Here is a 144,179-nt window from a genome sequence, read left to right on the forward strand (position 1 = left end):
GGATATTGTATAGGATTTTTGGGTGGCAGAATAACACTGTGGGACATGTGGCATGGGTAGTGGGTAGGACATTCCTCATTCCAGGGCATGACAAGAGGTAGTCAAAACCCTGGCAAAGAATGCAATTCAGTTTCTCCAGTCCTGGATTGTACTGAGTCACAAGGGTAATGCTGTACCCAGGATTTGTTTGTAGGTAATGCCTTCAAAGGACAAGTAATTGTGGGCGAGGATGTAGTTGATCATGGCGACTAGGAAGGAGGTGATTGGTTTGGAAACAGTGAGGCATTACTAAAGGTAGTATTCAATAATGGTAAGGCCATGGGCATTAGGGATGTTAGTATAAAGGGAGGGGGCATCAATATTGATAAGTAGAGACCAGATTATATTCTTTTGCATGTTGCATGAGCATTTGCATATTTGGCTCCTTTTCACTGAATGTTGCATATTTTAACTGAAAAGTAGTGATGATGCATATTTTCGCTCTATGTTTACAATACCGGTATTTAAAAATTTAGAGGGGCGGTCTCTAGCTCGATCTAGTTTTGATGTCTGAAAGATTGACCACAACCTAGAACTGCATGCAGTTGCTAACCGTGAGGCCATTGCCTAGCAGAATAACTTACAGAAGAGGAACAGAAACAGGAAGGCAAGTTGCAGTAGCAGGGATTTGTCCAAAGGTAACCAAAAAAGTCAGTTTAACATGGATCTTGGGAAGCAATTATTGCAAGCAATATTCCTCTTCACAAACTTACAAACCTTGTTCTCAAAGGTTTCCTGCACAAATGTTGCTTAAATCAAAATATACCAGATGAATCAAAATTGCGTAAAAATTACATATCGACAATTTATGTAAATTTTCTGGAAGAAATACGCAATGAACGCAAGGACAGCATTATCTAGCTTTTAGTTGATGAAACAACACACACTTGTGGTCATTTCATTGCAAATTTAATTGTTGGTGCTTTAAAAGAACTGTCTTCTTCTTCCTATTTAGTGGCCTGCAAAGAACTTGAAAAAGTAAATCATTCTATGATCGGTAGTTTTTTGAATGAGGGTATTAGAAAAATATTTCCAGAATTGTCTGTAGAAGAAAGGGTGTTTGTGTTTATTTCAGATGCTGCTCCTTATATGATCAAAGAAGCAAAAGCCCTCCAAGTATTTTATCCCAATTTGATTCATGTGATATGCTTTGCTCATGGCGTTCATTGCCTTGCTGAATAAGTACAATCCATGTTTGTGAATGTAGATAAACTGATTTTATCTGCAAAGAAAGTGTTTCTAAAGTCTCCTGCTCACATCAAGACCTACAAAGTAAAACTATCAAATGTGCCTTTACCTCCCAAACCTGTGGTACGTGGGTCGAAGTTGTGTTGTTTTACAGTGAACATTTCGAGGCAATTAGAGGGGTAGTACAGAACTTCGATAGCATAGAGGCTTTGGCAGTTTCCCAGTGCAAGGAATGTCAGTCAAGCACAAACCTCCTTGCAATACCTTTACTCCAAAATTCTCCTGCCATGCAATCCCAAATTCCTGAAACTGAAACTCTTGCCCTCCAGGAACTAGAGCAACATGCCCAACACCACCTCAAAAACTGCCCAAGCTGCTCACTTTCTACTCCTGCCTTGGATTACCAGTATCCATCACCTCTACAACAATCTCCAAACCTCCCCCATGTCTGCTCTTAGCTGACAAACCCTGTTTCGGAGACCTCCTGAATTTACCCCACCCTCCAAGACTCCCTCCCACCACAACAGAGCACCCAGAACCTAAACAGATCCAAAACACAGTCATGAGCCTTTCCTCCAAAAGCCTTAGCCCCACTGCCAAAAAGCATAGGGAAACAGATTCCAGACACTAATACATTATTATTGCAATTAATGCAACAAATGGAACAAAATCAGAGACAAACACAGCAAAAGCTTCAAAAGTTAGACACAATGGAACAAAATCAGAGACAAACACAGCAAAAGCTTCAAAAGTTAGACACAATGGAACAAAATCTTCTGAAGTTAGACACCATGCTTGAACAAACACGTGAAGATTTAACTACTGAGTTACATAACATTGAATCGAAATGTCAAAAAGTCTGTAATGACGTAAAAACACAAATTTGTGAGCATTTTCATCTATTTTTTTGCAGTATGAAAATGCATTACAGAATCACGAAGCAGCCATAAAAGAACTGCAAACTATTGTTCATGAAAATCATGAGACCTTGCAAGCTAAAATTGACTCAGTTGCATCAACCGATTTGGTTTCGCAACTTGCAAAAACTCAGGAAAATTCAAAGGACACAGTAGATACTCTGAAAATTGGTTCAGAAAGACACTTGGAGGAAATTAGTTCATTATCAGAGAAAGTAGTTGAACTTTCGGATCAGCTAAATAATTTATCTACTAAGGTAGATGATAATCTAAATGACACAAAACTGGTAGTCTTTAATGACACAGAAGAGTGCGAACAAATTAGGAAATTCAAACAAAGTCAGAATCAAATTAACATGCAACACCAAAGAGAAATCCGGGAAGCTGACACAGCTAATACATGAATTACGTATTTCAGAGGACACTCGCGCTCCAATACGGGAAGAGGGGCATAGAAATACGGAACAGCCACAAAATAAAAATACGGGTACTTTGGAAATTATGAAAGAAATTGGCAAGGTACACCGAATTTTGAGAGGGAACCGCCGAAACGAAGTAACAATGACCGACATGTGACTCGCCGACATGATGATTTTGACTATAAGCTGTTCATTACTACACGTAAATTCAAAACATTTAAGAATTCCGGCAACGACATTCATCCACAAGTGTGGCTTCATCAATTCTATCATTGTTTTCCTCCCAACTGGTCATTAGAGCACAGATTAGAATTTATGTGTGGCTATTTAGAGAATGAACCAGCTGTAAGAATGTGATCGGTCATTCACGATTGCCACAGTGAAGGAGAATTTTATCATGCCTTCCTCTCAGCTTATTGGTCTCAAGCTACACAAGACCGAGTAAAAACATAGCATCATAATGATGAAACATTACGAACAATCTGAATTTCTCAGTCTTGTGAAATATTTTGAAGACATGTTGCTCAACAATCAGTACCTGTCAAACCCATACAGCCCCTCAGAACTCATCCGCATTTGCTTAATCAAACTACCTGAACATTTACGACATATTATTTTGGCAGGACGTTGCAAAGAGGACATTGAAGCTTTTCAGGGACTGTTACAAGAATTGGAAATTGACACTGACAATCGCGGAACGCGAAAACAGGAGCACAACAATTACGGGTCACATCCATCACAATTCCACGATGAAAGAAATAATAACTGGACACGACAAGGTTATTCTTACAACGTAAATCGTGACCAAAACAGACACCACCAATATGATAATCACTGGCAGAGTAATAGTTACAGAGAAAGATCACATTTCCGTAGTAATGAATATGACAGAGACAATCATAGAAACAGACAATATGGCAACCAGAACTATTATTATCAAGGGAGACAGAATAACTTCAGACGCAATGGTCCAGCGTGCAGTTACGATTCAGGGAGAAATTCTCCACCACATAACCGACAAGAAAGAAACTACAGGAACTACCAACATGACGACAGACGATATAATCATAACGACAGACCTGAATTGCATCAGAACTGGTGGGATTCAAACAGGGCAGGGCCCTCTCGACAAGCTGAATGTGTAAAAGTTAGGTCTCCTAATCCTAATAACAACGCGCGCCAACAAAGAGACAGACAATGACTTGCACCGCAGGCAGCCACGTGCGCTGGCTGGCTCAGAGAAAAATAACATAGAAGCTAACCTTGAGAAAAATTTTAGCATTCCTTACCGACGTATACCACATGATAATTGCGTTGAAGTTGAAACTCTGCGTACTAGGAAAGGTAAAGGGTTACACCATATTTCACATGTAAAACCGTTTATTGAAAGATAATCTGCTTTTTAACTTTGTCTTTGCCATAAAACTTTTCACGTTTCTGGTATGGTTTGTCACACTTAGAAACTGTTAACATACAACAACGTTTTGAGGTCAACTATGCAGGCAAGAACCTATGGAAGTTATTTAGACAGAAATTACGAATGCATTGTTATAGTGAACAGAGGACACGGTGTTATTGTGTGTCTACATTCTTGCTTGTTAATTGCACGATTACGTAACGACTATAAGGCTTACATACTTAGAACATATACTGCTAATGAGATTTTAATGCAACATTTTGGTTTACTTGAAAAGACATTCTTTATTTGAAATACTTTCTGTGAGATTATGTGAGATTAAAGATGACTTAGTATTTGGTCTCTTTGACAGCTACACGATTATATCACGATGCTGCTAATGTGTGACACAATTTACATTGTTGCTTTTGTGGTGTATCTGTTTTATATCTGCACAGTTTTTATGTATTATTCTGGAAAGTAAAACATGTTTTAGTAGTAACTTTTGTGATATAGCTACAATGAGACAACCTTTTTTGTAGCACAACAATACAGTACAGTGTAGTACTTTCTTGATCACGGTACTGTACATAATAACTACGATATCTATACGCATAGCATTTCGCATTTTGTTTATTACGAGGTAAGTACATTGACTTCCACAGAACTTTGCTTACGGACGACGATAATTACGACACTTGGCACATTTTTTACCCTTAAGTAATGACAGAGATTATGTTACAACACGATGAACAATTTAGCGCTACAGAACACACATTTGAGTGATTAATCTTGTACTTAAAACATTTATTTTTAAAGATTTTTGAATTACAAAAGAAGTTTTCTGTGATACATTTCATTCCATTGCTCTAATCTGTAACACCTGAGGGTATAATTACATTAATCCTTAGGGGGGTACACACTTACTTTGTGTACCATGTGTTTGGCAAGCACAAGGAGCCCTAGCTAATATGGTATTTGCTTATACAACTTCACACATCGTTACCATATTTTTCTAACACTGAATTACACAGCTATCTGATTATTTAACAGAGAAACAACAATTTTTTTACTACGTCAGTGACAGATATTTACGCAATTACACAGTTGGATAACTTCACACTTATGAAATTGTGTTTCGTCTGTACTTTGTGAACTGTTCATATTTTTTCGGAACCATTGTGACACTATGAGAGCTTTGAATGATGTATTTGGTATGGGATCATGATTTTTAAAGTACGTTTGAGGTAGATGACACTATTGAAATGAGCAGAGAATTTTTTTAGGTTTTGAAATTATTGGAGGAAGCTACGACGATTTTGAGATTTCACTGAGATGTTATGATGTTGTTATTATGATGACGATGTGTATTATGCCGTTGAGGTATGTTTATGATCAATGAGATGATGCTATATGAGGAATTTGATTATGCTCTGTATTTATTATGAGGAAATATTGAAGACGTGTTGATGAATATGTATATGTGTAATAAGGTAAGGAATAAGGAGTAGTGGTTAGGGACACTGATTTATGAAAAGGATGTTGGAAACCAAGAATCGTACTTTAAGAGTTATGAAATGTGTGTAAATGCGTGAATGTATCACAATGCCGGCGAAAATTTTTTTGGATACTGTTATATTTATAGCATTTTGTTTCTACAGATTTGTAACTCAAATATTTCGACCTGTGAAATTTTATTTGTATCAAACTGTCACTGTAGCGGAAACTGATGTCGTAAATATTTCGGTAAGGAAGGTAGGTCACTGTAAGCACCCAGCTGTGCGACAGTCGCCTGGAAAAAAGCCATTAGTGTGCGCCTTTCAGAGGCACAGGTGGAGAAAAAAAGAGGCCATTACCCTCGCTATTGACATTTCTTTGTAGAAAGCATCCCAAATACGACACGTCCAAACTTGAAAACATATGATTACACTGTAGAGCTCTTAATTAATGATATTTACTAAAATGCCTAATGAAATGATGAGAAACATTTTACATCTATTGTCTTGCTAGTTGAGAGATTTTTTTACTGACCTGTGAAATGCCACATGGCTATTGAATAATGTTTTTATGCTTTGTACATAGTTGCTTATTGCATTTGATATCTGATTTCCAGCTGTGTTGCAGCATTGGTTTTATAAAATAAATTTAAATGCATTTGCTAATGTGAACACTTTCTGTCAACAGATCTATTAAATAATAATTTTATGATCCACATTCTTCGAAAAAGGAGCACTTGGAAAGAAAAGAACAATATGAAGGGACTAATAACAGTAACTGAATACATAATTTTCCTTTCAAGTACTTGGTAATTTTTTGTAGAATAAGTTGTTGTGGTGCACCACTGTAATTACATAGACATTAAGATGTGACTAGACATTTCCCTTATCTGCATTGTTGTCTTTAGTGTACTATTTTTTCTGCTTGAGCTTTGTCATGTTTAGATATAAGTTGTTGCATTTGCTGCTGCTGTTTACCAGGCATAGTGCTACTGAACTTCACTTTGTATTACTCTGTTATGCCAGTTTTACTACTGATTTATTTTTCTTTTTGCTGCACATTGGCTCATATTAGTGATAATGTTGCATTTTCTTTGCTAATTTATATATATTGCTGCTTGCTTTGCCAATTTGCATTTTTTGTCATTGCTGTTTGTGTTAATTGTTTTGTACTGCTGCATTGCCTCGTCCCTTAGTATATATATATATGAGATCAGTAGATTTAAGTTAGCTTAAGACGGGGTAGACTATATAAGAAACTAACTATGGAAAATAGGGAAAGAATGCATTGAGAAGTTATATGAAAAAGATCTGGGCCAAAATGAGTATTGTACACTGAGAAATAATTATTTTGAAAGAAATATGAATAGAATACAGAAAGCAGGTATAGAGAGGACTTTTTCGGAATAATGATGAATGAAGGGAGATCTCCAAGAAGTAAAGAAAGTTTTGTTTGCAAAATACTGCAGTAAAACGAACCCTGTCCTTTCCTTTTATGTTATTCCGCTATATGTTTGTGTACCCTTGTGTATTTGTGTTTTTCCTGTCTTTATGTGTTTAGCTAATAAGATTTTTGTTGTAGAATTTTTCTAATACTCAGCTACATTCACTATGATGAGGAATACTGTTATCCTCAAATATAATTTGCATTTATAATATGTTATTTACTTCGTAAAGATGTTTAGACATTATTTATTATGTTTTGTTTCAATGCTCATGTGTGAAGTTGATGTTTTGAAAGTTATTCCGATCTTTTATGTATTTACTTATGTCATAATTCCTGTAACACTGATGTATATGTTTATTTCTATTCTTTTGTAAAGCCCATATTACTACAAATGTTATCTGTGTTGTTATGTTCTTTAATGATGTATTTTGTACCTTTGTTATTGTATTCTCATGTTATAAAATTGTAATTGACACCATTTCGTCAAATTAAGTAACTTGTAAGCATTCATTTCAGTGCACACGTTTCTGTTGGTCATAGTATATGCACAATATGTGAGAAGTTGGGACCGTTGGTGTTTGCACATGTGTTGATAATTCAGCAAGGGACTGGTTAACAGCATTGCTGGTTCTAAGGACGTTTCAAAAAAAATAATTTTTTGTGAGTGCACAAGTGGTGGTTTATGGACTTGCTATATTGTCTGCAAGACTTCTAAGGACAATTCCAAAAACTTGGTGCGTGCACAAGTGGTGGTTTATGGACTTTCTATATTCTCCGCAAGACTCATCGATGGTGATTGTGCACCTGCACAGTCGCAACGGATGGCTGCTAGTCATCTCTACAAAGACTACAGTGGGTCTACACCTTTGATGACTCACCAATACCATTATTTCTACAAGGACTGCAGTGGGTCTGCACCTCTGGTGGCCCACCAATACCGTAATCTCTACCAGGACTACAGTGGGTCTGTTCTTTGATGACCTACCTACCAATATTCTTCAAAACTTCGACTGACTCTGCTGTGGGTTTGCTCTGTTGTGGCCCATTAACTGTCTGCATGTCAAGAGTCAGCACTGTCTTTCCGTTGGAAGGACAACACTACTTCTTCAAGAGTGCATGGAAATCCACGACTTTCGTGTACATTTTCTTTTACTGCTTAGACTTTGAGAAAAATACTGCAATTTTACTGTGATGAAAGATCAGGACTGTCTTTATGGATTGTGAGAAAATTTTAGCATTTGACCAACATTGTATCAATAAGTGTGTACATTTGATTTCTTTGTTATTGTAATTGCGAAAAAATTTTAACAAATATGTATTGGCCAGTGCCCAAAACAATTTGTAAAATTTTTTGTGGGGAGCATTGCTGTTTAGGTTTTCTTATTGGTAACGCCACGTAGCGCTCTGTATGAGTATCACTGGCTGTGCTGTGTGCAGTCTGTGGCTAGTTTGCATTGTTGTCTGCCATTGTAGTGTTGGGCAGCTGGATGTTAGCAGCGCGTGGCGTCGCGCAGTAGGAGGTGAGCCGCCAGCAGTGGTGGATGTGGGGAAGTGAGATGGCGGATTTTTGAGAGCGGATGATCTGGACGTGTGTCCATCAGAAACAGTACATTTGTAAGAATGGATGTCATGAACTGCTATATATATTATGACTTTTGAACACTATTAAGGTAAATACATTGTTTGTTCTCTATCAAAATCTTTCATTTGCTAACTACGCCTATCAGTAGTTAGTGCCTTCAGTAGTTTGAATCTTTTATTTAGCTGGCAGTAGTGGCACTCGCTGTATTGTAGTAGTTCGAGTAACCAAGATTTTTGTGAGGTAAGTGATTTGTGAAAGGTATAGGAAAGCGTTTCTGAAGAAGAGAAATTTGTTAACATCCAGTATTGATTTAAGTGTCAGGAAGTCATTTCTGAAAGTATTCGTATGGAGTGTAGCCATGTATGGAAGTGAAACATGGACGATAAATAGTTTGGACAAGAAGAGAATAGAAGCTTTCGAAATGTGGTGCTACAGAAGAATGCTGAAGATTAGATGGGTAGATCACATAACTAATGAGGAAGTATTGAATAGGATTGGGGAGAAGAGAAGTTTGTGGCACAACTTGACCAGAAGAAGGGATCGGTTGGTAGGACATGTTCTGAGGCATCAAGGGATCACCAATTTAGTATTGGAGGGCAGCGTGGAGGGTAAAAATCGTAGAGGGAGACCAAGAGATGAATACACTAAGCAGATTCAGAAGGATGTAGGTTGCAGTAGGGAGATGAAAAAGCTTGCACAGGATAGAGTGGCATGGAGAGCTGCATCAAACCAGTCTCAGGACTGAAGACCACAACAACAACAACAATAGGTTAATGTGAGTCAGGCCATTCTCTTGTAGGGATTTTTGAAAGTCAGATTGCGTTGCGCTAAAAATATTGTGTGTCAGTTTAAGCACAGTCATTTATAATTTTTCTAAGGGAACGTTTCAATTCTAGTCTATGGTCAGGTCAATCTAGAGAAGTAATGACGTAAACCGTTTCTGGTAGGGAAGAAAGAAAAAGAAGAAACACTTGAATCGGAAATACAACATCAGTATCTGTGCAGACGATTAGTAGAAAGCGCAGTTAGTATAGACAAGCATAGTTTAAAGCATGTGGACTTACCTGACCACTGCTGATTCTTTGAACCTTCGTTTTCCTTACATGTTGAATGAACGTAAATCTGAAATTTGAAGATGTGGAGGAAGATAGATTGGAATGTCAGCATGTAACTCCTTACAGTAAATAAAGGTTTAAATTTTTATTTCTTAAGGGGCTTGAGAAAACTACGTGTATACTGTTATGAACGAATCACTCGAGATTATTAATAATAAACATTAATATAGTCAAGTCAAAGTTTGAGAAGTCATATCAAATGGTTCACATTGGTTTTTACGAGCACGCATTCATTTATAAGCAAAAGAAATTACTGTTACAAGTAAGTCAAACTCTTTTACTAAGTTATGACAGTCGTTTGTTTTAAGGAAAATTCATTAACAAGTGAAACGTGGATTGTTGAGAAAGAACAGGGGCGTGAAAAGGTGACCATACCTTTCAATCAGTTAAGCTTATCATAAAATAACTATTGCCCTTAGTAGAAATATAGATATTGACACTTACTATTGGCTGTTAACAAAAATGACTGACTTAGGATACCTGAACGAATGCATTTCACTATAGAGAGAGAAATAAAATACAGTTCGGTCCCCAGGCAACTTGATGTAGAAACGATAATAGTTTATCAAATGGTCAGAGCTATCAGATACGATATTTAATTACGTAAGTTATTTTACACATATTTCACTTCGATGGAGGGATCTGTAGTGGTACACGAGTTCCTGGGTTCGATTCCCGGTCGGGTTGCGGATTTCCTCTGCCCGAGGACTGGGTGTTTCTGTTGTCCTTATCATTCCACCATCATTTCGTGAATGTGGCTATATTGGACTGTGTACAGATTGGGGATTTGTATGGGCGCTGATGACCACGCAGTTGAGCTCCCCACAAACCAAATATCAACATCATCATCATCATCATCATCATCATCATCGTCATTATCATCATCATGTAGTGGTGAATGTTGCTATTTACACTGCCTCACTTCTTTCTACTAAAAGGATAAAAGATGTCGGTGGGGAAACATGATTTTAATTAGTAATGTAGGAATAAGGGCACACTGGGCGCGCGATTGTTGGATTCATGTGCAGATGTGAATGTCTAAATGGGAGTACTTTGCATCAACAAGACGCGGGGATGAGCGAGTGTCTCTGCTAGCGATGGAGAAGGCGTTTACGCTATGCAGTCGCGCTTTGTGGATGCTCTGGACTCCAGAGGAGAAGGGGCCTGACGACAGTGGTCTAGGCCCAGAACAAAAGAAGCTCTATTACATAACCTCTTACTTAATAACTGTTATTTATGAGTTATAGTGTCCAGACGGGGAGCACTATGTTGTAAATGAGCGATCTGTTCACTCAGTCTTGTAATACACATCAAAAAAAGTTTTGCATCACCTCGGTTCCGAGAGTTCCGGAACCTGTACAGAAAATTGGAACAAAGATCAATATAAACATCATTTGCCCCCTTTTTTTGCTCATGAGAACCACACATTGCATGTTGTACCACCATACAGCGAGACCTTCAGAGGTGGTAGTCCAGATTGCTGTACACACCGGTACCTCTAATACTCAGCAGCACGTTCTCTTGCATTGATGCACGCCTGTATTCGTCGTGGTGTACTATCCACAAGTTCAAGACATTCTTGGTCCAGATGGTCCCAGTCCTCAACTGTCATTCGGCGTAGATCTCTCAGAGTGGTTGGTGGGTTACGTCGTCTATAAACAGCCCTTTTCAATTTATACCAGGCATGTTCGATATGATTCACGTCTGGAGGACATGCTGGCCACTCTAGTCGAGCGATGTCGTTGTCCTGGAGGAAGTTCAAATGGTTCAAATGGCTCTGAGCGCTATGGAACTTAACATCTGAGTTCATCAGTCCCCTAGAACTTAGAACTACTTAAACCTAACTAACCTAAGGACATCACACACATCCATGCCCGAGGCAGGATTTGAACCTGCGACCGTAGCGGTCGCGCGGTTCCAGAATGAAGCGCCTAGAACCGCTCGGCCATACCGCCCGGTCCTGGAGGAAGTCATTTACAAGATGTGCACGGTGGGGCCGCGAATTGTCGTCCATGAAGACGAATGCCTCGCCAATACGCTGCCGATATGGTTGCACTATCGGTCGGAGGATGACATTCATGTATCGTACAGCCGTTGTGGCACCTTCCATGACCACCAGCAACGTATGTCGGCCCAACATAATGCCACCCCGAAACATCAGGAACCTCCACATCGCTGCACTCACTGGACAGTGTGTCTAAGGCGTTCAGCCTGGTCCGGTTGCCTCCAAACATGTGTCCGGCGATTGTCTGGTTGAAGGCATATGCGATGTTCATCGGTGATGAGATGGTGATGGCAATCCTGAGCGGTCCATTCGGCATGTTTGTTGGACCCATCTGTACCGCGCTGCGTGGAGTCGTGGTTGCAAAGATAGACCTCGTCATGGGCGTCGGGAGTGAAGTTCCGCATCATGCAGCCTAGTGCGCACAGTTTGAGTCGTAACACGACGTCCTGTGGCTACACGAAAGCCATTATTCAACATGTTAGGGTTCCTCCGAGCCATAACACGTAGGTAGCGGTCATCGACTGTAGCTGTAGCCCTTGGGTGGCCTGGGCGAGGCATGTCGTCGACAGTTCCTGTCACTCTATATCTCCTCCATGTCCGAACAACACCGCTTTGGTTCACTCCAAGACGCCTAGACACTTCCCTTGTTGAGAGTCCTTCCTGGCACTAAGTAACAATTCGACCGCGATGGAACTGCAGTATTGACCGTCTAGGCATGGTTGAACTACAGACAACACGAGCCGTGTACCTCCTTCCTGGTGGAATGACCGGAACTGATCGGCTGTCGGACCCACTCTGTCTAATAGGCGCTGCTCATGCATGTTTGTTTACATCTTTGGGCGGGTTTAGTGACATCGCTGCACAATCAAAGTGACTGTGTCTGTGATACAATATCCACAGTCAAAGTCTATCTTCAGGAGTTCTGGGAACCGGGATGATGCAAAACTTTTTTGATGTGTGTAGTTTGTGAGAAATGTTAAGTACAGAAAAGTCCTTTAAAGAACGAATAGTGTTAAGTGCATTTTTTTTAATAGCACAGAATTTACACTTGTACTCTATAACAAAGGTGACTCCCTGTTCTTCGAATACTTTATTACAGAGGGCCGCTAACCCTGTGACCGAACACGTGTAGCTAGTGTGCCGGCTAACCGCTTGACCAAGCTGACTTCTTGCAACCGGCACCTTCGCACGCATAGATCAGTCACATAATAAACGCGTAAAACTTTTCTTGCGATTTTCTCGGAATTACCAGAATAATACACCTTACTGCTTGCAGATTACGTTGTTTTAATGGCTTACTAAAGGTGTACAAAGTCTGAAGTAAATACGTGATCCCAATGTCGTGGCCTCCCCTTGTTAAACAACAAACTTTCAGTACGGTGTAAACAAAACACTTCACCAAAACCAACATAAACAAGAGCAAAGATGATCATTTTCAGGTGTTGGAAATCATCATTGTTACCAACATATACAATATACGAGGGTCGTCCACAAAGAAAGTTCCGTTTCTATTTCCATCCGCGGCAGCGCTACGATCGCAGTTCCGAGCATGCGCGGCAGTTACTCTGACTCGAGGAGAAGACATGTACGCCATTTTCAGATCGCTGCTGCCGACGTGTGCTTTGTAGTGCTTCTATATAATGTCAGCCATAATTGAAAGTGCCGCAGCGTGTGAAATCAGATATGTGGTCGTTTCCTAATTGCAAAGAAAGTTAAACCAAAGGGAATTCATCGGCAAATCTGCGAGGTTTACGTAGAAAATGCTATGAGCGATTCAATGGTTAGAAGCTGGGTGAGACTGTTCAACGAAAGACGTGATCAAGTGCATGATGAAGAACGAAGTGGACGTCCGTTTGTGAACTGGTTCACACAATTGAAGAGAAGATTAAGCACAACCGTAAGTTTACACTTAGTGCCCTTGCTATGGAAGTTCCGCAAATCTCACTAATTCATGAAATTGTTAATGAAAAACTGAAAATTCGAAAGTCTTGCTCACATTGGGTGACCAAAATACTACTGAACAACATAAAAAACAATGAATGGGCAGTGCACTTCAGTTTTTGACACGCTACAATGAAGAAGGAGATGGTTTTCTTTCTCGGATAGTCACGGGGGATGACACTTGGGTATCGTATGACACACCTGAAACAAAACGGCAATCAATGGAATGGAGGCACACTTCATCCCCAACGAAGGTTAAGCCCAAGCAAATCTTGACACCTTGACAAGTCATTTGCACCGTTTTTTGAGACAGAAAAGGCATTTTGCTAATTGAATTTTTACCACAAGGCCAAACAATCAATGCACACAGCTACTGCGAGACCATTAAGAAATTGCGCCGCGCAATACAGGACAAGCGCCGAGGATTACTTTCAAAAGGTGTTGTTTTTTTCCACGATAATGGCATACCTCACACGGCGAATGTGACCAAACAACTCTTACCGGAATTTCACTGGGACGCGTTTGATCATCCTCCATACACTCTCCGGTCGCTGTGGCCGAGCGGGTGTAGACGCTTCAGTCTGGAACCACGCTGCTGCTACGATCGCAGGTTCGAATCCTGCCTCGGGCACGAATGTGTGTGATGTTTTTAGGTTAGTTAGGTTTAAGTAGTTGTAAGTTTAGGGGACTGATGACCTCAGATGTTAAGTCCCATAGTACTAAGAGCCATTTCAACCATTTTCCATACAGCCCGGACCTCGCTCCTAGCGACTTTCATCTCTTCTTACACCTAAATTCTGTCCTTCATGGTAAACACTTCAACGGTGATGACGAGCTGAAAGAACATGTTACAACATGGTTGACTACACAGGTGGCAACATTCTATGAAGAAGGCATACAGAAACTTGTGCCAAGCTATGACAAGTGCCTAAAAAATTTCGGAAGCTACGTAGTAAAGTAGTTTAACAATTGCAGATTTTTGTGCAATAAATATTTTTTCTGTATCTGTATACGTTAGTTTTATAATAGCAAATGGAACTTACTTTGTGGACATACCTCATATTCCAAACAGTTTCGCTGGAAGCAAATCTTTTCTTTTTTTTTGTCAAATACCAATGGTTTGCTATAATTGAAATAAAATGTGCATGGTAGCACGCGTAAGCATGCCTCCAAAATTTATTGTATTGCTGTCAATTATCATTCTAAACCCAATAAAGTATATACCATTGTAATCAGAAAAAACTGTACCATTTGATAAATTTGCAAAAAATTCCATATTTCTATACTTCAGAAGTTCCTAGTGTCCTTAACTGTTTGGTAATATACGAGTAGATGTACCAAAATTTGGCTGTGTAGTACAACCACAGCTTTCAGCAGGGAAAAAGGGCATAGAGGATGTGGAAGGAAAGAAACCTTGAAATAAAGTTTCCAACAACACTTTAATGCACTTCACGACGCAGGCTTGTATTTAAGTGCACATGGTCGTTAACACAGCTTATACATTCCGTGAGTGGGACGCTTGCATTGTAGATACGAGACGCCGAAGCAAGACGGACGAGAGAGCGCGGGCGGCTCGCAGTGGCGGGGTGGGGTGAGGCGAGGCGAGGTGGCGTGACGTAGCGAGCAGGCAGGCAGGTGCGGGCGGCCCAGGCGGAGGCTCCAGGCGGCAGCTGGCGCGTGGCGGGTGGCGGGTGGCGGCTCACGGCTGCTGGACGCGCCGCCGCCGGCTGAAGCCGAAGCGCACGCGCTGCGATCGTGCCCCGGCAGTCTGCGCGCCCTCACTCGCCAGCTGGTTGAGCAGCATCAGCAGCTGCGGCACCGACAGCTTCTTCTTGGGCCGCCCCACTGTCCAACAAACACACTGGTGTCAACCACAGTGCATCTATCAGACATAAGTTTTCTGTTTAGCTATTCTCTACATCTGCACTTTCTTTCACCGGTGCCATGTCCCGCGCTGACGCAGGGTCCGTATTGTTAGGAACGTCCAGAATGAGATTTTTCACTCTGCAGCGGAGTGTGCGCTGATACGAAACTTCCTGGCAGATTAAAACTGTGTGCCGGAACGAGACTCGAACTCGGAACCTTTGCCTTTCGTGGGCAAGTGCTCTACCAACTGAGCTACCCAAGCACGACTCACGCCCCGTCCTCACAGCTTCACTTCTGCCAGTAGCTCGTCTGCTACCTTCCAAACTTTACAGGCAAAGGTCCCGAGTTCGAGTCTCGGTTCAGCACACAGTTTTAAGCTGCCAGGAAGTTTCATATCAGCGCACACTCCGCTGCAGAGTGAAAATTTCAGTCTGAAAACATCCCCCAGGCAGTGGCTAAGCCATGTCTCCGCAGTATCCTTTCTTTCAGGAGTGCTAGTTCTGCAAGTTTCGCAGGAGAGCTTCTGTAAAGTTTGGAAGGTAGCAGACGAGTTACTGGCAGAAGTAAAGCTGTGAGGACGGGGCGTGAGTCGTGCTTGGGTAGCTCAGTTGGTAGAACACTTGCACGCGAAAGGCAAAGGTCCCAAGTTCGAGTGTCGGTCCGGCACACAGTTTTAATCTGCCACGAAGTTTGTTACGAACGTATTTGGCAAGCTTAGTGGAAAGGGGTGGCCGGATGCCCTTCCCGCCGCCACCCCGTACCCCCCCCCCCCCTCCCGGGATGAAATTAGTGTACCCCTGCTGTCTGTGTCGAGTGTAATGAATGGAATAGTGCGAGCATGTTCAGATGTCTGCGAGTCGTGTAACTGAGGCGGATCGTGGGGACCTGCCCGGTATTCACCTAGCAGGATGTCGAAAACCGTCTAAAAACCAAATCCAGGCTGGCCGGCACACCAACCGACGACGGTAATCCGCTGGACGGAGTCGATCAGGTGGCCGGTGCGCCTACCCGAGTCCAGGAAGCAGCGCATTTCTCTACATCTGCACGGAGGTGCCGAAAGGCATGGAATAGCGATACGCACATATACAGATGGCGGTAGTATCGCGTACGCGAGGTATAAGAGGGCAGTGCATAGGCGAAGCCGATCCATGTGAAAAGGTTTCCGATGTGATTATGACCGCACGACGGGAATTAAGACTCTCAATGCAGAATGTGCAGTTGGAGCTAGAAGTATGGAACATTCTGTTTAGGAAATCGTTAGGGAATTCAATGTTCTGACATCGACAGAGTCAAGAGTGTGCTGAGACTACCAAATTTCAGGCTACACATGCCACACAGTGGCTGACGGACTGCACTTGGCGTCCGAGAGCAGAAACGTTTATTTAGAGTTGTCAGTGCTAACAGACAAGCAACACTGTGTGAGAATAACTGCACAAATGTCCGCCCCCGGTAGCTGAGTGGTCAGTGCGACAGAATGCCAATCATATGGGCCCAGGTTCGATTCCCGGCTGGGTCGGAGTTTTTCTCCGCTCAGGGTGTTGTGTTGTCCCAATCATCATTTCATCACCATCGACGCGCAAGTCGCCGAGGTGGCGTCAAATCGAAAGACTTGCCCCCGGCAAACGGTCTACCCGACAGGAGGCCTTAGTCACACGACGACTGCACAAATCAATGTGGGACGTACGACGATCGTGTCTGTTAAGACTGTGTGGCCAAATTTGGCATTAATGGGCTATGGAAGCAGACGCGGGTGCCTCTGCTACAGCAGTACCTGTCCTGGGATCGTGACCACATCGGATGGACCCCAGACGACTGGAAAACAGTAGCCTGGTCAGATTTCTGTAACAGCTGATGGTAGTGTTCAAGTGTGGCGCACATCCCACGAAGCCATTGTTCCAGGTTGTAAAGAAGGCACTCTGCACTGGTGGTGGCTTCATAGAGGTGTGGGCTGTTTTTACATAGAATGGATTGAGTCACTTCATCCAGTTGTCTGCCTCCATAGCGTACCGGTAGCGTTGCCGCCTTCCACACAGGGGGGCCGGGTTCGATTCCCGGCAGGGCACTGGGTGTTGTGTGTCCACCATCTTTTTCATCATCATTGACTCGCAAGTCGCCGAAGTGGCGTCAACTAAAAAGGACTTGCAATACAGCGGCCGCACTCCCTCGAATGGGGCCTCCCGTCAACAATGCCATACGATCATTTCATTTACCTCGTCCAGCTGAACCGATTATTGAGTGGAAATGGCTATGTTCAGCTATTTGCATTCAGACTTCATGTTCCCAGACAGCATTTTCACTGGGCTACAGTTGTTCACGATTTGAAGAACATTCTGGGCAATTCGAGCGAATGATTTGACCACCGAGATTGCACGACATGAATCCCACTGAATATTTATGGGACATAATCGAATGGTCTGTATGTACACAAAATCCTACACCTGCAACACTTACGTAATTATGAACGGCTGTAGAGGCACCAAGGCTCAATGTTTCTGTAGGGAACTTCAAATGGCTTGTTGAATCCATGTTTTGTCGAGTTAAAAAAAAAAGCTCTGAGCACTATGGCGCTTAACTTCTGAGGTCATCAGTCCCCACCGAGCGAGGTGGTGCAGTGGTTAGACACTGGACTCGCATTCGGGAGGACGACGGTTCAATCCCACGTCCGGCCATCCTGATTTAGGTTTTCCGTGATTTCCTTAAATCACTCCAGGCAAATGCCGGGATGGTTCCTCTGAAATGGCATGGCCGACTTCCTTCCCCATCCTTCCCTAATCCGATGAGACCGATGACCACGCTGTCTGGTCTCCTTCACCAACCAACCAACTAACCGTCATCAATCCCCTAGAACTTAGAACTACTTAAACCTAACTAACCTAAGGACATCACACACATCCATGCTCGAGGCAGGATTAGAACCTGTGACCGTAGCGGTCGCGCGGTTCCAGACTAAAGCGCCTGGAACCTCTCGGCCATACTGGCCGGCTTCTTCGAGTTGCTGCACTACGCCAGGCAAAACGAAGTCGAGACGATATTAGGAGGTATCCTATGGTTTTTGTCACTTCAGTGCATATCTTCACCTAAACTCCGCAGGCGACCTTGTGGTGTGTGGCGAAGGGTAGTTTGAGTACGACTGTCACTTGTCCCCATTTCCTGTCCAGTCACGTGTGCCTCCTGGGAACAACAACTGTCGGTACCCCTCCGTGTGTATTTCAATTCTCCAGTTTTATTTCCATGGTATTTTCACGAGATATACGTCGGAGGAAGCTATATGTTTGTTGACTCTTCTAGGAAACTACACTGTCGGAAACACACTACGGTGCAGGACGCTTTCTTGCAGCATCTGCCGCTGGAGTTGGTTGACCATCTCCCGGACATCTACATCTACATGTACACCAACATGACTACTCCGCAGTTCACAGTTAAGTGCCTGGCAGAGAGTTCATCGAACCACCTTTAAGCTACTTTTCGTCTACTGCTTCTACTTTAGAAAAGCACACTGAAAAAACAAACAATTAAATATTTCCGTGCGAGCTCTGATTTCTCTTATTTTATGATGATTATAATTTCTTACTGTGCAGATGGGCGCAAAGAAAAGTGAGGAGAAAGTTGGTGATTGAAATTTCATGAGAAGGTCCTGCCGCAGCGAAAAACGCTTAATGACTGCCATCCCAAATGTGTATCGTATCCGTGGCACTCGCTCCCCTATTTCCCGATAATACAAAGCAGACTGCCCTTCTTTCGACTGTTTCGATGTCCTCAGTCAATCCTATCCGATGCGGATCCCCCACCGCGCGGCAGCACTTCGGAAGATGGCGGACAAGTGTAATGTAAGCAGCCTATTTAGTAGACGTGCTACACCTTGTAAGTGTTCTGCCGCAGTCTTTGGATTATTTTCTGTTGTGTACATAGTTACGTGTAGTCAGCGCGTACACAACTTTCCCACTAGAGCGCGCCCGCTAAGCACAACAGCGCAGGCACAGCGCTCGTCCGTCTCCACACTACGAGATGGCGCTGCCATAGAGACGGACCAAATTCTGCTTCCACCGATCCACGTATTAATATGGAACGCAGCCAATGAGATTGCTGCTTACGTAGAACCTTTTTCTTCTCACGGATCACACTCGCGCCGTGATACATGAACGCGTGAGGTATTATAACGAGTGTACAGACTTCCAATTAGTCAGTCTGCATTTGTCTGTACCAGTCTGTATGTGTTCTACGTTTGTCTGTACCAGTCTATAGTCAAGTTTCAGTCTGCACCTAATAAGATTACCATATTTCTGTACATAGCCATGAAGATAACTTTTGTCAAGTATCCGAGATATATGTGAGAATAAGATTAACGTACCAAAGGAAGGTCAGATTGTCAATTGTAAATAGCATCCAGAACCAAGTTAAGTAATTTTTATGCTTGTTGTTATTTTAATAAATGTATGTGAAAATTAATCAAGTTCTGTTTAAAGTTGGTCACCATCAATCTGCAACTCTAAGTGTGCAAGTGGCATTTCTATCATCTGACCTAACGGCAGAAGATAAACAAGCCACGATAAGACCACGAGACATACTGCTGACACTCGCCTACTTCATTAAAGCGACAAGTCAAATAATCTGATGGTGTGTGTACCGAAGGTCTTACAGTACGCACACCACATTTTCCCCACATTATCTATGTACTCGTTCTGGTTTGAGTTATTCGTAATTGTAATCCATAACCATTTAGTTGAGTTTACAGCCTTTAGATTTGTGTGACATATCGTGTAACTGAAGTTTAGCGGATTCCTTTTAGTGCTCATGTGGATGACTTTACACTTTTCATGATTTAGAATCAATTGCCACTTTTTGCGCCATACAGATATCTTGTATAAATCATTTTGCAGTTCGTTTTGATCATATAATGACTTTACATGACAGTAAATGACAGCACTTTCTGCTTATTAAATGAACCTCTAACGAAATGCTCCTCTTTGCATCTTCTCTAGTTCCTCTATCAATCCTACCTCGAATGGATCCAATAGTGACGAGCCATATTTAAGTATTGGTCGAACGAGCGTTTTTTTGCCCTAGATTACTAAAACCTCGTAAAATTTACGATTGCACTTGGTATCTCTTCGCAGTTCCCGCCAATATCGACACATGACATATACTTTCTCTTTAGTACCTTTGTTGTTGACTCTTGTGCTCTTGTCGTAAATATTACGACTGTTTAGCAAGGCATCTTAGACGAAATATAAAGCAGCCACAGTTCGAAAAGCGTTAGCTTATATCATATTGAATCACTTCACTGCCACTCTGGTCTTTTGCTGCTGAAATTACCGCAACATGGATGATACTGCATTTGATTCTGGCGCAAATGTACTGGGTAGATTGCTTGAAGAACTTCACCTGAGCAGCAGCAGAAACTACTGTGACATAAAGGGAGAAGTATGCTCAATGTGCCCCTAGGGCAAAATAAGAATAGCGACTACATTTTGTAACCACTGCTCAAGAGCAATTTGTGTAGAACATCGAGCTAGGTCTTGCTTAGACTGTAATAATAGTATCTAAAGCAGAAGACCTTTTAGTCATGTTTTGTGTGAGAGATGTCTAGAATTATAAAAATTTGTAACTAGTGCATACGTAACATACATTATGACATCTTTTCCAATAACATTTTGAGCAGTAAAATTGTCGTTATAGGTTATGAGACAGGACATATTGTACTTACTTTGTATGTAACATAATTATAATTGGCTAATTGACTAATACATAACATATAAATTACGACTTCCTGACAGTAAAATTTGGAGTAGTAAAATTTACGACGGTTTAATAGCAATTTAACATCCCCCCCTCTCTCACCCCTTCAGTACTCTAGGGTTAAGCTACCTCCTTTGTTGATGGACTATGTTTCCTGAGAATTCTTCTAGTGAATCTCGGTCTGAAATTTGCCTTTCCTGCGATTCTGGGTATTTTTCGGAACTGACTGCTCCCGGTGATTGTTCTGCATCCGTGTAATCATACAATAATGAGCCCTGTGTATTCGCAGAACGTTACGTTTGCTAATGCTGAGGGTCAATTGGCACTCGCTGCAGTAAACTGGGTTTCGTGCATTTCGTTACAGTTTTCCAGCGTCGCAACTTCATAATACAACATTATCCGCGAAAAGTCTCACGGCGTTTCCAACGTTGTCTGCTAATTCATTTATATACTGGATGAACCACGTAAAACTCGCACGGCAAATACTGCGGAAATTGAAAATACTATTGATATGCAGTTTTCGCAGAATGGATTGGTAGTCAGGGGACGTACTGTTAGCCAGTAAACGGATTGTAATATACTTTTCAAGTGCATTTTTGTGCTAACATACACTTTTGTAAATTGAACAAACTAAAATTAGTGTAAATTAGAGTGTTAGTGGTGTTTGTTGCAGAATTCTAGTGTGAGTCGTTTACGAGATATCGTAGTTTGAAAAGTTTCCACACCAAAATTTGTACACGACCTGTGGTAGCACACACTAAAGAACAACACAAATGGATACAGTATTTACGTGGATTCTGATCAGTAACGAGACTATTGACTAACACAGGTTATGATCAAAATAACTACCGGCAGCGGCAAAATACGCTTCCAGTTGGTATGGAAAGACAGCTGCGAGTGGTTCAAATGGCTCTGAGCACTATGGGACTTAACATCTGAGGTCATTAGTCCCCTAGAACTTAGAACTACTTAAACGTAACTAACCTAAGGACATCACGCACATCCATGTGCGAGGCAGGATTCGAACCTGCGACCGTAGCGGTCGCACGGTTCCAGACTGTAGCGCCTAGAACCGCTCGGCCACACCAGCCGCCAAAGCCAGCTGCACACGTGCTAGTGTTTCAGCGGAGATGTCCGAGCAGGCTGCAGTAATACCTCCTTGCTTATCACCAGGTGTAGTAGATATGTCTATTTAGACAGCGTCTTCCAGATTTCCGCACAGAAAAATGTCTACAAGAGTCATATCCGGGAAAAGGTACCCCCAAGGTTCAGGTCCTCTTTCTGCAATCCAACGACTTGGGAACAATTCGTTAAGACGTACTGTAGTACTCTGCTTACTATAGGTTGAACAGCCATCATGTTGGTACCGCAGATTCCTCATACTCATAGTTTGCAGAGAACCTTCTTAGAGCATTAGTGATCTGTTAGGAGGATGCAATACTTGTGCGGGTTCACTGTCCTTGTGAGCTGATGGTTCCCTATCCCACATGACACGTTTACACTATATGGACGCTGACGTTCCAGCTGCCGAAGCCACGGGGAGTGTCAATAGACCAATAGTGCAAGTTTCAGCGGTTTACCTGGCCATTATTAGTAAATGTGGCTTCATCACTACACAAGATGCATGATGCATCTGGAGTATCCTGTCCTCATGGCCAGGTACAGAAGTCAACGCGACTTTCAAAATTGTTCAAAAAATAGTTCAAATGGCTCTGAGCACTATGCGACTCAACTTCTGAGGTCATCAGTCGCCTAGAGCTTACAACTAATTAAACCTAAGTAACCTAAGGACAGCACACACATCCATGCCCGAGGCAGGATTTCAAAATTGTTTTCATGCAGCTTTTGACGGAGAGATTTGTGGTAGGGATGGAACCTATGCCGAAGGAGAATGCGTAGACACTTCCCTGATTCATGCCACTTCCTCATGCGATGGAGTTAACGTGCGGATCAACTGCAACAGCAGCAAGAACGTTAATTTCCCCTTCTGCTGGCGTCACCTGTTTCCCTCTGTTGCATTGTCTTTGTGTTACACTACAGATTTTACGTAGCTGGTTGAAGAGGCTGGTAGATAATTGCCGAGATGGTTGACGTGTATTGGGATATCTTGCCGTACAAAGAACGAACTGCATTCTTCTTACACTCTCCATACCCGATGATGTCGGTTTTTTCTGCATTGGTGAATTCCATCGTCCACTGACGACCTACTGCTTGCACTGTCGCACACTAACTGACTACCAAGTCGCACGCAATGCACTCAAAGAACACAGAAGCACACTGCAAGCAAAGATAGCCACAGCGTACCTACAGGGGATAGGCAAAAGATGTGAACAGTGGTAGTAATGGGATGGTTATCTTTGATGGTCAACAACACGGATAAGACACGTGTCGCGCTGGACTATGCGTGTTCAGTACGGACTAGGCATCAGTGCAGGTTGTTGTTTACGAATAGTGCACACTTCGTATTTGCATTCAGAGACCGAGGTTGACGTGCAGTTAAAGATCTGAGTTCCAAAGAGGGCAGTCTGTGGGGGCCCGATTAGCTGGAGCATCAGTAACCAAGACAGCCACATTATTGGCTGTTTCAAGAGCAATTGTTTCAACAGTCATGGCAACCTACAGAAAACATGGAAAGACATCATCGTGTAAACGTGGGCGCAAATCAAAACTAAATGACAGAGACTGTCTTACGCTAACACGAATTGTGTAAAAACAACACAAAACTACGGCTGCTAAAGTGACTACAGAGATCAATAGCCATTTCGAGACCCCATATCTATCGACACTGTCCGTCGAGAACTCCATAAAGCGAATATTCATGGACGAGGTGCTGCTTAGTGACGACAACCAACGCAAAGAAGCGTAAAACATGGCGTCAGGAGCATAAATTCTGGACGGCTGATCAGTGGAAACGCGTCACATGGTCCGACGAGTCAACGTTTTCGTTATTTCCAACATCGGGCTGGGTTTACATCTGGAGAACACCAAAAGAAGCCTACAATCCTGATTCCAACGGTTAAGCATAGAGGTGGAAGTTTGATGGTGTGAGCAGCCATGGTATTCTGCTGGCCGCATCATTTCTCTCAAAGGCCGTGTTACAGCCAACGATTATGTGAACATTTTAGTTGATCATGTGCACCCCATAATTCAAATGTTGTTCCCCAACAATGATGCCATATTTCAGGACGACAATGCACCAATTCATACAGCCAGGACAGTACAATCGCGTTATGAGGAGCATTCAAGTGAACAGCACAGTCCCCGGAATTGAACATCATCGAACCCCTTCGGGCGGTATTGCAGCGCAGACACGGGAGCAGATTTCCGCCTCTCTCGCCACTACAGGAGTTAGAAGAGGTTCTGATCGAAGAGTGCCATAACATTCCACTGGAGACTATACAATCATAATATGCCAGTATTCCAAGAACAATCGTAGCTGTATTACGGGCAAATGGGGGTCCAATCCCTTATTAATAAACCATTCCCAAGTAAGTTCAGGTGTTCACAGTATTTCGCCTATCCCCTGCAGCAAGTACGTAGGTTGAATAACACCAACGTCAGTGAGGAAACTTTTCAACATATGATGCCTCGTAAACGACTCACACTAGAACCCTACAACAAACACCACTGACATTCTAATTTACCCTACTTTTAGTTTGTCGATGTGAATAGGCATTGTTCCATTTATAAAAGTAAATGTTTGCACAAAAAATGTTTTCTAAGTATTATTACAATCTCTTTACTGGCTAACAATACGAGCCCCTGACTACCAATCCATTCTGTGAAAACCTCCCGCACTTCCCATTTCCGCAATATTTGCGGTGCACGTTTTGTTACTCACCCTGTATGTTGTGACAAGTAATCGACCTACGAGGTGTCACAATGAAGTAATGAGAATGATGTGAAAAAAAATCTTGCTCACCGTTTCAGTCAAGTTTAGTGTTGTCTCCTTCAAAGTAATTCAGTTCTGATTGCACACACTTTTTCCAGCGCTTCTGCCATTGATGGTAACATTTCTGTAACTCATCTTCTGTAATATCCTCCAAGACCCTCGTCACAGCTTTTTGGACAGCTTATGTTGTTTGAAAATGGTGTCCCTTGACCGCCGTTTTGACTCTTGGAAATAGAAAAAAGTCGCACAGAGAGATATGTGGTGAATAAGGTGGCTGTGGTAGTACTGAAATTTGTTTTGAGGTTAAAAATTGCTGTACTGACAGAGCAGTATGGGATGGCGCATTATCGTGATGCAGAATCCAATTATCAGCAATGTTGGGACAGACACGAAGAACTCTTTTACGAAGTCCTTCTAAAATTTCTTTGTAGTAATATTGGTTAACTGTTTTTCCAGGAGGCACCCACTCTTTATGAACAATTCCCTTGGAATCAAAGAAGCACACAAGCATGCATTTCACTTCTGACTTCAACATTCCTTCTCCCTTCACTAAACATTTTATGCCAATGAAAAACTTGAGCTCTTGGCAATCACTCGTCTCCAAAAGCCTTCTGAAGCTGACTGTAAGTTGTCGTCGCGTTTTCACCCAATTTAACGCAAAAAGAAATGGCATGCTGTTGTGCAATATTATGCGGTTCCATTTCTGTGACGAGAGACACAAACACATGTTAACTTATTACAGCACAATTCACGACTGAGCAGTTGCATCGATGTGCTGCTAGGACCAGAAGCAGCTTATAGACCAAGGTCAAAGACATTGTGCCTACGCAAGCCTGCAGGATTGCCACATCTTGCAAAGAAAAACAGTCTCATTACTTTATTGTCACACCCCATATAACAATCCCTCTGAAAAGCAAACTAGAGATCCGACAGTAGCGGCAGCTGATTTGGTTATATGAGTATAGATGCAGTTGTAGCAGAACAGCTCCTTGACTAACTATCGCACTACCATCATTTCCAGTTTAAGGTCCAAGCGACGCAAGCGGCCGTTTGGTGCGCCGAACTGATAGCGGCACTGGAAGCGCTGTGATTGGTTGCAGCAAATAAATAAGGAGGCAGTTTGACGTCAGGTGCGATGGATATGATGAGAACCGGCGCCAGGGCGGATGTGGGGTGGAAAGCAGCCAGTCAGGCTTCGCCGTGGTTTGAAGACACCCATTTCTCGAATGTCCTGCCTCTATACGTGCCGCTACCTCGCCGTTGAGGCACAGTATCATCCCAATGAGGTAGGAGGAGTATTTAGGCTTGTGGAACAAGTAGCTGCAGTCAGCGAAACAAACAACACGGCAGCGAAGTTCTTTCTTCTCGCGCCAGTGGCGGGAGGACGTACTCTGTAACACGGCTCTGGATAGGGCAGTGTCCTCGGCTAGCGGCCGACTTCTCGCGCATCATCTTTTGTTTGCAGCCCACTATTAACATTTAGGGAACAATGTTAAGTAAGTGAATATTATCACGTTAGTGTAATTAACGCGACGTAAGCAGCGTACGACAGGAATGCTGTGTGGAGGCGTTTTATTCATAGAACTGGCGTCTGGAGAGGCATCTCATGGCAATGATGGTAGCACGTCATGACGTAAGTAATATGTTTACAACCAGTGTAAATAATGTATGTGAATCATTGATGCCTGTGTGAGTATGAGTGATTTAGTATGTATAGGAGGCTGGCTGAGGTGATTCCCCCCCTCCCCCTCCCCCAAAAAAATAAATAAATAAAAAAATACGCATGATGTATATGTTTAGGTCGTATTATAGAACATCTCTTGTGAAGCTCAGCACGCACTGTGATGTATTGTTCAGATTCATTGCCGCAGTTCTTTGTCGTAGACTCATTATGGCAGACGTTTTCGCTGTACCACGCAAAGGATCGTGTCCGCATCTAGTTTCTATTAAAGAAAGCAGGATGCTAATAGAAGAGTCACCTGCTGCTCTGCCGAAAGAACGTACTGCCCGTAATCGTTGCAAAGTTACTGACGTAGTTTAACTGAAAAATTTTACTTGAACCCTAAAAAAATCACATATTTTGGATTCGCGTGTTTTTTCTCTATGCAATTGTTCTCAGACTCAAGCAGGGAAGCTATTTGTTAAAGATATTTGATTATTATAAGTCCAAGTCTCACATCACATGATGAGGTGGTTATCTCTTCGTTATTGGTCATATTCATTAGCGTAATTCGAAACTGAGTAAGACACTGCCCGTTGTTCAAAGAATTTGCAATGAATTAAGAGTGCGTATTGCGATTGATAGTGTGAGGGAAGCAGATATTGACAATCTGAAACAGTCATCTAACTTACAAAATTTGGAAATTTGTGGTAAGTTCCGATGGGACCAAACTGTAGAGGTCATTGGTCCCTAGGCTTACACACTACTTAATCTGACTTAATCTAACTTATGCTCAGGACAACACGCACACCGATGCCCGAGGGAGGACTCAACCTCCGACGGGGAGAGCCGCGCGAACCGTGGCAAGGCGCCAAAGACCGCGCGGCTCATATTATGAAATGCGTCCCACAACGAAGTATTTAGAAATATTATGTGTTCGTAACCAAGAAATTTTTGAATCCCAATGAACATGATCGTGCCCACCTTTTTATGAGCTTTAGACGGACCAAACATCTTTCTCACCAGTATAGATTCGTATAGACCGATTCGTATAGTCCCTTCTATATAATTAAAAAGCGTGCAAACGAATATCTTTTGCCCAGCACGTAGATAATAGTGTTTGCATCTATGTGCGGCTCAAGAAAAGTTGAAAGCTCAGCCATATGCCTTGTTGCTGTAAATTTTTATTTACATAAACAAAGGTGCACCCCGTGCAGCGTTTTACTTTATGCATGAAGAATTGAAAACAACAGGTTTTGGACTCGTGTGTTTGTTCGTTATGCAACTGTTCTGAAACGCTTCCAGTCAATCGATATCACTCAGGCGACTTGCTTGTCCCTAACAAGGAAAACGGGAACTGCAGTGTAACACGTAATCCGAGCCATATTTTGTTTCTGGCGAATCTCCACATCATCGAGAGACGATTGCTAGGTTAAATGGCAAAGCGAGAAAAAGAGGTGACGCAGCCACGATTCGATCCTACAACCTTTCTTTTCGTATCCGACACTTTACCGTTACATAAGCGCATTTGGTCACGATTTCTGCTCTGTCAAGACACTGCTGCTTTCTCGAGTTACGACCCTTGTTCGCTAGGTGGAAACGGAGTCGTTAGCACAGCTTAACTTTAATTAATCATCCGCAGGACAATGTGACCAAATTTTTTATAAATCAAACAACTGTCCTCGTGGATCAGTACCTCTATTAGTCAAAACCGGATCAAAATCCCTACAGCAGTTCCCGAGATTAGCCTTCACATACAGATGGATATGAAAAGGCGACTGCAATTTATTTATGAAAGAAGAGATGTGGTGACAGTGGAGAGTGCGATGGCACAGTGAGCGGACCGCAGTGTGTTCGCGGCTGAGACAGTTGCCTCCGCCCCCCAGGGGTCGGTCGATCGCCGTTTGATGATGACCCAAGAGAGTGACATGATTGACGTAAACATAGCAAGAGTATGGAACGACGTGTTGCCATGCCCCCCCCCCCCCCAAAACCCCCCTCGAGTGGTCAGCACGTGACCAACAAGGCCAAGATCCTAATCGGGAACCAGGCGTACTTCAACGAGTAGGTTCGTTAATTAGAGGCGTACACACCGTGTAATGTCCCCACAGAAAATACCCTCTACCACGCACCAATTAATCATTGTCAATCAAACCATCCACATTCATTCACTTTGGAAAAGTATCTGATCTGATTTTCTCGTAACATATGCGGCGACAGCTAGACGACGCCAAAGTATTTTCTAGCGCGTTTATTCTTTGAAATAACAGAGATGCATATATGCATTCTCCACGGTTGTTAGAGTGGTAACTAGGACAGCTTCTGGAGTAGGGACTGAGGGATTGACGTGTTTCTGAGAGATATATATTCTGATTTTCTTCTCGCTAAATCGAGCGAATTAACTTTTGTGCCACTAGCGGTTTGTTTGAATAGAAAGAGAGTGTAAACGGAAAATAATTAAGACGTGGAATCATCGGAGATCTGGACATGTAATGGAGATGGATTTAATACACAATTTCCTTCATAAATAAGGTTTGTGACTTTTTGTTCCGGAGTGAATGAACGAATGAGTTTTTTCTGAACCATTTGATGATCACGTTGGCCCTGTAATTAGTGGGGAAGTTTCAGCTGTGTCGAAGAGAGCCTGCAATCATTGAGTCTGTGTTAAATCGTCCAAAAAGGCTTCGTACACATCTGGAATTCGCAATCTTTCGAAAAAGGAACAAATTGTCCACACGATTGATTCTCCCGACTGAATACAGTGCTTAACAGTAATAATAAATGTAAAGATCTGTTACAGCAAGCGAGCCGCTGATTACCAAGACGAAGGACTCCACCAAAGATCCTATTTGGCTGATTTCACGTAATGAAATAATATATTAAAAACTGTACATAGATAAACGAGAGAAAGAGAGAGAGCGAATGAAAATAGAGATAATACTAATAATCCTCCATTAGTCTAACTTTTCGCCTGTCTTATCACGGATCAGCCAAGACACGGGAGGCCCTTACATTACTGTATAGATTTATGTGTGAAGGAGAAAGGGTCTTAAAGGCAACAGATACATGTCTATACAGACAAGACATTACACAAAGTTAGCGGCTAGCTGCATTCATCATCTATTCATAGAGGAAGAGACGACAACTTATTATCTTGTTAAAACCGCTCTCTGTCTCCGTCCATCCTCGAGAGGAAGACCACGACCAGAAGATATCTAACGAAGACAGAAGAAGACACGATCAACTCGCGGAAGATAGAGCTGCCAAATAGGGTGAAATTACTCCTCAAAAAATATACTGCGACACATCGGCATCAGACGTTGAACCAATACCTGCCTCTGAGTCTGACTCAGAGCAACCCCAAAAGTAAGCACTGTCGAAGGCTTCTGTCTTGTCAGGAGGAAAGAGTTCGCAGGACATCACAGACGGCACAGAGTGGCAGATCCTGATACCTATTTCCAACGGAGGCTGAAAACAGGGACATCAGACCACAACTTCGAACGGAAGAGACAAAACAACCAACAACATATGCGATAGCGCAGGCGCCCAAGCTTCCAGCGGCGACAGTTCCACCGATAAACATTCAGTACTCGCCAAATATCTATCTTTAAACGCTGGATTTAACAAACATGTGACAGGGCGAATAAAGGAAATTTACAAGGGAAAGACAATCAGCTATCACTTTAAAACAATGTCGGATCAACGAACATCGAGAGTTGTTATTTACTTACCTGCCGAAATTACGACAGAAAAAGGCAAGAAAGAACTGCACGCCATTGGACTCAAGCAGACCTCTGTATATTAAAATACAATGACAGGGATAAAAATTAGTGCACTTAGAAAGATGACGTCTATTTTGACCGATGATGGCAAATTGCCGCCTGGGGGACAGTACAGTAGATGCACTGATAATGGTTTCAACGTCCTTCGCCAACAGATAGCGTAGTGGCGTAGCTACCAGAGCGCCATGTGTCTACCCACTCATAGGGAATGCTCACAGACCCAGTGTGAGGGCGCTGCTATGTCGAGAGCGAAGGCACGGAGCGTCTGCCATAGGTCTGAAGCGTCCCATTGGTTGTTGCGGACTGCAGCGAGGCGTCGCTAAGTTCTGTGGTAACGATACGCCTTTTCGACTTTGCTGTGGCACCGCGATCTCTGCGAAGTACCATAATAACAATAAAATAATATGTTATTACTTCACCCTTATCTATGGTATGCTGACACAAACGTTTTTAAATCAATTGTGGATGGAATTCTCTTAGCTAAGGCAATGTCCTGACTGATCATCGCCCAGCCCAATCCTCTAAGGATAGAAACCTGAAATTTGGAGAAGGTGTGGATCTCATACTGCAGGTGTCGCCTAAGAAGGGATTTTTTCGAAATTCTAAGCATAAGTGGGTGAAATAGGAGGCGAAGGGCTTTCTGAAAAATGTCGCTATTAAGGCATTTTTGAAGCTAGACCTACGAAAATTAGTATTTGGTTTCAAGATCAGAAATAAAGAAATACACATTTCAGCATTTTTGTAAATTTAACACTATGGGGGTGAAATAGTGAGTGAAAACGTTTTTGAAAATATGACTTTATTAAAGACCTACTAAAGTACTTTTAACGCTACATCTATGAACACTGGTATTTCACTTCTCGGTTACAAATAAAAGAACTACTCCTTTCAGGGTTTTTGGGAATTGAAACCCTAAGAGTGTAAAATAAGGGATAAGATTTTGCATGGAAATGTTTGTTATGAAAGCTTTTTTAAAGCTAAATCTATGTAATTTTAATTTGCCGTTTTAGTCAGAAATTTAAAAAATACCTGTTTTGCTGTTCTTGGAAATTCATCCCCTATTGGGTTGAAACGGGGGATGAAAGTTTTAATGGAAATACTTTATTGTGTAAGCATTTTTAAGGCTAAATCTTTGAAAATTGGTAATTGGCTTCTCGGCTAGAGATGGAAAAACACATGTTTCACTGTTTTTGGAAACTCAACTCCTAAGGGGGTGACATGGGTCGGACTGATTCACTGACCCATCACTACCCAGCCCAAACCGTTAAGGATAGAAATTCGAAGTTTGAGAGGCTGTGGATCGTATATTTTAGGCATCGTTTAAGAAGAGATTGTCCGAAATTCCACTCCTATGGGATGTAATAGGGGATGAAAGGCTTCTTCGAAGCGGGGTTGGGTTGTTTTTGGGAAGAAGACCAGACAGCGAGGTCATCGGTCTATGTCCCTGTTAAGGGATTTTGGAAGCTACACCTACAAAAACTGGTTTTTACTTTCTCAGTCAGAAAATAAAAATACATGTGTCACTATTTTTGAAAATTCAGACACTAAGGAAGAAAATCAGTGAAAATAAATAATTACCAAAGAACTATTGAAGGCTTTTTTAAGGCTATATCTAGGACAATTGGGACTTCACTTCTCTCCTAGATATAAAGATACGTGTTTCAGTGTTTCTGAAAATACAACCCTCTAAGGAAATGGAATAGAGGTGAAAATTTTTCAGAAAATATTTCGGTACCTTAAAAAAATATGAAGCTAAATTTATGAAAATTGGTATTTCACTTCTCGGTCGAATTTAAAAATATATTTGTTAGGGGATGAAAGTTGCTGTGGAAGTATCTCCTCAAGAAAGCAAAAGGCATGATTAACAAAAACTTTGGACTCCAGCTTCCAGAATCGCTTTTTGGTCACAAGTTCATTCGGAAAAGACCATGCTTATATGGCCTTAATTAGCGTGAAAAGCTTAAAAGATGTTGCAATTTGTGAACAACATAAAAAATTCGATTAAATAAAAACAAATAAAATCTCTGCAGGCCGTACAGTCTATGTGAGCGAAGCAGCGAGATTTAAGCTGGTACTGTGCTATTTTGCAGTATCTCGGTTTTAAACCGTAAACGCAGCCACGGCAAAATAGTTTTGTAAGCCGCTTATTTCGTAGATGAGTCAACTTTCCTTAAAATTCCTCCTATGAAACTCGGTCTACCAACCGCTTTGCCTATAATTTGTTTTATGTGGTCATTCCGTTTAGGGTCGCTCCAGATGGTTAGATATTTTGCAGCAATTACGATTTCCAGCAGTTCGTCACAAACAGAGTAACAGTACAGTAGTAGATTTCTTCTCGCACATATGAGCGATATATTACGTTTATAACTGCCAGTCTCTGCACCATTCAACAATTCCCTGCAGGTCATTCTGCAGTTCGCTACCGTCTCCTGATGTTGCTAGCTTTTTACTGATAACCTCATCATCTGAAAACAGCCTCATGGAGTTTTGGACTTTATCCATTACGTCATTTATATACATACGTACTTTGTGTTCTGGCTTACTGCAGGTCTGGTCATGGGGGAAGCCTCGTCAGAGAGGTCCACCGCATGAGCGTCTAGGGAAGTGATTCCAGTGGTGGTTTCCCGTTGCCTTCCACTTATGATATACAGGGCGTCCCAAAAAATTTTCGACAATCTATCAGGGGTTGTCGAGGATGTTTTGAGGAACAAATCGAGAAAGTAGCCCCTGTCTGGAAGCGTCATCCAACGACACTTCAGAGCTTTGCAGTTGCAGCCGCCTTCGCCTGTCACCAGGTCAGTCATGCAGCAGAAAACGCGACCTCGCACGCTGACGGGCCGTAGGCTGAAGGTTCGAATCCTGCCTCGGTCATGGATGTGTGTGACGTCCTTAGAGCTACAAAGTTCGTCGTCCACCTGTACACGGATGTTGAGTGATCAGTTAACCTGTTATGAAACGTTAACTGCCGTGACATCTCTTCCTCCATTGCCGCTTGTTGCTTTCTGTGCCGTTCCCGCAAGCAGCAACGTATGGTGTGCTGGAGTCAGCGAAATTTTTCTGCTGTCTGTTTGGTGTTTAACTATGGAATATGTTGATACTTATTAGTGAAGTGCACCAGCGTTGTCTTCTGCCTTGTGGCCATTTACGTTCCAGTTACTTGCCCTGCTTGTTAGCATAGTTTTCCGGCAGTGTGTTTTTCCTCACCGTGTTGATGCTGTCCAGCACTGCGTGTAGTTCGACAGCCTTGGTGTTGTTCATATTTTTGAGTGGTTATTGTGTCTTGACTGTGTTTGGACGACAATTTTCAAGACATAGTACTGCTCGTATCTTCGTCCTCGCTGACTTTTCTGTTGTCGTGCTGTTGGTCGGGGCGGAAGGGAATTGATTAGGTTGTTGGTCGGTCCTTCAGCCGTCCCTGTATCGGGTTGCCATCCGATTATTTAGTATTATGCTTGGCTGCCTGTCTCACCTAAACGTATGTTAGAGTTACCTCCTCAGGCCGACCCTCGGAGCACTTCTGAGCACCATTGATCTGTTGTTTTAAATTGTTATTTTCTTTTAGTCTCAAGTACTGTGCGAGGCCTTCACCGTCTATTAATTAAGTTTCTTTTAATGTTAAGATAATGCCTTCAGCAGTCTTAAATTAAAAGTTTGAAGATTCTTGCTTAAACTAAATTAAAAAAGGGGTATCTTGCCCATTGGAATTCCTTATTATTATCCAGGCCTTAAGCCTTGAGTAGTTCTATGATCAGTATGTGGCCTTCAGCCGAACTTTACATGAAATTTTTTATGATCAGGCCTTCAGCCGTCTTAAATAAAAATTTGAAAAGTCACTTATTTAAAACCTTTTAAAATTTTCTTCTCTATCTGAAATTCTTGTTATCCAGGCCTTAAGCCCTCAGTTTTTTCTATCTCCAGTGTGTGGCCTTCAGCCGAGTTTTTATGTAAAATTTTGCAACTGAGGCCTTCAGCCGTGTGTATTCCTTAAGGTAATTTTAATAACTTGTGTCCGGGCCTTCATCCATATTGTTTTGAATGCTTTCAAGGGCATGTGTGATTACGTGCTTTAGGAAAATAAAGTTTGTATGTTTTGTGCAACTGACAGTAACTGGTTTTGGCCCCTTTCCAGAACTATAACCTGATCCGCTCTGTCCTGCGAAACCAGATTTCAAATGGGTCTAACAGAATTCTGCACGTACCGAGCGCCAGTTAGAGTCCCCTCCAGAAACACTAAAGGTGATCAAGAGTTATAGCTTATTGTACCCCAGACCATTATGCCTAGGTAGGGACAGTGTTCTTAGACGAATACACTAATGAGACAGAGCTCACCAGACCTGTGTCGTATGCGTAAATAACCATCAATTGCATGAGGGCAGAATCTGCTTTAATCGCTGAAGACCACAGTGCGACATTCCATCTTCCATGAGATCCTCTGACAGCACCAGTCGAGCCGTGCACGTCGATGCTGTGGCGTGAGTGGAAGGCAGGCTAGAGGTGTGCGTGCCCGAAGTCCCATTTGGGCTCACAGGCCCTCTGCTCTGTGCTGCCGTAGCTGTACGATCTGCTACTGCTCCTCTTACAATATCTCAATCGTGGTGAGCGTCCTTGCTGCGTGGGCTTCCAGAACATCATCTAAGGATAGGTGAATGTTCACGTGACCACTGATACCAACACCTTTGCACAACTGATGCAATGCATCCAACTTGCGTGGCAATTCCCTGAAATGATCATCCCGACACTCAGCAGGCCACAACTTGCCCCTTTCAAACTCGCTCAGTTGGCCATAGGAAGCACAAGTGGGTCTCCATGACATTGTTTCCTGCTTGCTTCACACGTCTACATACCATATATAAGGGTGAAGTAATAACATATTATTTGACATCTTGGGTTGTCGGGTGTTCTGCCGGATATCAGCGTCGTACTTGCACGATATTTCGGTCACGTAGCTCGAGACCTTCATCAGGTGCGACCTGAGACTGCTCCTCGAGTGGACCTGGTCCAGTATTTATGCCTATGGCCTTCCCCCTCCACCAACGGCTGCAGGCGCTTCCTCTGTGGTCCGCGCCCATTCCCTGTGACCTGCTGGAGCGTTGCTGCTCCGTTTTCCGTCCGCTGCGGTTCTAGGTGTTCCCTCTGCGGTCCGCGCCCACCAAACCCGCTCCTGGGGGTTTCATCTACGGTCTGGGGTACCAGGCGTTCCCCCTGCGGTCCGCGCCCGCTCACCACGACCTGTTGGAGCGTTGCCGCTCCGTTTTTCGTCTGCTGCGGCTCAATGAGTTTCTTGAACATCTTAACTCATGCCACCCTAATATCAAGTTCACCATGGAACTGGAGAAGAATCGCCAGCTGTCATTTCTGGATGTACTAGTCCAGAGGAAAGCAGATGGATCAATTGGCCACAGTGTGTACCGAAAACCAACACACACTGATTTATATCTGCAGGCCAGCAGTTGTCACCACCCTGCACAGAAGAATGGGGTTCTGAAGACTTTGGTCCACAGAGCACGTGCCCTATCAGACCAAGAGAATCTACCCATAGAGATAGAACGTCTCAAAACAGTTTTCTCCAAGAATGGATACACGGACAGACAAATTGAGAGGGCACTCCGACCAGCCACTATACCACAGGTTCCTGAAGAAGACCAAGATGAAGCAAAGAAGGTGGCAATCTGCCCTATGCTGGCTCTATTTCTGCCAGAATCAGTAGGATCCTGCGTAAACACAATATCAAGTGTGTCTTCTGTCCCTCCAACAAGATCGGGGGACTGCTGGGGAGTGTCAAAGACGACCTGGGGTTACGAAAACCAGGGATTTACAATATACCTTGTCAATGTGGCATGTCCTACATTGGCCAGACGACAAGAACTGTGGAGATCAGGTGCAAAGAACATCAGAGGCACACTAGATTAAGACAGGTGACTAAGTCAGCCATTGCTGAACACTGTCTAGAACTAGATCATGCCATGAAGTATGAGGATACCAAGATTCTAGCACAAACACCCAGATTTTGGGACAGTGTTATAAGAGAATCGATTGAGATTAAAATGGCTGACGATCTTATGAATCGTGACACAGGGTACCAGCTAAGCAGAGCCTGGGATCCGGCTCTGGAATTGTTAAAGGAGCAACGGGGCCAGCTGCAACACTACACAAACAGAAGAACCAGAGACATGGAGATGGTAAACGAGCCCCTGACGGAGTGCCAGGAGCACCAGACCGAAGATGGAACACCCAAAAGTGGGACTGGTGGGCGCGGACCGCAGAGGGAACATCCAGAGCCGCAGCAGACGAAAAACGGAGCGGCAACGCTCCAACAGGTCGTGGTGAGCGGGCGCGGACCGCAGGGGGAACGCCTGGTACCCCAGACCGTAGATGAAACCCCCAGGAGCGGGTTTGGTGGGCGCGGACCGCAGAGGGAACACCTAGAACCGCAGCGGACGGAAAACGGAGCAGCAACGCTCCAGCAGGTCACAGGGAATGGGCGCGGACCACAGAGGAAGCGCCTGCAGCCGTTGGTGGAGGGGGAAGGCCATAGGCATAAATACTGGACCAGGTCCACTCGAGGAGTCCTCTGTTACGCCCATCCAGCCTGGATCTCCGCCCCCCCTTCCTTTTATCAATCCCTCCAAATCCTTGAACGCCATGCTCTCCGCCTTGCCTATCGCATCCGTCTCCCTTCCCCCACGCGGATCCTGTATGACCTTATCCCCTTCCCCCACCTCCTCCTCTTCCTCGAAAGGATACGAATCCTATACACCTCCCATAAACTCGATCCACCTCACCCGCTCGTCTCCCCGATCCTCTCCCACCCCCGCCCGCTGCCGCGCCTGTACTCCCATGTCCCACCCGGTCTCCATCTCTCCACCCTCCTTACCCTCTCCCAAGGTGGCTTCCGCCAGCTCCCCCTCCCTGATGATGTCCTCCTCCCCTGCATCTACCCCTCCTATCAACTTTGATCCTCCCCCCCCCTCCTGTGTCCTTTCCTTCAGGCACCCTCCCTCCCCCCCTTTCCCTTCCCTTCTCTTTCCTTTCCCCCCTCCCTCCTACCCTCTCCTCCGGGCTTCCCTCCCCCTTCCTCCCTCCCCCTCTCTCCTTTGCCCATGGCATCTCTGCTCTCCCCTCTCCCATTTCCCCTTCCTCCTCCTCCACCTCCTCTCTTGGCAGGTCCCCGGACTCGTACACGCTGAGTGGACATTCGCGCGCCGGAGATCATCGCCATCAGTGTCTCGTGAGTGCCGCCGTGTTTCGTGTTCAGTGTTCCCGTCATACTCCATCGTTCACCTGTGCCATCGCCATCTTCAGTGTTAGTGCGTCGTGACAACAGTTTGTAGTGAATTATCGTCGAGTGTGAACGGCTCCGTGTTTGTCTTTATGTGTCTACTGTTTTATTACCCACCGTTATGTCACATTTGTGTATTCTTTCTGTTCTTTCTTTATCTCCTCTACGGCTGAAGAGCGGCGTACCATGCTGCTGACAGCCTGCCTGTTTGTACGGGTTTGAAAATAACAATATAGAAAAAAAAAAAAAAAAAACACTCGAGGAGCAGTCTCAGGTCCCACCTGATGAAGGTCTCGAGCTACGTGACCGAAATATCGCGCAAGTACGACGCTGATATCCGGCAGAACACCCGACAACCCAAGATGTCATTAGATCGCCGGGAAAGCCTGAAGAGTTACAACATATTATTTTATTGTTATTATGGTACTTCGCAGAGATCGCGGTGCCACAGCAAAGTCGGAAAGGCGTATCGTTACCACAGACCTTAGCGACGCCTCGCTGCAATCCGCAACAACCAATGGTACGCTTCAGACCTATGGCAGACGCTCCGTGCCTTCCCTCTCAACATAGCAGCGCCCTCACACTGAGATCAATATAGTGCCGATGTAGCAAGAGTCCGCCCTATTTTGAGTTCCGAAACACAGCGGTCAACATCATCGGTTAGGAACAAAGAGCAGCTATAATTTCTGATGAAATGTACTTCGTAAATATTGTATTTTGTACCGCAAGAGAACAGTTTGTTAATCTGTCCGTCAAGTGATGCTTTGCTAGTCCATGCCAGTTCTGAATTATCCATTACACCTGTGGCAAAAAACTGTGTCGAAGTTAATTAAATGTTTTATTAGTTTATTTTATAACTTGAACGAATATTTCATGTGTTCTAGTTTGATGGCCTGATTCCAGAGCGATCAAAGAACCACAGTTGTGGCCGGACGAAAGTCGTTTCGCCTAGACACAACATTTATAATTACTATAACCTATTTATTATTATAAACTAACTTTTAAGCATATCGCACAATAATGAATCCATTTCAGACCACACCAGATATAACTATGTAATAGGGGACATATAGCTTTTTTTTAATACGTACTAAAGTCATTGGCAGCAAGTTACGTGGTTTTGCAGATTTGTGACAAGCAGTTGAGTTCTAAGATCACCTCTATTTTGTCATACCGAAACCTCGCTAAGACGTATCTGACAACTTTAGAACTTGGGTTATGTGAAACTTCTGTCGGTTGAAAAAGACAATTAGCGACAGGTCTCACGGACGGAATGTCACAGATTCCTGTGTTTCCCTGCGGCAACTGAACTCAATTTCAACATGGAGGGATCACGGCAACACTCCAATTTAATTGTGATCCTTGCTTTTAATTCCAGATCTCCGGGATGTAAATCAGAATAAGATTTCTATCATTATAAAATATATTCGTTGCCCGTCCACCAGGCATCCTCGCAAAATCTTGAGTCACTGAGACGCAAACACTACTACGTCGAGAAATAAATTCTCTCAACTGCCTGAGATTCCCGGCCACCTGCAGCGAGAGGCTCCTTTGAAGTTGTGCAACACACGGCTGCGTACAGCGACCAGCAAAGGAAAGGGAGCTGTACGACAGCTACGTCCAGGTTGATATTTCTGACGGGGCTGGGTGACTGTCAGAGGCGGTCAGCGAACTGATATTTCCGGTCTTCAGTAGTGGACTGGACAGCTCAAAGGGACAGCCCTTGTCTCAGCTTATACGGCACTCTGTTTGAAAAAAAAAAAATCTCCTTTGCTGAATTTTTCCCTCTCGATCCAGATAAAATCTCTCTCTCTTGATCCTTTAAACGAGCTTTCCGTAGAAGTTCGTATCGCAGAAGTATTTTACTTCAGTTGCATCCTATTGGTGTGTGAGGTTCCCGCAACGTTGAAAGGACGTGGAACATATGCCAACGGCCTCATCTATACTACGGTGGTCACTTCGAACTAAGCAGATATCGCCAAAGAAAACGAAATAGGAGTTTGAGCAAGTGATCATCACTTAACAAACTCGGGAGCGTTCCAACAATTTTGGTGATTATTTTAGATCTTGGCAGTAACTCTCTTAATATGATAGCTAATTACCCTAATTTAGTGATACTAAAATTACCCCACGTTAGTGATACTTTCTGGAAAGTTTCTTGAAAGACACTTGGCCATTAAACATTTCTTTTTCACTGTTTGCCTCTCGAAAGTTTTTCGTGTTTCTTCTCTTGTTCTTACCTAATCATTTGGATTCTCGCATTTCCTTCTTCCCATTTCGTGTCTCATCTACAATATTCTAATAATTCTTAGTATTTGGCTCATTATCTTATATTGAGTAACGTATCGACGTGAGCGTAATCACTATCGTTGAAGAAATAAACGTCGTGGTGAAACAAAAAATGAGATACACGGGTCAAAGGCATGAATGATTTTATTATTACCAAGAAACCTAAACTGACGTATAATAGAAGCCTAAGATTAGATGTGGGCAAATAGCTTCTCACTGCTATTTCGGTAAAGTAGACTGATCCTGTATACAGCCGTTTCAAATTTAATCCCTTTTTTCAGCCCAATGAACTATTTTTCTCTGTATAAAATACGAAAAATGATGTTATCAGTTAATATGACTTACGGCACATTATTTAACTGCTACAAGTAGTGTTTTTAAATCCTGGCGTTCAGACGCATGACTATAAAACTGTCATTTCCCCCGGCTGGTAAGAGAGGGACCGGAAAATAACGATTTTTGCATTAAATTCAAACAGATAAATTGTTAACAAGTTTTTTATTTTTAATCAGTGATGTAATCACCTTCGTAACCCAAAACCCTTTTCCATCTGTTGTTCAAATTTGCAATGCTGGGTCGATAAGAATCAGTTGGTTTTCGAGTAAAATGTCTGGAGGTGACATTCTGGACATCATTCACATTTTCACATTTGTTGCCACACAAAAAGTTTTGTAGCGATCGGAATAAGTGGAAATCCGATAGCGCAGTATAGGGTGCGTACGGCAGGTGAGACAATACCAATTCATTAATTTCTTCCAGGTTTCGTCTTGTGCAGTGCGATCTTGCATTATCATGTTGCAGAAAACCGGCTTTTTCTTTTGACAATGGCTGGGCACTTTTCAGTTACATATTGATTTACTTGATTCAATTGTTCACAGTAAAAGTCTACATTCACAGTTTGGCCAGATTTCAGCACTTCGTTATGAAGTTGGCGGAAAGTGTCTGACAGTTCCTCAATTGTAAGATACGGATCTTCTTTCATTTTCGGCCCTAACATGTCAGTGTCTAATGTTGTTGGGCTTCCTGATCCGTACGAGCCGGAAAGATCAAAATTATCGGATATGAACTTAGAAAACCACCGTTGGCATTTACTAACTTCTAATTCACTTGGATAAATATCGAAAATGTTTTTGGTAGCAGCTGTTGCGTAACAACTCTTGCGAAATAAAGACGCATGCCATATATGTACATCATTTGGTATTTGGCTGCCATAAACTGCAAAAAAAATTAAGATTTAATTATTTACGAATGAACAAGTCACAGTAAACTTAAATTGCCTCTGGCACGACTTTGAAGTACACAATAATCTGATAAAAGACAAAGGAACATCGAGTTGTCCATAAGCGACACTACTTTCCGGCTCCCGTAAGATTTTAAAATCGTACAGAGGTAAAAAGAAAAGAAATCTTGTCCTAACAGAACAACAAACACCAAGAACACTGTTTTGGAGCAGGAAAGGCGGCAACTGGGCTTGGTTGAGAGTGCTCATAAACTGTGGTTTCAAAAACCTAAAGAGGCAAACAGTTATGTATATAATGAACATCACACAGCAGCGTACCTATCATGTGAAAACATGAGAGTACCCTACATTAATGTCGGAAATTCAGTCAGGATCCATACCTGACAGAAACCAACACAATAATTCACAAATGAATGGCGGCCAGCTGCTCAGCTCTAGTTGACGCAACCGAGCGAGGTGGCGCAGTGGTTAGACACTGGACTCGTATTCGGGAGGACGACGGTTCAATCCCGCGTCCGGCCATCCTGATTTAGGTTTTCCGTGATTTCCCTACATCGCTCCAGGCAAATGCCGGGATGGTTCCTTTGAAAGGGCACGGCCGACTTCCTTCCCCATCCTTCCCTAATCCGATGAGACCGATGACCTCGCTGTCTGGTCTCCTTCCGAAAGCAACCCACAAATGAATCTCTTTTAAAGACTACTTGTAATCTGAAGGCAAACACATAGAAACGTTTTAAAATAACTGATTAACTGTGTGAGAAAAATTATATCTTCTTGTGTCAAGGAAGTGACAGCCTTTCACAAATGAATGTTGTTGTTGTTGTTGTTGTGGTCTTCAGTCCTGAGACTGGTTTGATGCAGCTCTCCATGCCACTCTATCCTGTGCAAGATTCTTCATCTCCCAGTACCTACTGCAGCCTACATCCTTCTGAATCTGCTTAGTATATTCATCTCTTGGTCTCCCTCTACGATTTTTACCCTCCACGCTGCCCTCCAATATTAAATTGGTGATCCCTTGATGCCTCAAAACATGTCCTACCAAGCGCTCCCTTCTTCTAGTCAAGTTGTGCCACAAACTCCTCTTCTCCCCAATTCTGTTCAATACCTCCTCATTAGTTATTTGATCTACCCATCTAACCTTCAGCATTCTTCTGTAGCACCACATTTCGAAAGCTTCTATTCTCTTCTTGTCTAAAGTATTTATCGTCCATGTTTCACTTCCATACATGGCTACACTCCATACAAATACTTTCAGAAACGACTTCCTGACATTTAAATCTATACTCGATGTTAACAAATTTCTCTTCTTCAGAAACGCTTTCCTTGCCATTGCTAGTCTACATTTTATATCCTCTCTACTTCGACCATCATCAGTTATTTTGCTCCCCAATTAGCAAAACTCCTTTACTCCTTTAAGTGTCTCATTTCCTAATCTAATTCCCGCAGCATCACCCGACTTAATTCGACTACATGCCATTATCCTAGTTTTGCTGTTGTTGATGTTCATCTTATACCCTCCTTTCAAGACACTGTCCATTCCGTTCAACTGCTCTTCCAAGTCCTTTGCTGTCTCTGACAGAATTACAATGTCATCGGCGAACCTCAAAGTTTTTATTTCTTCTCCATGGATTTTAATACCTACTCCGAACTTTTCTTTCGTTTACTTTACTGCTTGCTCAATATACAGATTGAGTAGCATCGGGGAGAGGCTACAACCCTGTCTCACTCCCTTCCCAACCACTGATTCCCTTTCATTTCCCTCGACTCTTATAACTGCCATCTGCTTTCTGTACAAACTGTAAATAGCCTTTCGCTCCCTGTATTTTACCCCTGCCACCTTCAGAATTTGAAAGAGAGTATTCCAGTCAACAGTCCAACAACAACAAGCTTTCTCTGTCTACAAATGCTAGAAACGTAGGTTTGCCTTTCCTTAATCTTTCTTCTAAGATAAGTCGTAGGGTCAGTATTGCCTCACGTGTTCCAACATTTCTACGGAATCTAAATTGATCTTCCCCGAGGTCGGCTTCTACCAGTTTTTCCAATCGTCTGTAAAAATTCGCGTTAGTATTTTGCAGCTGTGACTTATTAAACTGATAGTTCGGTAATTTTCACATCTGTCAACACCTGCTGACTTTGGGATTGGAATTATTACATTCTTCTTGAAGTCTGAGGGTATTTCGCCTGTCTCATACATCTTCCTCACCAGACGGTAGAGTTTTGTCAGGACTGGCTCTCCCAAGGCCGTCAGTAGTTCCAATGGAATGTTGTCTACTCCGGGGGCCTTGTTTCGACTCAGGTCTTTCAGTGCTCTGTCAAACTCTGCACGCAGTATCATATCTCCCATTTCATCTTCATCTACCTCCTCTTCCATTTCCATAATATTGTCCTCAAGAACATCGCCCCTGTATAGACCCTCTATATACTCCTTCCACTTTTCTGCTTTCCCTTCTTTGCTTAGAACTGGGTTTCTATCTGAGCTCTTGATTTTCGTGCAAGTGGTTCTCTTTTCTCCAAAGGTCTCTTTAATTTTCCTGTAGGCAGTATCTATCTTACCCCTCATGAGATAAACCTCTACGTCCTTACATTTGTCCTCTAGCCATCCCTGCTTAACCATTTTGCACTTCCTGTCCATCTCATTTTTGAGACGTTTGTATTCCTTTTTGCCTGCTTCACTTGCTGCATTTTTGTATTTTCTCCTTTCCTCAATTAAGTTCAGTATTTCTTCTGTTACCCAAGGACTTCTATTAGCCCTCGTCTTTTTGCCTACTTGATCCTCTGCTGCCATCACTATTTAATTCCTCAAAGCTACCCATTCGTCTTCTATTGTATTTCTTTCCCCCATTCCTGTCAATTGTTCCCTTGTGCTCTCCCTGAAACTCTGTACAACCTCTGGCTCTTTAAGCTTATCCAGTTCCCAATTCCTTAAATTCCCACCTTTTTGCAGTTTCTTCAGTTTTAATCTACAGTTCATAACCAATAGATTGTGGTCAGAGTCCACATCTGCACCCTGGAAATGTCTTACAATTTAAAACCTGGTCCCTAAATCTCTGTCTTACCATTATATAATCTATCTGAAACCTTTTAGTATCTGCAGGGTTCTTCCATGTATACAACCTTATTTCATGATTCTTGAACCAAGTGTTAGCTATGATTAAGTTATGCTCTGTGCAAAATTCTACCAGGCGGCTTATTCTCCCTTCAATATGTGAATAATTTCTTTTATCTCATCATACATTTCATCAACTTCTTCATCATCTGCAGAGCTAGTTGGCATATAAACTCGTACTACTGTAGTAGGTGTGGGCTTCGTGTCTATCTTGGCCACAATAATGCGTTCACTATGCTGTTTGTAGTAGCTTACCCGCACTCCTACTTTTTTATTGATTATTAAACCTACCCCTGCATTACCCCTATTTGATCTTGTATTTATAACCCTGTATTCACCTGACCAAAAGTCTTGTTCCTTCTGCCACCGAACTTCACTAATTCCCACTATATCTAACTTTAACCTATCCATTTCCCTTTTTAAATTTTCTAACCTACCTGCCCGATTAAGGGATCTGACATTCCACGCTCCGATCGGTATAACGCCAGTTTTCTTTCTCCTGATAACGACGTCCTCTTGAGTAGTCCCCGCCCGGAGATCCGAATGGGGGTCTATTTTACCTCCGGAATATTTTACCCAAGAGGACGCCATCATCATTTAATCATACAGTAAAGCTGCAGGCCGTCGGGAAAAATTACGGCTGTAGTTTCCCCTTGCTTTCAGCCGTTCGCAGCACCGAAACAGCAAGGCCGTTAGTGTGACAGCCGAGACACCAAGAACCGCTACAGTGTAAAGGAATGGCATGCGAGACAAATGTATAAACCATTAGTTGTGCGAAGTACAGCCATATTGCCTCTGCTGCAAATTTAGTTAGATCTTCCGAATAATTTCATAATTAATAAAGGCTTTCAGTCATCTGAAAGCAATTTTCCCACGGAGAGTGAGGCGAAGCTGTGTGGAGATGTATATAGTGGACAAAAAATCTCAAAATGCTTGTTTGATGACATTTTTGATGGCGAACTCATTAATTTCGTTTTACGTGCTTGTACTTCTTTCAGAGTCAAGGCGTTTCAGTCAACAGTAGAGGAGAGAATTATGTTCTAATAGTGACTGAACTGTTCGTCAGCTACAAAAAAGGTCTAGAATATTACTAAAAATACGCTTTTTACATTCGCGCTTTGATTGGTTGGTTTAAAGTGGGGGGAGGGGACCAAACTGCTAGGTCATCTGTCACTTGTTCCTATTAAAATAATACCACAAGATAAAGAATAAAACAAGTGGCACTCACAGCACAAAACTGGGAGACAGGAAAAAACCACAAAAACGACAGAAGGGCAACGAACACTACAATGAACAACATAGGACAGGAAAACCACAAAGAGACGCAAGAAACAGGTAGAAGGAATTAAGAGAGCCGATGACCATGGCTGGCTGATCACGAGAATAAAAAGGATAAGCCAGCCTCTCTACAACACACTAAAACCTCAAGCCTAAAAGTACTAGGGTAGAGGACAAAGAGGGACAAAGGACATGTGACGAAACTTAGATAAAATAATAAAACCCACCCTCACGTATAAAAGGTATAACTAAAGCAGCGGATGAGGCATTGTCAGCTAAAACTGAGATAACGAGACCGGTAACCGAAGATTTCGTCGCAGGGCAGCCAAAGTAGGAAAGCGCAACAGAATATGGGCCACTGTCAAAAGGGCGCCGCAGCGACGCTTCACGTCGCGGGAGGTAGCCATGGGTGACCCAAGCGTGGCCGATGCGGAGCCGACAGAGAACCACATAGTCCCTGCGAGAGGCCCGCATGGAAGACTTCCACACATTCGTAGTCTACTTTATAAAACAGTTTGTTGCGCGTACTGAGGTTATGCCATTCCGAAAAACTTTACGGCGTAATAACGAACGCAGGTCAGTTACAGGGATGCCGATCTCCATAAAAGGTTTCTGCGTAGCCTGTTTAGCCAGCCTGTCATCAAGTTCATTGCCTGGGATGCCAACGTGTCCTGGGGTCCAGACAAAAAGAACGACTGTTCCGTTCCAGGGCATAGATGGACTCCTGGATGGCCGCTACCAAAAGATGGCGAGGGTAGCACTCGTCGATAGCTTGTAAGCTACTCAAGGAGTCAGTACAGAGAAGAAACGACTCACCAAGGCATGAGCGGACGTGCTCAAGAGCACGTGATAAGGCCTCAAACTCGGCAGTGAAAACACTGCAGACATCCAGCAAGGAGTGCTGTTCAATATTTCCCTCGTGAACATAGGCAAAGCTAGCGTGACCATCAGCCATCGTGCTGTCGGTGTAAACCACTTCAGAGCCCCGGGACATGTCAAGAATCGAGAGCATGCGACAGCGGAGAACCGCGGGGTTAACTGAGTCCTTAGGGCCAATCGAAAGGTCCAGACGAAGCTTCGGCCATGGACATCGAGCATAGGTAAAGGGAAGGACTCTATTTCTGACAGAAGGAATTTGACGCGAACCGCAATCGTAAGCGCTGACCTGGGCCACTGATGCAGGGGATGGACCGCAGTGAATGGGGAAAGGAGACAGTAATTTGGATGCTGAGGAGAGCTATGAATTTGTGCAACGTAACTGGCGAGCAGTTGCGCACATCTGATCTGCAATGGAGGGTACTCCAGTCATCACCAGTAAGCTGGTCACCGGACTTGTCCTAGAAGCTCCCGTCGCTAGTCGAACTTCGCAGTGGTGCACTGGGTCGAGTAAACGCAAAGCTGAGGGCGTCGCCGAACCATAAACCAGACTCCCATAGTCAAGGTGGGATTGAACAAGTGCTATGTAGAGATGCAGCAGCGTAGAGTGATCTGCACCCAAGTTAGTGTTGCCCAGACAGTGGAGGGCATTGAGGTGCTGCCAGAACTTCCGCTTAAGCTGACGAAGATGAGGAAGCCAAGTCAATCGAGCGTATAAAATCAGTGCTAAGAATCTATATGTCTCCGCTATAGTGAGTGGATCGTCAGGACGGAAAAGTTCTGGTTCGGGCATGAACGGTACGACGCCGAAAGAAGTGCATGACACGCGTCTTCGTGGCTGAAAACTAGAAGCTGTGGGCTAGAGCCCAAGACTGCGCCTTGTGGATGGCTCCCTGTAGGCGCCGCTCGGCAACACCAGTACCGGAAGAGCAGTACAAAATGCAGAAGTCGTCTGCATACAGAGAAGGTGAGACTGAAGGTTCTACAGCTGCTGCTAGACTGTTAATGGACACTAAAAATAGACACTCAATACGGAGCCCCGCCTGATTCCATTCTCCTGAATACTGGGGAAACTATGGGAGGCACCAAGTTGAGCATGGAAAGTACGGGGCGACAGAAAGTATCGGAAAAAAGTCGGGAGCGGACCGCAGAGACCCCACTCACATAAAGTGCCATGGATATAGTGTCGTCAGGTTGTGTCATAAGCGTTCTGTAAAACAAAACCAACCACGTGTTGGCACCTGGAAAAGGCTGTTCGGATGGCAGAGTCGAGGGACACAAGATTATCAGTGGTAGAGCGACCCTGACGGAAACCGCCCTGGCTTGGAGCCAGTAGGCCCCGTGACTCCAGGAGCCAATACAACTGCTGACTTACCATACATTCTAACAGCTTACAAAGAATGTTGGTGAGACGCACCGATAGCTACCCACATCAAGCAGGTTTTTACCGGGTTTGAGCACTGGAATGATGGTGCTCTCCCGCCACTGCGATGGATAGATGCCATCGTACCACAGCTGGTTGCAGATGACAAGGAGATATCGCTTGTAGTCTGACGAGAGATGTTCAGTCATCTGACTGTGGAGCAGATCTGGCCCAGTAGCTGTGCCGGAGCAATGTGCAAGGTTGGTGAGGAGCTCCAACTCTGTGAATGGAGCGTTATAGCGTTCACTGTAACGTTCAGTGGACGAGAGGACTTTCCCTTCCATCCGCCATTTGAGGGTGCAAAAGGCTGTGGGGTAATTCTTCGACACAGAGACTCGAGCTTAGTGCTCAGCAAAGTGCTCGGCAATGGCGGTTGCGTCGGTAGATAACACACCATTGACGGTAGTGCCAGGGACACCCGTCGTGGTCTGGTACCCAACAACACGTCTGATCTTCGTCCAGAGCTGGGAAGGTGATGTATGGCACCCAATGGTCGAGACGTACCTCTCCCAACGCCCCGTCAGCTGGCGAACGTGGGCACAGAGTCGTTTAAAAGTTGTTCGGTGCTCCAGGGAAGGGTGCCGCTTATGTCGCTGTAGAGCTCGCCGACGCCCTTTAATTGCCTCAGCGACTTCCGGTGACCACCAAGGTACTGACTTTCGTCGGGAGCACCCTAAAGAACAAGGGATCACGTTTTCCGCCGCAAAAACGATCATTCTAGTGACCCGCTCGATCAACTCATCGATGGTACCACGTGGGGGAGATTCAGCGGTGACAGCAGAGGTGAAAGCTTCCCAGTCTGCCTTGTTTAAATTCCATCTGTGTAGACGTCTGGGGGAATGGCATAGGGAGTGGCAGGAAGATGGGAAAGTGGTCACTACCACGCAAGTCATTGAGGGCTTTCCAGTGCACAGATGGGAGTAGCCTTGGGCTGCAGAGGGATAAATAAGTGGCCGAGTAAATACCATCAGCAACACTTAGTATTCAAGAGGAAGAGGTCGAGACAGCAAATTTTCGACATCTCTGTCTCGGCCAGTAAGCATGTTGCCACCCACAAGGGGTTATGGGCGTTAAAATCTCCCGAAAGTGGAAAAGGTTTGGGGAGTTGTTGAGTCAGTGCAGCCAATAATTCAGGAGTACTGCACCATCTAGAGGAAGATACTAGTTGCAGACAGTTATTTCCTGTGTCGTCCTTATCCTGACAGCCACAGCTTCAAGAGGAGTCAGTCAGGTTCACTACATACTGAGCACAGGACATAGACACAAACTCCACCTGACACTCTATTACAGTCGCTAGCGTTCTTGTAATATCCCCTATAGCTGCAGAGGGCAGGGGTCCACATTGCTAGGAACCAGATTTCCCGGGGGGCAATTTAGAAAGCAGCAGTTGCTGTAGCTCAGCCAGGCGGTGGATAAAACCGCCGCATTTCCACTGGAGGATGAAATGATCGTGAGGCTGGGAAGGCATGAAACGCTCAAGGAGGCAGTTCATGCCTCAGGTTCACCTACTGCCACCGACTGAGTACCTGTGCGATCAATATCCATTGTGTCTGAGGGCCCAGCGAGATCTAGGTCCTCAGGGGACGCCAGAATCTCCACCTCATCCTCAGACGAAGAGCTTGTAGATAGCGGTGGTTGGGTTGCACCATAATGTCTTGGTTCTCGGGGGTCTTTTTCTTTTTAGGTTCCTCTCACTGCTCCTTAGGTTTTTCTGGCTGAGAGGGCTTCACTGTTTCAGTCTAAGGGACTGAGGAGGACTGTGAAGCCCTACTACCAGCTACCTGTGGGTGCTTCAGCCACTGGCGGGTGTCTGCTTCGCCGCTGGTAGGAACCTGGGAAGGGCGTGAGCGAATGGACTCCTTCCTAGCGAGAGGAGCTGAAGAAGACTTCTCCAGCTGAGAAGTGGGGACTGATGTCCCTGATGGTTGAGGGGGAGTTGCTCCCAAAGCAGGTGGTGCAGGAGTATCAGGGATAGGAGTGCCCACCACCATCAAGCAGTCATGTGGAGTATGATGGCTCTGAGAGCCAACTGTAAACGGTGGAACTGAAGGGGCTAGAAACGTCGCAAGTGGATGTCATATGCACAGGATGTTTCCATTAGAATTTCCTCTTAGCCTCAGTGTAGGTCAGTCGGTCCAGGGTCTTGTATTCCACGATTTTCCGTTCTTTCTGTAGAATCTTGCAGTCCAGTGAGCGATGTTGCCCACCACAGTTGACACAGATGGGAGGCGGGTCAGATGAAGTATCAAGGTGTGATGGACGTCCACAGTCGCGACATACGTTGGAAGAAGAGCAGAAAGACATATGCCTGAACTTCCAGCACTTAAAGCATCGCATAAGGGGAGGCCTATAGAGTTTCACATCACAATGATATGCCATCACCTTGACCATTTTGGGTAATGTGTAACCCTGGAAGGCCAATATGAAGGCACCAGCGGCAACCTGATTATCCCTCTGACCCCTATGGATGTGCCAGACGAAATGAACACCTCGTCGCTCTAAGTTGGTGTGCAGCTCGTCATCAGACTGAAAAAGAAAGTCCCTGTGGAATATAATGCCCTGGACTATATTTAAACACTTATGGGGTATGATGGAAACAGAAAGATCCTCCAGCTTGTCACAGGCGAGTAATGCCAGTGACTGGGCAGAGGATGTTGCTTTTATCAAGACTGACCCAGATCGCATTTTGGACAATATCTCCACCTCCCCAAATTTGTCCTCTAAATGCTCCATAAAAAACTGAGGCGTCATTGACAAGAAAGATTCCCCATCAGCTCTGGTACATACAAGGTACTGGGGCGATTAAGGTTCACTGCCATCCTTAACCTGGCATTCCTCCCATAGTGTGGCCAGGGAGGGGAACGATTTGGGGTCATATTCTTCACGCCAAAGTTAGACTGCTTAGATACTGCTGGTGTTGGACCACCAGCAAGAGATAATGTAGTACGCTTCATGGCGTGTCATCCACCCTGATGCCACCCACTCTGGCCAGGGGCCCTCCCCACTTTCGCCACCCAGCCTCAGCAAGGGCCACCTGCCAAGATGGCTATTGCCGGGAGTCCCGATGCCCCAAGGAGATGGGCATCTATTCCTTGGCGTACGTGGGGAATTAACGGCACAGGAATCAGCAGAGCAATCCCTGTGTAGTCTGGGGGCTACAACCAATAGGGTACATGGCGGCCCCAGCACAGTGGACTGGCTACCATGCTGAATATGAGGTGCAGAGAAGTACATGGACATCATCAGTGCAGAAAAAGACACAGCACAGTGGATGGAGGAAAAGACACCTGGGAAGGTGTCCTCACCCAACAGCTGGAGAATGAGCGGAACTGCAAATTCACGACGATAAAGTGGGCTAAAGATCTCAGTGCACAATGGACTCAATGTACCATGTAAGGCGCCCTCTCCCGGTTGGCTCGGTCTTCGTAAAAATTTGGAAGAATGGAGGTCAAACTCTATACGGGACCATCACATAAAGACCGAAACGTGTGAGATTCCTTTTAGTCGCTTCCTACGACAGGCAGGAATACCTCGGGCCTGTTCTAGCCCCTGGATCCACAGGAGGGTGCTTTGATTTTTTCCCGCAGTACATGGGTGCTGTTTGCGATGAACAAGCTGATATTTTACATCAAAACATTCCTACCATGGAACATCGCTGCCAACAGCAATAGAGCCCTTTGTTTTTGTTTAGAGACTGCCGAGACAACTTACAAAGGAAAAGGTTCCCCATCACATTTCTGCATAAAAATGTACAACTTTGCAATACACTAACATTTCTAATTATAATTCATGTTTTGACTACTGGTGTAATATGATTGTTTTGATATTTTATGCAAGTGTTTGAATCATTTTCGTGTTATAAAATTACACTTTGGTTTTATTGCTGTTCAGCACATACTGGAAATAAAATCGATGCTATTGCACTAACATTTTGTATCTCAGAAATAAAAAGTTATAGAGTAAATCTGGTGCACCTCTGAATTTTAACAACCCGTAATTAAGTAAACCCACTGAGAAAATAAATACCGACAAGAGTTCTAATTTGTTGACCAATGTGGTTGTTATTCAACTGTCAAAAAATTTGAGGGTACATTCTGAGCGGATGAAGCTGTGGTTCAGCGAGCATTGTGTTTTATGGGTCACCTGTACGAAGTTAAACGCTTTATCAACGTATGGTGGCCTACAATAAAAGTCTGAAGGGATGTTAGAGCTGAAAGCAAGTACGTACCTGTGCAATATGATTAAGAAAGCTTTTTTCCCCAATACCGTCCTGTTGTTAATATGATTCCCTCCGTGTTTGCAGACTAATGCATTCAGGAAATGTAACGCGGCGGGTAAGTGCGGTTCGCCGAATCACTCTGTGGTCCACAGATGACGTCACCAGGCAGGGACGACGACTGCTAACGCTGTGTTTGTCTCACAAAGATCATGGCTATTGTACCTCCGTTTCGTGGGCTAAGACTAAACTGTATAAAAAAGTAGCCTAAAACGTGAAAAAGCAGCGACTAGAAATAACACGATGCAGTTTTAACGGGCAAAAAAAAAAAACACAGTTTAAAAATATGACCTTGTTTCTTCCCAAAATGGCTTCAGTTTCCAACTACAGATGGTGCTGATCGGTGTCGGAGTTATGCCCGTCATTATTGGAATAAATTTGCTATGTGTCATAAGTGGAAGTTAACATGAAATGATTTTTACTGTGTACAGATGACGTGAATTTTTCAGTTAGGTCAGGAGTAAACGGACACAATTTACAAGTTTTATTGCATCGTTATACTTATTACTCAGTGAATTTAAGTGCCTCTTGTCAGAGAAAACTATGGTTGCTCTGCCAATCAAACTTTTGAACTAAAGAGTCTTGTCTTGCTGATATAAGTACATATATTTTGATTATTTTATCATAACTTTTTTGGAAATTTGCAGATAAATTTGCTAGTTATGAACTATTTTCCCCCCTTCTGAACAAAGACTGTTTTCGTGAAATTTGTGGTAAGATCTTATGGGATCAAACTACTTAGGTCATCGGTCCCTAAGCTTACACACTACTTAATCAAACGAACTTACGCTAAGAACAACACAAACACCCATGCCCGAGGGAGGACTCGAACCTCCGACGGGGGGAGCCGCGAGGACCGTGATATGACGCAGCTAGCCCGCGCGGCTAGACTGTTTTTGATATTGGCTGTCTTGTTCAGCAGAATTAATACGGCACATATGACTACACATTTACAGAAATGAAATCCGTGGTAACGGATACGTATACAGACAGTGAGAAAATGGAATCCCCCTAGGCCCACTTTGTGTCAAACTTCCGATCACCAGCGACGTGGCACTATGACTTATCACTCAAGTGCCGGCAATGAAACTGAATAGCGCAACCGACCTGCTACTCCCAGTCACTCTTTCTTGCTGACTACTGTTTCAAGATGAGACAGCATCTCAGACCACATACACAATACACATATATTGGAAATTAATTTTTCTGTTGCCCTGCTCAGACCTCCCTTCTCAGATATGCTACCCACAGGTTCGCTTCGGTATCTCTAGTTGGTAGTGCTTGGAAGCTCATTACGTTACATTTCTATATTAGTATTTTTCGTTTATCGTTTGGTACTTGTTAAGCAACTAAACCCATTGAAACGTCTCTGTGAAGTCGTTTCATAAGACGCTTGTCGAATTCGGTACAACGTATTCACTTTACTACCTGATTTTAGCTCAATTCATGAACTTTTCCAGAAAGAATAAGCACTCAAATAAGGCCTATTGAATACTATACATGTGTTTTAATGTGGGGTTTCGGTTTTGTTTTGTGGGAAACGCTGGGAGCGTACCTGTGTACCGCAGTTTGAAGGCGATTGATATTGACTCGGCTGGACAGTTTAATAAACAGCAGTTGATTGGAGGTCCAAATGTTTTTCGTGGACTCCATCTGAACTTCACCTGTGATGTACAAGCAGTGTTTGGAGGTAGTACCTGGCTGACACTTGCTGTTGTATGGGGCAATCAAGCAGATTATGGTGGCCTTGAAGCATTTCCAGATGCTAACATTTTGGCTTGGAAGACATGGAGTATAGCTGAGACTACAGGACTCTTGGCTAAACAACCATATGGAACACTTGTTCCAAGCATGCCTTTTGTTTTGACCACGAGAAGGAAGAAGAAATTAAATGCAGATGAGTACCTGTTCATATGGGCCAAAGTCGGCAATGGCAATTGTAAAATAAAGATCAACGGTGATTGTATGATTTATTATAGACAATAAAGTTTGTTCTGTCCTTTCCTTATCTCTTTTCCTTATCTTCCTCCCTTCTTTATATTAAAAAAATACATTCACTTTTTGTTTTGGTGGCCGTGCCGTTCTTGGTTGCCCGCTAGGCGGGTGACCTTGAAGCAGACGATGTTGCTTCTCGTTCGAAGGAAAGCACAGGATGACCCCAACTTAGGTTTCCAATACCTGAACAGAGAGGTTTACCCATCTTAGTTGAAGGCTGTTTTCGTGTGTGAGGTTGGTGACGGAGGGCTACCCCTCTGGTAGCTTCCGCTGCACGGGGAGCTAGGTAATCTCTAAAGAGAAAGCGGCACTCTTCGGTGAATGTTTGGTGAGTACAGATCTAACTCTTAATGGGAGTTTCAGGTGACAGGAAGCAGGTTGAGTTAGGAATTCCTTATCTTTAACTGTTGAAATACTTAAGAACTTCAGATTAACTGAAGCGTGTGAAGCGAGTTATTTCTCCGAATTTACCATAATTATATTGCTTTAAATAGGCGATTTTTGGGAAGTTGAGTTAAAAATGTGGAAGTTACTTTGTGCATTTTGAACAACGATGAAGTAGAGTTTCAAACGGTAAAACTGATTAGGAAAAGCTGGTCAGGATCACTTCAACCGTACGTGAGTGTAATACTGTGTCGAAGCCAGTACGATTTTTAATGATTTTTAATCTTATATTTTGTGGAAGTTGCTTTTGTCTTTGTGTGTCGATTTTGTGCCACGTGTTTGGTAATCAGTGACCCTTCTGGTCCACCACGGCACCGCAATTGACTTTATTTTAACAGTTTGCTTGTTTAATGAGCTACAATTCCTGCAAGAATATCTGTTCTTTCGTGCGCTTTCTACAAAGCAGCACAACAGTTTGATTAGGAATGCACCACGTGCTTTAGTACGGCCGTTTGCAAGCAGCAGACGCAGTTAGTATATTGAATAATTATCGCACAACCTCGTTCATTGGTTAAACCTCTGTCCAGAATAGTGCAGGCGTAGAATCGTAATGCGAATCTCACTGAGATATTTTATGGTATGAATGCAAAGGAGATGATAGTATCATTGTCTCTCACCCCCGTTTTCTGTGTTTTTTCTTGCTGTAGTTAAATTGTGCTCTGTTGCATTCTCACGTAATTCTTACTTAAATATTTCTAGTAAGGCACCAGTTATGTGCAGTTAGAATGTGCAACCAAATACTTAGATACAATAAATAATCTACGTGAAAGATAAATTCTGTGGTGTTGACCTTACCCACTTACTCCGTTTTCCAATCCTGAATTAATCAAGTTGCTTCAGGCACGACATGGAGTGCTATTTATTTGGCTATTTAAAGAAAAAATTGCATACTTGTAATTAAATTATTAAAGTAATTAAACTAATAATTTTTCAGCTCCATTTTTTTCTAAACGGTTAGGAAGGAACTGGGCTGGTGGCGACCCTGAATTTCTGAATTTTTATCATTATTTGTGTGAGAGAAGCAGCTAGAAATGCGAGGTAACGTATATGGCTCGATGAGAAACGTCGTAAAGATAGTAATACGTTACACCATTCCTAATAAACACGTTACTTGCTGATACTTCAAAAAATTTCCTCCCGTTCTGTCCCCTCTTGTAGTTAGTGATCACGACATATTCCAATACATCACATTACTCCCGAATCTTTTCGTTAAAAAACCCAGTTTTTCAATACAATCTCCGTTCAATGCGACGGCCTTACGCCACCTTATTCTGAGAGCCTGCGTGCCCGCATGGTAGCACTCTACTGGTCGGATTCAATATCTTACTGCATCAGTAACCTCCTAAACAAGCACGTACTGCTTCCCGAGGAGTGTACCCTTCATTGGGCCAAACAGATGGAAGTCGGAAAATGCGAGATCTGGGCTGTAGGATGGCTGACGAAGAACAGTCCAGTGAAGTTTTGTGAGCTCCTTCTGGGTGCGTACTTCTACGTCTACAGCTACGTTATTACTCTGCTTTTCACAAAAAAAGTGCCTGGCAGAGGGATCAATGAACCACCTTGAAGCTGTCTCTCTACCGTTCCACTCTCAAACGGCACGCGGGAAAAACAAGCACTTAAATTTTTCTGTGCGAGCCCTGATTTATCCTATTTTATCGTGATGATCATTTCTCCCTATGTAAGTGGGTGCCAACAGAATGTTTTCGCAATCGGAAGAGAAAACTGGTGATTGAAATTTCATAAGAAGGTCCCGTCCCAACGAAAAACGCCTTTGTTTTAAATGATTGCCACTCCAATTAACGTATCATGTCTGTGACACTATCGCCCCTATTTCGCGATAATACAAAACGAGCTGCCCTTCTTTGTACTTTTTCGATGTCATCCGTCAGTCCCACCCGTTGCGGATCCCAGACCGCACAGCAATACACCAGAATATGGCGGACAAGCATGGTGTAAGCAGTCCCTTTACTAGACCTGTTGCACCTTCTAAGTGTTCTGCCAACGAATCGCAGTCATTGGTTTGCTCTACCGACAACATCATTTATGAGATCGTTCCAATGTAGGTCATTTGTAATTGTAATCCCTAAGTATTTAGTTGAATTTACAGCCTTCAAAGTTGTGTAACTTATCGCGTAATCGAAATTTGGCTGATTTCTTTTAGTACTCATGTGAATAACTACACACTTTTCTTTATTCAGGGTCAATTGCCACTATTCGCACCATACAGATATCTTATCTAAATCATTTTACAAGTCGTTTTGAGATGACTTTACAAGACGGTAAATGACAGCATCATCTGCAAACAAGCTAAGACGGCTACTCAGATTGTCTCCTATGTCGTTAATATAGATCAGAAACAACAGAGGGCCTATAACACTTCCTTGGGGAACGCTAGATATTACTTCCGTTTTATTCTATGACTTTCCGTCTATTGCTACGAACTGTGACCTTTCTGACAGGAAATCACGAATCCAGTCGCACAACTGAGGCGATATCCGTAGGCACGCAGTTTGGTTAGAAGACGCTTGTGAGGAACGGTGTCGAAAGCCTTCTGGAAATATAAACATATGGAATCAATTTGACATCCCCTGCAGATAGCACTTATTACTTCCTAAGTATAAACAGCTATTTGGGTTTCACAAGAACGATATCTTCTGAAACCGTGCTGACTGTCAATAAAACGTTTTCTTCGAGGTACTTCATAATGTTCGAATACACTATACGTTCCAAAACCCTACTGCAAATCGACGTTAGTGATATAGGCCTGTAATTCAGCGGATTTGGGTATTTGGGTATTGGGTATTGGTGTGACTTGAGCAATTTTCCAGTCTTTATGTACGAACCTTTCTGTGAGCGAGTGGTTGTATTGCTAAATATGGAGCTTTTTTATCAGCATACTCTGAGTCCGCCCCCGGTAGCTGAGTGGCCAGCGCGACAGAATGTCAATCCTAAGGGCCGGGGTTCGATTCCGGCTGGGTCGGAGATTTTCTCCTCTCAGGGACTGGGTGTTGTCTTGTCCTAATCATTTCATCCCCAAAGACGCGCAAGTCGCCGAAGTGGCGTCAAATAGAAAGACTTGCACCCGGCGAACGGTCTATCTGACGGGAGACCCTAGTCACACGACATTATTATATTACTATAGCATACTCAGAGGAACCCGACTGGTGTACAATCTGGACCGGAGGCCTTGCCTTTATTACGTGGAGAAGAACAAGTTCATTTGCATTTCTGTGGTAACCAACACGCTGAAGTCGTTTTCTCAATTTATTGAGGGTAGCACAATACTTTTCAGAGTTTATCGTTGCACCATGATGGAGGACGTCAAACAGCTCATTCAGAGTCCCAGAAGACGATCACCATGACTTTGCCGGCTGACGGTGCGGCTTTCAACGTTTTCTTTCGGAGAGGAGGTAGTGTGGCGCCTCTCCATGGATTGCCGTTTTGTATCCGGTTCGGAGCGATGAGCCCACGTTTCGTCGCCTGTGGTGATGCTCGACAAAGAACTGTCACGATCAGCTTCGTAACGCGCTAACAATTCGGCACAGATCGTCCTTCGTTGCTCTTTATTGTCTTATGTAAGACAGCGAGGAATCCGGTGGGCACGTCTTTGAGAACCGTAACTGGTCGGTGAGCTGTCAACACTGCCAACAGAGACGTCCAGTTGTGCAGCGAGGTGTATGACTGTGGTACGTCGATCACCTCGAATGAGAGTGTCCGCACGTTCCAACGTTGAAGGAGTCAAAGTTGTGTGTGACCGGGCGGCACGCGTGAGATCGGACAGGCTTGAGTGACCTTGTTGCGATTATGACGGGCGCCTCGCACAACAGCTCATCGTGCTTTTGTTTACTGCCAAGTCACTGTAGCCATTTTGCAGGCGCCTATTAATGCCTGATACTCTCTGGTTTTCCGTCAAAAGATGGTTCAAATGCCTCTAAGCACTATGGGACTTACTATCTGGGGTCATCAGACCCCTAGACTTAGAACTACACTACTGGCCATCAAAATTGGTACACCAAGAAGAAGTGCAGATAATAAACGGGTATTCATTGGAAAAATATATTATAATAGAACTGACATGTGATTACATTTTCACGCAATTTGGGTGCATAGATCCTGAGAAATCAGTACCCAGAACAACCACCTCTGGCCGTAACAACGGCCTTGATACTCCTGGGCATTGACTCAAACACAGTTTGGATGGCGTGTACAGGTGAAGCTGCCCATGCAGCTTCAACACGATACCACAGTTCATCAAGAGTAGTGACTGGCGTATTGTGATGAGCCAGTTGCTCGGCCACCATTGACCAGACGTTTTCAATCAGTGAGAGATCTGGAGAATGTGCTGGTCAGGGCAGCAGTCGAACATTTTCTGTATCCAGAAAGGCCCGTACAGAACCTGCAACATGCGGTTGGGCATTATCCTGCTGAAATGTAGGGTTTAGGAGGGATCGAATGAAGGGTAGAGCCACGGGTCGTAACACATCTGAAATGTAACGTCCACTGTTCAAAGTGCCGTCAGTGCGAACAAGAGGTGACCGAGACGTGTAACCAATGGCACCCCATACCGTCACGCCGGGTGATACGCCAGTATGGCGATGACGAATACACGCTTCCAATGTGCGTTCACCGCGATGTCGCAAACACGGATGCGACCATCATGAGCCGGCCGCGGTGGTCTAGAGGTTCAGGCGCTCAGTCCGGAACCGCACGACTGCTACGGTCGCAGGTTCGAATCCTGCCTCGGGTATGGATGCGTGTGATGTCCTTAGGTTAGTTAGGTTTAAGTAGTTCTAAGTTCTAGGGGACTGATGACCACATATTTTAAATCCCATAGTGCTCAGAGCCATTTGAACCATTTGAACCATCATGATGCTGTACACAGAACCTGGATTCGTCCGAAAAAATGACGTTTTGCCATCGTGCACCCAGGTTCGTCGTTGAGTACATCATCGCAGGCGCTCCTGTCTGTGATGCAGCGTCAAGGGTAACCGCAGCCATGGTCTCCAAGCTGATAGTCCATACTGCTGCAAACGTCATCGAACTGTTCGTGCAGATGGAAACGTCCCCATCTGTTGACTCAGGGATCGAGACGTGGCTGCACGATCCGCTACAGCCAAGCGTATAAGATGTCTGTCATCTCGATTGCTAGTGATACGAGGCGTTGGGATCCAGCACGGCGTTCCGTATTACCCTACTGAACCCACAGATTCCATATTCTGCTAACAGTCATTGGATCTCGACCAAGGCGGGCAGCAATGTCGCGACAAGATAAACTGCATTCGCTAAAGGCTACAATCCGACCTTTATCAAAGTCGGAAACGTGGTGGTACGCTTTTCTCCTCCTTTCACGATGCATCACAACAACGTTACACCAGGCAACGCCGGTCAACTGCTATTTGCGTGTGATAAATCGGTTGGAAACTTTCCTCATGTCAGCACGTTGTAGGTGTCGCTACCGGCGCCAACCTTGTGTGAATGAAAAGCTAATCATTTGCATATCACAGCATCTTCTTCCTGTCGGTTAAATTTCGCGTCTGTAGCACGTCATCTTCGTGGTGTAGCAATTTTAATGGCCAGTAGTGTACTTAAACCTAACTAACCTAAGGACATCACACACAGCCATGCCCGAGGCAGGATTCGAAGCCGCGACCGTAGCAGCAGCGCGTTTCCGGACTGAAGCGACTAGAACCGCTCGGCCATTGAGGCCGGCTCCGTCAAAAGAAAGCCAGTGACAGCTCTGCTTGGGATGCACCTCCGTTACAAACGCCATTTTGAAGGCTTCATATAGCGCCGCCACATATCGGAACTAAATGGAACTATAGAAGCTGAAGCGGGAACATGCCACGATTACCCACAACAAATTCTACTTCTTTTCAACCAAATCTGGCCGAGCAATAACGTGTTGCATTGCTTCCTGAATGCCCCTCGTACTTTTCTTATCAATTCTGTGGCCAGCCTTCCCAGTTGTTACCAGTCCACTTAATTTTCAGACTTACCTTTCCTTATTTTTCCTCAAGGCATGATTCACTTTCATACAACGCTGTGATGAAGACTACATTATCGAAAATTCCTTTCTCACATTAACAGGTATACTTGGTACTAGAAGTCATCTTGTGGCGAGGCAAACTGTCTACGGCAGTACTACTCTGATTTGGACCTTCATTTTGCTCAAGCTTTTTGCGTTATTTTTGTTCTAAGATGACACACTTTCTTCACTTTGTCTACTACGTGGTTTGCAGTTAAGTTGTAAAGTTTATTGGAAATCATATTTTTGTTACCCTAGACTACGTTCGTCTCACTTCGGTGTTCTCTCTTTCCATGTTCCATGGTCGGTAGATACCTCATTCTACTCAAAAGGACCGATCAGAATTTTGATGCCACGTCGTAAAGTCTTATTTCTTTCATTATTACTTCGAGGTACAGGATTAACAGCACAGGGGAGAGACTGCAATCCGATTTGTGGCCTTCTGAAACAGAGAACTTAACTTTCGATCGTCCACTCTCACTGCTCTTTCTTGCATTTTGTGCATATTGTATATTCCCCTCCTTTCTCTACAGCGCAAAGATTTGTTGACGACTTCAGACATCCATCAGTCTATATCTGCTATTTTATAGGTCCTACAATCTGATCACAGGATCTCTGTCTCATCGTTATGCAACACAGCTGCTATCTGCCATTGTATTCTAGCCTTTGACGAGTACAGCACATCATCTTGTAATTTTCCAACGGCATATGTGTCATTACTCATTAAAACTTATTAGAAGAGTTTTTCTCCTCTCTTATATCCATTGCAGAACCCGTGTTCTCTAGTAGCTCTGCGTTATAATGCATCCTCTATTACAATATTCAAATGCCCCAAGATTATTTGATTTTCATCTCACCGTACATACTGAATTAACCTTTTAGTTCCCCACATTCTGTCTAGATTTCGTAACTTTCTGCATATGAAGGTAGCATACTGTCTAGATTTCGTAAGTTTCTGCATGTGAAGGTAGCATATGTACCTGAACGTTACTAGTTACCTTTTGAAATTTAAGAAAAAATCCTTACGCTGAACTGGAAACATTACGGAGCTGCTGGGAACCATTCGACGCGAAAGTTCCAATGACACAGTAGAAAATTCTCCGATTGTCTCGCCCGCGCAGTGGAAAATACAGTCCACAATATCAACTTCTCTATAAAAATAAATCAGAGGTCACCTTTTTGCCTCCGTCTGTATGTGCAGTCTAACGTCAGATCTCAGGAATCGCTGTAGGGATTTTGATCCAGCGTTGACCAATAGATGACCTTACGAGGAAGTGTTTTTAAATAACTGAGAAATGTTTCGTACAAACTGTCTGATTTATGATGAATTAAAATTACATTGTGGAAACGACACCATTGCTACATACTGAACAGCCACCATAACTCGATAGAGCAGCAGCGTCTTCATGTAACAGTAAACGTAATAAAATTCGTATCTGAAGTGGTAAAATGAATTAAGTGTTCTCCTGTCCATATTTTGTTTGTAGTAGTGTAAAACCTAAGGATGTCCCATTCTTTATATCTCCTTACCGATAACGGCACGAACATTTAAAGACTAAGCGACGACACTAATGACTTCTCTAAATAATATTTATTTGCTTAGCAGCCAAAGAGATATGTTGCGTGAGGTTATGGTACATTTTTGTTTTCCTGATTCCATAAGGGACCTAATCGGGATCACTTCACTTGTAGCTGTAGGGATTTCTTATGTTTAGCTTTATGTCTACCATAAAACGTAAAAAAATGTTTCAACATTTAATGAAAGAAAAGAGAGAAAATTCTATGAGTGGTGTTGCAAAGGCTTTGTGTTATGCAGTGAGAGGAGGGGAACGTGAGTGAATTTCTATTAAGGGGGGTAGGACGTGAAACGGGCCGACTTGGAGCAAGAGAGGCACCACAGGACATTTTCATTTACACTGTCTATACTTTTACAAATAAATTCGTAAAACTTTGTTAGCATGACCAGGAAGGATTCAGGATTCACACTCATAGCAGAGGAAGTTCGAAAACGTAACAAAACAATTTTTTTTACATGTGACATTTCATCATTTTTTCACTTGGTATTGGGTGCATTTATTGCTGTGGGTACACTTTTCTTCATAAGTAAGAGAAATTCTTCGATGAATTTTGCACAGCATACAAACCATACTTACAGGTGTATGAAACTCTATAATTTCCCAAATCTGTTAAAAACTGTGGAAAAAATTGAGATAATTAACTATAAAATTCGAGTTTTCTCTAAACACGAAGTTTAAAACGTATCAGCCCATTCATTTTTCCATAGATTAAATAAATTCTAGAGTTTCATACACCTGTAAGTATGGTTTGTAAGCTGTGCAAAATTCATCGAAGAATCTCTCTTACTTATGAAGAAAAGTGTACCTATAGCAACAAATGCAGCCAACAGTGAGTGAAAAAAATCACGAAATTTCACATTTAAAAAATTATACTTTTTCATGCTTTTGAACTTCCACTGCTATGAGTGTGAATCCTTCCTGGTCATGCTGACAAAGCTTTATGAATTTATTTGTGAAAGGATAGACACTGGAAACTAAAATGTTCTGTGATGCCTCTCCTGCTCCAAGTCGGCCCGTTTGACGACCTAGCCCCTTTAAACGTGACAGGTTCAGTAGCGGATGTGCATGTTAGCTAACGCAATGTTTCAAGAATATCACATTGCATCTGAGGTGTCCATTTGTTATTGAGTGGACGTGCAATTTATTCTGTTGTTTCTGACTACTAAGTCCGGATTTTCTTTTCTTTTTAGTGTAGTTGTGTACAACGCAGGCATACCACATTTTTATTACATATACTGAAAGGGACGTTAATATTTCTTCATTGTCAGCTTTCCTTATAACTTGGATACAGAGACGGCAGTCACGCTTCTCTTGGTTTTCAGACAGCGCGCAGTATTATCTGCGACACTGCTCGTCTTTCGTAAAATCTCTGCATAGGCCGGATCCTGACTGTAGAGACACTCATTCCGCGTTGGGTTATCAGGTGTGAGCCACGGCTAATGGAATGGCTGGATACGAAAAGTGAGAAACGTAATATCATTAAGCAAATCGATTTTATAATATGGTTTTGATATCTTTACTGCGAGAGAGAAAGATTTTTTTTAAATTATTAATTTTGTTTCCTTTAACTGCACGCGAGTTGCTGCCTGCACACCATTATAGCAACTGGTTATCCAACACAGAACTTCCCCCTCTTCTTAACCAGGTAATATTAGCGCCAATTAGGAAAAGATTAACTCATATAGTGCAATCTTTTGTAACCTACGATGATATATTTTGAAATATCATTTCTCTACAACTCTTGATTATAATGAACATCACTTATGTAAAGCTACTTTTCTAAATTTGGCAATACTCCTTTCAAAGGAATCAGCATTAATGAAATTTATAACGTCATAATCCATTTCCCAAACTTTGTCATTCACTGGATAAAGTTTCGCAGCTGCAATTTGAAATGCAGACACCATTACGTGGACTCATTGTACATGGAATTCATCTGTGGTTAATTTGCCACTCATTAAATGAGACGCGCCTTTCTAGTAGCTTTCAATAGTAGTAGCAGCAGCAGTTTACAGAGCTTCACTGTAATCATTGCCAGAGGTAAGTCAAAAAAGGTAGAATTTGGTTTCCTGTATTATGCGTTCCTTCGTTGTTTACAATAGGCGCAGCGATTTAAACTTTTCTTCCCAAGTAAGTGAACTGCCAATGCAGAAATCAATCATTCAAAAATGGTTCAAATGGCTCTGAGCACTATGGGACTCAACATCTTAGGTCATAAGTCCCCTAGAACTTAGAACTACTTAAACCTAACTAACGTAAGGACATCACACACACCCATGCCCGAGGCAGGATTCGAACCTGCGACCGTAGCAGTCCCGCGGTTTTGGACTGCAGCGCCAGAACCGCTAGACCACCGCGGCCGGCCAGAAATCAATAAATAGAAACTTATCAGTAAAAATAATAATTTTGTATAAAGAAATTTTCAGCACTTATAAATAATGGCATGAATATATAAAGTTTCAAGATATGTCATCAATCACTGTTTTGGAAACGTATTTACTAGGTCACTGACAAAAAATATATGTATTGTGGGGCCCACATGTTTGACCAAATACGTGGTGGAAGATCTTTTGTATTAGTGTTAACACGAGACGCATGTGGCACAATGATTTTCTTATGTCTGTAAAATTTGTATGTCGTAATAGCTGTATCTATATTATAACGTGTAAATAAATCTTAATATTGTAAAAAGTAGTACTGCGGTGAAGCGTCTGTATAGGAAGCGATTGGTTATTGGATCGAATCCTGGCTAGGTCACTTTTTCCACTCTGCCTTGCATCCCAACATTCACATCTGAATAACGTGGAGATTCGCCAGAAACGAAACGTGGCTCGATTCCACATTACACTGCCTCTCTTTTTCCCAGTTGGGTAACTGGTTAGGTACATGCAAGTAGTCTAAGTGACATCTAATTGAACGCAATCGTTTCAGAACAACTTCATCACCAAAAAAATGTGAACCCAGAACCTGGAGTTTTCAGTTCTTTACGCATTAAGTAAAACTCAGCATTGGATGCAGCTTTTCCATAAAGTTTTAAGCAGCGCAGCATATGATTCAGCTTTCAGTTGTCCCATTTCCGTGAGTGAAACACAGATGTGAACACAGTTCTGCGTGATGGGGCGAAAGATACTTGTTTGGACACTTAAATTGTATAGAAGGGTCATATACGGATCTCCAATAATTAGAAAGAGATTTGGCTCATCGAAAGACCATAAGGTGTGTGCATGATCTTCTTCACTGCGATTCAGAAATTTCTTGCGTATGAATGCACAAGATTTCAAAATACTTCTACAGATGGTTGAAGGAAGCATTTCGAAATATGATGATAATGTCAGACTACATATTTCTGCATCCCTCTCATTAGCAACCGCATTATTTCCTCTTAATTCACTGCAGATTGTTCGAACAACATGCAGTGAATTACTCCACTTTGAACTGTTGTAATAAATATGACCAAAACCGAAGAGATAACAACCTCATCATATTGTGTGAGACTTACACTTTGAAATAATAAAATGTTCCAACCAATAGTTGCCCTGCAATTGTTTCAGAACAATTGCATAGCGGAAATAGATGCGTATGTACTGTTTTATTTTTTAATGCCTCAACTAAAATTTTTTCAGAAAAACTGCTTCAGCAAGTTTGCTTCGATTACGTTCTTTCAGCAGCGCAACAGATGACTCTGCTTGCAGCCTTTTGCTTTCCTTGTAGCAAACCTGGACGTGGACACGATTCTTGGCGTCAATCAGTCTCAAGAGAGCATCACAGTGTGACGAGAGCTGTAAACACGAACTAAATATGTACGTCATGCGTATTTTTTCTTTTGTTTGTTCACCTCAGCCAGCCTCTTCACTGGGTGGTTATAATCAAACTTTTCCTGTTTCCCACGTTATAACTTGGCAACTAATTACCGCACGAATACCAAACTTGGCAGCATTAATCTCAAGGACATGCGGAAGAGAAATAATGCACAATCAGGTCAACTGATAGACTTTTAATGTGCTGCTACGGTACATCATACTACTACATAACGGCACCATTACTGCTACAACAGGGGCTCGGCATGGCGATCATCAGTGTCCAGAGGAGTCTGAAAACGCAGAATTGCATTCTGCGCAGCAGAACGAAGCATATCCGTAGGTATGCTGGCTACCTCTCTTGATATGCTGTGTTTCAGATCAGCACATGTGTGAATGTTCCCCTGGTAAACCCTGTCCTTCAGGTAGCCCCACAACCAGAAATAACAGGGAGTGGGGCCAGGTGATCGTGCCGGCCAATCATTTGGAAACGATCGACCGATAATTCAGATGATGATGTTCAGATGTGTGTCAAATCTTATGGGACTTAAGGTCATCAGTCCCTAAGCTTACACACTACTTAACCTAACTTATCCTAAGGACAAACGCACACACACCCATGCCCGAGGGAGGACTCGAACCTCCGCCAGGACCAGCCACACAGTCCATGACTGCAGCGCCTGAGACCGCTCGGCTAATCCCGCGCGGCGGCTGATAATTCAATCGTTTCCAAATGTGCTTCGGAGAAGCAGGTGAACTTCACGAGCGATCTGCGGTCGGGACCCATCTTTCATGAAAACTGTTGAGTTCAATGGGTCCTTCTGCAGGGCGGGTATGACATGCCTGCGAAGCATATCGCAGTACCTCTAGCCAGTTACACTGGACATCTTTGGTCCTTGAGCGCCAAACTGTTCAAAACATAATGGGCCAGTGATGAACGTAGCCGTGAAGCCACACAATACATTGACACGTTCACCATACAGAGGAACTTTATGCGCAGTGATTGGAGGTGAAGATCCCCACACTCGGAACTTCTGTGTGTTCACCAAGATGTACTCTCATCATTGCCACGAGATGTCACTCCAAACGGCAGTTCAAACCGGAACACACAACATTCATACCTCAGACAACTTCCCTGCCTCGCGCTGCTTACATCGCGTAAGTTGTATGAAAATGATGATATTCAGTTGCGTAACGTCGTTCCCTGCGTTCTATTCGTTGCCAGCAAACAGAATACCTTATGCCAGTTCAGTCGTCTGGCTGTAGACACTTAAAGCTACCTGCTGGTCGCCAGTTACCTTACAATGTAGTGACGAGAGTGGAGCGTGTGGCTGAAGAGACGACATATACCAAAATATTTGGCACTAAAAAGAAATAAGTCAAACAATGAAAGAACACTTTGACAATCAACACTGAAAATATATGGTGAAGAACAATGTGGTAAATCATATGAATCAGAATTTTTTACACAATCGTTTGCTCTTAATTGAGTTCATAACCAACCTAGGTCTTAAGAGTAAACTCAAAGTTATCGCACAAATGAGAAAAAGTGAGACAACTACTGGGGAAGCTTTCTCCCAGCTAGCAGCAAGACTAGTGATGGACGCACGATACCGAAGAGAGAGCAGCGGAAAAAGGGCACACTTTCGTCGAGATAAAGGGCACATTCATTGTGGCAATATTGGTTAAACGATCCTGAACGATTAAAGTAGTCAGTAGTAAAGCTGCTTTATAAGAAGGGAGCAAGGGACAATGTAGACAATTGTAGACCTATTTCTATCCCATCAGTATTTGCCAAAGTTATTGAAAAGGCTGTGTATGTAAGGATAATTGATCATTTTATATCACATAATTTGGTATCAAATGTACACTTCGGCTTTAGAAGTCGTTAAACAACTGAAAATACTATATTATCTTCTCTCTGTGAGGTACTGGGTGGGTTAAACAAAAGGTTTCGAACGCTAGGCATATTTTCCGATTTAACTAAGGCGTTTGATGGTGTTGATCCCAAAATATTGCTCGAGAAGTTGGACCGTTACGGAGTACGGGGAGTAGCTCACAACTGGTTCACCTCTTACTTTAACAACAGGCAGCAAAATGTCATTTTTCATAGTGTTGAGAATGGCTATGATGTGGTGTCTGAGTGGGGTATAGTCAAATGGGGGGTGCCGTTGGGATCAGCGTTGCGGCCACTCCTGTTCCTTGCTTATATAAATGATATGCACTCTAGCATTAAGGGTAACTCTAAAATATATCTGTTTGCTGATGACACTAGCTTGGTAGTAAAGGATGTTGTGTGCAACATTGGCTCGGTTTCAAATACTGCAGTTCATGACACAAGTACATGGCTTGTAGAAAATGAACTAACGCTAAATCACAGTAAGACTCGGCTTTTACAGTTTCTAAATTCAACAAAACCCAACGTTTGAAGTTCACCGGTTGGGTATATGATTAGTGAAACTGAACAGTTCAAATTTCTAGGTGTTCGGATAGATGGTAAACTGTAGTGGAAAGCACAAGATCAGGATCTTGTTCAAGGCCTTAATGCTGCATTTTACTATTCGAACGGTGTCTGAAGTAAGTGATCGTTCGACACGAAAATTAGTCTACTTTGCTTATTTTCATTTCCTAATGTCGAATGGTATTATATTTTGGAGTAACTATTCCCATTCTAAAAGGATATTTTTGGCTCAGAAACGGGCGGTTCGGGCAATAAGTGGTGTAAGTTCGCGAGCCTCTTGTCAGCCCCTGTTCACTAGCCTGAGTATTTTGACTTTGGCTCTTAATATATGTATTCTTTACAGTCGTTTCTTGTTAACAATGTCAGCTCATTCCCAAGAATATACAGCTTTCACTCAATTACTACTCAGCAGAAATCCAACCTGCAGTTGGATCGGACTTCCTTAACTCTTGTGCAGAAAGGTGTGCAGTATACTGTTGCATCCATTTTCAATAAGCAACCACAAGAATTCAAAACTCTTAGGAGTAATCCACGCGCTTTCAAATGAAAACTGAAGAGTTTCCTCATGGGTCATTACTTCTATTATGTTGAGGAGTTCCTTAAAAATTAAGCTGTTTCGTATGTTCTGTTGCTGATTGCCTTTACTTAAACATATGGCGTGACCTTTTTTGGGTTCATAAACATTTTATTTTTATCTGTTATTACTTCTATGTTGTAATTTCATGTAACGACACGTTCCATGACCTTTGAGATTTTCTCCTCAATTTGGTCCTACGGAACTTGACGTGTAAATAAATAAATAAATAAATCCGGCGAACATGTAGCCCGAAGTGGGGTCTGGCAAGCACGAAGGCAAACAGTAGAAACTCTCGCCCTGTACAGGTGGTCTTTATCTTTCTGAAATACAACAAAACGGGGCGTAGAATATTGCCGACGTATCGCTGTGCGGTAAGGGTCCCACGGATGACAACCAAGAGGGTCCTGGTATGACTCTGAGCACTATGGGACTTAACATCTGACGTCATCAGTCCCCTAGAACTTAGAACTACTTAAACCTAACTAACCTAAGGACATCACACACATCCATGCCCGAGGCAGGATTCGAACCTGCGACTGTAGCGGTCGCGCGGTTCCAGACTGAAGCGCCTAGAACCGCTCGGCCACTCCGGCCGGCGGTCCTGGTATGAAAACAAATGTTACCCCAAACGATTACTCTTGGCTGTCGGGCTGTATGGCGGCCGACACTCATGTTGGCATCCCACCAGTGCCTGTGGTGTCTCCAGATACGTCATCGCTGGTAATCGGGACTCACTTCGAAACAAGACTCATCACTGAAGAGAATTCTTCTCCAGTCGATGAGTTTCCAGGCCGAAGACATGTCTGGAGACGCCCCGGACAGCGGCGGTATGATCACCTGAATCTCGCCCGCCATATCGCCCGACAACCATGGGTGATGGTCTGGGGTAACATTCTTTTTCACAGCAGAACCCCTTTGATTGTTATCCGACGCACCTTTACAGTACAGCGGTATCTCGACGATATTCTACTCCCCGTTTTGTTGCCGTCCATAGTAGGCCATCCTGGACTTACATTTCAGCAAGATAATGTCCGCCCACAACAGTGATAGTTCCTACTGTTTGTCTTCGTGCTTGCCAAACGCTACCTCGGCTAGCAAGATCGCCGGATCTCTCCCCAATTAGGAACGTCTGGAGCATAATGCGTACAGCCCTCGGGCAACTCGGGGTTTCGGCGATCTAATGCGCCACTTGGACAGAATTTGGTACGATATCCCTCAGTAGGACATCCAACAACTCCGTCAGTCAATGCCAAGTGGAATAACTGATTGTATAAGGGCAAGAAGAGGATCAGCGGGTCATTGACTTTTCTGTTTGTGAAGATCTTGTTTTGGACAAATCATCGAATTTTTCTGAAGTTAAAAATAATTTTTTGGAACTTTTCCATTTGGTCCGTGTTTGCATACAAAAACAGTAATTTCAAAAATTGAGTCCGCCTTGATGCAAAACACCTTGTTATACGTTTATTTTCTTTATTCTCCCAAACTAGTTTCGGCGACAAATATCACCATCATCAGTGGTTTTTTTTAATCTAAAACATGCAGGAAAATAGGATAGTTATACAAACACAGTAGCACATTATTACATTCTTACTATTCGTTTTTTGAAATATAGTTTTCTATGGATACCTTATTTATTGTATGTTACAGCATGTTTTAAGCAATTATTGTTTCTGTTTGCGACATATTTTCTGTGCGCTTTTTTTCTGTTGCCTTTTTTTTTTATTTAGCGAACATCATGTAATCTGCAACCATGTGAGCGGTAGTTAGTAACCTAAATACTAAAAGGTGAACTTCGTATGTCAGCAGTTGTTGGAGTTGTGGTAGTGTTGTGGAAACCAGTTATTTGGTGTGTACTGAACTATTACTTAGCTGTTCGTGTACTCAAGTTCGTTGGATGGAATGTAGCTGCTTTTATACGCAGAAAAACAAAACTCCGTCTTCAGGCCACGAGTGGCCTACCGGGACCATCCTACCGCCGTGTCATCCTCAGTGGAGGATGCGGATAGGAGGGGCGTGGGGTCAGAACACCGCTCTGCCGGTCGTTATGATGGTATTCTTGACCGAAGCCGCTACTATTCGGTCGAGTAGCTCCTCAATTGGCATCACGAGGCTAAACGCACCCCGAAAAATGGCAACAGCGCATGGTGGCCTGGATGGTCACCCATCCAAGTGCTGAACACGCCCGACAGCGCTTAACTTCGGTGATCTCACGGGAACCGGCGTATCCACCGCGGCAAGGCACTGAGACTCCCAGAGTCAGTGGAATAATATCAGTTTATCTCGCATTTCACGCAAAATGACAGTTGTGTGAATTTGTGTGTCGTCACTACAAAGGCCTCACTGTTCGGGAAGACGATCAGTTCACGGCTATTTATTAATCGTGGAATTAAAATTAGTATCACTGTATCAACCAACTGAGGCAGCAGTATTTAGTGATTGTGAAGAAAGCATGAATTGGCACTGGCTTCTCTCAGCCATTGATGGAAATACTGATTACACATCTTGTTCTTCTGGCCACATACTTGAATTCCATATCACCATAGACCAGTATGATAGTTTAAACAAATTTATAGTTGTAACGAGAAGCAAATCGAAGTTTTCCATTGGCATTGCCACTCAGATGAAACGTCAGATTATTTGTAGCAGCACATTGCCAAGAGAATGTTTCTTCACTGTTTGTTTTGTCTTTACGATGTGTCAACTTTCATCAAATTAGTCGACTCGAAAGCAATGGAAGCAGCGAAGAGCACAGCCCAGTGCTGAGAAAAGCCGACATTAATTCGCCACTGCTGTTGATTCCTTAACAAAACGAACAGTTCCATTTCGTTTTTGTCATACGCTTGTACGTCCATGTATTTCAATATTTACTGCCTACTAACTTTGGAATTATGCTCTTTTGCTTCCTCACCAAGACGAGTGGCAGAACTTGGCGTTCTCAGATGCTGAAACTTTTCTCCCCCTTGCAGCGTTTCCCGCATTACCGCCACAGCTAGAAACCGCCAACATGCCCTTTCTTTACAGCGCGTAACTGAATTTTCTGCCAGGGAGGGCGTCCTAATGAGCTACAGATTTCACCGAAGCGTGTCGCTAACACTGAAAGAGCAAGTATGACAGCGGAAGCGATCTAGGTTCCCGATACCTTTAACTTGACACGTCGGTGAATCTCGTTAAAACCTCTGCTCGTTCCCCGGGGGTGTTCACCACTTTGTATGCAGATCGCCGTTGTTACGAGATCGACTTCTTTAAGGCAGATTCGCATCCCGTGTCCGCCTTGTCAACCTGATAAACTTTCATCACTCTTGCCTGACCTCGAGAACAGCAGCAACAGGATAACGACGTCGTCACTTTTTTCCTGCTTGTGTAGTCACTCAATTCAGATGAAAGAAACACCACTGTACATCAATACCCGGCAAAAAATAATACAGTGTTTAAGAAAACAGGTCAAAAATCATTATTTTTATTAGAAATAGTTACCTGCTGCACTGTTTCTAGTCTTATTCTCACTCTCTTCGCACTCACAGTTCAGCCTGTGCGTACACGAGCGGTCAGAGACAGACAAGTACACTACTGGCCACTAAAATTGCTACACCAAGAAGAAATGCAGATGATAAACGGGTATTCATTGGAGAAAAATATTATACTAGAACTGACATGTGATTACATTTTCATGCAATTTGGGTGCGTAGATCCTGAGAAATCAGTACCCAGAACAACCACCTCTGGCCATAATAACGGCCTTGATACGCCTGGGCACTGAGTCAAACAGAGCTTGGATGGCGTGTACAGGTACAGCTGCCCATGCAGCTTCAACACGATACCACAGTTCATCAAGAGTAGTGACAGGCGTATTGTGACGAGCCAGTTGCTCGGCCACCATTGACCAGACGTTTTCAATCAGTGAGAGATCTGAAGAATGTGCTGGCCAGGGCAGCAGTCGAACATTTTCTGTATGCCCGTACAGGACCTGCAACATGCGGTCGTGCATTATCCTGCTGAAATGTAGGGTTTCGCAGGGATCGAATGAAGGGTAGAGGCACGGGTTGTAACAATCTGAAATGTAACGTACACTGTTCAAAATGCCGTCAATGCGAACAAGAGACGGCCGAGACGTGTAACCACTGGCACCCCATACCATCACGCCGGGTGATACGTCAGTATGGCGATGACGAATACACGCTTCCCATGTGCGTTCACCGCGATGTCGCCAAATACAAATGCGACCATCATGATGCTGTAAACAGAACCTGCATTCATCCGAAAAAATGACGTTTTGCCATTCGTGCTCCCAGGTTCGTCGTTGAGTACACCATCGCAGGCGCTCCTGTCTGTGATGCAGCGTCAAGGGTAACCGCAGCCATGGTCTCCGAGCTGATATTCCATCCTGTTACAAACGTCGTCGAACTGTTCGTGCAGATGGTTGTTGCCTTGCAAACATCCCCATCTGATGATTCAAGGATCGAGACGTGGCTGCACGATCCGTTACAGCCATGCGGATAAGATGCCTGTCATCTCGACTGCTAGTGATACGAGGCCGTTGTGATCCAGCACGGCGTTCCGTATTACCTTCGTGAAGCCACCGATTTCATATTCTACTAACAGTCATTGGATCTCGACCAAGGCGAGCAGCAGTGTAGCGATACGATAAACCGCAATCGCGATAGGCTACAATACGACCTTTATCAAAGTCGGAAACGTGATGGTACGCATTTCTCCTCCTTATACGAGGCATCACAACAACATTTCACCAGGCAACGCCGGTCAACTGCTGTTTGTGTATGAGAAATCGGTTGGAAACTTTCCTGATGTCAGCACGTTGTAGGTGTCGCCACGGGCGCCAAACTTGTGTGAATGCTCTGAAAAGCTAATCATTTGTATATCACAGCATCTTCTTCTTGTCGGTTAAATTTCGCGTCTGTAGCACGTCATCTTCGTGGTGTAGCAATTTTAATGGCCAGTAGTGTAGTAAACAAAGGGCCATATTTAGGCGCGTGCAGCATGTGCGACTGCACAGGGTGGCAAAATTTTGGGGGAGGCTAACTGTTGTAGCGGATAAATTTTTTCTTAAGTCTCATTTCAATGTGCATTGTACCAGCGTTCAGGCATTCAACAGTTTCCTAGCAAAGTGTTGACACATATTTCTGACTGTCATTAAATTCGTACTTTACTACTAGTCCACCTGTATAACGTCTTCGGCGGATGAGCCCATTAATCTTGTAGGCTAGGGTACGACATCGCACTCCACTTAATCACGTAGCATACGGGATCTCTCCAGTGGCGTCTTGTACAGTTCCATTCGCTGTTATATTCGCGTCATACTCAACACAACATCGTTGCACATGGTTGTCAACTTAAAAGTAAGATATGTAATTCGAGTTTCAGCTAGTCATATTGATGTTGGTTCCGTTGTATTTGATATAATTAAAATATGTTCAGTTTCCAACACTCTACATCGCAGATTTTTTTTTCATTTCACAGCAACTGCATGGATGAACAAGCGGTGCTTCACGTCGAAAGAAAGCAGAAGAAAGAAACCCGAAGGGATTGTAGACTTATACAGAAAATACCGCGACTGGCATCACATTGTAGTACTAAAAGGAAAAGTAACCTGTGTGGCTCTGAACATTTAGTTAAAGCTGCTTTTCAAAACAGTAACAAAGCACAGTACAGCTCTGGAAGAGAGCGACTGGTCAGTGTTGGAGTACTAGCCATAGAATCAGGCATGACAAGTCTGTCTGGATTTTGGAAATGATAAGTGATTTGTTGTTGTTGTGGTCTTCAGTCCTGAGACTGGTTTGATGCAGCTCTCCATGCTACTCTATCCTGTGCAAGCTTCTTCATCTCCCAGTACTTATTGTAACCCACATCCTTCTGAATCTGCTTAGTGTATTCATCTCTTGGTCTCCCTCTACGATTTTTACCCTCCACGCTGCCCTTCAATGTTAAATTTGTGATCCCTTGATGCCTCAGAACATGTCCTACTAACCGGTCCCTTCTTTTTTTCAAGTTGTGCCACATACTCCTCTTCTCCCCAATTAAATTCAATTCGTCATCATTAGTTATGTGATCTACCCATCTAATCTTCAGCATTCTTCTGTAGCACCACATTTCGAAAGCTTCTATTCTCTTCTTGTCCAAACTATTTATTGTCCATGTTTCACTTCCATACATGGCTACACTCCATACAAATACTTTCAGAATCGACTTCCTCACACTTAAATCGATACTCGATGTAAACAAACTTCTCTTCTTCAGAAACGCTTTCCTTGCCATTGCCAGACTACATTTTATATCTTCTCTATTTCGACCATCATCAGTTATTTTGCTCCCCAAATAGCAGAACTCCTTTACTACTTTAAGTGTCTCATTTCCTAATATAATTCCCTCAGCATCACCCGACTTAATTCGACTACATCCCATTATCCTCGTTTTGCTTTTGTTGATGTTCATCTTATATCCTCCTTTCAAGACACTGTCCATTCCGTTCAACTGCTCTTCCAAGTCCTTTGCTGTCTCTGACAGAATTACAATGTCATCGGCGAACCTTAAAGTTTTTATTTCTTCTCCATGGATTTTAATACCTGCTCCGAATTTTTCTTTTGTTTCCTTTATTGCTTGCTCAATATACAGATTGAATAGCATCGGGGATAGGCTACAACTCTGCCTCACTCCCTTGCCAACCACTGCTTCCCTTTCATGCCCCTCGACTCTTATAACTGCCATCTGGTTTCTGTACAAATTGTAAATAGCCTTTCGCTCCCTGTATTTTACCCCTGCTACGTTTAGAATTTGAAAGAGAGTATTCCAGTCAACATTGTCAAAAGCTTTCTCTAAGTCTACAAATGCTAGAAACGTAGGTTGCCATAAGTGATTTAGAAAGTAGAAAAGTAGAAGGAAGTCATTTCTCTAAGTTCGCTACATTTCGCATAACGTCAGTTCAATGACATTGTATCATGTATTTCGGAATGACTAAATTTCGCATTTAAGTGAAGTAATGTTGCTACAGGATATTAAACTGTGGTGATTTCATTGCATTTTTACCACACATAGTGCCCAAATTTAAAGTTTCTTTAGCAATTTTTCAGTAAAAGGAACTATTGAACTGCAATAATTATTTTATTATTTTTTAATACTTATCTTACACAGGTGTTTCGTGTGTTATTTACATACTTCAATAAAGTTTGAAACTCAAGTGAATGATTACAAAGCTTTATTATGAGTAGTCCATAAACGAATAACAGTTCTGAGTTTTAGGAAGGGGGGGGGATACAAAATAAATTACTGCATAGGGGCGTCATGCACCCTAAGTATGGTCTTGAGTTTAGCAATTATAGAGGTGTAGATGTGTTATGTCTTGGTCCAGAAATCTTTGAAACTGCCCATCAGAAAAAAAGAGAAATAAATAAATAAATATTGAATTTATAGTTGGCGCATGAAAACGTGATTTTAGACGTCAAAGATTAGATATTCACCACAACAATGGTATGTGAAAACTACTGGAAGAGAAAGAAGGCAGTTATAAAGATATTTTTTTTAACAATCGGGAAGTCCAACAATGAAGATATCTTCCAGTTAAGACAATTCTCATTTCCTGTTCTGTCCCAGTTGCACATTTTTTAATTAGACTACATGTTTCGAGCGCTCTGGATGATCTTCAGATATAAAACAAAGTGAAACTAAACATGTGCGATTTAATATTTTGTACTAAGTAAAGAAGACAAGAACTGTACATAAACACAGAATTTGCATCAGCAACCTATCTTGTCTACTGAGACCCACATATCACACTACTGTATTTTGCAACTATAATCAGCATTTTAAATAGGTATATGTTTGTGGCAGTTGGGAGAGAAATGGAGTGAGGCTGAATGGGGGAGTGGAAAGGAAGCAGGGAGGGGTGGTGAGGATGTCACGAATTTAACAAGAGAGGTCATGTTAAAATTATAGCATCTATAAACACGTAAAAATTCTGATTGAAACACTGAATGTGTAGAACAATGGGTATGTAAAATGTAAATGGCATAAAAAAGTAAAATTATAAAATGGAGTGGAGGAGGAATGAGAGCAGGCAAAGAAGGCAAGTGAATGTGGGAGGGAAGGATAGTGTCAGGGATTAGGACAGAAAGACAAAGAGAATTATAGCAGAGGTCAAATGCGCTAGTAATGCGGCAAAGCTTCCCAATGAAACAGAATGGCCCTGCCATCAAAGTCACCAACATGTTAAAAAAGCCATAATAAATAAAGTAGGATTATAGATAATTAAATAAGTTAGAGACATAAAGTTTTAATCACAGTGGCAGATAAAGGCAGCACTGTGAGTGGTAGAGTAAAGCAGATATCAGTACATTTTGTTAGTGGAGGTTGCATACATTCAGGGGCACACTTGACTGATTTATAACCCCCTGTGCTCTCCTTACCCTACTGTTGTGTGGATTATAACCTCCTGGGTGTTGATTTATGACTCCCTGGAGATAATCTGTCCTTCTGAGAAACCCTCCACCCTTTCCCTCCTCCTCATCCCACCCCTCTCAAAACCTCCGACCCTCTCCCTTCCACCTTACAGATACAAGTATACTTTTAGGCTTGAGTTGTTCGAATAGCCTACCTCCTACTCTTTCAATCTGATTGGCTAATTTATTAAATTGAGCAGTTAATTAACCTCTTTTTCCCATCCCCACTCTCCCATCTCCTCCCCCACCTGCAAATAGGCAGAAAAAAGACTCAGTTCATTGACTGTTTGGCAGAAGTCGATTTCAGTACACGGTATATTGCTTAAACAATTTCTGGTTGACAAGGTAATTGTGGAATATTGTGTATTTAAATAATTTATTGAATACAAGCCAGTGTTTGGAATATAGTTCATTCATTTATTTAAAGAATTTGTCAGGATTTGCATTGCAGTGTATGGAATACTATTAATGTGAATGTTTTGATGGGACAAGGCAGTATGGAACGCTTAAACAAATTCGTCACTTTTTTATTCTGACCACACACATGGAATATCAGCAACATGACTCACCAAAAGTAATGACACCGTCAAAAACCTTTTGCACCAACAGCAGGGCATTGCGCGCCTTGGCTGCATTGCACGCTTGGCTATTGTTTGCTACCACCAGCATTCAATTATTGGCAAAGTATTATACTTAGCAGGAGATCTGTGATAGACTTGCTGTGATCAGCAGTCTTATTAAGTTTCTGTTGGGGTGTAAAGTTACTGTGGTCATTGTTCCGACATGTGCACAGAAGCCGGCCGGTTCTAGGCGCTGCAGTCTGGCACCGCGCGGCCGCTACGGTCGCAGGTTCGAATCCTGCCTCGGGCATGGATGTTTGTGATGTCCTTAGGTTAGTTAAGTTTAAGTAGTTCTAAGTTCTAGGGGACTGATGACCTCAGATGTTAAGTCCCATAGTGCTCAGAGCCACTTTTGTGCACAGAAAATGACTACATCCGGTCCTAAGGGAGGTGTGAATTTGACGTGAGAGATTGCAATTTCAGTGCACCGATAGCCATAAGGGGATGAAGGATTTTATGTGGAAAATTATGTCCAGTCATAAGAGAGATACAGATACTGATATTTCCTGAGCCACAGCCAATACTTAGCTCATTGTCGAATGTCATTAGGTTGTGGCTGTAATCGTAATATTTAGTTATCATTACAGTGATAAATATGTGGCTGGTTTCCTAGGACGACACCATTTGACGTGCGGGACACATGGCGGGGGTAGCCTGTGGTTGGAACGAATGTGCGATTCTGGCTTAAGGCTCTCACGAGCGGCGGGTACAAAGAAAAGTTCCAACCGGGCGGCTAGTCGGTTCTTACCTAGAGCTGCAGAGGCTAGTCCTGGCTGTGGCGCCTTCTGGATAGCTGAATAACGAACTAATGCTCAGATGCATTTGGCTGTCTCCACGATTGTATGTGTTGCATGCATTATCCGTGCAAAATAAGTCATTCAATATCAATCACTGTCAAGTGTTGGAGCTGGACTTATTCATAACATCTGAATTCCTGCCACTCCCATTATCCCAGGACGCCTTCCATTGTCAGGGGTGATGCATTCTGACGTATACGCACATCCACATCCGCTGGTGGGGTCGTGGTGGCAGTTTTCTCCGACCTCAGACTGTCGGCGCTGGCAGTGTATGGGGGAGTTGGCATACTGCATGTGGACATCAGGACATGATCATGTGGGATGTGCAATCTAGCCATGACAATTATTGCTTCTACGGATTGGATCGTGGTTTAAGTATGGTGTGTTTAATGCTGCTCAATACATCGTAGTGGAATGGTATTTGCTGCTGTCTCTATTCTCTAATGCAGTCCACCCTTCCTACTCCTCCTCCTCCTCCTCCTCCTCCTCCTCATTCTTCGTCCTGGTGTAAAATAGAGAACCAATTAGGGTTATATAGTGCTTCAGAAATATATATTTTTAAAACCCAATAACGACATCAATTTCGCGGTCCATCAGTTTATTGTTTTTGATAGTGGCATTATGAGCACACACGTCTATCCAAAGCCTCTGCAGGTTGTGTAAGGACACAGCATTCAACTGACCTGAAATTTGAAATTTTCAGGGGCCTCCAACGTAATGGACTTTCTTCCAAATGACTTAACTTTGCCACGATCCACCAATAGGAGGCGAGGGAAAAAATCCAGTAGGGTTTGGAATCCAGCTTGTTGTCGGATCGAATCCCGCCAAATATTCCAATCCTAGCATCCACCAATAGGAAGCAAGGAAAAACTATTCCACACAAAGGAATTCGATTCCTTTAATTAGTCAATCAATCCGATAGAGTGAGGGAATATTTCCAAGACCTCCACAGGTGGGAGTTTACCAGATAAATGCTGCTTTGTTTGCAGGTCAGTCTGACCACAACTGATGGCGAATGCGGGCCTCGCAGTGGCACGTCACGTGACAGGATGTGGCCACTTAGATAGATAGATAGAGAGAGAGAGAGAGAGAGAGAGAGAGAGAGAGTATGTGTTTTGACAGGAATTTCTCCTGTATCAAATGGTTGCTGTCACCTGACATTTTGTTTGGGGATTAGTGCTACTTGTGGTATGCATGCCGCACGAGGAAGCAGGCATTTGTTGCAGCCGACAAGGTGGCTCGTCCGAAATGGCTTAGTGTGGCCCGCACACGAAGCAGTCAGCCAAGCAAAGTGGTTGGTGTGTGGATGCGCAATAGTGTGAAAGATTTTTAAGGGTGTAATCACCTGTGGTGAGATGTTTTGACGGTTTTCCTTTTGCAATTGGACTAAAAAAGCGCTGCAGTTGTTAAAATATTTCATACTATCTTGTCACCTTCAAAATATTTACATAAATAGTATTCCATACACTGCATGATGACACTGCAGTCAATTTCCTGACAAATTCTTGAAATAAATAAAGTATATTCCAACCACGCCCTTGCATCCAATAAATTGTTTAAATAAACAGTATTCCACAAATTGCCTAGCCTACCAGAAATTGTTTAAGCAATACATTGCAATCGATTCCCCACAAATGCTTTAAATAAATACACATCATACAACGCTTTTCATCCAATAAATTGTTTAAATAAACAATATTCCATACATTGCCACATCTATCAGAAATTGTTTACACAATATTCCGTACACTGCAATCTATTTCTCGCCAAATAGCCAATCAACTAAGTCTTTTTTTGCCAATTTCTGGGTTTATTTGGGAAGGGGGAGTGGGGGGTGGGAAGAGAAGGGTTAATTAATTGATCAATTTAATTAATTAGTCAATCAATTTGATAAAGCTGGAGGTGGGCTATTCGAACAGCTCTTGCTTGAAAGTATACTAGTATCGGCGTGGGGGTGGGGGGGGGGGGCAAGGGTTGGAGGTTTCAAGAAGAGGGGTGGATGGGAGGAGGAGGAAGGGGTGGGTGGTTTCTCAGAACGACAGACTATTCCCATCGGCTCATAAATCAACCCCCAAGGTGTCATAATGTACTTAGCAGAACGATAGGTTAAGGGGAAGAGGAGGGGGCATAAATAAATCAAGTTTGCCCCTGAATGGGTGCAACCCACACTAACATAATATGGTGTAATATGGTGACCGCCTCTTTACCCTACACTACTGTGTTCCTTGTAAGTGAGGAAATTATGTAAACAAAACTGAAATCGGGATTAACGAAGTGACTGGAGGGCCTACAAAAAGTTCCATGCACAACTAAAGAGAAAACTTCGAAGCTCAGATTTTCTGTTTTATGACTGAGAAAAAAAGCAGTATATAGTTATGAATGCACAAACACTAGACGCATGTGCACAGATTAAGCTTCATAAAATAGACAAATACATGAGGATTACATCCAACACTTGACAGAGTCCCGATGCCCTGATAAGTGCAAAGCTAGGTTGAAAACGCTACACACATTTCACGTGTAGGTTAGTTAAAAAAATACGTACGAGTTTGTGGACAAAGTTAAGTATACATTAATACCTGATTCCATCTTCGCGTCCCTAGTTATAGTGAATTTGTTTATTAACGTGCCTGTCCACAAGACGTTAGACATAATTAAGAACAAACTGATAAAAAACAGTGAAATGGCCTTAGGAGAAATAGTTGAGTTAATGGAGTTTCTAGAGCTGACTCATAGCTATTTCGCTTTTAACTGTAAGATATACTAGCAACGTGAAGGGCTTGACGTGGGAAATTCCCTAGCCGGCATTAACGACATAGCGGAGAGAATGAGTATTATTAAGCCAAAAATTAACTTCAGAGTTGAGCACGAAAGTAAAAGGGCCATTAATTATCTACACATTACGGTTACAAGAAAGACGGGTAAACATAGCTTTAGCGTGTACAGAAAACCGACCTGTGCAGACATTATTGACTATGTCTTGGCACCCTGAAAGGATCAATAAAAGTGCCACTAAGCGAGCTTGAGAGGAATAAAAAAATTGCTATTATACAGCAAGTTGCAGTGAACAACGGTTAACCCGTCTCAGGAGTAACTAAAACACAACAACAGCGTAAAATCAATGGCATCACGCTAGCAGGTGAACAGAAAGACAAGAAAGTCTTGTATATGTCCATGAGTTATAAAGGATGGGTTTCAGAAGTTATTGCTAGACAAATTCCGCTTGTAGGGTTAAAAACTAAAGCATCAGTCGCTTTACACTGAGGAACCGTGTGAACAGAAAAGCCTCAAAATTCACGGCAGCAGGTGTACGTAAACTGAAGTGTGGAAACTGCCCAAAATTTTACGTTGGTCAGACAGGCAGGACGTTTGAAATATACTTCAAAGACACACTTTAATTCATAGTAATAAAACAGCGTTTGGTGAACATCTTATAATGTCGAATCATGCTGTTGTAACTCGTATTGATACACATTTGGAAGTGGTGCACAAGGAATATAAGCCACATCTCCTGACAGTGTTGGAAAGAATTGAGATTTTTACACACTGTCTGCAAAAGCCTGCAGCACATGAAATCATCAGGAGGATTTTATGAACAGGGGACTTTTTGGAAACTTTGAAAGCCTCTTCCAATCGTCCACCCCGCTGCAGCTCACGTGTGGTCAACAGCCCACATTCACCGACAAGACACAGCGGCAGCGCATCGGCCCATATGTCGTCCTAGCAGCAAGACGACGTGCAGATTGGACCGCAAAAGTGCGCGCCGTACAACGCCACCACGCAGAACCACTTGCAGTTAACCACAACTGTCACAAGATGTGCACATACTTTCACTTCTACAATTTATTGTTTCCTATTTTTTACGACTCTATACTATCGATGTTTCTTAAAACTGATAATGTTTAATGACACTCTATGCAGTTCTAGGCCCCCAACATAATCTCACTTCCCTAATTTTACGATGTTTATGCCTCTCATTATTTATACATCCATTATTCTACCCCTGTACGTCTAATAATTTAAGAAAAAAAATTGTGTATAATTTTCTTTTTAGGCTGTCAGAGTAACAACTTACGACCTCCACTTTTGTAATTCATTATTTTATCCCCTTTTACAGTTTCACACATCCTTTCTGGCATAGGAACAGAACGTTAGAAGGTTTTTACATTATTGACTTTTTGCAATTTAATATAAGACCTTCTCTTGCCAAACCCATAGCATTCCTACCACTATCCCTCCCTCCCCACCCCTCCGTCTCTTGCCTTCTTTGCCGTCTCTCTGTCCCCTTTGGCTCCATTTTATAATTTCCCTATTTTTTTCAATTTACATTTTAAATACCCTTTGTTCTACCCTATTAGTGTTTCAACGAGAATTTGTACATATTATGCTTGCTATAATTTTAGCATGACCTCTCTTGTTGCTTTCTACCTCCCCCCAATCAGCCTCACTACATTTCCCCTTCGCTCCTCCCACCTCCGTCCAACATATAGCTATTTAAAACACTGACTGCAGCTACAAAACACAGTATCGTGATATGTGGTTCTGAGCAAACAAGACGGGTTGCTTGCGCAACTACTACGGTAAATTCTACGTTTATCTACAGTTCTTCTCTTTTCTACTTACTGTAAAGTATTAGATGATACGTATTTCATTTTACTTTGTTTTATACCTGAAGATGCCCCAGAGTGATCGAAACACGTAAACTAAGCAAAAACTGTCCATGAAGACGAATCCTTCGGCATTGTGCTGCCGATATGGTTGTACTGTCGGGAGGAGGATGGCATTCACGTATGGTACACCGTTACGGCGCCTTCCATGATCACCAGCGGCGTACGTCAGCCCCACATAATGCTACCCCAAAACAGCAGGGAACCTCCTCCCTGCTGCACTCGCTGGACAGTGTGTCTAAGGCGTTCAGCCTGACTGAGTTACTCCAAACACGTCTCAGACGATTATCTGGTTGAAGGCATATGAGACACTCATCGGTGAAGAGAACTTGATTCCAATCCTGAGCGGTCCATTCGGCATGTTGTTGGGCTCATCTGTACCGCGCTGCATGGTGTCGTGGTTGCAAGGATGGACCTCGCCATGGACGTCGGGAGTGAAGTTGCGCATCATGCAGACTATTGCGCACAGTTAGAGTCGTAACACGACGTCCTTTGGCTGCGCGAAAAGCATTATTCAAGATGTTGGCGTTGCTGTCAGTCTTCCTCCGAGCCATAATCCATAGGTAGCGGTCATCCGCTGCAGTAGTAGCCCTTGGGCGGCCTGAGGGAGGCTTGTCATATACAGTTCCTGTCTCTCTGTATCTCCTCCATGTCCGAACAACATTGGTTTGGTTCACTCCGAGACGCCTGGACACTTCCCTGGTTGAGAGCCCTTCCTGGAAGGAAGTAACAATGCTGACGCGATCGAACCGCGGGATTCACCGTCTAGGTACGGTTGAACCACAGACAACACGAGCCGTGTACCTCCTTCCTGGTGGAATGACCGGAACTGATCGGCTGTCGGACCCTCTCCGTCTAATAGGCGCTGCTCATACATGGTTATTTATATCTATGGGCAGGTTTAGTAACATCTCTGAACAGTCAAAGGGACTGTGTCTGTGAGAGAATATCCACAGTCAACGTCTATCTTCAGGGATTCTAGGAACCGGATTGATGCAAAACTTTCTATCATGCATGTCTCGGGCTGTAATTAACCCACTGTCTTGTACAGCCGGCTCGACATTGTCAGCTGCGAGACGGGCCTAGTAGCTATAGCTACTTTTTAGTGTTTCTTCCTCTTTGTTAACAGATGGCATGACATGTTATATACAATTTGAAAGCTGAGAAGTATATCTATTTATTGGCGTATAACACACTCGGTTTGTTTCGGTATTTTGCGAGTTATAAGCAATCGTTTACAGGCTTTTTTTAGATTTATCACCCGCCAGTCCCGTGAAGAAAACACCCTCCAGAAATTCTGTAGTCTGCAAAACAAAGAAGAAGATAAGCGATGCACGGTACGAGTGTGAGAAATGTATAGTGGCATTGAAAGTTGGTCGTTCATTGCAGCTGTGTGCATACACAAACTCTGAGTCTGAGATATTATTATCGCGAATGGTAGCGAGCTAATAGTTGTTGTTGGTAGTCGGACACAGCCTGGCGTGGAGAGAAGCCGCACGTCAGGAGTTTGCCCTGACTGTGCTAGTAGCGCCAGAGGAGATGTTGGTATTAAATGAGGATTTTTGGTCAGCTCCCTTTTTGCTGTGCGTAGTTATTGCTTGCTTGCGCTCTGGAGGGATTTTGTCAGATTTGTGTATGCATACACTGAAAGTAATATTTATATCTTTGTTGTGACCAGGTACGTAATTAGAGATTATTGACATTGTTGAATAATTAAAGTTTTTGCTAAGGATACTGTTCAAGGAAAAGAAAGGTCTGAGTAAAGTCTGTCATTGTACGAATCGTCAGTTTTCAGAATGCAGAAAATAAATTTTTTTATTGATTCCTTACATTTTTTTACACTGCTTAAGGCTTGTTGAGTTAACCTTTCCAGACCATTTAATTTCTACAAAAATGAAACAAAAGAATAGTTGAATCAGTAGTTGTGGCCATTCGTTGCACTCTGCATGGATCGCAGTATTTCTTTTCAGTAATTTTTAGCACATTCCTCGATACAACGTATTTATGCAGTTGCAGCGACAAGATGAGGTAAGTTGCCACTTGCGAGCAGGAGCATTGCAGGATAATTGCTAGGAGACATTAGAGAATATTTTTAAAATCACAATCAGATACCAGAGAATTGATTTTTCATGATTTATAGGAAGAGTAATTAATTGCTGTTTTTGTTCTCCATCAGAATACTGACATGTCCGACAGTAGGAGGTTCCAGAAAATGTTCGAATACTGACATGTCGGAATAAGGGTTTTCGTAATACAAGCTGTACGGCTGCATACCAGATTTTCTGGTAACGATAATAGAGTTACATTAGACTGTCGTGAAATTTTTAGAGAAAAAGTTTAGGTAACGATAATATTGTCAGACGTAGAGCTTTACACACTTCTGTACGCCTTTCACGAGGCTACCAATAATTAAAGTTTATGATAGCAAAAGAACTTTCAGTGTTGCACATGCCTGTATTTTTTCGGGTATACCATACTAACAAAAACTTTTAAAACAGCATTATCTTCACTCCTCATCACATAAATAAATAGAACGGATAGATTTATAAAGAATTCCTATCAAAAATGTATGATTTTAAGACAAGTGTGTAAGAAAAGATATACCGATTTCCGTAAATTAAAATAGTACATATAGGGCCGACTGTGGGGGAAAATATTTGTAATTCAATGGGTTAATATCGGTTCAAGATCATTAAAATACAACAATGGACAGCAAGGATCCTAAAGATTCTCTGCTGTACAACTGAAGTTACATGTGCATCTGTGGATGAAATTTTAATAGTGAGCAAAGGAAAAGGCCCAACAACTAATCAAAACTAGATATCTGGCATGAAGAATTCAGAAAACTGTGTCATAAAGTAAGAAGAACCAAGATAGGTGGTTCGGTCTTGAGTGGGAAACCTCCAGCAATGAACCTAACAATTGAAGATGAGGTAGACGTGTACTTCCAGTAATTAGGAAACGTTGTTTCCTCAGACACTACCATGCTCCAAGAGAATGGAAGAAGAATACAGAAGGCTTCCAAACTGTAGCTTACAGTACTTCAGATATTTTTGGACGCCACATTTCCACAACCTTCTGAGTCCAGCTTGTATAAAACGAAAGTCCTACCTATAACAATATATGGCTACAAACAGCAACGGTTAGAAGACCGAATAACACCTCTCCAGGAAATCTTCGTCCTTATCCACAGGAAACGTCACTAGATAAAACATATGACGATATCTGCCAGCACATAATATTAGAAACAAGCCCACTCGAGATAGAAATCCCCCATTGAAGGGCCCAAGAATATCACAGCTGAGGGAAATAGATGTCGTGGACTTCGACATCTTCATAATTTTGCTAGTTCTACGTCATCTACACATCAATGAGTAGCTTCAGAAGGATATGGAATAGCTGAAGAAACTTATGAAACCCCCCCCCCCCATCCCCCGCCCTCCTATCTCTCTCTCTCTCTCTCTCTCTCTCTCTCTCTCTCTCTCTCTCTCACCGATTTCAGCTCATTATCGAGGTTAGAGATGATGTTGCATGGTATTTCTCCCCGTGGTACTAATCTTTTGTCCAGTATGCTTACGTTGTGTCACGCATTACTATGCTACATTTAAAACATGCATCCTCATGTCTTTTAAAAGAAGGCAAAATCCCTGAGTCCTGCAAGTAAAAAATCATGACACAGTCCGAAAACGTAGGAAACATCTCCAGGTCTTTCAACATAGTACTAATTACCACGTAATCTGTTGCCACCAATCAAATAATACAGTATAACATCAGTTTCAATCCTGAGAGTAGACAGATGTAGAACATTTCTCGGAAGAGCAAAATTGTTTTTACCATCGTTTCTACATCTTCCGTCGTGAGTTCGTGCTGTGATGATATCTTTGTAGACGTCGCGATGAAATTTCACAGTGATCACGATATATAAGGGATCGAAAGACTGCAAAATTAAACCGAAACGTAAAATATAGAATTTGTGATGCAGCTGGTCTGTGTGAACTGTCAGTGATAAGTCATGCGGTTAGCCAGAACTGTCCAATAAGCGACATTTTAAACGCAGAGAGCTATTGGATTCTAAAAACATGAGTTAGTTTGTCCTGACTGAATTATAATTAAATGTGTTTTTAGGAACAAACAAAAAAAGGTGAAAACTGAAAAAATATTTAACAAACACAAGAGTAACGTCTTAGAAATACTCGGGGACATCCTATGAACATCAAAACGGACTTACTCCGAAAATTCTGACAAGCTATTTCCAGGTAACTGAAAGGAAAGAACTATCATCACGTGACCGCCCTTAGTGTGTTAGTTATCAACCTCTCTAGTGCTTTAACGGCGGACTCCATCTGCTCTCATCCTATAATAATAATTTCGTCTCTACATGGTATCTCTTAACATCGCCCAAAATAACTGTGTATTAACTAAATAGAACGGATAGATTTATAAAGAATTCCTATCAAAAATGTATGATTTTAAGACAAGTGTGTAAGACAAGATATACCGATTTCCGTAAATTAAAATAGTACATATAGGGCCGACTGTGGGGGAAAATATTTGTAATTCAATGGGTTAATATCGGTTCAAGATCATTAAAATACAACAATGGACAGCAAGGATCCTAAAGATTCTCTGCAGTACAACTGAAGTTACATGTGCATCTGTGGATGAAATTTTAATAGTGAGTGAAGGAAAAGGCCCAACAACTAATCAAAACTAGATATCTGGCATGAAGAATTCATGTACGGACCCAGTTTTAGTCTTATGCTTCTCCTTATAGAGACGACATGTGACATCGAGTGCGTAGCACCCGTTTCCATTGGCAAAGTAAATCTGATAAATCTTATGAATTGTGAAGTAGTAGATCTTAGAGCAACAACTGCGCTGTGTGCCAATGCTTGCGCCAAAGCAAACTGTCAACTCCATCAGAAATGCACTTACCAACATTCCACAGAAGAGCTTGTTTGTCGTCCCTCTGTCTTAATCTTCTAAGACGCGCTATCTATAGCTCCGAACTTGATGCTGTTTGCTTTGCACCAATAGATTTAGAGTGTTTGATTGAGAAAGGAGCAATCCCTTCGGTAATCCGTGGTAATCCACCACTTTAAACACCTGTCTAAGATATCATCTGAAGAATAATGTTTGCAAACCACGAATTTCGCTTTCTGGGTATTCTTCGTATCCCGAAATGCCGACTGTTAAATGCGGTATCCCGAAGGCAGACGTTATGCACTACCGATGTCTGTTAACAGACAGAAATATGTTTGCAATGAAATACTTAATTATATTACAAATACAATGAAATATTTTTAGTTTTAGTACTTTGCTGGATATGCAAATTCCTTGTACAATCCACGTTATGATAATTTTCAATCCTTGAATGTAGATATTCAGATTATCCATAGACTGAGTGGTAATGAGGCATGTTTTTAATTTTCTTTTGAAATGGTAGGGATTCACAGTTTTTAACTTTATGTTAAAATAGAAGCCAGTTGAACACCTTTCCACCACGGTACTGGAACAAACCATTGTATTTCGCTATGCTAACGATAGAATTCTTCTGCTTAGCAAGAGTTTGTATCTACGCAACGAATTAATATCTTCTTCCAATTTTTGACTGTATACTGCTTTTAAAAAATATGAGTTGCACATACGCTTCTTCTTTACCTTTCTTTCTGGAGCGACTGGCCTATCTCGTCACGCAATTCGCACGCTGTTAATATTGTTTTCCAGTGCCGGCCGCTGTGGCCGAGCGGTTCAAGGCGCTTCAGTCTGGAACCGCGCGACCGCTACGGTCGTAGGTTCGAATCCCGCCTTGGGCATGGATGTGTGTGATGTCCTTAGGTTAGTTAGGTTTAAGTAGTTATAAGTTCTAGGGGACTGATGACCTCCGATGTTAAGTCTCACAGTGCTCAGAGCCATTTGAACCATTTTGTTTTGCAGTAATAAGTGATCATAACTTAATTATGTTCCTATAACTATAACTATTATCTCTTTCGTGTATTTTCCAGTGTGTTGACCTGGTTGGAAGTGGTTGGTATGGTGACGCAACGGCTGCGTGCTGTAAGCGTGCAATCATTTTCGAATTTCGAGATTATAAGTCGAGCCTGCAATCCCAGTTTTCAATGAAATCTGAACATTATTACTGTTATGATACAACTCACTATTTTGCATTGAAACCTAAAGCAAAGCACAGTTTTGTGTCACTTAGCTCCACACTTTCCAGCAACAACTTCTGAGCTTGATACTTCAGCTTCATAAAGAGAACATACAATTAATGGATTTAAAGTGATACACCCAGCACAAGAATTTTCGATAGTTCCATTTCATTAATCCTAAGGCTACGTTTCTATGTGTTTCCCTTGTGCTCTTGTTGCCATGAATGTGATGGACCTTTCCTTTGTGAACATCGTATTTTCTTATTTTAAAACATTATAAAATCCATGAGGGGATTTGTGGTGTCACCGCCAGACACCACACTTGCTAGGTGGTAGCCTTTAAATCGGCCGCGGTCCGTAGTATACGTCGGACCCGCATGTCGCCACTATCAGTGATTGCAGACCGAGCGCCGCCACACGGCAGGTCTAGAGAGACTTCCTAGCACTCCCCAATTGTACAGCCGACTTTGCTAGCGATGGTTCACTGACAAAATACGCTCTCATTTGCCGAGACGATAGTTAGCATAGCCGTCATCTACGTCATTTGCTACGACCTAGCAAGGCGCCATTACCAGTTACTATTGATGCTGTAAAACATGTACCGTCAAGAGCGATGTTCACCAATTATGGATTAAAGTTAAGTATTCCAGCAGCTACGTACGTTTTTTGTTAGTCTCATTTCCTTGACCTGTTCCAGACCTCACGCCAGCCTGCGTGAGCTAAAACGCGTGCCTTTCGGCTTCCTCTCATAGTGGGTTGGCTCTCTTGCCAATCCACAAGAGAATTAGCTTTAGAGTACGTAACTCTGTTCTGAACTCGAGGTTAGGATGCAAACTCTTCATAAGAAATTTGTTTTGTGTCTTGTACTGTTACTGTGTGAATCACAGTTCAGGTTAAACAGAATTTTAGAGTTTGAATCAAATCCATTAAGAAGTAAAGGTATTGAGAAGTGAATGTAAGAGCTCTAACATCTTTAAAAAGTCATCCGCTAGACATATAGTCATCTGATTTATACGATATTCTTACTGGACGCTTCTGCTGAATAAACAGTATTTACTTTAGATGCATTACCCCAGAAGGTAACTTTGTGAAACAAGAAGGAGTGCAAGTATGCAACACAAGCCAAACGCTCTTGTCCTTGAGTCAACACAAGGACAGATGTTTCTAAAGGCAAAACACGTAAAACTGAATTGCTCGATTAGTTGACCTATATGTCGACACCGCTTCAACTTATTATCCAATTTTACGGGCTGTGTCTCATTCATTGATTGACGATTAATATCTTCTGCTGGCGCTAACATGTCATTATTGCTTACTTGAAATTAAGATTGTTTTGAGATTAAGACTCTTAGCTTTTAAGCACTAGTATTCCTGTTTAGCTACCATCTGAGCTGTGTCTGCAATGGTTGAGTTGGGACGCTTTCAAACACTATAGTTTTGTACCGTTCTTGGCAGTTATGACCCTTTGCTTTCCGTTATGGAGGTAGAACTCCATCCATGCACCGAGAGTGCTATTAATCTGGTAACGATTTAGTTTGCTAAGTAGAATTTTGTGAGCCACGCAATCAAACACTTCGGAAAAATCATACTAATATGTATTGTCTATCTCTGTTGCCACTGCATTTGTGATTTAATTTACTGATTTTGCTGCGTGCATCTTTTAAAAGCAGTCTCAAAGGCAGTAACAGGTTATGCTTTAAGTTAAATTGTCTACAGATATGAAGAAACAACCATACCCGTAAAAATTTGTTACTAAATTATAATAATAGTTAATTTCATGTTTGGACTACTATAACGATTTACAAAGATGAAGGAACCAATTACACATGCGCTGCTGGTTCCAGAGGAAAGAAACTGATGCTCATGTTGCCGTGTGCGGTCCTTTCCTCCCATGCAGTCACATGTGGGAAGCCGTAATAAAATATAATGTAGACGAAACTGCTACATTATCCACATAATTAAGAGATTTCTATGAGTTAAGATTTTGGTTTGAACTCGTCAAAAAAGATAAATCCCCCTTCAGAACCAATTGTGAGTTTGAAATCTATAATCAGCAGAGGACAACTGAACTCTAAGGACATAGTGGTAAGATCTGTGGATTTCACGATAGTATTTGATTGTGATGATAGATAGTCGCTAGACAAAGTAATATGAGAATCTGGTGCTAAAAATAAACTGGCAAGTGAAATCCATGAAACGCTAATAGAAACAGTCTCTAAAGTAACGTTCATGGGGGAAATTTTCAAAGCCTCTAAAATAAATACGGATGTAAGACTAAATGATAGCTTATCTCCAGTCCTCTGCAACAGTATTTGGGAAAACTGTATGGATAGGGAATGAAAAATTAAAAGAAGATCAATCACCACCAATAAAAATGGGAAGAAAGAAACAGTGTACTGTAGTAAACTGTGTGGTATTTACGAGAGATTTTGCTGCACTATTTGACACTCTAGGAGATGCAGGAACACGAGTCAGTCTGTTGGAACAGATAGCCAGTAGAGAATGCTCAACAATCTTTGTTGTGAAAACAAAATCTCTCACTAAAATAAAAATGTACTAACATTTTTAGACAGACAGTGCTCAAATGAAAAAGGTTAAAAATTTAAAGTATTTAGGAAAGATATTTCAAGAAAAGAATTAGAAAAATCTGCCATAAATGAAAGGGTAGTACTCGAAGTGGCAAGACATATGCAATAACAAGAAAATATTTCCAATTTAAAAGCACACATCAACAAAAGCCCAATTAGACACTGCTAGATCGTAGTAAAACCAGAATGCCTCTACAAAACAACGAATTATAAATTCAAAGAAACTAGAAATATTAGAGAGAAGAATCATGAGGAACATTTTAGTTCCAATAACAAGTACAGAAACTAGGAATCTGAAAAGAAACGGCGAAATTTGTCAAAATATATTTAAAAAATATCAGAAGCAATAAGGAAACGATAACACGCACTTTTTGCATTTTGTACAGAATTAATTACGTTAGGATGGGAAAACTAATCTTCAAACACCTCTGGGGGAAAAATGAATATAAAGCTGGATAGAGATGTAACGAAATATTTAGAAATAAACAACGTGCAAGGAGAAGAAATAGCAGAATGAGACATATCTTAGAAGAAAAGTGTTCAGTCCAAGGCAGAATCAGTAAGAGAAGAGCTGTAAAATGGGCTGAAAAGAGAAAAAAAGAGACATAATGGAAATATGAAATATTAGGGCAAGAAAGTAAATGGACAAGTGAGTCGCAACTGAGTGTGTCAAGTGTTCCTTATTTAGCCAAAAGAAGAGGTAAAATTATTAGTTAGCTTCATTAGTAACACTTAATGGATGGTTTCAAGCACACGGAATGTTTCAACGTTTCAAGTACAAAAATGCTACGTGAGTTGTCATTACCAGTAATTATTTATTATCTATGTTCGAAGACATCAGTTTCTTGTACACTTTGTGTGGAATAGTGATTTACTTTATCGAAAACAGCGGGTCGCAAAACGCACACTATTTACAACCGTTTTGAATCTTTTAAATGGTTTTTATTAATAAACTGAAAACATAAATGGAATTCAGGTATTTTTCATTTTTAGTGGAACCATAAAGAGGAAAATGTATGATAGTTGCAGCTGACTTGAGCTTTCGTGTTAGTCAGTCCATTTATTTCTTGTAGTAACCTCAGACAGTTAAGAATTCTTTGTTAACATTTATAATTGACTTAAATTACGATAAACAATCTACTCCTACAATAAAAGGGAATGATTAATGACTGCTTTCTGTCCAGACGCTCACAGTCGTGATTCAAATTAACTTTAATAACATACTTACGCCTCTCCCAAGGGACTAGAAAAAAGCGCAGGTGACTCCTGTTAATAAGAAGGCAAAAGGACGGACCCGCAAAATTACATACCAATATTCCTACATCGGTTTCCTGAGAAACCTTGAACGTATTGTCAGTTCTAACATAATACATTTTCTTGAGACTGAGAAGCTTATGCCCATGATACAGCATGGTTTTACAAAGCATCGCTTGTGCGAAATTCAGCTTGCCCTGTTCTCACGTGATATACTGCAAACTATGAATAAAGGGCAACAGGTCAATTCCACATTTCTAGGTTTCCAGAAAGCAATTGAGCTGGTGCCCCATTGAAGATTGTTAAAGAAGGAACGAACATACAGAATAGGTCCCCATGTATGTGAGTGGGTCGAAGACGTCCTAAGTAATAGAAACCAGTATGTTGGCTTCGACGTCGAGTGTTCATTAGATCAAGGGATCGTCAGGCGTGTGATAGCACCGCTGTTATTTTCTATATACATAAATGATTTGGCGGACAGGGTGGTCAGCAGTCTGCAGTAGTTTGCTGATGATACTGTGGTGTACGGGAAGATATCGAAGTTGAGTGACTGTAGGAGGATACAAGGTGACTTGCGTTAGAGAAAATTTCTAGTTGGTGTGATGCATGGCAGCTAGCTCTAAATGTAGAAAAATGTAAGTTTATACGGATGAGTAGGGAAAACGTCACGAGCGTCGTGCTTGACAAAACCACGTCGTTGAAATATCTCTTCATAACGCTGCAAATGTAACGAGCATGTGATGATTTTGGTAGGGAAGGCGAACGGTCGACTCCGGATTATTGGGAGAATTTTGGGAAAGTGTGGTTCATCTGTAAAAGAGACCGCATATAGGATGCTAGTGTGACCGATTCTTGAGTACTGCTCGAGTGTTTGAAATCCGTACCAGGTCGGATCAAACGAAGACACCAAAGCAAGTCACTGGCGAGCTGCTAGATTTGTTACCGGTAGATTCGAACAACAGATGCTTCGGGAACTCAAACGGGAATAAGGCGACATTCCTTTCAAGAAATACTAATGAGAAAATTTAGAGAAACGGCATTTGTGGCTGACTGCACAAGGATTTTGCGGTCTCCAACAAACATTGCGCGTAACGACCACGAAGATACGACGCGAAAAATTAGGGCTTATATTTTGGAGGTACATTGATAGTTGTTTTTCCTTCGGTCTGTTTGCGAGTGGAATAGGAAAGGAAATGACTAGTAGAGGTACAGAGTGCCCTAAGCCACGCACCGTAAGGTGGCTTGCGGAGTTTGTATGTATATGCAGATGTAGATCTGACATAAAAGATGTAAGCGACTTACCAACAGAAAACTGACTCCTTCTAAACATGCCCGCAAAACATTAGAGCAATCCACGTTTCATTATTTCTTGTCATTTTTTTGTGAAGAATATAGAAGTACGCAGAGGTCAGCAACACTTAACGGCAGGGTTGTCTCGTGGTCTGTGGCTGTCGGTTGCCTCGTGATGATTGTCGGCTGAACGTATACACGTCTGCTGTTCTGGACGTGCAGCCGTATTGACTGTCAGGTGCTGGCATGCTTCTCATGATATACAACGAAATTCACCGGTAGTTATTAATTACAAGTCGAAAGTTTTTCATTTTTTTTCAGCAGAATTTTTTAATATTATTTGTAGGCAACTGGTAGGAAATATATCTTCTGTAGTTACTGACTTTTTCGTCGCCTTTCTAACTGAAGAGGATGTATTAGGGCGACTTACCATTCCGCTGCATTATTTTTATATCTCTTTAAAAACTATTTCCTGATCTTTTCATATTCTAATCTTTGTGAGCATTTCAGAAGTTCAGCTGTTATAGAATGTTTGAGAGTATTAAGGGTTTTTATGATTTCATGAACGATTAATAGAATATTTTCCTGATTGTGACAAAGTCTGACAATTCTTATTCGTGACTTGATTCTCGAAAATTTGACAGGTTATCAAGCCGTTTCGCTAGTATCTGAAAATTTGTGGTACCATTTGAAAAAATTCTACTTCCTCCACTGTTGAAGCAAATATTTGGAGCTTTGCAGCTCTTTAATTTATTCTTGAAGGTTAGTTATAAACCTCAGTAGTTATTTTTTATGAAATTTCTTTGGATTATCTTCCATTGTGATTTTACCAATAACGGTTTTATTCTTCGTATTATCCCCTGATGTTTTCAGAACTTTTCCATTTTGTCCATTTTTATGATTTTACTGTTACTGCTTTTTCACATTCTTCATTACATCATTTTTTATTTTCATTTGTGGCTAACCATTTTTTTTTTTTTTTTTTTTTTGCGATGTCCGCCTCCGTAGCGTAGCGGTAGCGTTACCGCCTACCACGCAGGGGGCACGGGTTAGATTACCGGCAGGGGACTCGGTGTTGTGTGTCTCCTTCATCATCATCATTACCTAAAATGGACTTGCAATACGGCGGCCGAACTCCCCCGAATGGGGCCTCCCGGCCAACAATGCCATACGCTCATTTCATTTGATTTTGTTGCAATATTCATTTTTCTAGACAGCTCTTACCAGTTGTTACATTGATTCTTTATCATCGAATTGTTAATTGCTTCTTGTGTTAAGATGTTCTGGGAAGTCTACTGTGCAGTGTTTTTATAATATAAAAGATTCATTATTATCTCAGAAAAATATATATCAGAATCAGATTCACCATTCCATAAACATTTTGTTACAGAAAATGACTGTGAATTTACTTGATTGTGATTTTTACGAGAATCTTATTACTACATCGGCTGAAAATGGATACTTGCAATATGACTGTTGCGAAGTGTGATTGGTGCTCGATAGTGTATTGGGAAGGCACTGTCTGGAAAAGTCACATATTGATTTTGAGTTCAGGCCACGTTTCAGCTTGCCAAAGGGTGTATACTGCCATGTAAGAAGTTGAAGCATAGGGTATATGAAAGGGGCGTACTCGCAGAGGGCAATGATATTGGCAGAATACTGCCAGGGAAGGCGTACGCGGCCATGTAAGGCTCGTGTTCCGGTACGCGGTTTCGAATTGTAACGTATAATCAATCAACACATCATCACTTCACAAGAGTAGAATATCTCCACTCTGGTGTTGATAAAAATCGCTGTTTTAGATGGTGTCGAAACTGAAGTGCTGAAAAGACAGTCATCAAAATACATTTAGAGATAATAAAAAAACTGGTACCTATGCAGATTCGAAGACTCGAGGGACAAGCAGCGACTTCCTGTGCCTCATAGAAGGACGCCATAGCTATTTTACGCCCGTAGACACAGCAAACTGTTTCTCCTTCCTTTAATTAAATAAAATAATGTAGCAGAGGTGTTACGACTGGTGAAGTAACGTTCTTTACTCGAGTACTTACACGAAGCCAAGAACTTATAGAGGACAGTAAAGGCAGATATGCGCAGAGGCGACTCTAATCACTAACGACAGAGAACATGGCCAAAATATGGTAACAAACATTCAGTACATTCAATGAAGAAACGCGAATGTATAATCGGATTTTCAAGAGAACTTGTACGTCGATTCTCTGATGCAAGCTCGTATATCACCCCTACGATAATCAACCGTCATGTTGTAATGACTAGCTGGTACATTCACGCACGAATACAGTCACGGAAGCTCATACATACACACACAAACACACACACACACACACACACACACACACACACGCACGCACAAAATACACAAAATCCTACTTTTTCGTCTGAGACAATTGAAAACATTATCCCTGAAATGAATTAAAATAACTCGAATCTCGTTCCGACCAAGCCATTCAGAGGTTCCCTTGCTTATAAGGCGATCCCACTCCTACCCTGCTGGCATCATTGTCTGAAAAGAACAAAGTTCTACAACATCCTGACGGGCTCTTGTGTGCAAGAAATGGAAGATGTAAGAGAAAAAAGAATCAGCAAACTGCAGCTACATGAAATTTTCTTCGTTCTCGTGTACTGTAATTCTTTCATAATTAATTATGTGCACAAGGATACTAGACAAATTTTGCAGAGATTACAGAGATTAACACGGAGCATGATCGTGGATTATATTAGACGATAAAATACAACATAAAAAGCAGCATAAAAAGGGAGGGCATATTATCCGTCATATGCAGACATCCTCTCTCAAAAAGACAATAACTTGAAAAGTCGAACTCGATATCATTATCCGCAACATTTGCTTTGTGAGCAACACAGAGACACATCCATTAAATGCCTCCAATAAAGGGAAACATGTAAAGAGGAATATCACAAAATTAACAAAAAAAATGGCTCTGAGCACTATGGGACTCAACTGCTGAGGTCATTAGTCCCCTAGAACTTAGAACTAGTTAAACCTAACTAACCTAAGGACATCACAAACATCCATGCCCGAGGCAGGATTCGAACCTGCGACCGTAGCGGTCTTGCGGTTCCAGACTGCAGCGCCTTTAACCGCACGGCCACTTCGGCCGGCCCAAAATTAACAACAGGAGGGTCTATACAAGGGCGATGTTCTTGAGGACAATATTATAGAAATGGAAGAGAATGTAGATGAAGATGAAATGGGAGATGTGACACTGCGTGAAGAGTTCGACAGAGCACTGAAAATCTAAGTCGAAACAAGGCCTCGGGAGTAGACAACGTCCCATTAGAACTAATGACAGCCTTGGGAGAGCCAGGCCTATCAAAGCTCTACCATTTAGTGAGCAAGATGTATGAGACACGCGAAATACCCTCAGACTTCAAGAAGAATATAATAATTCCAATCCCAAAGAAAGCAGGTGTTGACAGATGTGAAAATTACCGAACTATCACTTTAATAAGCCACGGCTGCAAAATACTAACACGAATTCCTTACAGACGAATGGAAAAACTACTAGAAGCCGACCATGGGGGAGATCAGTTTGGATTCCGTAGAAATGTTGGAACACGTGAAGCGATACTGACCCTACGACTTATCTTAGAAAATAGATTAAGGAAAGAAAACCTACGTTTCTAGCATTTGTAGACTTAGAGAAAGCTTTTGACAATGTTGACTTGAATACTCTGTTTCAAGTTCTGAAGGTGGTAGGGGTAAAATACAGGGAGCGAAAGGCTATTTACAATTTGTACAGAAACCAGATGGCAGTCATAAGAGTCGAGGGGCATGAAAGGGAAGCAGTAGTTGGGAAGGGAGTGAGACAGGGTTGTAGCCTATCACAGATGTTATTCAATCTGTATATTGATTGTGAAACGTGGACGATAAATAGTTTAGACAAGAAGAGTATAGAAGCTTTCGAAATGTGATGCTACAGAAGAATGCAGTAGATTAGATGGGTAGATCACATAACTAATGCGGAGGTATTGAAGAGAATTGGAGAGAAGAGAAATTTGTGGCCGAGCTTGACGAGAAGAAGGGATCGATTGGTAGGGCATATTCTGAGGCATAAAGGGATCACCAATTTAGTATTGGAGGGCAGCGTGGATGGTAAAAATCGTAGAGGGAGACCAAGAGATGAATACACTTAACAGATTCAGGAGGATGTAGGTTGCAGTAGGTACTGCGAGATGAAGAAGCTTGCACAGGATAGGGTAGCATGGAGAGCTGCAACAAACCAGTCTCTGGACTGAAGACCAGAGCAACAACAACAACAACAGGAACACGTAACTTAGAGATCGAACAGCGGGATGTCAGTGGCGCTACCTCAGACACTCACATCAAAAAAATAGTTCAAATGGCTCTGAGCACTATGGGACTTAAAATCTATGGTCATCAGTCCTCTAGAACTCAGAACGACTTAAACCTAACTAACCCAGTCATCACGAGGCAGAGAAAATCCCTAACCCCGCCGGGAATCGAACCCGGGAACCCGGACGCGGGAACACTCACATCCAGATGTATCTCCGAGGTTATGAAATGGCGTTACATTCCTCAAGAGATGTAGTTGTTGCCGTTGTTGTTGTCTTCAGTCCTTAGACTGGATGCAGCTCTCCATGCAACTCTCTCGTGTAGAAGCCTCTTCATCCCCTGATAACTAAAGAAAACTGCATTAATTTGGACATGCTTGCTGTGTTCATCTCGTGGCCTCCCTCTACACTTTTTATTGCCACAGTTGACTCCAATACTGTGGTGATGATCCTTCGATGCTTCAGAATGTGTCCTATAAACCGATTTCTGCCTTTTGTCAAGCTGTGCCCCAGTTATGTTCGGTACTCCCTCTTTAGTTACATGATCTACACCCCCGTCCTCCCTCCTCCCCCCCCCCCCCCCCCCCAGTCTTCTGTAATACCACACGTCAAAATCCTGTATTCTGTTCCTGTCTGAACTGTTTATCGTCCATATTTCACTTCCATACAAGGCTACACTCCAGACATTTACCTACAGAAAAGACTTCCTAACAATGAAATCTATCTTCGATGTTAACAAATATCTCTTTTCAGAAACGCTTTTCTTGCCATTGTCATCATCAGTTATTTTACAGCCCAAATAGGAAAACTCATCTACTGCTTTTAATTTCTTATTTGCTTATGTAATTCCCTCAGCATCGCATGATTTAATTCGTCTGCATTCCATTACCCTTGTTTTGCTTTTCTGAATGTCCACCTTATACACTTCTTGCAAGACAGTGTCTTCCAAGTCCTTTGCTCTCTCCGACATAGATACAATGTCATCGCAAACCTCAAAGTTGTTATATCTTCTCCCTGAATTTTAATCCTACAGCGTATTTTTCCTTGGTTTGCTTTACTGTTTGCTCAATGTGCAAACCGAATAACATCGGGGATAGGCTACAATCCTGTCTCACTCCCTTTTCAACCACTGCTTCCCTTTCATATCCCTCGATTCTTATAATTGTCGTCTGATTTCTGTGCATGCTGTAAGTGACCTTTCGCTCCCTGTGTTTTGCCCCTTCTACCTTCAGAATTTCAAAAAGGATATTCCAGTCAAGACCGTCAAAAGCTGCCTCTAAGTCTACAGATGTCATAAACCAAGGTTTACCTTTCCTTACCCTACCTTCTAAGAGAAGTTTTAGGGTTAATATTGCCTCACATGTTGCTACAGTTCAATAAAATTCAAAGTGATCTTTCCCGAGATCGGCTTCTACCAGCTTTTTTTCTGCAAATAATTCGTGTTAATATTTTGCAGCCGGGACTTACTAAACTGACATTTTTGTTATATTCACACCTGTCAGCAGCTGTTTTGCTTGGAATGGGAATTATTATCTTGAAGTCTGGGAGTCTCATTTATCTCTCACACCAGGTGGAATAGTTCAGTTATGGCCGGCTCTCCCAAGGACGCCAGCAATTCTGAGGAAATATCGTTTACTCCAGGGGCCTTCTTTCGACTTAAGTCTTTCGGTGCTCTGTCAAATTCTTCTCGTTGTATCGCACCTCCTATCTCACCTTCATCTAGGTCTCATTCTCCTTCCACAATATTCTCTTTAAGTTTCGTTCCCTTGTACATCCCCTCCATATACTCCATACATCTCTGAGTTTTCCCATCTTTCCTTAGTACTGGTCTTCCACCTGAGCTCTCATATTCTTACAGCTGGGGTTCTCTTTTCTTTCAAGGCCTCAGTAATTTTCATATTGGCGGCATCTACAGCTAGATAAGCTTCTATAGCCTTACATTTGCTCCTTAGCGATGTCTAGTTAACCATTTTGCATCTTCTGTCGGTCTCATATTGTTGACGTCTATATTCCCCGTTGCCTGCCTCATTTGCTGCATTTTTTTATATTTTCTCCTTTGGTCAGTTACAGTCAACATCTTCTGTGATAACCAAGGATTTCTTCTAGGACTTGTCTTTTTATTTGTTTGGTACTCTGCTGCCTCCGCTATTTCTGCATAATTTAATGTTTTTCTACTATTTTTCAGACCGGTAAGTTAATTTTTCGCAAAAACAGTACATACACACATATTGTAAAACACGGGTGGGCAACTGGCCCGTGAGTGGTTTCAATACGGACCGCAGAAGAGAATAATGGTACATAGAATGAGGCGCTCGATCTGTACTACGCTGGACGCATTTTCGGATATATTACCATTCCGTTCTTTGCATTATTCTAGCCTGGTTCGGTGTAATAAAGCCGATATATGCTAAATTTAAGCTATTTGTACTTTAAAACTTTTTAAATTGAAGAGAGAAGAGATGGCGTAATTAATTCAGCCTTACGGGAACAAACTACGCATGCGTGATCAGTCATCAATAGTATTTTCGGACCAATACCAAAAAATTCTTTCTAATAGTGTCTGTGGACATGAACACACAAAATCTGGAACGCACTAATGACCTGCCAGTGGCCAAAAGGTGCACAGTTGCTCCTAATTGTTTATCGACTAAGACTGCCTGTCTCATTGCCGTGTCCTGTTTTTCTGTTCTTTCTGGTATTAATGTTAGTGAATAATGTTTGTCCACGATAGACACGTCTGTTCTGGTCATCGTGGCTGAGTTCGAAGCGGGACTCATCACTGACGACAGTGCTAATTCAGTCAACGAGACTCCAGGCCGAAGACTTATCCTGAGACGCCCTAGACAGCGGTGGTAGACCAGATTGTCGCCTGCCATGCGGTCCGACAACATGGAATGATGAAATTACAATGAAATTTAGACCTGTAGCTGCTGACAGGCTTCGATAAATATCAACGTGGAAGTTGCAAATGTGTGCCCCGACTGGTACTCGAACGCGGGATCTCATGATTACATGGCAGACTCTTTATCCCTCTGAGCCACCGAGGACACAAAGGATAACGCGACTGCAGGGACTTATCCCTGGCACGCTCCCCCTGAGACCCACATTCCCAACTTACGTTCTACACACACTACATTTGTGGTGCCCCCTGCCCACTATACTCATTACTCGCGGCAGTCAATCTACCGATTCCCGTAAGAGTCCGGGCAATGTGAGTGCATCCGCACTGAAGATCATTGGCCAGTAAGCCTTATCTATACGAAGATGGTCGGAAGCGCTATTTCATCTCATAGCGGGATTGCTTTAGCTGTCATGAGCTGCACCCTTACACAACAGCGGTGCGTCGACGACATTCTACTCGTACATTCCGTTTTATTGCGTTCATGGCAAGCAAACCTGCGTTTACTTTTCAGCAAGAAAAGCCCGCCCGCACACGGCAAGCGTTTCTACTATTTGACTTCGTGCTTGCCAAAACCTACGTTGGCAAGAAAGTGGCCCCATTTGAGAAATTTTGGAGCATTAGGGGCAGAGCTCTCTAAATCATCTCGTAATTTTGACGACCTAATGCGCCTGTTGGACAGAATGTGGCACAATATCCCTCAGGAGTACACTGAATATCTCTGGCCATCTACGCTAAGCCGAATAACAGCTTGCATAAGTGCCAGAGGTGGACCAAAGTATTGCTCAACTTGTGAAGTTCATCGCCGGCCGGGGTGGCCGAGCGGTTCTAGGCGCTACAGTCTGGAACCGCGCGACTGCCACGGTCGCAGGTTCAAATCCTGCCTCTGGCATGGATGTGTGTGATGTCCTTAGGTTAGTTAGGTTTAAGTAGTTCTGAGTTCTATGGAACTGATGACCTCAGAAGTTAGGTCCCATAGTGCTCAGAGCCATTTGAACCATTTTTTTGAAGTTCATCCTCCTGAAAAATTTATCAGTTTTTTTCTGAAATTGTAATCCTTTTTTGTCTGTACATGTACATCACACATGCCGATTTCTGTCCCATTCGTGGTGTGCCTTTTTTGTCTTAGAATGTAGTAAACTCTTCAAAGTGTTGCGAAGCCGCTTGATTCCAAAGACAAACAGTAATATAACTTTAAATATTTCCTGTGGTCACAGGCTACTTTTCTGTCTTGTTTACACAACCTACACTGAACTAAACAAATGTGACATTTTGGAAGATAATAAGTCCAAACAACACATAAAATTACATGGTATCAACAGTAGCAAATTTGTTTAATACGTTTATAGTGATTAGTAGTGTAGTAGATTGATATTATGTGTTGGTGAATGTGTATGCATATGCGTGAGTGAGGAGTAAGTATATATATATATATATATATATATATATATATATATATATGTGTGTGTGTGTGTGTGTGTGTGTGTGTGTGTGTGAGAGAGAGAGAGAGAGAGAGAGAGAGAGCTTATGAGAGGGAGAGGAGGAGGGCAGATATGTATGGATAGACAGATAGAGAGTGAGACGTGTGCGCGCTCGCACACACACACACACACACACACACACACACATGCAAAATACCAAGTTAGTAACAGAAATAAAATTGTGAGCAGTTATAATAAACTCGTAGTATCATTTGTTATGTAAGTAGCTACTCTGTCAGTAATTGGCATTGTGAGGATTCCGTGTTATGTAAATAATTCCACTGGCACCAGGGAAGACAATATACCTGGTAAAAAAGCTCAACCGGTGTTGGTTGTGTGAACATAGGTCGGAAACCGAAAAAATGGACTGTCTGAGGAATCATCTAACATGACTGTGGAACTGATAATTATTTTAGAAGCCAAGAAATCCGTGCTGCTGTTTGCAGTGGAAAAGATCATGGAATCATATTATTATGTTTCGCATTCGACTTTCAAGTATCTAACAAAATGTAAGATGCCATAACTACCACCTGGTTTTGGAAATAGACAAGTAGATTCTACCGTTTCAAGACAGGCACAAACCCATTCCGACTGTGGGCGAAAAGGAGCACACCTGTATTTAAGGAAAGTGCATGAAAGATAAACTTGCAAAAGCCCCTACAGCAATGTGCAGTCACGAAAGCGAGGAGCTCTCGTATTCGGGCCTAACCGCTGTACTAAAAGAACAACAAAAAACCCGATGGGAATCGAGAATAAAAAATATCGTCGCTACGTAGTAGCAGCCTCCTGGGGCTCACAGTCATTTCGTACGTGCGTGGCTACATTTCCTTGCCGTTCCCCTCCTTTCCTGTCCTTGCTCCTTCCCTTTCTTCCTCTCCTCTCCCTTTCTTGGTGTCCTTGTTTATGTTGGCCCCGCTATCCTCCTGTTTATGTTGGCTTTGCAATTTGGTTTTGTTGCGTAATTACCTCATCCTTTTGGCATTCCATGGTTCCCTATGGGGTTTGACCTCCATTACTAAATTTCTATTCCATAATGTGAGCCATTTGGGAAAGAGCACCACACCTAGTGTCTCAGACGTGTGGCCTCCAGTTCCTTCCACCTTTTCCTTCATGTCGTTGTCTGATGCTAGGGTGCATGCCCAGCACGGTAGCCAGCCTGTGTGGTGGGGTCGTTATGTACCCCTTCGGTTGAGCCCCCTGACAACACAGGGATCACACTTCTGATACCTGAGCTGTGACCTCTTCATGCAAGCCTACGAGTGGTTGCTTGTTGTCCTGCAGCATCGGAACTCCCGGCAATGGCCGCCGTGCCAGACGGCCCTTGCTGTGACTGAGTGGCGCCCATGGGGAGAGCCTCTGATTGGAGTGGATGGTATCAAGGCGGACGCTATGCAAATGAAATGCATACAGGTCCAGAACTCTGGCCGTTCTTCTGCGGCCGTCTCTTTGCATGGAAATGATTCTTTTAGTGCTGCTTCTCCTGCTCCTTTGACCTTCCCTTCCATGGCTACTCCCTGGGAGGAGGGTCAGGCTCGTCGGCTAGAGGCAAAACCTTTCCCCCGCTATCTGGTTTGCACCAGGTCTGATGGGGATACTTTGACCAATACCAAACCTCTATTTTTTGCGGAACACATTGAAGACAAGTTTGGCGAAGTGGACTCTCTGAGTAAGATGCGGTCAGGTTCTTTGTTGATCAAAACTGGTTCAGCTGCCCAGTCTGCGGCCTTTCGTGCCTGTAACCATCTTGGCACAATTCCTGTGTCCATTACCCCCCCCCCCCCCCCAGTCTTTGAAAATGGTTCAAGGTGTAATTTTTCACAGGGACCTCATCCTTCAAACTGATAAGGAACTTCGGGACAATCTCAGACAGCAGGAGTTCACTTTGTTCGGCATGGTCAGAAGGGTCCAAAGGAATATCGCATTGATACTGGTGTCTTTATCCTGGCCTTTGAAGAGTATGCCCTCCCTGAGAAAGTCAAGATTATGGTTTATCGACGTCATGTAAAGCCGTACATTCCATCATTCCATATTTTAAGTGTTTGCGTTTTGGACACATGTCTTCCTGCTATTTGCGGGCCCCTCTCTGTGGTGACTGTGGACGTTCACTCCACGAGGGGAGTTCCTGCATTCCCCCTCCTGTGTGTGTTAATTGTCTTGGCACTCATTCTCCATGTTCACTGGATTGCCAAGTTTATAAGAAGGAAAAGAAGATACAGGAGTATAAGTTCCTTGATCGTCTAACCTATACTGAGGCCTGTAAGAAGTGTGCACGTCTTCATCTTGTGTCCATGACATCTAGCTATGCTTTAGTTACATCTTCACCCCTTCCTTCCCCTTCCTTACTCCAGTCCCGAACCCCTCTCTTCCCCCCCCCCCACCCCTGTGGCTCCCACACCCTCTCCTCCAGGCGCCGCTCACCCACCCCAGCCCGAGAAGTGTCCCACTTTTTCAGCGTCTGCCTGTCAAGGGCGCCCCTCTCGGGATCCCCCTTCCTGGCACCTTCCAAGCCAAAGGTCTGCGGGCACACGACGACGACGAGAACAACGGTCTGTGGGCCCCCAGATTGCCCGATCTCTTTCTGTTCCAGATTTGCTGCAGCTGCCTCCTTTTTGCCGCACATCCCTCCTCGATCTCAAACAGAAAAGAAGAAACATAAGTCCTGGGACAAGGAGCCTCTGGTGTCGCCAGATGTCCTATCCCCACCTTCGTAACCTGATTTTGACCCGTTGTTCATGGATGTCACCCCCTCCTGGTCGGTGACGGGTGGTGACAGGCGGTATGGCTGGCTTTAGCCTGTTCACCTCCCATTAGAATCGTCATTCTGTGGTTATCTAGTGGAATTGTAATGGATATTACCGTCATCTTCCGGAGTTGAAATCCATTATTTCGTCTTATTCTACAGCTTGTGTGGTTCTACAGGAATCACATTTCACTGATGATCACTCACCGACCCTCCGTGGGTCCCGTGTTTTCTGTCGAAATCGGGTTGGCCCCTGCAGGCCTGCGGTCGCGTTTGTACGTTGGTCCGTACACACGTTGCTAGCACGTGGATTCCTCTTCAAACTTCATTGGAAGCGGCTGCTGTTAGGGTCCACATGGACTCTGAGGTCACGGTTTGCAATCTTTATCTCCTTCCTGACAGGACTCTTACAGCTGCTGCCTTCATTGCCCTTCTTCAGCAACTTCCTCCTCCCTTCCTCCTTCTCGGGGATTTTAATGCTCATCATCCCTTGTGGGGCAGTGCATTTCCATCTAGTCGGGGTCTTCTCATAAACCAGTCTCTTACAGACCACGACTTGTGCCTTCTTAATGATGGCTCCCCTACTCATTTCAGTGCCGGAAATGGTACCTTTTCTGCCATTGATCTTTCTCTTTCTTCTCCCTCCCTCCTCCCGTCATTTGCTGGTCGCCACACGACGACCTTCGTGATAGCGACCATTTCCCGTTGATTCTCTGGCTCCCTTCCCGCTCCCCGATGGACAGGTCACCTCGTTGGTCTTTCCAACGTGCCGATATAACGCACAAGTCGTTTTTTCTCCCTCTTTGTCGAGTTGTATTGATGAGGTTCCACGTGACGTGTCTGACACGATTGTTCGAGCTGCTAGCCTTGCTATCCCGCTTTCATCTGGACCATTTCGCCGCCTACAAGTCCCGTGGTGGAGTACGGCCATTGCCATTGTCATCCGTGATCGCCGTCGAGCTTTGCAATACCTTAAGAGACACCCATCCCTTGCCAACCTTGTTGTTGTTGTTGTTGTTGTTGTTGTTGTGGTCTTCAGTCCAGAGACTGGTTTGATGCAGCTCTCAATGATACTCTATCCTGTGCAAGTTTCTTCATCTCCCAGTCCCTTTTGCAACCTACATCCTCCTGAATCTGTTAAGTCTATTCATCTCTTGGTCTCCCTCTACGATTTTTACCATCCACGCTGCCCTCCAATACTAAATTGGTGACCCCTTGATGCCTCAGACTATGCCCTACCAACCGATCCCTTCTTCTAGTCAAGCTCTGCCCCAAATTTCTCTTCTCTCCAATTCTCTTCAATACCTACTCATTAAATATGTGATCTACCTATCTAAACTTCTGCATTCTTCTGTAGCACCACATTTCGAAAGCTTTTATTCTCTTCTTGTGCAAACTGTTTATCGTCCACTTTTCACTTCCATACATAGCTGCACTCCATACAAATACTTTCAGAAACGACTTCCTGACACTTAAATCTATACTCGATGTTAACAAATTTCTCTTCTTCAGAAACGCTTTCCTTGCCGTTGCCAATCTATATTTTATATCCTCTCTACTTCGACCATCATCAATTATTCTGCTCCCCATATAGCAAAACTCCTTTACTACTTCAAGCGTCTCATTTCCTAATTAATACCCGCAGCATCACCCCATTTAATTCGACTACATTCCATTATCCTCGTTTTGCTTTTGTTGATGTTCATTTTATATCTTCCTTTCAAGACACTGTCCATCCCGGTCAGCTGCTCTTCCAGTTCCTTTGCTGTCTCAGACAGAATTACAATGTCGTCGGCGAACCTCAAAGTTTTTATTTCTTCTCCATCGATTTTAATACCTACTCCGAATTTTTCTTTTGTTTCCTTTACTGCTTGCTCAATATACACATTTAATAACATCGGGGATAGGCTACAACCCTGTCTCACTGCTTCCCTTTCATGCCCCTCGACTCTTATAACTACCATCTGGTTTCTGTACAAATTGTACATAGCCTTTCGCTCCCTGCCACTTTCAGAATTTGAAAGAGAGTATTCCAGTCAACATTGTCAAAACTTTTCTCTAAGTATACAAATGTTAGAAACGTAGGTTTTGCTTTCCTTAATCTATTTTCTAAGATAAGTCGTAGAGTCAGTATTGCCTCACGTGTTCCAACATTTCCACGTAATCCAAACTGATCTGCCCCGAAGTCGGCTTCTACCAGTTTTTCCATTCGTCTGTAAAGAATTCGTGTTATTATTTTGCAGCCGTGGCTTATTAAACAGATAGTTCGGTAATTTTCACATCTGTCAACACCTGCTTTCTTTGGGATTGGATTTATTATATTCTTCTTGAAGTCTGAGGGTATTTCGCCTGTCTCATACATCTTGCACACTAGATGGTAGAGTTTTGTTAGGCCTGGCTCTCCCAAGGCTGTCAGTAGTTCTAATGGAATGTTGTCTACTCCCCGAGCCTTGTTTCGACTTAGGTCTTTCAATGCTCTGTCAAACTCTTCATGCAGTACCGTATCTCCTATTTCATCTTCATCTACATTCTCTTCCATTTCTATAATAATGTCCTCAAGAACATCGCTCTTGTATAGACCCTCTATTTCCTCCTTCCACCTTTCTGCTTTCCCTTCTTTACTTAGAACTGGGTTTCCATCTGAGCTCTTGATATTCATGCAAGTGGTTCTCTTTTTTCCAAAGGTCTCTTTAATTTTCCTGTAGGCAGTATCTATCTTACCCCTAGTGAGATAAGCCTCTACATCCTTACATTTGTCCTCTAGCCATCCCTGCTCAGCCATTTTGCACTTCCTGTCGATCTCATTTTTGAGATGTTTGTATTCCTTTTTGCCTGCTTCATTTACTGCATTTTCGTATTTTCTCCTTTCATCAAATAAATTCAATATCTCTTCTGTTACCCAAGGATTTCTACTAGCCCTCTTCTTTTTACCTACTTGATCCTCTGCTATCTTCACTATTTCATCTCTCAAAGCTACCCATCCTTCTTCTACTTTATTTCTTTCCCCCATTCTTGTCAATCGTTCCCTAATGCTCTCCCTGAGGCTCTCTACAACCTCTGTTTCTTCCAGTTTATCCAGGTCCCATCTCCTCAAGTTCCCACCTTTTTGCAGTTTCTTCAGTTTTAGACTACAGTTCATAACCAATAGATTGTGGTCGGAGTCCTCATCTGCCCCTGGAAATGTCTTACAATTTAAAACCGGGTCCCTGAATCTCTGTCTAACCATTATATAATCTGTCTGAGACCTTCCAGTATCTCCAGGCTTCTTGCATGCATACAACCTTCTTGCATGATTCTTGAACCAAGTGTTAGCTATGATTAAGTTATGCTCTGTGCAAAATTCTACCAGGCGGCTTCCTCTTTCATTCCTTACTGCCATTCCATATTCACCTACTACGTTTCCTTCTCTTCCTTTTCCTACTTTCGAGTTCCAGTCACCCATGACTATTAAATTTTCGTCCCACTTCACTGTCTGAATAATTTCTTTTATCTCGTCATACATTTCATCAATCTCTTCGTCGTCTGCGGAGCTAGTTGGCATATAAACTTGTACTACTGTGGTAGGCGTGGACTCCGTATCTATCTTGATCACAATAATGCGTTCACTATTCTGTTTGTAATAGCTTACCCGCATTCCTATTTTCTTATTCATTATTAAACCTACTCCTGCATTACCCCTATTTGATTTTGTATTTATAACCCGATTAATGGCAGGTAGGATGCCATCATCATTTAACCACACAATAAAGCTGCATGCCCTTGGGAAAAATTACGGCTGTAGTTTCCCCTTGCTTTCAGCCGTTCGCAGTACCAGCACAGCAAGGCCGGTTTGGTTAGTGTTACAAGGCCAGATCAGTCAATCATCCAGACTGTTGCCCCTGCAGCTACTGAAACGGCTGCTGTCCCTCTTCAGGAACCACACGTTTGTCTGGCCTCTCAACAGAAATCCCTGAACCCCATCCATTGTGGTTGCACTTACGGTACGGCTATCTGTGTCGCTGAGGCACGCAAGCCTCCCCACCAACGGCAGGGTCCATGGTACAAGGGGGGAATAAAAAATATCATCCCCTATGGGAGGTGAAAAATAATATCATCCCCTATTCCACCTCCCATAGGGGTTCAATTTCTAACAACAATGAAACACGTATTTTTTATATGTGACCGAGAAGTCAAGTACCAATATTCATAAATGTAGGTTTAAAAATACTATAGTAGTTCGTTGATAATGATCCATTTTCATAAAAAGCTATCACGCACTATTTCATCCCCATAGCGTTAAATTCCCAAAAAATGTTGAAACACGTATTTCTATATTTCTGTACCAATCTTCGTAGGTCTAGCTTCAAAATTGCATTAATAGCGATGTTTTTTTTAAAAAAAATACCTTCATCTCCTATTTCACCCCTTTAGGGCTGGAATTTCGAAAAATCCGTTCTTAAAGCACGCCTAGAGTATGAGATCCACACTTTCTCCAAATTTCAAGTTGCTGTCCTTAGTTGTTTGTCCTGGGCGATGATGAGTCAGCCAGTGAGTTGCCTTTTATATACAGAGATTACACGCCTAGACTGGCCGCGACAGTAATAAGTAAGTCTATCGCTGTGCGGAAATCACAGGAACTGTGCGAGTATGGGACACAGACAAAGACGCTGACGTATGGGGTTTGCGTCAGTCCAGGAGGCGTGCAGGGATAGCCGAAGTTGTTAAGGCGTAGAGTGGAAAATCCGGGTTAGAGTTGCGGTCTGGCATAAATTTTCGTACGCCAGTAACAAACTGTGGGGGTAAGGTCTAAACGTATTCGCAGTTGGGAATACAGTTCTTCTATACTGAACAAACTGAAGAGCCTTTGGGACCACCTCAGTGGATACATAGTGTGGTGCTCAGAATATGACAAATATATATCACGGTCAAATATAGAGCTGCAAGATAATGGTTAAAGGTGGGGAGACTAGATACGGTAAAGACAATAACTGGCGTACCGATACAGATGACACGTCACCTTAACGCTGGCAAAGTGAGTGGGATTAAGTGACAAGGGATGTAGACTGCACGACTTCCTCCCTGACGTAAGGGAGCAGTTAAGAATGAAGTACATCAATACCAGCAGCGGTATGGTTCGTTTCCTAACCGGACACGGATCTTATCCCACGTACGTAAACCGCATGAGTCTGAGACAGACACCTACATGCACATGTGGGGAAGTTCCCCAGAACACACTGTCTTCTGTGGGCAATACGCAAACAATAGATACACACTAAGACTACACAGAAATGGAGTAAGACACGAAGAACAAGGGCTAAGCACTGACAAACAGTATTTCAAGAACAAGACATGAAGAGTACCTGTGGACACGACATAGCAGACATATTTATATGCAACGTAACAACAATGCCCAGAGGGTGGACAGCGATACCCACAGTGACAGCGAAAACAGTGACACTGAGGAAGAACAGGAGGAGAGAGACGAGGTATAACAGTAAATAAGCGTAAGGTGCTGGTGATCTAGCCAAGAAAGCACCAAATTTTCTACACGGATAAGCACCTAATGTTAACGCGTCGCATTAGGAATACTATTTCTCTACTACTAACTAAACAATTTTTTTTGTTGTGACTTGCGGGCAATAGCTCGCAGGAACCATTCCGAGATTTTCACCACCGGTCAGATCGGTGATGGCACAAACAAATCTCTCCTCCATTCTATCATCTTTTTATGTTCTTCTTAAAACTAACAACCTTATATTTCTACCTTAAATTATTGTTACTTTAAAAAAGTATTATTCTTTGTAAAATATTGTAGATAAAAGAAAACGAAAGAACTACAAAAAAACGACAAACGAAAACTGTAAGACGTACGACCTGCTTTAAAGCATCGGGAAACGGGTCTAAAATTTTGCAACAATTAAGTAAACAAACTCCAGTAGCGCACGCCACAAGAGAGGCATTATACAGTGAGATTTTCACTCTGCAGCGGAGTGTGCGCTGATATGAAACTTCCTGGCAGATTAAATCTGTGTGCCGGACCGAGACTCGCACTCGGGACCTTCACCTTTCGAGGGAAACTGATCTACCATCTGAGCTACCCAACCACGACTCACGACCCCTCCTCACAGCTTTGCTTCCGCCAGTACCTCGTCTCCTATCTTCCAAATTTCACAGGAGCTCCCTTGTGAACCTTGCAAGACTAGCACTTCGGTAGAACACTTGCCCGCGAAAGGCAAATGTCCCGAGTCCGTGTCACGGTCGGGGACACGTTTTAATCTACAGAGGCATTTTACATTATGAATCACTGAGCGAGAGAATACGGTCTGGAAATAGAAGCATTCCGTATTACTTCCCTCCCACATACGTCTCGCGCGATGACCACATCGAGTAACTTCGAGAAATTAGAGGTAATGAAAAGGTTTACGGACGATCGTTCTTCGCACGCGCCATCCACGAGTAGAACCAGGAACGGGGGACGGGCTAGTGCAACCAGAAGTACCCTCAGCCACACACTGTAAGGTGGCTTCTGGAGTGTAGATGTACAGGGTGATTATAATTAAACTTTCAAACCGCTGTAGAAATAACACCACTGGTCAGAATGACGTCAAATTACAACGGAATATTATCGGCGAAGGGGGAAAACATATGGCAGAAGAAAAATAAATAGTTACAAAATGTAGCAATAGATGGCGCTGTAAGCATCATAATTTAATCGAGGTCGACTACAAATGACAAATGAATCACACAACAATGTCTGAGATGTACGTTTGACGTTAAACGAACTGTACTACTCAGGCTGCATGTGTGTATATGTGTGATACTGTTAGTTACATAAGCCCTTCCACCACGGCATCGTCATATCACATCGGATGGAATCGGTTTTTAATTGTCCTGAGGTCAAAAACCGCATAAAAAGCATCAATCAAAATCAAATCGGATTATTAATTTCAGTGTGACTGGCGCAAAACATGTTTAATATGCAATTCACCGGTTTCTGCAAAAAGTTGAAATCGAGAAACAGCATGTTCCACAACTGATCGAAGTGTTTCCGGGGTCTCGTCCAGAATGTGTTTGCGAAATTCGTGCCTTCAGTGCAGCCAAGTTTGCAATCGGAACACTGAACACAACATCTTTCAGATAGCCCCACAGCTAGAAGTCCACGGATTAAGATTAGGTGATCGGGACGGCCAGGCTATAGGGAAATGGCGGCTGATAATTCTAGCATTTCCGAAATGGCGCTTCAGCAGCTGCTTAACTGGATTTTCGATTTGCTGAGGTGCGCCATCTTGCATAAAAATGATCCCGTCCACACGCATGCCGTAAACCTGCACCAAACAGTGACCTTTTCAGGATGAAGCGGTACTGGTTGATTTGCGTTTGGATTTTCCGTTGCCCATATTCTTCAATTCTGTGTATTGACATATCCAGTAAGATGGAAGGGGGCTTTGTCTGTCCACAAAATCTTCCACAGGCAATCATTGTTCACTTCCATGAAAGCAAGAACTACAGCAAAGGTCTCTCTTGGCGGCAGGTGAACAGGAAGCAAGTCGCGCACATGGGTAATTTTGAATGGATAGCAAAGAAGGATGTTTCGTTGGATTTTACGCACTGTGCTAACGGGTATGTCCCATGTTGGGGACTACACGTTTGCACACCACCACTCATCTCCTCCTGCACTGCTGCGGCCACTGCTTCCACTGACGTCGAATCAATTCGTTTCCTTCTTCTACCAGGTTGTACACAAAAAAAAGTCTTTTCGAATTTCCGAATCATTTTCCCAGAACCACTGCAGTCATCGGACCAACGCCTTTTTCCAAACCCTTCAGTGTCCAGAACATCTACAGAGCGACGTGTGCACAGTCATCATTCTTGTAATACAGCTTTACAAGCAGAGCGCGATCCTGCATTGAGACAGTCATGGCGAACGTCATACACGCGAAAGAAGGAAAAGGGCTTTTTCTTTTTTTTTTTTTTTTTTCTTCACTGTGATTTCATTCCTCTGCCCCATATGGGCAGGGGAGGGCTGTCAGCGGCACAATCCGCCGCTCTTCAGCTGAGTGACACAACAACTAAACCAAGAACAAAATGCTACATGTATAAGGCGATAAAAAAAGGGAATATGAAACAGAGCATGGGGTGATAATGGAGGTAAAAATACACTGACAGGGAGATGTTCATGGGGGGGGGGGGGGACAGTTAAAAAAACCACCATAAAGTTAAAAAACACAGTTGACGATTCTTAAAACACAAAGAAGACACTGAATGCACATGCACAGGTTAAAAGTCGGCCACAGTATTAAAAACACTCCAGAACAACACACTTAAAACCCACTTGGAGTACACACAGTGAAGTATAAAACTGCCATGTGGGACCTGCCGAGGGAGAGGTCGGAGAGGATGGAAAAGGAGGGGAAAGCAAGGGGCAGCACGGGAGGCGGCGGGATGAAGAGAGTAGGGGCATCAGCAGGTACACGAAGAGGCAGGAGACTGGTGGGGCAGGAGATGAAGAGGGAAGGCAAGGCAGGAGAGAGTGCAGAGACACTGAAAGGGAGCACAAGAGAGGTGGGGAGTAGGAGGGGGAAGCCGCTCAGGAGAGGGGAGGGGGAGGGGGAGGAGAGGGAGCCCTGAGGAGGAGGAGGCAGGAAGATGGGGTTAGAGTTGGTAGGAAGGGTAGATGTCAGGGCGAAGCTCATCATCCGCGAGGGGTAGATGGTGGAAGTTACGTTGGGAAAGGAGGCGGAGGAAAAGGTGTGTTTCCAACGTGTTTATATCAACTTCAATAGGTCGTGCGTATGACATGTGCTTTCATTTATGTATGACATGTGCTTTCATTTACGTACCTCATCTTCCTGCCTCCTCATCAGGGCTCCCTCCCCCTCCCTTCTCATATGGTTCAAATAGCTCTGAGCACTATGGGACTTAACATCTGTGGTCATCAGTCCCCTAGAACTTAGAACTACTAAAACCTAACTAACCTAAGGACATCACACACATCCATGCCCGAGGCAGGATTCGAACCTGCGACCGTAGCGGCCATGTGGTACCAGACTGAAGCGCATAGAACCGCACGGCGACACCGGCCGGCCCTCCCTTCTCCTGAGCGGCTTCCCCCTCCTACTCCCACCCTCTCTTGTGCCCCATTTCAGTGGCTCTACACCCCCTCCTGCCTTGTCGTCCCCATTCAGCTCCTGCCCCACCAGTCTCCTGCCTCTTCGTATACCTGATGTACGACACATACAGCGCCATCAATTGATCAATTTTCGCACTATTTTTTTCTTCTGCCATACGTTTTCCCCCTTCTCCGATAATATTCCGTTACAATTTGACGTCATTCTGACCAATGGTGTTATTTCTATAGCCTTTTGGAAGTTTAATTTTAATTACAATCACCCTGTGGATGCAGACTTTCGACAAGTAATTGAGCACGTTGCGTGCAGGTGCTACTCTGGCACAAGAGTGGTAGTCGTAGCGAGCCGCGTCAGACCAGTCAGAAGACATGACACACGAGGAAAAGGCTGGTATGGACGAGGTGTGGTACTCACGGTCCTCGGGCTGTATGAGCATCTGCAGGAAGGGCCGCGCCTCGATGCCGAGCCCGCGGAAGCGCGCCACTGGGTGGTAGGGCAGGTAGCGCTTGTAGGAGACGAGCCGGCTGACGGGCGGCTCCGCGGGGTGAGTCGCCGGCCACAGCTGCACGGGCAGCGGCGGGGGCGGACGGCCGCCGGCCGGCCCCTGCTGCTGCTGCTGCTGCTGCTCCGCCTCCTGGCCGGGCCCCGAGCGCCGCACCGCCTCCACCGCCGCCGCTGCCGGCCACTCGTCTGCGAACCGCCACAACACAGCGCGCCGCTGCTGCCAGTGTGCTGCTGCTGCCCAACTCCCACACCTGCTTCTGCCCGCTGTTTCCATCGTTTCCTCGAGGTGTGCTCAAAAAATAACCGGAATGTTATTTCCTTCGGGAAGAATATTACTCAGTCACCTACATAAATGCCAACGTCCTTGCCGCAGTGGTAACACAGGCTCCCGTCAGATCGCTGAAGTTAAGCACTGTCAGGCTGGGCTAGCACTCGGATGTGTGACCATCCGGTCTGCTGAGCGCTGTTGGCAAATGGGGTGTACTCAGCCCTTGAGAGGCAAACTGAGGAGCTACCTCAAAGAGATTTTCACTTTGCAGCGGAGTGTGCGCTGATATGAAATTTCCTGGCAGATTAAAACTTGCCCCCCTTCTTGCAGCGGTGTACCATAGGTCTCTAGAACAGCATAGCGTTCCAAAGGATTGGAAAAGGGCACAGGTCATCCCCGTTTTCAAGAAGGGACGTCGAACAGATGTGCAGAACTATAGACCTATATCTCTAAATTCGATCAGTTGTAGAATTTTGGAACACGTATTATGTTCGAGTATAATGACTTTTTTGGAGACTAGAAATCTACTCTGTAGGACTCGCATGGGTTTCGAAAAAGACGGTCGTGTGAAACCCAGCTCGCGCTATTCGTCCACGAGACTCAGAGAGCCATAGACACAGGTTCACAGGTAGATGCCGTGTTTCTTGACTTCCGCAAGGCGTTCGATACAGTTCCCCACAGTCGGTTAATGAACAAAGAGCGTATGGACTATCAGACAAATTGTGTGATTGAATTGAAGAGTTCCTAGATAACAGAACGCAGCATGTCATTCTCAATGGACAGAAGACTTCCGAAGTAAGAGTGGTTTCAGGTGTGCCGCAGGGGAGTGTCGTAGGACCGTCGCTATTCACAATATACATAAATGACCTTGTGGATGACATCGGAAGTTCACTGAGGCTTTTTGCGGGTGATGCTGTGGTATATCGAGAGATTGTAACAATGGAAAATTGTACTGAAATGCAGGAGGCTCTGCAGCGAATTGACGCATGGTGCAGGGAATGGCAATTGAATCTCTATGTAGACAAGTGTAATGTGCTGCGAATACATAGAAAGATAGATCCCTTATCATTTAACTGCAATATAGCAGGTCAGCAACTGGAAGCAGTTAATTCCATAAATTATATGGGAGTACGCATTAGGAGTGATTTAAAATGGAATGATCATATAAAGTTGATCGTCGGTAAAGCAGATGCCAGACTGAAATTGATTGGAAGAATCCTAAGGAAATGCAACCCGAAAACAAAGGAAGTAGGTTACAGTACGCTTGTTCGCCCACTGCTTGAATACTGCTCATCAGTGTGGGATCCGTACCGGATAGGGTTGATAGAAGAGATAGAGAAAATCCAACGGAGAGCAGCGCGCTTCGTTACAGGATCATTTAGTAATCGCGAAAGCGTTACGGAGATGATAGATAAACTCCAGTGGAAAACTCTGCAGGAGAGACGCTCAGTAGCCCGGTACGGGCTTTTGTTGAAGTTTCGAGAACATACCTTCACCGAAGAGTCAAGCAGTATATTGCTCCCTCCTACGTATATCTCGCCAAGAGACCATGAGGATAAAATCAGAGAGATTAGAGCCCACACAAAGGCATACCGACAATCTTACTTTCCACGAACAATACGAGACTGGAATAGAAGGGAGAACCGATAGAAGTACTCAAGGCACCCTCCGCCACACACCGTCAGGTGGCTTGCGGAGTATGGATGTAGATGTAGATGTAGATGTTTGCCGGACTGAGACTCGAACTCTGGAGGCAGGAGACGAGATACCGGACAAAGTAAGGCTGTGAGGACGGGGCGTGAGTCGTGCTTGGGTAGCTCAGTTGGTAGAGCACTTGTCCGCAAAAGGCCAAGGTCCCGAGTTCGAGTCTCGGTCCGGCACACAGTTTTAATCTGCCCGGAAGTTTCATATGAGGAGCTAATTGATTGAGAAGTACCGGCTCCGGTCTCGTAAATTGACATACGGCTGGGAAAGCGGTGTGCTGATCATATGCCCCTCCATACCCGCATCCAGTGACGCCCTCGGGCTGAGGATGACTCGGCGGCCGGTCGCTATTTTTGGGCCTGCATGGCCTGTTCTGGCGGAGTTGAGTTTTAGTTTACATAAATGTTATCCCCTTTGAAATAGTGCACATTAGACACTATACAATTTTGCCAACGTTTTTTTCAATCACCGAAACAGCTGCAGAACTCGATTTTCTAACATTTAGCTGTCTTAGGCGCAGTCCCTGCTGAGGTGATAAAACGTGTGATACAATACGCAACTTGATGCAGTAGGAACCTGCATTGGTGGAGCTCATAGAAACATAACTGAAGCGACGGAACGACAGTCATACGACACCGAAACGCACCACTTTTCTACGACACGCGCAACACAGAGTGTTGGCTGCTACACCCAACTGTGTCATAATTATGATACATGGGGAGCGGAGAGCCAAATTTCGAGTCGTTTGATGTACCTAAAAAAACGGTTTTTCTTCTTTTTGTGAATGGAGCAATGCTGCATCTATCTCTGTAATTAGTTCCTCCTAAACTCTCAAAATTCTGCTTAAAAAATCATACGCCATGATGTTTAGATTCACATGTGTTCTCCACTATGCAGTCTTTCTTTCTCGATTGTGATGAAGATATTCGGTAAAAAAATTGATTTTTTTGCATCATGTAGTGTGACATCACACCTTGTCAATAAACTGGTTTTCTTTATGCTGTTATTACGATACTTCGAACTAGCTAATCATTGTACTTATTTTCAAGACCACTTTACGTTTGGTGTATTTTAGGTCATACGTTGCTGCGTATGAAATGAAATTACTCTATCGAAATTGTTTCTAACGCTGGATGAAAAGCTATATCTTTTTTCAGTCTGGAGTATAAAGGTTATATATATTCGGGTTTCTCAGCAACGAAGATAGCTGCCTGCTGTATCTTGTTTCTTATCGCATCGCTCCAGTGGGAACATGAGTGCCACATGCATGAGTGTCATTTCGCATGACTTGAATTACAATATTTTATACCACATATATCACCTCTTTGGATCTGTATGTTAGCGACATGTTTTTAATCTCATCTGTGACTGAAAAATGAAGACCCTTCAAGGTTCTCTTTATTTTTCGGAACACGTCTGATGACTGCTGTGGTTGGGGTATCATTACAATATTGCCGAAAATTTTGCGAACAAGCAATGAAGCAATGATGTGTGAGCAGGCGCATTATCGTGGTGCAAAAGCCGTGAATTTTGCGCCACAAGCCCAAGGTGTTCTATGGGACCACTTTAAGCGAACGCCATTGAACTTGTTCCTCTGTTTCGCCGATCGTTCATAACCATTTCTTACATTTTTTTTCAGTATTTCCTTGATTGATGGTGTTTTGGGGTACCCATGAGTCTCCTTATCTTCCAAGTCTCCACGGCTTATAGCACTCGTAAGCCATTGCTCTACTCATGGAAGACACAACAAAAGCAATATTTAACGTTTATAAAACTTTTGCTACACTTTATTCCGTTATTATAGCAAAATTTAATACAAATTCTCTGATTTTTATAGAAATAAATAATCGCCTATAATACGAAAAAGTATGTAAGTTCTTTGACCACTGATAACGGAATAGATAACCATACTTGTCGGACATAGTTAGCAACAAAACAACGAAAAAAGAAGCGAATGCAGAACGTGAAAATAACGTGTTCCCATTATTTTTTGATCACACCAAGTACGTGACCCAAGAGCAATAGTCTTTTACTACTAACATTCTTTTTATGAAATATGTTTGTTAAAGTTACTCACATTGTCTATAATTGCAAGAGCCACTTGTAAATGAAATATGTTTGTGATGACTCACATTTTCCATAATTGCAACAGCCCTTGTAAGTGAAAAATGTTTATGATTACTAAAATAATTCCGGCCCAAATGGAAGCTGCTGTAGATGACTGTTGTGTCCATCTTATTCAGCCCTGCCTGCTGTAAGTATGTGGGGTCCTGGCATCATGACAAATGCAGCGCCTCCCAGACGTCAGCAAGTGCCTCGCACTGATTTTTACTGACGAACATAAAAGGCAAATAATTATTATAACTTCTTTTCTGTATTGCTTAACGGTACTTCATCTTTAGTCCTGCACAGTAATTTCCACATTTAGTGTATCCACATAATGGTGCGCTTATCATTGGCTTCCCCCTTAAAAAGCAATAAAATGTGTATGAAGAAACAGAATGAATGTTAGACACAATGAGGAAGACAAGAGTTGTATTGTATGGACACCTAAAAAGGTTACATGATAAGAGAATCACAAAAAGAAATTTTAAGTTGTTTGATAGAGAACGAAAAATAAGAAATGATGAAGATCAAAGAAGAAAGTAAACCTGAGAATAAATTGAAATAATAGAGCAATAATTACGGAAAGACAATTTCGTAGCAAAATTAAAAAGTTTCAACAGTTTCCAGGAAAAACAAATAAAAAGACAGGTGCAACAAGGACAGAATAAATAACAACGTAAGGAAAAAATGAAAACTACTGGAAAGAGAAAAGGTAGTCCCCAGTAGGCAAACTATTAAAAAGAAGTGAGATGAGAGTTACGTATGTAGTGTTGAGGTCCAAATTACATAAAAAAAATATTTTTACTTCATCATATCACATTAATATTTGTTGTTGAATTTACTGTCATGATACACTTGCGTATTGTCAAGGATATAAGTTCACACAATGATGCCCTGTGTGGTCAACACATAATACACTTTGCAGTATTGCTCACATGAAATACCGTCAGCAAAGGGTTCTATGGGCTGCTCACGAACACACATCATAGTGAACAAATCACTAATTGATGCTGGATCAGAAGCGACTGTAAACGCTTCTGATAGTGATGGAATGCAACTACCAAAATAACGGACATAAAAACATTTGAAACAGTTTCTATATAGAAATTGAAAATTTTATTATTGGTGTAACAAACACTGAAGGTGAATGAGGATTGTTCTTTATTTCACCAGTGAATTAACTTGTGACAACTTGTCTAGGCTTATGATTAGAGACAGCAGCTTGTAAAAAGGATAGTCAGGGCTCCGGCTTTTCCAAAAAATCGAGTTTTAGGAATATATTTCTCAGATTAATCCTTGTTACAGGATATGTGTGTGCAGCCGAGATCACAGTGTCACACCAGGCCAGACCCGGAGTATCACATCAGCATCACGTAGGCGCAACATCCAGTTACACAGTGCTGATGGTGACGAGAAGCCATGCGTCGAAGGGAAGTGGATAACACGCCAGGTGTAATACAGCACACTGCGGTACACATAGTCTCGATGCTTTTCCGAGACAATTTTAAAACATAAAAAGCAGTTGTTACAGCGGAGGCAGAATCGTAAAGTGAGCCGACGTCCTTCCACAGCATACACCACCCCTCTCTATAGATACACACACACACGCACACACACACACACACACACACACACACACACACACACACAGAAGAGAGAGAGAGAGAGACTAACATATATACACTGAAGCGCCAAAGAAACTGGCCAGGCATGCGTATTCAAATACAGAGATATACAGGGTGATTCAAAAAGAATACCACAACTTTAGGAATTTAAAACTCTGCAACGACAAAAGGCAGAGCTAAGCACTATCTGTCGGCAAATTAAGAGAGCTATAAAATTTCATTTAGTTGTACATTTGTTCGCCATTTCAGCCAATAAAGTTTTTGGTCCCTTTTTCTTCGAAGGTGCTACTGTAACTGGACTACAGTATCTGGAGATGTTAGAGAATTGGCTGTTCCCTCAGCTCGAACAAGAAGCACAACATTTCATATTTAAGCAGGATGGTGCGCCACCACATTGGCACTTATCTGTCCTTAACTACCTGGACGTCAACTACCCGAGGCGATGGATCGGCCGCCAGGCAGCCCGTGACAGAGCACTTCATCACTGGCCTCCAAGAAGCCCTGATCTTACCCCCTGCGACTTTTTCTTATGGGGGTATGTTAAGGATATGGTGTTTCGGCCACCTCTCCCAGCCACCATTGATGATTTGAAACGAGAAATAACAGCAGCTATCCAAACTGTTACGCCTGATATGCTACAGAGAGTGTGGAACGAGTTGGAGTATCGGGTTGATATTGCTCGTGTGTCTGGAGGGGGCAATATTGAACATCTCTGAACTTGTTTTTGAGTGAAAAAAAACTTTTTAAATACTCTTTGTAATGATGTATAACAGAAGGTTATATTATGTTTCTTTCATTAAATACACATTTTTAAAGTTGTGGTATTCTTTTTGAATCACCCTGTATAAACAGGCAGAATACATCGCTGCCGTCGGCAACGCCTATATAAGACGACAAGACTGGCGCAGTTGTTAGATCGGTTATTGCTGCTACAGTGGCAAGTTGTCAAGATTTAAGTGAGTCTGAACGTGGTGTTATAGTAGGCGCACGAGCGATGGGACACAGTATCTCCGAGGTACCGATGAATTCGGGATCTTCCCGTATGGCCATTTCACGAGTGTACCGTGAATATCAGGAATCCGGCAAAACATCAAATCTCCGACATCGCTGCGATCGCAAAAAAAAAAAAAAGATCCTGCAAGAACGGGACCAACGACGACTGAAGATAATCGTTCAACGTGACATAAGTGCAGCCCTTCCGCAAATTGTTACAGATTTCAATGCTGGTTCTTCAACAAGTGTCAGCGTGCGAAACATTCAACGAAACGTCATCGATATGGACTTCCGGAGCAGAAAGCACAATCATGTTCCCTTGATAAATGCAGCACACAAAGCTTTACGCCTCGCCTTGGCCCGTCATCACTGACATCGGACTGTTGATGACTGGAAGCATGTTGCCTGGTCGAACGAGTCTCGTTTTAAATTGTATCGGGTATGTGTACGGGTATGGAGGCAACGTCATGAATCCGTGTACCCTGCACGCCATCAGGGGGCTGTTCAAGCTGGTGGAGGCACCCCTGATACGTGTAGATACGACCCTGACAGGTGACACGTAGGTATGTATCCTGTCTGATCATCTGCATCTAGAGAGACGTCTACAGACGTTAAAGTAACCTCTGGCGTGCCACAGGGGAGTGTTATGGGAACATTGCTTTTCACAATATATATAAATGACCTAGCAGTGTCGGAAGTTCCATGCGGCTTTTCGCGGATGATGCTGTAGTATACAGAGAAGTTGCACCATTAGAAAATTGTAGCGAAATGCAGGAAGATCTGCAGCGGATAGGCACTTAACATAGACAAATGTAATGTATTGCGAGTACATAGAAAGAAGGATCCTTTATTGTATGATTATACGATAGCGGAACAAACACTGGTAGCAGTTACTTCTGTAAAATATGTGGGAGTATGCGTGCGGAACGATTTGAAGTGGAATGATCATATAAAATTAATTGTTGGTAAGGCGGGTACCAGGTTGAGATTCATTGGGAGAGTGCTTAGAAAATGTAGTCCATCAACAAAGGAGGTGGCTTACAAAACACTCGTTCGACCTATACTTGAGTATTGCTCATCAGTGTGGGACCCGTACCAGATCGGGTTGACGGAGGAGATAGAGAAGATCCAAAGAAGAGCGGCGCGTTTCGTCACAGGGTTATTTGGTAACCGTGATAGCGTTACGGAGATGTTTAACAAACTCAAGTGGCAGACTCTGCAAGAGAGGCGCTCTGCATCGCGGTGTAGCTTGCTCGCCAGGTTTCGAGAGGGTGCGTTTCTGGATGAGGTATCGAATATATTGCTTCCCCCTACTCATACCTCCCGAGGAGATCACGAATATAAAATCAGAGACATTCGGAGGCTTTTCGGCAGTCGTTCTTCCCGCGAACCGTACGCGACTGGAACAGGGAAGGGAGGTAACGACAGTGGCACGTAAAGTGCCCTCCGCCACACACCGTTGGGTGGCTTGCGGAGTATAAATGTAGATGTAGATGTAGATCTATGCATGTCCACTGAGCATTCCGACGGACTTGGACTATTGGAGCAGGATAGTGCGACCCCCCGCACGTCCAGAATTGTTGCAGAGTGGCTCCAGGGAACACTCCTTTGAGTTCATACGCTGGCCACCAGACTCACCAGACGTGAACATTGTTGAGCATATGTGGGTTGTCTTGCCAAGTGCTGTTCAGAAGAGATCTCCACCCACTCGTAGTCTCACAGATTTATGGGCAGCCCTGCAGGATTCATAGTGTGAGTTCTCTACAGCACTACTCCAACATTAGTTGAGTCCATGCAACGTTGTGTTGCGGCACTTCTCCGTGCTCGCAGTTGCCCAACACGATATTAAGCAGGTGTACCAGTTTCTTTGGCTCGTTTTTATATAGGTGTAACGCGTGTATTAAGTATAATCTCTTCTCACAAACTGGTCACAAACTTGATAATCATATCGTTTCTCCATAGTCATAACTGCTCCACTAAGAGGACTACGCCTGTCAGTATAGTCTGACCGTTTTGCGTCCACATGTCCACACCTCACCTGCCGTCCAGGAAAATATGGACATTAACGTTTTGCTGTTGTCACACATACTTGGAGGTACTAACCAAACTAAAATCAAACGATTGGAAATAGCTATAATTATTAGTCTTCAAATGACGTAAATACCGATGTAATGTTGTTCAGTGCACGGTTCTCAGTCACCTTCAGTTAACCTGTTCACCTCAAATATTTCCAGAACTGTTTAAGCTACCGTATTCTGACAGACTGAACAGTTGGGTTTTCTCTCTAGTTTTTCAGTGAAACAACGCGACAGTTTGTCAACAATTGGCCATGAAAAAAATTCTGTTTTCTCCCAGTTGAATTCTGAGAGTCTTCCCTAGAAGACGCAAATACGGAAATACGTCAAGTCGGATAAGGGGGAAACATAAGTGGAACAGCCACAGTATCAGTATAGCTGGTTATCTTGAAACTATAAATGTAAACCAAGAGCAACGAAACAAGCCATCTCTTTAAGGCTGGCCGAAGTGGCCGTGCGGTTCTAGGCGCTACAGTCTGCAACCGAGCGACCACTACGGTCGCAGGTTCGAATCCTGCCTCGGGCATGGGGAAACATAAGTGGAACAGCCACAGTATCAGTATAGCTGGTTATCTTGAAAATATAAATGTAAACCAAGAGCAACGAAACAAGCCATCTCTTTAAGGCCGGCCGAAGTGGCCGTGCGGTTCTAGGCGCTACAGTCTGCAACCGAGCGACTACTACGGTCGCAGGTTCGAATCCTGCCCGGGGCATGGGGAAACATAAGTGGAACAGCCACAGTATCAGTATAGCTGGTTATCTTGAAAATATAAATGTAAACCAAGAGCAACGAAACAAGCCATCTCTTTAAGGCCGGCCGAAGTGGCCGTGCGGTTCTAGGCGCTACAGTCTGCAACCGAGCGACTACTACGGTCGCAGGTTCGAATCCTGCCCGGGGCATGGGGAAACATAAGTGGAACAGCCACAGTATCAGTATAGCTGGTTATCTTGAAAATATAAATGTAAACCAAGAGCAACGAAACAAGCCATCTCTTTAAGGCCGGCCGAAGTGGCCGTGCGGTTCTAGGCGCTACAGTCTGCAACCGAGCGACTACTACGGTCGCAGGTTCGAATCCTGCCCGGGGCATGGGGAAACATAAGTGGAACAGCCACAGTATCAGTATAGCTGGTTATCTTGAAAATATAAATGTAAACCAAGAGCAACGAAACAAGCCATCTCTTTAAGGCCGGCCGAAGTGGCCGTGCGGTTCTAGGCGCTACAGTCTGCAACCGAGCGACCACTACGGTCGCAGGTTCGAATTCTGCCTCGGGCATGGGGAAACATAAGTGGAACAGCCACAGTATCAGTATAGCTGGTTATCTTGAAAATCTAAATGTAAACCAAGAGCAACGAAACAAGCCATCTCTTTAAGGCCGGCCGAAGTGGCCATGCGGTTCTAGGCGCTACAGTCTGCAACAGAGCGACCACTACGGTCGCAGGTTCGAATCCTGCCTCGGGCATGGATGTGTGTGATGTCCTTAGGTTAGTTAGGTTTAATTAAAGTTCTAGGCGACTGATGACCTCAGAAGTTAGGTCGCATAGTGCTCAGAGCCATTTGAACCATCTCTTTAAGGAGAACATAGAAAGAAAGGAAAGAGAGCAGCTGAGCTATATGCACAAACGTATCCAGAATGACGGTGAATAGCAACAATGAGATCTCAGCGAATGTGCAACAAATGTTGTACTAAGGGCACAAGAATGCAGCACAAAGTGCAAGGAACAAGTCTGCGACGAGAGAAGCGAACGAAATAATCGTTCGGGCAGCTGCTGCTCATAATACACACGTTCACTCTGGACGTCCACAGATCAGTATACCAGCTGAATGAAGAATGCAAGGAATACAGTTTTTAAGTCTCTGATCATAAAACGAAAATAATGGCATTCCGAAGAAAATATCCAGTCATAATAAAATTTTTTGGAGATCATTGAGTTTTTAGAACACGTATTTCGAGTGTCTTACACAGACTTTAAAGTTGAAAATACAGTCCAGGAAACTTGATACGCCAGGAGAGGCGGTGTCGATTTTGATCCGTAACGGCGTTTGCCTCCTAGGGGATAGTATATGTACTGATAATTGTTTCAGCGTCATCTGCCAACAGATAGTGTAGTGATATAGCTGCCAGAGCTTCCCTTTAATAGGGAATGCTCACAGCCAGAAGGCTCAGTGGGGTGCAAATGTGTGAAGCAAGCAATCAACCATGCCACAGAGAAGCACTCGTGCTTCCTACAGCCGACTGAGCGAGTCTGAAAGGAATGAAATTGTGGCCTTCCGAGTGGTGGGATGGTCGTTTAGGAGTACTGCCATACAAGTCGGACGTGCTGCGTCAGTTCCGCAACGATGCTGGTATCAGAGGTCACGCAAACATTCCCACACCCGTAGATGAGGTACTCTTCGTCCACGCGACACAGACGTCAGCCAGGATAGTCGTACTGTTAAAGCCTGCGGTGGCAGATCATATAGCTTCTGCAGCACAGACAGGAGGCGTTGTGAGCCCTGAAGTGTCAGCACGAACTGTTGCGTACCGGTTATTACCAGTGGGATTACGTTCACGCATGTCTCTAGCCCGTCTTCCACTCGCGCCACAACATCGACGGGCACGGCTCGATCGATGCCGTGAGAGGATCACCTGGAAGAAGGAACAGTGCGCCGTGGTCTTCAGCGATGAAAGCAGACTCTGCCTGCAAGCAGGTGAGGGTCGTTTGCGCATGCGACGTAGACCTGGTGAGTGCTGTCTCGTGAAGTGCATTCGTTCAACTCACTGTCTACGGGTGCGATAAGCTACAACTCTCTTTCACCTTCGGTGTTTCTGGAGGGGACGTTAACCAGCGCTCAGTACCTGCAGAATGTTGTTAGACACGTTCTTTTGTCGTTCTTGCAACAGGACGGTGATGTCTTGTTCCAACAGGATAATGCCCGCCCACACACTGCCCATTAAACTCGACGTGCTCTGCAACACATGCAGCAACTTCCCTGCCGACACGATGTCTGGACTTGTCTACAATCAAGCACGTGTGGGGTCGCCACCTGTACGATCGATTTGATGCCATAGTAAGCGCCTGCATTGCTACACCAATAAATAATATGGGTGTTTCACCATGGATATACCATCTACCTCAGAATCTCTGGTGCTATTGACCTGTAAATATAATCATTTCATGTATTCCATACGCACTGTTACAATGATAAATCTTCACTGAATTACAAACCTCTGAAAAGGTATATTAATTTTGTTTACCAGCAGTTTAGAATACTTCGATTCCAAACTGTCTATGGTGCCAATAGCAGAACATTGAGCAATGAAGTACAAAAAGAGCCTATCGAGTAATGACGACTCCTGAATTATTCTATGAGAGCGAATGTTTGGTAACAACAGAAAATAAAAATAATATAATATAAAATGAAATAAAATTCAAACAGTAGAGATGAGGTTTTTGAGGAGGACGAAGGGCTGCCCAAGACGGACTAAAATTAAATATTTTCAAAATGATTGAAATATTTCTGAAGTATCTCTAAAATAGGAGACAACAGCTAATGAGAACGCTACATCATTCCAGAGGCAGATAACTATATATAAATCCCATTCATACAACTACGAACCACCACTTAAACAAAGCTCCGAAAAAATTTCTAAATTCTCTCTCTGTACTCGCACAACTAAATCTCTAAACAATATCATAAGAGCGGAAATATTTACCGAAAAAAGGAAAGTCTATATCCATACCACGATATTGCAAATATTTCAACAAACGTGCATGCACGCATGTCCGAAGGTACGTTATAGCAACGAAGCGATATGACGAGAGAAAACACGGTCTCAGCCTGTGCGAACATCACGGGAATATAATGTTAATGTAGAGATACCAGGACAAATGGAGATTTGGGATACTCCTGGAAGCGCGCTCGAATACCGAAGTGGATAAAGTGACCGCCGCCAACAAGTGTTAAATCCGGGTCGAGTTATGGTCCTACACGAATTTTCATTTGTTCTGAAATATTCTACAGATAGCACTCAACTATAATCGCAATCTACGAGTTCGTTCTTGCTTGAATGTCGCTGTTGTTCGTCAGTGCAGTGTGTGTTATTTTTACTTCGGTTTATATAGTACAACACAGTCACTGCACCACAGTATTTCGTGCCATAGCAGGCCAATATGACCAGAGAAAACAGTGCCTCAATCTGTGCAGGAATCACAGGAATACAGTGCGAGCATCTGTTAGTGTAGAGACCCCAGGATAAAATGAAATTTGAGCCATTTATGTAGGCATGCCTTGATACCCCAAGTTGTTAAAATGACCAATGACGACAGTCGGGATATCCGGATTCCATTTCTAGTCCGGTACATATTTTCATTTGTTCTGAAATATTCCACAGCTGATGCCGAGCATAATCACAATCTGAGGGTTCAGTCTTGATTTTATGCTCCTGTTGATCGACAACGCAGTGTTTGTTTCTTTTTCTTCGGGATACAGTCTCCATATTAGCCCCTCCATGATATTTAAATAAAATTTAATGTCATTTCACATGTCCTTTAGTAGCTTATGCATCTGGTGCCTTCAATATACATTCCAGGAGAAAGTATCGGTACCTCAGCATTCCCCAATAAGCCACAACTGAATACATTCGCTGAATTCATATTTATTCGATGTCTTTTTTATTTCCATGTATTGATTTATTACGCAAGTCTGCTTCTTGTACTTTCCCCACAATTAATTACAATGTATTTGTATTGTACCGCTATACGTCTTTCCCATTCCTGTCATCTTGGAATGACAGAGTGAGAGAGTTTTCACAATGTCCGGTGGCGGGTAAACTTCTTGTCTGCTACTGTGGCAGTTTAGCCAATTTTGGTGTAAGCTTAGAGAGTAGCAATGAGGTTTCGTTCTCTTCTAGTCGAAGCTCTACAGCGCTTAAGCTGGCAAGATGTGATAAGGATGTTCTTACGCTACCTGTGTATGGAGACTTCGGTTAGGTCAGGGGCTGCACACTCGGGCTGAGGGTTTTGAAGAGCGAGGTTCCTCGTGGCAGCTCCTTTGCAGTAGTGTGTGTGTGGGTAACTGAACTTAAATGTGGGAGTATGGTGTGCGAACTCTGCATCTCTACTTAGTCTCAATTAGAATTCGTGTTTCCCAGTGTGACTGTGCGTGTGTTTGTGTTTCTTATATTATTTCTTCTTGTTCAAATGGTTCAAATGGCTCTGAGCGCTATGGGCCTTGATATCTGAGGTCAGCAGTCCCCTAGAACTTAAAACTACTTAAACCTAACTAACCTAAGGACATCACACACATCCATGCCCGAGGCAGGATTCGAACCTGCGACAGTAGCGGCAGCGCGGTTCTGGACTGAAGCGCCTAGAACCGCTCGGCCACAGTGGCCGGCATTTGTTCTTGTGTTTCGTTAGTTTCGTCGGTATTCCGAATTTTCCATCCGTTAGTGCCCTTGCCTTTTTTTACTCAATCCCACGTGTTCGTCGTTGTTTTGGAGAACCTTCAGATCTCAGAATCTTTTTCATCTTGCAATTATTCCACGATAATTTCCTTACGTGGGTAGTTACCTCCGCGGATTAACCGACTTTTCAGAATATTTATATTTCTTTCTTAGTTTATGTGTGGCTAGGGCCCGTGTTTTAGAAACGAATGAGCCTTCAACTAGTCGGTTTTCCGTTGTTATTCTATACGTGTAGGGCTCAAATTACATTGCCTTCAAATGTGTGCTGTGTTTTCATGATTACCGATCTGACGTGCATTTCGGATCGTAATTCTCGTTCATTTCCACGGCTTGAGTTTTCCGTGTTTTGCCCGAGGCCAATGGATCAAACCTTCTACCGACTGTAAGTGTTTGTGGTGCATTTTTGGTTCTTCTAGTTCCTTTTCTATTTATTGTGTGGTGTTAATATGATTGTGAAGTGTGTGTGGGGGCTTCTTAACATTGGGTGATTCCCATTTTATGAGACTCTAATGCTTTACAATCTCAGAAGGCACTAATATCTGATAATTAGTTGCATTCGTGGTTATTTACAGCAGGACCAGAAACCGTTACTTTTTTTATAATGATTTGTAGTACTTTCCTAATTTGCTTTCGTAAAATAAATGTTAAGTCTAGTTTAAATTAAATTTCACTGTTAATGTTATATCCCACATATCCAAATTTCTGTTTCATAGCATACATTCTACAGCGTTTGTCCTTTTTGCAATTTCTGCAGGTCTATTTATTTCTTTGTTAAGTCAAATTTCAATTTTATGATTTACATTCCCTATGAACAAATGGATTGCCTGACTGAGAGAAAGAAGCACGCTCCCGTTTGATGTGTGTGTCTTATCTTCCGTGTGGTAAATTAAAATATCTATTGATCGTGGAATTCTAATAGATGCAGTTCATGATTTTCACAGGTACCCCTCAAAATCTATACAGATGCCTGTCAACAGACACTGCATTTCAGTATATCATGCCATGACAAGGCAATGTGACGGGAGAAAATAGTGCCTCGACCTGTGCGGGAGTGACTTGGACATAGGGCGAGCGCAAGGGAGTGTGGACACACCTGGACAAATCGTGATTAGGGCCACGTTTGGAAGCGTGTTGGAATATCCGTCGGCCGTGGCGAAAGGACCTCTGAAGAGTGTTGTGCGCTGCTGCCTTCTGTGCCCCACTCGCCAAGTCAAAGCGCCTGTTGCTATAGCTAGTTGCGATATTTCAGATTTTTTATGGCGTGATATTGGAAGAAACACGAGTGAGCCTAACATGAGATGTACATTGTAATTTACACTCAATCTCGTCTGAACAGCGCGCTGCAAGGCATCCCACTCAATAATGTTTATGTCTGGGAAGTTTGGTGGCCAGCGGAACTGTTTAAACCCAGAAGAGTGTTCCTGGAGCCACTGCGTAGCAATTTTCGATTTGTGGGGTGTCACATTACCCTGCTGGAATTGCCCAAGTTCGTCGGAATGCACAATGGACATGAATAGATGCAAGTGATCAGACAGGATACTTACGTACGCGTCACCTGTCAGAGTCGTACCTAGACGTATCAGGGGTCCCATATCACTCCAACTGCACACGCCCCACATCATTACAGAGCCTTCACCAGCTTGATCAGCCGCCTTCTGACATGCAAGCTCCATGGATTCATGAGGTTATCTCCATACCTGCACACGTCCATTAGCTAGATACAATTTGAAACGAGACTCGTCCGACGAGGCAACATGTTTCCAGTCATCAACACTCCAATGTCGGTGTTGACGGGCCCGGGAAGGGTAAAGCTTTGTATCGTGCAGTCATCAAGGGTACGGGAGTGGACTTTCGACTCCGAAAGCCCATACTGATTATGTTTCGTTGAATGATTCTCACGCTGACACTTGTTGCTGGCCCAGCATTGAAATCTGCAGAAATTTGTGGAAGGGTTGCACTTCTGTCACGTTGAACGATTGTCTTCAATCGTCGTTGATCCCGTTCTTGCAGGATCTTCTCGCTGCCCCAGCAATGTCAGAGATTTGGTGTTTTACCAGGTTCCTGATATTCACGGTACAGTCGTGGAATGGTGGTACAGGAAAATCCGAACTTCATCGCAACCTCGGAGATGTTGTGTCCCATAACTCGTGCGCCGACTGTAACACCAAGTTCAAACTCAATTAAATCTTGATAACCTGCCATTGTAGCAGCAGTAACCCATCTAACAGCTGCACCACACGCTTGGTGTCTTATATAGGCGTTGCCGACCGCTGCGCCGTATTCTGCCTGTTGGCATCTCTCTGCATTTGAATGTGCATGCATATACCAGTTTCTTTGGCGCTTCCGTGTATACCAGGACGTTCAGAGACAGAATCCGTTTGAAATCGAGACGTGGCTTGAGGAAACTGTGAAAATTTCTTTCGAAGGTATTATAGGTATCTATCTCGCTATTGCGAGCAGTACGGTGTACTTAAAACTTGAAAATGCTGTACTGTGAAAGAAAATTGTGAAATCGAGTGATGGACTTTCAAGTATCAACACAATGATGGTAATGTTGATGAAGTTTGTGTCACATTTGCAGGGTTTGAAATTAGGTCTGTTGGTATCTTTTAGTTGCCTTTCGAAGTCTCTTCTGAACAGATCAATTCGGTGATAGCGCCTTGTGGGATGATAACCAATAATTTTGCAGAAAAGGTTTCTCCCTGTTCTGAATGGAAGTAGACAGTTGCGAGCAGATTTAGACAGGCACATACCCTCATACATCAAGTTTGTGGTTATCGTGGGGATCCTAATGTATGATGGGCAGCCAAGAACCTGCGTGCCGTGCGGCGCTGCACGGCATGTCTGCCTCCAATGCATACACCGCAGAGTGGCCGAGCCACCGGCGGGAGAAGCTGTGAGACCGGAGACTGTGTCAACTCTGCCTCAAACCAACGCAGCGCCAGCCAACAGACGTAGGCCTGCGCTTCCAGCCCCTGAAGTTACCCGGAATTACACTGCTCGTGAGAGTGAATTAATGATGGACGTTAGCGACGCGACGATAAGAGGAAGAAAAAAATGTAATAGTTCAGACTGAACAAACTCCGGAACCTAGAGTACTTCTTCAGACCGAATAGACCCCAGCGTACAAGAAGACACACGAGGCTCCACCTGCCGAAGAACAAGACCGTCCACAAGAGACAAATATTGCAACCGGAAAAGCAGAAACATTTGCTAGAGACACTTCTCCTAGAATAAAATATAAAAAAGAGAAAACTCGCTCACAATGGTGCCGGAAAACTAGCACCGATTTTGCGAGAGAACGCGAAGAAACTCGTGAGTAAGTTACCCGAAGAAACACCTGCAAACGTGCAGCCATCTGCAGGCATCTGATTCAGTGCAAGCGGAAACAATCCCCTACTCCACTAGAGCATTTTTCATTCGAAAAACTGCAGCCGGGAGCCATCCACGACATAGAGAAAATTCTTCCTGAAAGTGATTAACTAGAAAACGGCAAATCCACAATTAACAATCAGAAGTACTGGGCGGCGATGGAATTGGAAGACACGAACAAAGATGAATATATGGTTGAAATTCAAGAAAGGAGGTAGATCCCTGCTCGACGAGAAGATCATTCGAGAAACACAGACATGTGGGAAAGGATATATTTCCGGCAACACTTCTTACGATGGATGTTAAAGGTGACAATGAATAAGAACACTTGAACGCAGCTCAAGAATACAATATCGCCAAGGTGAACATTAAAAGATCCGCTCCTCTTTACACCTAAAATGTTTGCAAGGTTTCCTGTTCGCAGCCGACCTTGGTATACTATTGTTACAAGAAGTAACAGACTTTCAGTTAGAGAAGATAAGTGAGTATAACACGGTGACCGACCCACGTGGTGGAGCAGAGCTGGGAACCACAAATCTCAGGAAAGAAGGCATTGACATCACGCGAATAGGAAAACTGGCAAATAGTAGAGGAATTACGGCAACTGTTAATAAGGCCCACTTCATCTTCTGGTAACAATTACAGGCACGCTAGAGCGGAAAATTTTAAAAGTGATATAATTACTTTGTTTGGCAATCATCAGAACCATGTAATTTTAGCCAGCTATTTTAATTCTCAGCGCAAAAGACCAGACCACATATTTCAATAAATCAATAGAACTGGAACGTATTCTCCACCATTTGCAATTGACCGATGCATGGGAACGTACCTACGGCGCAGCGCCCAACTTTACATACTGCAGCAATCATTCAGCCAGTAGGCTGGAATGGATATACGTATCGGCTGATTTCAAGAACTAAGTCCCCTAATTCAAAGTGTAGACCTCTAGTTTATAATCCTGTTGCGTCGATTGCCAAGGTCAGTTTGGAGAAAAAAAAAGAGACTTACCGAGCTAGGGGTATATGGAAACTAAACATACCACGTTTATAGCATGAAAAATGTCGAGTGGCGTTTATTAATACAGGAAAAAATTCGGAAGCATATTTCCATTATACATAGCTTGGTGGCTGTTGTTTGCGAAACCCAAGGTACAAACTAACTGTTGATTGAATACTCACGACGGAAAAGTTTTTGGAACGAAAAGACGACTGCGTTTTATTTTAAGTGTCTAAGGAGGCTTGCACACCCAGGATGCTCGAGTAATAGAGAATTACTCAAGGATTCAGAAAAAATCGTAGCCCTGAAGTGACACGAGCGAGAATGCACACTGTCATGGACGAGGAGAACAATAAATATATCACGCCAGACGTGAGATTCATAGAAGGGACAGACGAATACTGACAGAAATTAAGTTGACGGATGGAACAACTCTAACAAAGCAGAACGAAATCAAGGACGCAATTCACATCTACATCTCAGAATTAATGTCCAACAAATATACCGACGATGACGTGCTGCAAGATCTTACTATGTACAGACAAGGCAGAATTAGAGCAGAGGAAACAGAAAATCTCATAACTGCGATAGAGGAGGCCGAGCTGAAAGATTTCATAGCACAAAGTCCTAAAAACAAATCGCCAGGGCCTGATGACATCCCCGTAGAATTCTACCAAATGTTCTGGCCACATACGGAAAGCAAGATGCTATGAATGTTCGATGATTTATTGATGGGAAACGTCGACATTCCTATAGAATCTCCAGAAGAGACAACGGTTCTAATCCTCAAAAACTTTCAGCGAAGGAATTGAAAGCCTACGGCCTATCACACTACTGAACAGTGATTACAAGATTATGGCGCGCATTTTACCAAAAAGAATAGAAATGGTAATAAACTCCGTAACTGATTCGTATAAAATATATGTAGGGAAAGACAGAAATATCCTACAGACTATATGAGAGTATAAGAATATAATGTCAACTGCAGAAGTCTTTCGAATAAAATGTGCGTTAGTGTCATACTTTGAGAAAGTATTTGATAAAGTAAATCATCATTGAAGTCATGGGGTTCACGCCACGAATCATGCGAATAATTCAACAAATATTAAGGAACAGCACAGCACGAATAAGGATAAATGGATGGCAAAGTAAGATTATTGAGATGCACACATCCGTACGACAAGGCTAAAATACATCATTGGCTGTATTCGCAATAGCGACAGAACCGCTGCTTTTGACACTCACGCAACCACTGCAAGGTTTGCACATAAATAGCGAGAAAATGGTGTGTGGCGCTTACGCTGATGAAGTGACGCAAGCTCTCCAGATTGTCAACGGATATGAATATGAACCTGGTGCTCAGTTAAGTAAAAGGATATCCGACATCTTGAAAGAAGGCAGAGGGATGCGCTTACACAGTCAGACACCTAACAGAAGTATCAAAATTTATATGTTTAAGTGTTGAATTCAAGAGAAACATCAAGTAAACTATTGCTGGTGACTACAAAAAGTTACTAACGAGTATACAAGCACCTGCACAAGGAAAAATTCTGAGATCGGTTGATGTGTTGCTGAAAACCATGCTTGTGAATCTATACTTCTGAACTCAACTATGTTTCACAAGCTTTACCTACACCGTAAGAAACAACCAAAATAATCACGTCGGCGATAGGGGAGCTTGTGAGCCAAGTCAACATTTTCAGAGTTATGTTAGACACACTGACGTTCCCTAAAAGAAATAGAGGTTTGAACCTCACCGACGTCAATTTCAGTTTACCAGCCTTAAAATGGTTCAAATGGCTCTGAGCACTATTGGACTTAACAGCTGTGGTCATCAGTCCCCTAGAACTTAGAACTATTTAAACCTAACTAACCTAAGGACATCACACACATCCATGGCCGAGGCAGGATTCGAACCTGCGACCGTAGCAGTCGCGCGGTTCCGGACTGCGCGCCTAGAACCACGAGACCACCGCGGCCGGCTACCAGCCTTATAAGTGTGCAAAACATACTAGTTGTGGAAATAGTCCCCGAACAGCTTAACCACCCACGTGCTGAATCAAATAGCTACTTCCAGCTTACAACCTCCGATAGACGTATATCATATCCTTTGTCATTAAAAAAAAGAACAGTTGAATATAGTTACATTTCCTCGAGAATATCAGAGCAGGAGATGACAATTGTGATCGACGTCTTCATTGAACTCTGGGAAACAAGGAAAGGAATATCATCAAACAAAAATATCCCAACTAAGACTGGACAGCAGTTTGAATAAAATATTCACGGCCGGATCTTACCCTCCAGCTTGAAAGCAACATGGTATTTTGGAGTCAAAAGAAAAGTGCTGACTAATTTTAAACTGCACGCTATGTATTTAGCAAATTCGCGAATGGTTCAAATGTCTCTAAGCACTATGGGACTTAACATCTGAGGTCATCCGTCCTCTAGACTCAGAACTACTTAGACCTAACTAACCTAAGGTCATCACACACATCCATGCCCGAGGCAGGATTCGAAACTGCGACCGTAGCAGCAGCGCCGTTTCGGACTGAAGCGCCTAAAACCGCTCGGCCACAGCGGCCGCCCAATTCGCCAATGTGTACATCACTCAACCTCTCGGCTGGTCTAAGCGTTATAAGATCTCTCTCTGATCCGGCATGGCAAAGAAGATTTTTCTAAGGGATTTGAGCTTTGCTAGTAAGGGGCACTTCATACATACCATTTAACATGGCTCGGAATGCAGCAGATTTATATTTCATTTGGTTACAAGACTACCTATGTATAACATGATCTGTCGTGGTTGGCTTTAGGGTAATATTGAAGCCAATTTTTCCATTTTTTACGGTCAATTTGAGGTCCAGAAAAAGGTAAAGTCTCATTCTCTGTCTACTGCGTCGTGATCTGTATCTTTTAGTTCAAACTATTTAGGTCCCACAGAAACCTATTGCTTTCAACATTATTACTGTTGTGTCTAGACAAGACAGCCTAGACACAATGAGAGGAAGCCGAAAGGCACGCGCTATAAGCTCACGCAGAATAGAGATAGGTCTGCAACAGGATACGTAATGAATGCTATAAAGAAAAGTACGTAGCTTCTGTAATACTTAACTTTAATCCATCATTTGTATACATCGTTCTTGACGATACAAGGGAGACTCTGTAGATACATGCAATGTTACTAATGGCGCCTTGCTAGGTCGTAGCCATTGACTTAGCTGAAGGCTATTCTAAGTATCTGCTCTGCAAATGAGCGAGGCTTCGTCAGTGTGCATCGCTAGCTACGTCGTCCGTACAACTGGGGCGAGTGCTAGTACGTCTCTCTAGACCTGCCGTGTGGTGGCGCTCGGTCTGCTATCACTGAAAGTGGCGACACGCGGGTCCGACATGTACTAATGGACCGCGGCCGATTTAAAGCTACCACCTAGCAAGTGTGGTGTCTGGCGGTGACACCACAATTACATTACATAACATGAAAACATCATCGACATAAGCCGGCCGCGGTGGCCGAGCGGTTCTAGGCGCTTCAGTCCGGAACCACGCGGCTACTGCGGTCGCAGGTTCGAATCCTGCCTCGGGCATGGATGTGTGTGATGTTCTTAGGTTAGTTAGGTTTAAGTAGTTCTAAGTCGAGGGGATAACCTCAGATGTTAAGTCCCATACTGCTTAGAGCCATATGAACCATTCATCGACATACCTATTGCATAAAGTTTATCTTCTAGCATGATGGGGGAAATTTGTCATAAATTCTTGCTCAAAGGTAGTTATAAAAATGTTTGTTAAGCAATATGTGGCGAGCTTGTGGATAAATCTTGCTGTGTGTAAAAAATATCCCCCAATTTAAAACAATTGAAAGATAAAACAATTTAACATTTTAGTCTATTTTGGAGATTATTTCACTAATTTTAATAATCCACAAAGCTGAGACACTGTATAGTATTCTTTCCCGTGTACGCCGCACTCTGACGATGCGGCTTTAGGCCGCGAAAGCGGTAGTGTATCAGAAAAACAACCATTTTACCAGATTTCAGCGGAATTCTTAACATCTCTGAAATAAATAACCTGGTTTGTGGCAATGATCCTTTGATTGAGTGAACCCAAGTACAGAAAATACCCTCGAAACACCACGGAACTACCTCCCTGCATACACTGCAGGTTACTCTTTGGATCGGACCGTTGATGCACGCGAAGCACGCCTTGTGTCACTGCAAAAGAGAGAGGACGTCCGGTCAGATTCAGTCAAGTCCCCCTGTAATTTCGCAAACAGAAGACGTGAAGCTTTATGCGCAACTGTGTGCAACGGCGTTTTGCAAGGTTCCCGATTATCGCGCGCAGTTTCCTTCGCAATCTTCACTCGCAAATTGGTTGAGATGAACCTGTATTCTCTGAGTAGCAGCGGTCGCTGTCGGACGTGACACCCGTTTTCAATGACAAGGTATGACTGTCGTCTCCATTCCCAGTCGGCTGGGATCTCTTCACAACCAGTGTTCAGTACGCCGTGTTACTTGGTTGCAGGCGCTGCATTATTCCTTGTAGACATCGCGGACGATAACGCATTCATATCGCAACAAATCAGACAACACCGTTTATTTATTTATCTAATCTAATCTGATTAGGTCCACCAGGACTTCTCTTGCATCGAACCATACCTTCACACACACAGTACCTTTCTTACATCATATATATAAGAAATAACAATTTTAAAATGACAAATAGCATTAAAATTATCTGAGTGTTTCAAGTGACAATGTGAGTAAATAATACTGACAACGAACTAACAAAGTTAACAATGGCAGTAACTGTACTACTGTAACTACTGTCAGTAACAGTGATTCTAGTAATAATAATGATAATGACAGTAATTCTAGTAATAATAATGATAATGACAATAATAACAATAATGATGGATATAAAAAGAATTTGTAGGTGTACAAAATAGATGTTTTATGATACAGCGAATTCTGGCGAAAGAAAATTTCACGAGACTGCATCAGCTGAGAAATGAGGAAGATCTGATTGGGAAGAAGGATGTGCAAGGGTAAGGAGCGCGTATAGGGACAATGGTATTGATTCAGCAGATATGTCATTAACTGTATTCTGGAGCTGGAGATGTTTCTCAGTTTCCCAATATAAAGCGGAAGATTATTCCACAGTTTGGCTCCTGCTACTGAGGATTTCTAAAAAATGGCTGAATGATGGAGTGGAACAGAGAGGAGTTTGCTCTGATGGGCTCTGCCATGTTGTTCAGAAAAGAGCGTTAAGGTCAGGAAGAGGTATGAGGGACAGTTTCGTTGATAAGACGGTAGAGAAGACGGAATGGAAATTTCTGCGCTTATCTGCACGCAACCATGATAGTGGAGCATATCTACATCTACATCCATACTCCGCAAGCCACGTGACGATGTGTGGCAGAGGGTACCATGAGTACCTCTATCGGTTCTCCCTTCTATTCCAGTCTCGTATTGTTCGTGGAAAGAAGGATTGTCGGTATGCCTCTGTGTGGGCTCTAATCTCTCTGATTTTATCCTCATGGTGTCTTCGCGAGACATACGCAGCAGGGAGCAATATACTGCTTGACTCTTCGGTGAAGGTATGTTCTCGAAACCTTAACAAAAGCCCGTCCCGAGCTACTGAGCGTCTCTCCTGCAGAGTCTTATCTATCATCTCCGTAACGCTTTCGCGATTACTAAATGATCCTGCAACGAAGCGCGCTGCTCTCCGTTGGATCTTCTCTATCTCGTCTATCAACGCTATCTGGTACGAATCCAACACCGATGAGCAGTGGGCGAACAAGAGTACTGTAAGCTACTTCCTTTGTTTCCGGACTGCATTTCCTTAGGATTTTTCCAATGAATCTCAGCCTGGCATCTGCTTTACCGACGATTAATTTTATATGGTCATTCCATTTTAAATCACTCCTAATGCCTACTCCCAGATAATTTATGGAATTAACTGCTTCCAGTTGCTGACCTGCTATTTTGTAGCTAAATGATAAAGGATCTTTCTTTCTATGTATTCGCAGCACATTACACTTGTCTACATTGAGATTCAATTGCCATTCCCTGCACCATGCGTCAATTCGTTGCATATCCTCCTGCATTTCAGTACAATTTTCCATTGTTACAACCTCTCGATATACCACAGCATCATCCGCAAAAAGCCTCAGTGAACTTCCGATGTTATCCACAAGGTCATTTATATATATTGTGAATAGCAACGGTCCTACGACACTCCCCTGCGTCACACCTGAAATCACTCTTACTTCGGAAGACTTCTGTCCATTGAGAATGACATGCTGCGTTATCTAGGAACTCCTCAATCCAATCACACAATTGGTCTGATAGTCCATATGCTCTTACTTTGTTCATTAAACGACTGTGTGGACCTGTATCAAACGCCTTGCGGAAGTCAAGAAACACGGCATCTACCTGTGAACCCGTGTTTATGGCCCTCTGAGTCTCGTGGACGAATAGCGTGAGCTGGATTTCACACGATTGTCTTTTTCTAAACCCATGCTGATTCCTACAGAGTAGATTTCTAGTTTCCAGAGAAGTCATTATACTCTATCATAATACGTGTTCCAAAATTCTACAACTGATCTCATTTAGAGATTTAGGTCTATAGTTCTGCACATCTGTTCGACGTCCCTTCTTGAAAACGGGGGTGACCTGTGCCTTTTTCCAATCCTTTGGAACGCTACGCTGTTCTAGAGACCTAAGGTACACCGCTGCAAGAAGGGGGGAAGTTCCTTCGCGTATTCTGTGTAAAATCGAACTGGTATCCCATCAGGTCCAGCGGCCTTTCCTCTTTTGAGCGATTTTAAGTGTTTCTCTATCCCTCTGTCGTCTATTTCGATATCTACCATTTTGTCATCTGTGCGACAATCTAGAGAAGGAACTACAGTGCAGTCTTCCTTATGATGGTGAAATACAATAAAAGAATAGATCATCACAGATAGCCGGCTGGAGTGGCCGAGCGGTTCTAGGCGCTACAGTCTGGAACCGCGCGACCGCTACGATCGCAGGTTCGAATCCTGCATCGGGCATGGATGTGTGTGATGTCCTTAGGTTAGTTATGTTTAAGTAGTTCTAAGTTCTAGGGGACTGATGACTACAGCAGTTAAGTCCTGTAGTGCTCAGAGCCATTTGAACCATTTGAGCCAACATCACAGATATAAGGAGCAATGTCATTCTTAATCAGTTCTAGGCTCCGTGAGCTTTCCTGAGAATGGTCTTGCAAGATAACATCGGTGTAATCAATAACTGGATGTGTAAGTGTTTGTACAAGTTTCTTTTTCAGCTCAACAAGGAAGAGCCTTTTATATGTTTGTAAGGTATGGCGAGATGGTGATGCCCTTTTGCACACTCCAGTTACGTGCTCAGTCCAGTTTAGATTTTCATCTGTTATTACTCCTTGACTCTTTCGTTGAGGGGGAGAAGTTGGTACTTGTCTCATTTAATTTTAAAGACGATAGGTATTCCCTACATTTCGAACCTAGTACGACAGCCAATATCGTTTGGTTTAGGATGGATTAAGCTTCAACGCTATATCCTGTGCCCATTATGATAGTGCACACAGGTGGTCATGGAAACGGTCATCCATAACAGGCATCGCGAGACGTCTCCAAGTAGGCCCATCCGATTGCACTTCGATCTTCATCAGATTCCATACCACCGACGTACATACACACCACTTCCCTGTCATGACTAGACGTCAGCGAGGGTCACACGATCATTTGATACCAGTTGAAGCGCTGCAAATCTACAGAGAACTCGTCTAAGGGTGTGACCAGTATTTTGTTCGTTGATATTGTATAATAGCCTTTGGAGGCATCATCGTAAAAACTAATGGTACTATTTACATAGTGTGTGACTTGTCGTTCCGTCGTTAGTAATTCTGAGCATTACGTGTAGACGCAGACGCTGGTATCGGGGTTGTGTATTCTGGAGGTCCACAACGCGCGAACGTGGACACGTACTGTAGCTTCCGCTTAATGGCGTGCTCGCTGTCCTGCTACGCAGACGCTTTATGGCCGTGTGTCAGTTTCCGCGGCACTGCCCCGTCCCCAGTACGGCTTGTGCGGGAGCAGCTTAGGCCCTCTTCCAACGTTATGACCCCGCGCTGGATCATCAAGTAATCATTGACTGTGCGCTGCCTCTCGCTTCTGATGCGCTTGTAAGATGTAAGCAACGCGAAACGCCACACGCTGCGGATAATAGTTAATGATAAAAGCACCATACAACCTCCAATCAAAAATTTTTTAATTCCGTAACGATACCGTATTTTGCTAGAATAAGCAATACCGGGAGGTTATGATTAAAGTGCAGCTACTTAAGAAGATCCAGTGTGGGCTGTAATTATCGTACGGCATCGATATTTGGTCATCATCATCATCATCATCATCATCATTTAAGACTGATTATGCCTTTCAGCGTTCGGTCTGGAGCATAGCCCCCTTATAAAATTCCTCCATGATCCCCTATTCAGTGCTAATGTTGGTGCCTCTTCTGATGTTAAACCTATTACTTCAAAATCATTCTTAACCGAATCCAGGTACCTTCTCCTTGGTCTGCCCCGACTCCTCCTACCCTCTACTGCCGAGCCCATGAGTCTCTTGGGTAACCTTGCTTCTCCCATGCGTGTAACATGACCCCACCATCTAAGCCTGTTCGCCCTGATTGCTACATCTATAGAGTTTATTCCCAGTTTTTCTTTGATTTCCTCATTGTGGACACCCTCCTGCCATTGTTCCCATCTACTAGTACCTGCAATCATCCTAGCTACTTTCATATCCGTAACCTCAACCTTGTTGATAAGGAAACCTGAATCCACCCAGCTTTCGCTCCCATACAACAAAGTTGGTCGAAAGATTGAACGGTGCACAGATAGTCTTGGTACTGACTTCCTTCTTGCAGAAGAGAGTAGATCGTAGCTGAGCGCTCACTGCATTAGCTTTGCTACACCTCGCTTCCAGTTCTTTCACTATGTTACCATCCTGTGACAATGTGCATCCTAAGTACTTGAAACTGTCCACCTGTTCTAACTTTGTTCCTCCTATTTGGCACTCAATCCGTTTATATTTCTTTCCCACTGACATTACTTTCGTTTTGGAGATGCTAATATTCATACCATAGACCTTACATTTCTGATCTAGCTCTGAAATATTACTTTGCAAACTTTCAATCGAATCTGCCATCACAACTAAGTCATCCGCATATGCAAGACTGCTTATTTTGTGTTTACATATCTTAATCTCACCCAGCCAGTCTATTGTTTTCAACATATGATCCATAAATAATATGAACAACAGTGGAGACAGGTTGCAGCCTTGTCTTACCCCTGAGACTACTCTGAACCATGAACTCAATTTACCGTCAACTCTAACTGCTGCCTGACTATCCATGTAAAGACCTTTAATTGCTTGCAAAAGTTTGCCTCCTATTCCATAATCTCGTAGAACAGACAATAACTTCCTCCTAGGAACCCGGTCATATGCCTTTTCTAGATCTATAAAGCATAGATACAATTCCCTGTTCCACTCATAACACTTCTCCATTATTTGCCGCAAGCTAAAGATCTGGTCCTGA

At 43.1% G+C, this 144,179-nt stretch overlaps 1 protein-coding gene across 1 annotated transcript; it reads right to left on the reverse strand.

Annotated features, from left to right (window-relative positions):
• Positions 1-15,244: 15,244 nt before the first annotated feature.
• Positions 15,245-116,282, reverse strand: LOC124805438. The gene is made up of 3 exons (XM_047265999.1): positions 116,163-116,282; positions 115,919-116,108; positions 15,245-15,390 (listed from the first exon to the last, which is right to left on the reverse strand). The coding sequence occupies exons 1-3, from the start codon at positions 116,280-116,282 to the stop codon at positions 15,245-15,247; spliced, it is 456 nt and encodes a 151-aa protein (XP_047121955.1).
• Between the last annotated feature and the right edge of the window lie 27,897 nt (positions 116,283-144,179).

This window comes from Schistocerca piceifrons, chromosome 7 (genome assembly GCF_021461385.2).
Source record: "Schistocerca piceifrons isolate TAMUIC-IGC-003096 chromosome 7, iqSchPice1.1, whole genome shotgun sequence".
In the NCBI taxonomy this organism is placed as follows: domain Eukaryota; kingdom Metazoa; phylum Arthropoda; class Insecta; order Orthoptera; family Acrididae; genus Schistocerca; species Schistocerca piceifrons.

What these genes read in the sequence shown, in the direction of transcription:
- LOC124805438 (XM_047265999.1), bottom strand. Translation starts at nt 116,282, where the DNA reads ATGGAAACAGCGGGCAGAAGCAGGTGTGGGAGTTGGGCAGCAGCAGCA. An exon ending in CAGCGGCGGCGGTGGAGGCG is followed by an intron (nt 116,109 to 116,162) that starts GTGCGGCGCTCG and finishes CAGCAGCAGCAG; the next exon opens with GGGCCGGCCGGCGGCCGTCC. An exon ending in GCTCATACAGCCCGAGGACC is followed by an intron (nt 15,391 to 115,918) that starts GTGAGTACCACA and finishes TTTGTTGGACAG; the next exon opens with TGGGGCGGCCCAAGAAGAAG.